The sequence below is a fragment of the Molothrus aeneus genome, chromosome 15, assembly GCF_037042795.1.
Source record: "Molothrus aeneus isolate 106 chromosome 15, BPBGC_Maene_1.0, whole genome shotgun sequence".
Classification (NCBI taxonomy): domain Eukaryota; kingdom Metazoa; phylum Chordata; class Aves; order Passeriformes; family Icteridae; genus Molothrus; species Molothrus aeneus.
Window position 1 is genome coordinate 8,198,018 of NC_089660.1, and position 129,973 is coordinate 8,327,990.

The 129,973-nt window shown below is 43.5% G+C and overlaps 4 protein-coding genes across 7 annotated transcripts; 2 read left to right on the plus strand and 2 right to left on the minus strand.

Moving 5' to 3' along the window:
- The first annotated feature begins 309 nt into the window (after positions 1–309).
- FAM13B (family with sequence similarity 13 member B) lies at positions 310–44,685 on the plus strand. 4 transcript variants are annotated; one of them, XM_066559877.1, is made up of 25 exons: positions 312–523; positions 10,745–10,911; positions 11,864–12,054; positions 12,506–12,718; positions 14,768–14,945; positions 15,573–15,717; positions 17,734–17,891; positions 23,666–23,707; positions 24,671–24,826; positions 26,645–26,780; positions 26,973–26,996; positions 29,249–29,316; positions 29,878–29,932; positions 30,310–30,457; positions 32,907–32,972; positions 34,019–34,229; positions 35,751–35,880; positions 36,325–36,406; positions 36,669–36,898; positions 37,229–37,312; positions 38,112–38,207; positions 40,425–40,508; positions 40,602–40,774; positions 41,194–41,295; positions 42,343–44,685. In XM_066559877.1, the coding sequence occupies exons 3-25, from the start codon at positions 11,898–11,900 to the stop codon at positions 42,464–42,466; spliced, it is 2,862 nt and encodes a 953-aa protein (XP_066415974.1). In that variant the 5' UTR covers positions 312–523; positions 10,745–10,911; positions 11,864–11,897; the 3' UTR covers positions 42,467–44,685. The 4 variants fall into 4 exon arrangements, with proteins under 4 accessions (XP_066415978.1, XP_066415974.1, XP_066415976.1 ...); XM_066559879.1 differs by having other exon boundaries at positions 312–455; XM_066559881.1 differs by lacking the exon at positions 38,112–38,207 and having other exon boundaries at positions 310–523.
- Positions 44,686–54,466: 9,781 nt separating this feature from the next.
- On the minus strand, positions 54,467–74,350 carry MYOT (myotilin). The gene is made up of 14 exons (XM_066560362.1): positions 74,288–74,350; positions 73,602–73,743; positions 72,935–72,958; positions 72,255–72,374; positions 71,078–71,330; positions 64,342–64,947; positions 62,526–62,676; positions 60,549–60,650; positions 58,527–58,576; positions 57,813–57,945; positions 56,511–56,718; positions 55,836–56,001; positions 55,257–55,390; positions 54,467–54,882 (listed from the first exon to the last, which is right to left on the minus strand). Exons 1-14 carry the CDS (start codon positions 74,348–74,350, stop codon positions 54,710–54,712), a joined length of 2,325 nt encoding a protein of 774 aa, XP_066416459.1. The 3' UTR covers positions 54,467–54,709.
- A 27,134-nt stretch (positions 74,351–101,484) lies between these two features.
- LOC136563150 (neuropeptide Y receptor type 6-like) lies at positions 101,485–110,397 on the minus strand. The gene is made up of 3 exons (XM_066560364.1): positions 110,183–110,397; positions 107,524–107,600; positions 101,485–106,491 (listed from the first exon to the last, which is right to left on the minus strand). Exon 3 carries the CDS (start codon positions 106,471–106,473, stop codon positions 105,355–105,357), a length of 1,119 nt encoding a protein of 372 aa, XP_066416461.1. The 5' UTR covers positions 106,474–106,491; positions 107,524–107,600; positions 110,183–110,397; the 3' UTR covers positions 101,485–105,354.
- Positions 110,398–120,644: 10,247 nt separating this feature from the next.
- HNRNPA0 (heterogeneous nuclear ribonucleoprotein A0) lies at positions 120,645–123,531 on the plus strand. Its single transcript, XM_066560092.1, has one exon. The coding sequence runs from the start codon at positions 120,953–120,955 to the stop codon at positions 121,883–121,885; it is 933 nt and encodes a 310-aa protein (XP_066416189.1). The 5' UTR covers positions 120,645–120,952; the 3' UTR covers positions 121,886–123,531.
- The last annotated feature ends 6,442 nt before the right edge of the window (positions 123,532–129,973 follow it).

The following is a 129,973-nucleotide window of genomic DNA, read 5'->3' on the forward strand; positions in this document are numbered from 1 at the left end:
GTCTTCCCCAAGCCGTTTGACTCTGTGACTCGGAGCCCGCACAGGCCGATGCGGGCGGGTGGCTGAGTTACCGTGACAGAACATGATGAAAACGTTAATTTTGGGGCGACCCCCGCTCGCCACCCGGGCCGGGCCGCCCGCGGCCACCGCCGCCTCAGGGCGCGGGTCCCGCCCGCCCTCAGCGCCCGCCCCGCCCCGCGGCACGTGACCCCCGGGGGGAGGCGGGCGGGGGGCGCGCGCTCTGCACCTGTCAGTCAGCGCGTCACTTCCGCCCGTCGCCGCCGCTGCCGTCGGGGACCCCCGCTCGCGGCTCGGAGCTCGGAGCGGCTGTGAGGGCACGGACGGCGTCGGCTCCGGCAGCGCGGCGGCCGCGGCACACGGCGCGGGCAGCGGCCGGCGGAGGAGGGCAGCGAGGAGAGCGGAGCGGCGAGGAGAGGCCCGCGCCGGTCCCCGGGGTAGGAAGAGGCGGAGGAACCTGCCGGTGGTGCTGAGGACGGCGGGGAGGGCGAGTCACCCGGCAACGGTGAGGGGCGCGGGGCGCATGCGCGGGGGTCCCCGCTCGGGCCGCTCGGTGTCACGTCAGGCTTCAGGAACCTTCTGGCACCGGCCCGAGCGGGGCGCGGAACTTCCTCCTGCCCAGCCGCTGCAGCCGCGAGCTGTCAAGGGGCGGGAGCGTCCCCCAGGCTGGTGTCGGTGGGACCGTGCCGGCAGCGCTGACAGCCCGGCTCCTGCAGGAGTTGTGTGCCCAGGCTGCTCCCTCCTGGCACGGAGCGGCCGGGTGCCCCTGGCAGGGCGCGCTGACAGCCCCGGCCTCGCTCCCTGCCAGCCCCGGCCTCGCTCCCTGACAGCCCGGTGGGTCCCCGAAGTTGGCACAAGGGCGGTCACTGAATCGCCTGGGTCACCAAGGCCGCACTGGGTCATGGACTGAACGCGCCAGGCTGTGACCAAACGTATCTTCCGAGGGGTTTGCTGCTGTGAGTTTCCATTGTTCATGGAAGCTCCTTAGGGATTTGAATATTTCAGTGGAAATGTTTCTTGCTGTCAAAAAGTTGCTTTAATATGAGATGGCCCAGTGTTAGGGTGCTTCTTCAAGGTTTGGAAAAAAACAACAAAACCCGACAACAAAAAACCTCCCATCACATACTGCAATGCCAGCTTTTCATGCACAGCTCTCTTATTCTCAAGTTCCTTGGTCTGGCTGCATTTTAAGAAATTTGTACAAAATTTCTTACTGCTGCCAGGCTCAAGATGGGGAAAAGAGGTAACAGATGAAGAAAGTAAATACCACATTATAACTCTTGCCTGTTAAAAAAAAAGAAAGTGAATATATAAAAAACTACACAGTTGTTTATTTTTTTTTGGCATGTGTTCCTGAATGTCCTCAGGGATGGAATTGTTAGTTTGTGAATTTAGAACAAATTGTTGAACTGGATTAGCGTTTAGGTTTGAAGTTTTCCTGTCTTCCATGCAGTTTAATCTGCAGTATAAAAAGAATAGAAAGCTGATTTGTTGGCCTATATTATAAGCAGTTTAGCTATTTTGTTTGTTTTCTTTCTTTTTTTTACTGCTCATAACTAGTAAATTGCTTTATGTGTTCTTTGTTGCATAGACTTGAAGATGTTTGAGATCTCTTTTTAGTCTTCTTTGTCTGTATTTTATACATTGTTTGGCTCCATAGGGATTCTTTCCTTGTCTCGACCATGTAACAATAAGAAATTAAATACCTCAATGTTTTGGAAGCATCAAACTGGAAATTTACAGTATTGTTTTAGAAAAATCAATCAAGTAGAGTGTCCCATGGTTGCATTTAAGGAAGCTGACTCGGAGAGGCTCCTGGTAGCTTTTAATGCTTGCAGATTTTGACATGAACAACATGTCAAAATGTCCGACTTTGGCAAATGATAGTTTTTATCTGCTCTGTGTTAGTTTGGGCACTTCATTTTTGTGTTACTTGGAACACTGGAGGATCTCCTTGCGCTCATTAAAAGACTTAATTTAACATTTGTCATGTGTGGCTCATACCCTGAGAGCCTGTGCAAGCAGTGAAGCATTGCTTTCTAATGGATATCATGGCATGTTTGCAAAAGCAGGTGAGGCTGGAGAAATATTCAGTGCATTTGGAACAGACATCAGAAAGTTTTGAGTCCCTGCTTGCTGTGTGGGAAGGCATTATGGGCTAGGATTTTTTCCTTTTCTAATACTCAGCCTTTTGATTTCTGCTCAAATGCTACAGCTGAGCAGTGATGTCCCTTTTCAGGGGGAAAGTAAGAAAAACCTGCCAAGTCTGAGGTGATTTTTTTTTTCGTTTGGATTTTTTAATATTTTTGTGTGGTGATTCTCTTTTTTCCCCATCCCCCACAAAAGAAGCTGTAGCTACATGGAAGAGGAAGTGATGTTGGTTCAAGTTGTCCTTTAATTCTGTGCATAGCAGCAGGTTAACCTTACTGCCATATTAGCACACAAAAATCTAGTGGCCGTTTAGGGGGGAGTGAATTAACTAATGCAGGGCAATTCATCATTTCCATCTGTGAGGATGAAGGATGGCAAACTTTTTCAACTCTTTTCCTTGCATTGCAGGCCTAGTTGTATATTTTTTGATCATTTCAGGTGTGAGGACTGTTATTTAAGAATGGAAAAATAACATTTTACTCAAAACATATGAGGAGATACAGAAGTGAAGGAATATTAAATCTTCTGTGAAGGGCTACAGAAGAGGGAGATTGTTACTTGTCATGCAGTTTGTAAAGTGATGGCTCTATCAGTTTTTCAGCAGAGGGGCTCTATGTCTCTTGTCAAAATTGGATTCAGGCAGAGAATACAAGAATTTTACATTGCTCCCTGGAAAGTTAGTATAATTGAGCAATTCAGTCTTGATGACTATTATTTTCTGTAAGGTGAGAGGTTTTACCTGCAAAAATTTTGTTTGAGAATGACTAGCTGTCTCAAGGCTTGGTAAATTCAGATTTATCTTCACAGTTTGTACTGGCTTGATAGCCAGCTCTTGAGATTTGTGGAAGTTCTGTTGGTTCAAGTGAATTCTGTGGGTTATTGCACCCTAAAACATAATATATTGGTTACTGCATCTTCTACCAGGCTTTTTTTTCTCTAGAGCTGGTTTGTTTTGAAGTCTTAAAAACATAGTTTAGAAGGTCAAAACCTGTTATGTTTGCAACATATGGGTGGAGTCATTCACTATAAGAAATGGGTAATATTTTGCAGGCCCATATTTTGATTAGGGAAAATAGTTCTATTGTGATATTAACAGTTCTACTCTTGTGGTCTTTCCCCTGTGAATGTGTGAAATCCTGTATGTTTGTCTTAAGAAAAAAAGAAAAATGTGCCATTTGAGCTTAAAATACAGATAGGGCTTTATGTTTGTGTTCAAACAGCTTGCAACAAAGACTCTGGTTGCAGAGGCTTTTTCCTATAGAGAGGTTTAAATGGTTTTTATTTTCTTTGCTTTTTGGACATTTCTAAGGACATTTGGGTGGGGCATCTGCTGGATCTGAGCCCTGGATGTGGTGGGAACCCTGCACTGATTGTCCAGGTTCCAGTGCCGCTGGCAGCTCTCCTCATGTGTCTCTTCTGTTCACTGTTCCCTGCAGTGTGTTAGGATTAAAATTTGTGCTCAGCTGTGTAGGATAATAATACATGGGCAAAACTGAAAAGGTGAGAGCTGGAATCTTATCAATGTGGTTCTTTCTTCCTTTATACCCTTTTTTTAAGTGTGTATGTTTGAAAGGTTTTCTCTCCTTTCTGCTGAACTTTACATTTAATGAAATCTTTTGTTGTCTTGGTACTCTAGAAATATAATCAGGTTAGTTAATTTTAGTCTGCAATGTAACTCTTAACCTTGTGATTTCTTCAAATTTAGTCATAATCAAGTTTTGATGGGAGACCTCAGTACCAGACCCTCTTTTTTTTTTTTTTTTTCCTTCTTTCTTCTTTCCTTCCCCATCTCTTGAAATCCAGAGAATCATTGCTGCAGCATTGAACTCTTCGTTGAAATGTCTTTCTCCCGCACTGGGGGTGCTGAGCCTGTCCTTTATTTTGGTGGCACGTGCTCAAGATTCTGACAGAGGCAGCATTTGGATAGCGAAGGGGCTGTGAACCATTTTGTGATCTGCTGAGTTCCAGTTTGTATTTCTGCTGACCTGTTTGGGAGGGGAGGAACAAACTGATGATAAATGTATGTAATAGGATAACTTATGTATAATGAATTAAGTGCATTATATATTTATAGTTTGCTTTTTTGGTGTCTCTGAGGTAGCTTGGCTTCTGTTCCAAAGTCTTTTTTAACAGCAGTGACAATTGTTAAACTGCTTTGGTTTTATAACGTGAAGCTCGCAAGTTGCATGGTTTTGCTGATAATTTCTTCCTGTCTGTTACTTTACTGTACTTTTATAATGCCATTGCACCGAGGTTCTGCATTATCTGATGCAGGGGCAGTGAGATTTGTGTGGCTGTGGAGTAGAGCTTTGCATTGGGGGGTGGCGAGTAGGATGAATATAATTAGCTGTTACACAAGATACAAAAGCCTTTTTATTTATTAACTACTGTTGTTAAGAGTGTGATGGGATCTGTGTGAGCAGGAAGTTTCTTTAGAATTCTGCACATGTGCATTGGCAGCAGCAGATGAGAGCAAATCTGGCAGTGTGTGGTGGTGGGTGTGAGGCACTGAGCAAACATCTACTTTTTCTGGTATCGCTGATGGTTTTATTTTCTTGCTACAATGTAGTTGGAGGATTTTAAGTTGCTGTAATGCTGTTGAAAAGCCTTTGGATTTTATCTAGTAAGTGAATATAAAACATTATTTTTTGCTTATCAAAACCAGCTAACATTTTGATGACCTCTCAGCTTGTTCTTTAAAAGTGTAGAATATTTTTGGAATGTTGCTTCGATCAGTCACTGTATTTGAGGTTTTTCTAATAGATAGGATCTGTCTCTCGTGAAGGTCCGTGAGCGATGGGCGTTTTCAGAATGTGCTCAGGTTCTGTCAACTGAAATTGTAGACCGAACTCTAATGATTGGAAAATAACTACTAATCAGTATTATAGTTTCTTGGCTTGTAAATAAATAAAAAAACCCCACAAATTCCAAAATTATATTAGTTTTAGTTATATGTCTTCCAGAGGAGTTTTCATGAGGTGTTTTGTTCCTTTCTTGCCTAGAAACGACATAAAGGCTTAATTTAAATTGTTCTAATTTGTAAATTAGAAGGCTTGCTGCCACATTCCCAGGGAACAAAAATTGCATTAGAATTGCATTCCACTAAATCTTCTGTTGTATTTTTTGTGCTTCTACTTGCTGTGTCAGTATAACCAGTATTTTGTCAGTTGAGTGCTTTTGGAGACTATCTCAGAAGTGCTGGTGGCAAACGATGGAGAATTTCTGCTTACCAGCATTGAGGTTTAATGTGTGTGTGAATGCACATGTGAAGGCATCCACAGGCAAACTGCTCATTAATTGAAGAGCTGCTGTTCATGCTTCTGCTGACTCCTTTTTGATTGTGTGCAAAACTGCAGTGGGCTGGTTTCCTTCTGATTGCTCCTTAACCAGAGAGCAAACAGGGCAGTGAAGAGTTGGGAACCATAATGAGAAACAAAGGGAGCAGGAAAGTCACATCTGCTTGAGAAGAGATTCTAACATGGATTCCTTCAAGACTGCAAGTTAAATTTTGTAGTTATACCTAATTTCAAACAGTATGCCTTAATGGGGATGGGGATTGTGTTCTTAAGAGCAGCTTATTAAATTTAAAATAATAACTGAGCCAAATTTGCCAGTCTAGACTTGTGACTAAAATACCTCTTGATAGCTGATTTCGCTGAGCCAGAAAGAGGAAATCTTGCTTTAAGAGTCTATTTTAAGCTAATCTTGCGGGTTTTAAAACTTTTATTTTAAATAATTATTGTTTTGACTTTTCAAATGTATTAATGAGTACTTAAATGGGATTATTCTTTTTACATAGAGGATGTTCTGTGTCTGTTCAAGCACTGGCACATCTCTGCATGCATTTTACTGTTCTCTTGAGACAAATTTGTCCTTTTCTGTGTCTTGGGTTTGTGGTACAGTTAGTGGGATTAATTTCCGTTTGTCTTTTGTATAAATTTACTGCAAGCCATGTCCCCTCCCCAGCCTGGCCATCTTTTTAATTTTGACTGGACTGTTTCAAACAAGCAAAATGCTCTGGTTTTACTTGTTAGCTGAGCAAAAGCTGAAAATCAGACGAGGAAAAAGCTCTTTTGCCCAAAAGCACTTCATCCATTGGGAATGCTCACAGTAATTTGAGTATACAAATGGCATGAAAATCAGTCCGTGCTAATTGTTATAAAATTCAGTTTCCTTTTAACTCAGCAGAACTTCAGAGTGAGATGAAGAGTGCTGCTTGCCGTGTTTGGAGACAGAAGGAAGCGTAGCTCAGCAGTTGCTGAGCGGCTCCATGCGCTCCGCAGCGAGCTGGGACTCGGGAGGTTCCCAGGGAAGGCTTCGTGCTCCTGCCCTCGCCTGGCAGCTGCCTCTGGGTGATGTCATGGGGACACGATTGCATGAGGAGAGCTCCTGGGATTCCAGCTTGGAATCTGGGGCTTCAGTTTTGGCCATCCTTTAGAAATTCTTCTTAGAAAATCTGTTTAGAATTTGATCATTTCCAACTTAGCCAAAAAATCAATTATTTATTTGGATTTAACAGTTATGTTTGCTGTAGGCATCCAGGGGGACATCACAGGTTTTGTCTAGCTGTAAGTCATATAAGTAAACATAATACATTATTTTTCTTCATCAAATATAGAGGAAGAAATCAAATGTTTTTGTGGAATTTTATTTGTAAATAATTGTTGCAGACAAGGAGCATTGATCTCTTTGCACCGGAGGATGTGTGTGTGATCTGTTAGGACCTGGTTTGCAGGCATGTGATGGTTCACAGGATCACAGCTCTGTGGGCTGAAAAAGCCAAAAAACTTGAGGTGTGTTTCCTGAGAAGCTGGGACAGGCCATTTTGTTGCTTTTTTCCCTATCTAAAAATCTTAAAAAATCTTTACTTTTATGTATTAAAAAAAAAATATTCACTGGCGATGTTTGCTAATGCCATGAAATAATATATTAAACCAGAGCAAAACAGCAGTCAGTGTTAGCTTTGGGTTTGTTTCAGAGACAATATGACTTTCCTGCTACGTAAAATGAGCAAATAAAAGAATTGCTTAAATAGTTGAGACTTGTGGCAGACATTGTACACGCAGAATTAATGTTTTCATTCCTATGGCACAGTTTCAGTTTGCAGCCTTTCTTTGTTTATTTTTGCTTGTTGCTTCATTCCTTTGTTTTAAAGAAAGGTGGTGGATCCCTAAGGACTTTAATTTAAAATGATGCCCATATAATATTTGTACTTCAGTCATTAATGTAAAAGCTGAACTCAATGTAAGTCTAAATTTCCGTGTGTATTCCTCAAATATTAACAGTTAGCCATGTATTCTGTGGGGTTTTTAGTGGCATTTCATGTGTGGGTGTAAATTCTTCTCCAGTTGCCAAGATAAGTGAATGCTATTATGATGGCAAAATGAAGCTCATGGTGCTGTTTTCCCAGCAGACTCTATGAAGAACTTGCCTTAATTAAAAAAAGCAACCCAAAATTTTTTCAATAACGCCAGAGCACTGAAATCCACAATACAAAACAAAACTCTGTTTTACCCTCATTTAAGATGCTTGGGCTCAACATGTTGCAAAGGACATAGTAAGTTCTTTTCAGTCTCTTGTAAAATTGTGGTGTAATATGTGGTTATAATAAGATGTATTTTTACTTTCCTGCATTTATGTTTTGTAGAACATGATTGTAGCTTAAGGATGTTTTTAAATGTTTGTAGTAACAAGGAGGGGAAGTAGATTGAAAAAAATGCAAGCAGAATGTTTATAATTAAACTCAAGCTAGGTAATTTTCTTTTGTGTGGTTTTTTTTTTTTTTAGTTGCTGGTTTTTTGTCTTTTTTTTGATAGAACTTGTGAAGCATTTAGGTTCTGGAATTATGAGGGAGAAGCGTGTGCTCAAAAGGATCAGGATAATATGGGCAAAAGAAGAAGGAGTTGACTGAATGGGTTAGCTCCTGTTTCCTCAGTTGTTTGACTGGGGCAAAAAAAAAATTAAACAACTCCACAGCATTGCTTAGAATTTGTAAAAGACTCTGGAAATAATCCTGAAAGTTCCATGTCCTGTCCTAGTTCTCATGTGTGTCTGCAGTGACGTGCTGCACTTCCTGAGTCATGGGAGGGCAAGCAGGAAAGCTTCTGATCCATAGAAAAAGGGGAGATAAAATGCTTAATTATTAACAGTTTTTTACAATGTTGGAAATAGCAGGAAGTAAAACTTGCTGAAATAACTTGAATAACTTTCAGAGTTTCTAGCTCTTTCTAGATTTGGTACATGTCAGATTAATTGTATCACAGCCTGTGGAGATACCAAAGCCTGAACTAAAAGGGGAAAGACTGAAATGCTCTGAAAATAGATTGTTGTGTATAATGATATATTGAAATCTGTGTGTCTGAGAAGGTGAAAATGAGGCTTTCACTAATTTTTCTAGGTGATAATAAACCATATAAAGCTTTCTTCAAAGTATAAACCTGGGTTGTAAATCCGGTTTTGCTCTAACAATGAGACAGCCAGGCTGTTTCAGCTTCATTCTTCCCTTGCCAAGCCAGTTAAAATAGAAGTTTCTATTATTTTTCTTTTTTTTCATGCCTCTTGAATGAAATTAATATTCAGACAGCCTGTTCATCTGCTGCACCTGGCAAAAGTGGCTGAGCTTTCATGTCACTGAACTGAGCACAAAGTTGCCTCTGCTGAGAAGGCTGGGCTGCAAGATTGTTCATTTGGTGCAGAATTATAAAGAAGTGGTTACTTCTGATTTGGTCATTTTATGAGGTGATGTTTGTTTTGAAGGTTTGGTTGTTGGTTGTAGTAAGTCAGCCTGAAGCATTGTGGCAGATCCATCAAAGGTTGTCTCCCAGCTGTCCTTAACCCCACAGCTGCCAGTGTGAGGCTTTCTGTTCATTGTGGACAAGCTGACTTTGGTAGAGCTTGAGAAAATAGACTGTGTGCAACTTCATACTTTAAATTTTGCTTGATATGTTTGGATTGATTGAAATCTACTTACATGCAAAGATTATGTTGACTTTCACTTAAAATACCAGAACAATAAGAAAAATGGCTGTTCAAGTCCTCCATAAATTCGAAGGGGGTCATGAATTGCAGCTGCTTCATTGTTGGAATCTGGTAGGATCTTTTGGTAACCAAGAATTTGCAATAACAGACTTGAATATGATATGATGAAAAAAAAAAAGTATTGACTAGAATATAACCCTTCATTTTCTGTTGTCAGCTCACCTGGAGTCCTGATCTCAGACCAGGATTCACTTGTGTGAGGCTTAAGAGATTTACAGCCTGTGTGTAATACAAGACAATTTAAACACTTCTAAGCCTGAAATATTTTTTCCTCTAGGCCTCAATGCAAGAAAATGCTGAGGAGGTGGAAGCAATCTTATGTAGAGATTATGACCAACTCCCTTAGCACATGGATGCAGTTTGGGGAGGGTTGAGAGCAGCAAAACTGCTCTATTCAGACTACTGAGAGTACTCTGGGCTCCTGTTGTGATAGGTAATGAATGGTCTGGCATTTTGGTACTGAAAGCTGAGGGCTTGGTTGTCAGGAATTTGCAAGTGAAGATAAAGTTTATTTGTCCTGATGTGGAACAGAAGCAGGAGCTGTGGGAGAACAAAGGGAGGGAAGGTACTTGTCTCCAGGCTGTCATCTCAATCTCCAGTTATGAAACAAAAGGTTTCAGTGAATTTTTTTAAGCTGGGGAAAGCCTGTTTGTTATCTAGTTTTGGTGATGAGTGTTGTGGTTATGTGCATGTCACAAGCTTGTTTTGCCCAATCACAGCCACTTGAGTTTATTTACAGCAGGCAGGGGGGAGATCAAGGGGCTGGTTTGAATCTTTGACTGATTCTGGGCATTACATTGCCTGCACTTTGCCATGAAGCTGCAATTTAAATTTTTAATACCACAGAAAATCAGAAAGGCGATTTACTGTGGTTTGTAGGTATTTTGAGAGCTGAGAACATGAAAAATGTCCAGATAATCTGGATTCTAAATAAAAGGTGGCAAAAATGTGGGTGGTTGTATGGAACTGACATGGGGGAAGTTGCTTCCTGTATCCAGACCTGATGATCACTTGGACTTTGAACTGGCAGTTAGGACACGTAGTAACTTCCTAGAAAGGATGGTCAGTACCATCAAAAACTGGTTGACTGTAAAGGTTCCTTAGTTAGGACTTTGGTTTTGCTCTTGCTGTTTAAAGATGTTTTATTAGAACAGTGCCTGAGATCCTTCTAAAAATTACATAGCCAGTAAATATTTTAGCATGGTAGGTACTTTAAAACACTCTGTGTAACCTACTTAACTCTCCTTGATTCTTTGGAAGAGGATTGAATGAGTCTGCAAATTATTTCATAATTGTTAAGACTTAGATGTCCAGTGCTAGGTTTCACTTCAGATTTGGTTAACTCATAAATGAAAAGAGGGATTTGCTGTTTTAGGGGCTCTCTCATAAGCTGTGCTAATGTGGTCTTTATGCTTTCTTGTTCAGAGCAAGAAACTGATGATTTGACAAGAATTCCTCTAACGTGATGTTTGGATTCCTGACTGAGTTTAAAACTGTTGAAAACTTTATGATCTAATAATATTTTCCTTATTTTCAGATTAACTGCTGAAGTACTGATCGAGTTCTGCTATTCTTCAATGAGGAACTACAGGCTGATCTTTTGCCATAATCTTAAACAACCATAAATGACAGAAGAATGCTTGGTCAGTGAGGGCAGCTGGCGCAGAAAGCGTTTTTCAAACTCGGCTGTTTAAGTACTCTGAGGTGGGTTCCTTAACTTATTTTGCTGGGGAAAAAATAAAAGAAAAGCAAGTGTGAATTTCAGAATGTCTAATCTATTAGAATTTACCTCTTGGTAAACAGAGAATTTTAGTTTGGTTGCAGTGCTTTGACTAACAGCATATACTTGTTCTGTGTGCCAGCTTCTGTCAAAGTGACTGCTGGCATTTAAACAAGTATGTTTTCTTTTTAATAGTTATTTTGAAAGGACAGTTTTTTCTTTCCTAGGAGAAATATTTTGGTTTTGACAGGATTACAGCCTGACTGACTTATACTGCCCTTTGTTACTGATCTAGATCCTTTATCAAGCAAAGACTTGCAAGTGAAGCTCGAGCTTTGGCATGATAGAATGGTATCACTGAACATCTAGAAACTAGCTTTAGGTGTTTTCTGTTCAGTAAAAAACATAATTTGATTCAGGTGTTGAAAGCTTTATTATATAGACCAGAAAAGGCCAAGTATATTTTAAAATTATTACAGCTCAGTTGAGTATCACAAAATACTTAATCATTTAATATAATTGAAACTTAGGGTTTTGGTTTGAATCCACTGGTTTCATTTCCTGTTGAGAGGCTTTTGTACTGAGTTCTGAAAGCTTGGCTACTAAATACTGTCAGAAAAAGTACTGAGGAATCTACCAAAATACCTTAGAACTTAATTAGAATGTGGTAACTAGAATTTTCTGCATTTTCCTTCCTGCTATATATGTTCTTCTCAGTCCTCTGTTGAGGGTTGGACAGAACACCTCAGCGGTAGTCATTTATTGAGTTGGCTGTGTTTGGAGTCATTACAGAGCTGTCCATTAAACCAGTGAATGGATGGAGACAGACTAGAGAGTATTTGTATTAGGTAATTAAAACACTTTGTGTTACAGATTAATGCTTTCAAAAACATACATTGAAGTGGGCCTTTTGGTTTTAATTTCTCCTATTGACAGAAAAGACAGCTTTGATTTTTGGCTGCAAAAAGATATGAGGAAGAGCTCCTCCCCTTCCTTGAGTAACTGCAACTCTGTTCTTGCTAACAAAATATTTGGAATTCCACTTGATGAGCTGCAGCAAGAAGGGCAACCAGACAATGAGGTTCCATTCATAGTCCGCCATGTCGTGGACTATATTGAGGAACATGGTATGTATCACCTTGCTGTACTTAAAATAATGTAATGCACTGTGATGCTTACAGAATGGATTGTGTTGGGGGTTTGAAGAGTACTTGTTTCTGAAGTTAATTATTCAGCTGGATGTGATTTTGTTGTTTTGGGTTACTTCCTTTCTTTGCTCCTTCTGTTACGTGTATCAATGTTTTCTAGCCAGCAGTAATGTAGTCAGCTCTGCAGGGCACCTCATAGGAAATGCTGTGGTTTAGGTACTGCTAACATTTCCCATGTTGTTTTATTGTTACTGGGCACATGAATGTATGTGTTGGGAAGAGAACTGCTGGAACTCATGCAAAACTGTTGTCCAGAAAATGTTTCAGTCGGTATGGGAATTGTGCATACTGATTATCAATATTTTTTCTGATATATTTGTCCTTACCTGAGCTAAAAGTTTATTTCTGCAAATATTTTTTTCTGACTCAGGGGGTCTGGAACAAGAAGGACTTTTCCAAGTCAATGGGAATGCTGAGACAGTGGAGTGGCTCCGGCAACGATACGATAACGGAGAAGATGTGGATCTGGTTAAAGAAGCAGATGTACCCTCAGCTATTAGCCTTCTTAGATTTTTTCTTCAAGAACTTCCAGAGCCAGTTATTCCAGGCAGTTTGCACATACATTTGATGCAACTTTCTCAAGGTGATAACTCTTTTTGATTCAGTGTTTTTATTTGATGATTTTAAGAGTAAAACTGAGTTGAGATTTGTAGTGGCACTGAGGTGTCTTTGGTGCTTTGTGTAATAATAATAGTGATTATACTGCTGTGCACTTGGGTTGCAATGTTATCTCTCAGGACTGGAAATGGGACTGAAGTATATTTACTTGGTGTGACAGCAGAATCCCCTTTGATGACTGTAAAATGTAGCGTGAAAGTTGTTTTTTTCCTCTCATCTTTGGATAGGATCACTGTGGATAGGTTTACATTGGATTGTTTCTAGCATGCAAGTCCCCATTTAGTTCCCTTTTGTTAAATATATAAACTTCACTTAAACTTGCAGCTTATTGTCTTTACTGACCTTTTTTAAAGTGTAAAAGTTATTTCAGAAAAATTTAAAGTTATCTGTAACAAGGAAATCAAACCACATAAACCCTGAAACAGTGCTTTCAGATGCTAAAATTAGACTTTTGATTTTCTAACTGGGTTTTGCCTGTCTGATAGACATCTCAATCAGTTTTCAGAATTACATCATCAGCTACATTTGAGGCAGAGGAATTGCTTAAAGACCTGCAGAAGGTGGTAGTAATTGTTGAGCCATGTGTTAGTTCTGCAGTTAGGTCAGGCTAAGTCCTCAGGATGCCTTCATTACACAGCAGGGTGTGGTCTGTGTGCATCGTTAGGAGCTCACTGCAGGCAGGTGGTTCCTCACAGAGGTGATTTGGCTAATTGGGGTGGGAATGTGGCCATCCCAGAGCACGTGGCCCTGTGTCCGTGCTTTAGTGCCACAGGACTGCAGTGAGGGGTAAGAACGTTCTGCCTTTGGGTCTCTGGTTGTTTAGAACTTAGGTTTCAGGAGGGATTGGTTAGACAAAACATGGAGATGTGCAGAGTGGTCTGATTATCGCCTTGCTGTGGTCCCTTTCTTATAAAAGTCTACATTGTTAAAATACTTTTCAAATCCTTTTTTTTTTTCCTGTTCTGTTTCCAAAGTGCAATTTCTAGAGTAAGAACTGTCAATGAAGTGTTCATTTTAATGTGTTATGTGTTTGGACAACCATTTTCTGTGCTTGGTTGCCTGTATTCAGCTGCTCTAGGTGTTGACTGTGTCTGAGCAAATGAAATCCTGCAGATCCTGCTTGGTGCTCCTGTACATGCTCAACAGGGAATTTACACACTCCTTGATTTGATATTAAGAACTAGGATGTCGCTGCCCTGTCATCTAGAGGGGCAGAGATGGTTCATCATCTTCAAACCTGCTTTTCCCTCTCTAACTGATCTTAGAAGAGTTTTCAAGTGTCTGAGAAAGAAAGACAGGCCTCTTTGTATCAATTTTTCTCCCATTTTGCTTTCCTGACGTTTCTTTTCCTATAGATGAAATTTCTCAGTTAGGTACAAACAGCTGTAAATCTTGGAACCTTGCTGCCTGTGAGGCTGATGAGGTAACAAATAAGATTTATGGGGACATATTTTGATGAAGAGTATAGTTAAATGGGGTGAGAATGAGGAGATTTTATGGTGACCCTTTCTCAGATCTGAAATTGAATCAGCAGGCTTCAAGCTAAACACATGTGAAGATGATTACATTGAGATAGCTTGGATTTATCAGTTCAGTATTATAAAAGCAGGTAGAGTGGTGAGAATGGGATGCTTGTAAAGGAAGAGGTGTCAAAGCAGCTTGTTGCCAGAAGAATTTAAGTCGATGGCAGTTAACTCACTGTTGGAGCTGTTGCCGTCTCTAGAGCTCTTCTGTGGAGCAGTTGTTATGTAATAACGGTGAGACAAAAATACACAGAGCTTGCCCTCTGAAATCAGGAATTTGAGTGGGCATTAATTGGGGAAAACGTGCAGAAGAGAATGTGGTGGATAATAATGAACAAATAATACAAGAAAGTTTTCACATTTTAGGTTGTGGTTTGATCAAATCAGTTGTCTTTTCAGAAGTAAGTAATTGTCAGAGGCAAAAAGCTGATCACTATCAAATAGGAAAAGATACCTTCTTTGTGACTAAAATATTTTTATTACTTTTTCAGATTATAATAATGAAGATGAATTTGGAAGAAAGTTGAGGTTCCTCTTGCAGCAGCTTCCACCTGTTAATTACAGTTTGTTAAAGTTTCTGTGTAAATTTTTAGCTAACGTAGCATCACATCATGAAGAAATTTGGTCAGCAAGTTCTTTAGCTGCAGTCTTTGGCCCGGATGTTTTTCAGTAAGTTAATTATAAATGTTAATACACTTTTTCTATGGGAATTTGAGTGTCTCTCTGTAATTCAAAGTCATTCCTGGTCCCTGAGCAACAGTAACAAAGTGCACAATATGTTTCAGGCAGGATCCTTTCCTGTTCCCACCCACTCTCTCACCCCAGTTTGGTTTTACAATTTTTGCTAAGATTTAAACAGCAGCTTGTCTCTGAGCTGTGGCATGAGAAACCACTGTTTTGATGGTTGCATTATTGTATTTATTCTGAGGCTCAAATATTTTAATGATAATATGTAAGGCTACTATTTGTAGCACAAATATACAGTTCTGGGAAAAGGCTGGTAAAGTACCAGCTTATACTGCTGTTTCCTCTCCACAGGAAAATATTTGACTTTTAAATACTCCTCATGAAAATTTAGTTGACTGAAGAGTTGCTAATTCATGATTTTTAAATATAAAATAGTATAAAGCTTTATAAGGCAGTAGTGTGAGGGCATGCCTAAAGTTCTGTGTGTTCACAATGGGTAGGGGGTAATGGTGTGAAGTATAGCACTTAGTCATAGAAGACATTCAGAGGTGTTCTTTGGGGAAATGTTGCATTTAGATTTTTAAACTAAAACAGTGTTGAAATCTTCAGCATTTACACAGATGTGGAGGATCTGAAAGAACAGGAACTAGTTAGCAGAATAATGGCAGGACTTCTGGAGAACTACTATGAGTTTTTTGAAAATGAAGAGGAAGATTTTTCATCTACTAATGATTTAAGCTCAATAACTGAGCAGGTAAGAATATTTTGAATGGCTATATGTTACCACTTAACTGTCTGTTATACACATTTATGTTTATGAAAGATTTATTGAAGTACATTTTCTTTAGTATGACTTAGAAGTTTGTTGCCAACTGACAAAACCTGGCATTTTCTTAGTGCTTATGAAATTCTTGATGTTATAGTAAGTGTAGCTGTACTATATTGAAAAATACATAGGAACTAAACCAACAGTGATATCCTGCCCAACACAGACACTGTTATAAACAGCTTTCTAATTACCAATTTAGGAATAAATAACTGGTTTTTGATCAAATGAAGAACAACTCTGTTGTTGGTCTTGGTCAAGGGTGTTTCTAGGTGTGTCTTACAGGAACATGCAGGGTCTCACACTCCACTTGATGATCTTATCAGTGGGGCTTTCTTGTGCCAAAGTTTTTGAATGGTGTTTCTGATTCTAAGAGTTGAAAATGATGGATTTTCTGTAAAGAGGAAAAGGGGGAAAAATAAGCAGTTGCTGAGGTAGGTAACAAAGAGTACTGAATTTTACAGGCTGTCTCACAAACCCCTCCTCTAGCAAGACAGGTAAGGCAAGTACTGGGGCACTTGGCTGCTTCCTCTCCCCTGCAGTAGGTGCTGATCTGGTGTGCCAGGCTGGGCAGCAGGTTCTGGAGTGAGCAGTGTGTGCTGTGAGAGCTCCTGGAGCAAACACTGCAAAGCTCCCTGCAGGAACCTGGCACTGAGAGCTGCCCAGCCCTGCTGCATGCAGGGAGCTGCTGAGCAAAGCTGGGCTGGGGCTCCTGCAGCTGGAGGAGTCACTGGGCTGGGATCACTGCTCTGTAAACCAGAGGTGCTCTGTGCTTTCATGCTTTGAAATTACTGCCTTGGCTGTGCCTCGTTACATGTTTCAGCAAAAAGCACAAAATCTGTTTGGTGTGTGGTTTTGTTTGTTTTTTCCCTTAGCTGGAGGGCTGGTGGGGTGTCCCTTTAATTTCGTGGTGTCTCCACCAGATGTCAACAGTGCACTTCTGTCAGGCCAGAGCGGTGGGACAGAAGGGCCGCCCGCGGTCCCTGCAGGGCACAGCAGCTGCCCCAGTGTGTGGGTGGCCTTGCCTTTGCTTCACTGGGAAAATCAGGGATAAATGCATTTGTTGCCTGGAATGTGGTGCCATGTAACACGCTACACCCCTTTGAAAAACTAACAAATATCTTCTCTCTGTCTTCTGTGTAATTTTAAACTTCTGAAGTTTCAATTTTTCTTAATTTGGTGTTTTTGTTTTACACTGGTGACAGATACTATAAAACATATTTTCTTGAGGCTGCTGCTTTAATTTTTGAGTTTGCAAGATTGGGAGATCGGTAATCAGTCAGAGAGGCAGCTTGGGAGTCAAACAGAATCACTTTTTTCTCTTTACCTTTTCATGTTTTAGACATAGTTGCTTTTTAAAAAATAAAGTTTGCTGTCCTGAGTTACCACTTGGCTATACTGTTTTGCTTTTTAAATTGGCTATATTTTGCTGCTTTAGTAAAAACATCTGTGTTTGGAAACAAAGAAACAAAAATAGACGAGAGCACAGAAACTTTGTAAGTGTTCATTCAGAGCTTTGAAGTTTGGGTTCATAGACTTCTGTATTGCCTTCCCTAGGAAGGTTTGAAAATGCTCTGATACATGAATAAGGCTACCTGTGGAATAGAGGAGAATTATCAGTTTTAGACATAGGAGAAGAAAGGTTGTGTAGTTCAGTATTTCAGTGTGGTTGGGATTTTATTGTTTCTTCATTCTGCTTGTGTTCATTTTTGGCATCAGAGGTGCTTCGTGCTTTTCAGTTTTTGTCCAGTGTTCAAGAGCAGCATTTTAATGGTGTAGAATTTACAGTTTTACATAAAAGCAAGTCTAGTATGCCTGTTTTTTCCTAAAATTGAAAGTTACTTCCTTCTTCATGTTACTTTCATACCTTTCATGCTCTTTTAGTTCCCTGGACCTCTTGAAAGGAACTTTTCAAGACCTTAACTTTGATTAAATGTTTTTTAGATCAATGATCTCTTGGAAGAAGAGGAAGATGTAAAGCTTGAGCAGTCAGAAGAACTTCCAGAAGACAGCACAGAGAAACCTGTGGAAAGGCCAGCTGTGGTGCATCTAGATATGACAGGGAGTCTCTCAGATTCCAGGAATGTTACAGCATCAACAAGGTAAATTGGTTCTGCCTTGGAGTTTGGATTTAAGGTTTGGATTGTAATTTATTCTGTCAGAGAGAGAAACTGCCAGACTTTTGAGATAAATGTTGGTGTCTGCAAAGTGAAGCTTTAGAAGTAGGTGCAGTTCTTATAATAGTAAAATGTGGGTTAAAATAACTGTTCCCAAATTCAGCAGAGGAATGCCTGTAGGATCAGATGAGATTAAGGATGGGGATTTATGCAGGGAAAGTTAAAAAGAGCATATTTTAGTGAAACTGTAAAGTGGTATTTAAACAGTAAATTCTACAGTAGAAATAAGAAGAATCTGCATACTGGTAGATCCAAACCTGTTCTGTACCATCCTTCCAATGGGAAATCCTGGGACTGTTTCTTGTCAGGTGCTGCTAGAGAACTGTGGGCAGGTTTGGAAGTTGCAAAATGTGATATAGGCAGGAATGTTGGAGGATGACCCAGCTTTAAGAGCAGTTCCCATAAAAGAATGTGTAAACATAAAATCATACTTTCATTTTATAGCTTATTGGTGCTTGCTTAATACACAGATTTATATTTTACTTGTTTGTAGTATGCAAGGTTTTATTGTTAAGTCTGCTTTATTTGTACTTAGAGTTTACATTCTACAGATGGTGAGTTTTACCTCTTCCCCTCTGCAGCATGTGTTTGGTATGGGCATTGCATGTAAGAACTTGTAGGGATGAGTGAGGAGGAATTTATAATAAAAATGGGACTAAAAGCAGAAGAAATGGAGGCAAAATCACTAGTAAGTTGCTGCCTAAGAATGGGTAGTTTCAAGAATGTGGATTTTTGGTTGGAATGTGTTCAGCTGCTGGCTGCATGCTTTATTCTGCTTCATGGCAAGAAGCTGTAAAATACCAAATAATGATGGTATGATTATTCTGTTTTTAATAATTTTATATTTTAATAGTTAATTATCTTTATCAGTAATAAAGCTTCTTGTTTTTAGTTTGAACTAAATTGAAAAAAGTTGCAGTTTAACTATTCGCAGGTATTAGGTTGCTTCTGGAATGTGTAAACACAGCAGTAGTGACAAACTCAACATGTTTGAGAGTTTAAATTGGATAGCCTGGAGAGACAAACATTTTTACTAGATGTTTAAGGTTAATTAAAAATGAATAGGCATTAATTATGGTTGGCATTTTAAATAATTTGTTGGGAAGTAAAAGGAGGAATCCTTTAGAAGAAGGAGAATTTTGACTGTAAAACCAGAACAACTGCAGGAAACAGTTAAAAAGAAATTAAGTGAATGAGAAAGTGCTCTTTATTAGACTTTTAACCACTATAAATACTGTTTAACCACTATAAATATTTTCCCAAACCTGATGGGTTTTATGTACACATTTAGTGGCCTTTTTCTGGTTTCAGTTTCTCAATGTAAAAAAAAAAAAAAAATTAATTAAGAAAGCAGATGTTAATTTGGATTTATTTGGATTATTTATCTTTGTCCAGATGTAGAGCCTGTGGCAGCTTATATAGTAAGCTTAAACATGAGTCTTGTAGTTCTTTAAGCTGGGGTTTTGTTTCCTTTTTGCTGTTGTCAGATTTTGGGAAGCAAATATCTGTGTATTTTGGTGTCTCTATGAAGAGTACTAAAAGAGATTGTTTATCTTGATTTGTACAATGGGGCATCTGACCTTCCTCCTTGTTATTGGGACTATAACTTGCTTCTAATTTTGCTCACTGTCTTTTTTCTCCACTCATTCTGTTTGTTCTTGCTGAAACCTATGACCTTCCTGCACTGCATGGTGTTAATTTGACTTTGAGTTAGAGATCTTGTGAGAATGTGGATAATCATTAATGCACTTGGGTTTAGTGACTGCTTGAAAATGGTATTTCTCATAAACCTGGGGAGTGATCTTTGAGCCCATTACCCAGCAGGGAGCATTTGTTGCTCGCAGGTTGGTGTTGAGCACATAAAGGAAATTGGTTCTCCTTTACCAGAAGCCTTTTCCTCACGGCTCTTTCCCTTCTGCTGTCCTGACTTTTGGAGTAAAGAATTACTGACTCAGCATTGCAGCTGAATTTAAAGACATGCTGTTGAAATAAGTACTTTAGAATCTTTCTCTCTCATTACTCCCAATTTTTCATCCCTGAGCCTTGCCAAGTAATATTTGCTTTAATTGGGCAGTTCATCTCAAATGTTGTCAGTCAGAAGCCTAATATAAAATCTCTTTGGTTTTGGAGTTTTCAAAATTATATGTGTAAAAATATGAGATGTGACAGGCAGTAAGTTACATAAACAGTTTACTTTGTTTCTACTAAATGCAGTGACAAGGGCAACATCCTCACTGCTTCTGGGATATTTTTGTTAACCCTTTTGTTATTTAATTAGCTCTGATCAGAGAGAAGTGATGATATTAACACCTGCCAAAGGAGATAAAATCCATGGTATAGCTGACCGAACAGAAGAGCTGCCTAACCTGCCAGAGAATACATTATTATTTTAATGTAGTCCTGTTTTTAGCATCCAAATACTTTTTCCTCCTTCCATCCTGGAAAATGTGTAAACAACACGTTAGGAGAGCTTTCAAGTGTTGATTGGGCAGCTTATTGTCAGGAGTGACCTCATGTTGCAGTCGATTTCTATTTAGACTGCAGGGTTTAGTGCAGCACTCCAGAGGTGCCGCTCGCAGGCAGCCCCCGGAGCACAGGCAGCAGCATGCACAGCCAGCAGCCCTCAGCACGCTTTGCTGCCTTCCAGATGAAGCATTTTTACCTGAAGTGCTCTTTTGGCATAGCAAGAATAATCAGAATGGCCTGCAAAGTTCTGCTGCACAGGTAAATATATGAAAAGAAAATGTAATTTTGGTTTGATCGTAAGTAAGGCTTTAACTTTTACAATTATGTGAGATTAAATGTGGTTTGGAGATACAAAATGAAATAATACCACAACTGATGATTTTAATGAGAAGTAAGAATCTGTGTTCAGTCAGGAGATTACCAAGGAAAACTCGGACATGTTTTATCTCCAGTTAATGTATTTTTCTGCTCGAGATATGTTTTTACTGGGACCTTTTCTGGTTAGGGAGCTAATGCTGGAGGGATTCTCAGGAGGGAGTTAGCATTATGAAACAAAGATGTTTACCTTTCTGTCTCTTGCTGTGTCATGCTGCGTTAGGGCTCTGTCTGGCATTATAAATTACAGCTTTTGAAAAGTATCCTTGAACTGTGGGAGATGGGCTTAGAAGTTGTAATGGCTTTTCACTTAAGGTTGTCATATTTGTTTCAGAAAGTGCTTAATTGCTAAAGTGATTTGTTGAAGATGTAAGATATTCCTCATGTAGTAAGAGGATTCTTTAGGATTTGTAATACTGCTGATTTATGCACAGCTTTTGCTGAGTACCTCTAATGCTCCCAAAGGTATTGAGTGAAAGCACTGGAGAACCATCCTGTGCTGGGGGCTGAAGGTTACACACTAGGATGGAAAATTTTGTTCTGAACCATGGCTGGAATCATCTGGATTCTTTGGAGATGAGTTTGATTCTCCCTATTCTTGACACATTTCCTCATTGTCTCAAGTGGTAGAAGAAAAGGTTTTCAAGTCATCAGTTTCCTATAAATAGTGTTTGTACTTGTGCCCTTGACTGAGTTTTTCTTGCTCTCTTTTGCAATTAGGGTGTTGCAGTGTTCTGTGCTCTAATTGCCTCATTTTTTTCTACCAATTTGTTCAAGGAGTGACTGTTTTAATAGTAATTCAGTTTCAATCTACACAATTGTGTATTTGTACCTTTAGAATACAGGCATACCTTTCATAATACAACTTTGTAGAACTTACTGAGATGGATACTTAAAACCACATGTGTCATATTTTGAAATATTACTGGGATTTTTTTCCAAGATCATGCTTCTTTTATCTTACTTTGTTCATGAAGCTAAACTGGTAGCTTCATATTTTCATTTTTTATTTCAAGTATTGCTAATACAAAGTATGTTTATCAGGAAATTGACTTTGTACAGGTCATAGGGCTATGCTGAACTTCTGTGCATGGGAATACAAATGACATGTAAATATCCTAAGCTGTAAACTCCCTCCTGCCATTTTTTTGTTGGTAAGAAAAATATAAAATGTCAGTGTGTCCCTCCTCAGTTATTTGATCTGCAGCTTTGAATCAGTGGCTACAAGATCTGACTTCTATGTCAGGTGTTTTAATTTCCTGAAGCTGTGTCTGCTTTGAAATAGAAGTGGAGTGTTGCCTGTTCTGTCAATGCATTTGGAATAGATCAGCTTTGGCTTTTCACCAGGCAAACACACACACAAATCATAAGATGAACTTGATTTGTCAGCCAGTTTCCATTTTTGAAAAAGGGAAGAAAAGAAATTAAAAGCATCTGTGAGCACCTGCTTGTTCACTTTGTGTCATATGGGCTTTAAATGCTATGCACTCTGCTCTTGGCCCAGTACAAGGTGTCTAAGGCAAACGAGTATAGTTATTTTTAAAATAAATACTTTAACCACTTTATCACCTTATGTTTGAAAGCCCTTTATTGCTTGTGTTTCACCTACTTGGAGGAAGGAAAAATAAAGAGTCTGCTTGAGGTGATTTCTCTCTGGTGGTGGAACTACTAATAAACCTTCTAAGTTCCAACCAAGGTATTCTTTGCTGTGTTGAAACTATTCTTGGGTAAATAGAGACTGCATTTTTTAGTGCAAGCAAGGCTCAGAGCAGTCAAAACTGATAGGACACCTCACAGAGGTAATAACTTGCTCAGTTCTCCATGGGAGTGGCAAGCTCCCTTGTATTTCAGGGTTTACCATATGCATTCATGAAAATAATATTTTTAATCAACTTTGGTAGCAGTGTTGTTGCATGGTAAAGAGTAGAATAACATTTTCTTCAGCTTTTTGAGCTTAATTATCTGTAATAGAAAGAAAAAGCCTTTTTTTACCTCCCTCCCTGCCTCCAATTGAAGCTGAAATTAATATTAATTTTTTTCTGAGTGAGATGTGTGTGTTGCAATTCAGGGTTGTTTATAGCAGATTTCTCATCTTTTGTTCTTTGTCACTTTGTCTGAAGTTTTAAGAATTCTGTTTATAATAAGATTTTAATCATATTAATGAAAAATTGTAGAGGGACCACGCATGCATGAGTTAACTGGCTTGTGTTAGTTGTGTTTATTTCCACCCTCCCACCCCTCCTTGAGGAGCTTTCTAGGCTGAAGTGGCTTTGCCTGGAGATTTCCAGATGCTTTATAAAAATCAGGCTCCTGTCCCAAAATCTGCCTTCTACTTGGAATGTTGTGGCTGTGCTCAGAGAGTGTTGTAGATCTGTTGAGCATTGCAGAACAAAATTATGCAACAGTGGGAAGAACCTGTGGAGGAAAGCACAGTAATTTGGAATTTGCTTTAGGCAGCAAGGTTAAAATCTGCATTCTTAAGCAAGGTATCAGGAAATGTTTGACTACAAAATGATTAGTATTTCCCATGGGAAAGACCATACATCTGAGAGCTTGGAGCCTCATAACACAACAAATATTGGCTCTTGAGAGGCAGAAATCTGCATTGCTACTTCTACAACTTTCTGCCTCGTGATGCTGCTCCTTAAGATTTTGTTATTTAAATAATAAAGGACTGCAAATCAGGGTGTTCCTTTCATGTTTATTCTACTTCTGTTAGAAGTAGAATATTGCATCACATGCAATATTTAAGTATATTTTAGTATCTTGAAGTCAACAGTTGCTTTCTGTTGACTTCAAGACTTCTATTTAGTGTGATACGTTTTTGCATTATATTAATTTTTCTTTCTTTATTGCAGTGCTCATATCTCTCCCATAAGTATCTTGCCAGCCTCTGCAGAGTAAGTATAATGAAAATATAAAATGTTTGAATTGCGCTCTTACTAGAACATGCATAGAAGTTATGTATCCTTTCAAATGAATGCAGCAGGTTTGATTACAGTTATGAAGGAACATATTTTAGTGTGGTGGCATTTAACACTAATGCAGGAAATAGCAAATGCCTGTCAGTGTTGTTGACTGCAGGAGCATGAGAGCAGAATGTGCTTGCATCCAGAGTCCAAAACTTTGGTTTTACACTTAGTTACATCTGAAATTTTTTACTTAATTTTATAATAGAATTCATATTGTAATTTTAGCACAAGTGATGCTGAATAAAGTTCAGTGGAATTCTTTGTACATATGTGGAGGAAAAAATAAAAGCACCATTTCAGTTAAAATGGGATTAAATAGCTTAAGATTTTTACAGGCAGATTTTTAGAGCCCTCTTTTGTGTTGGGGATGAGCTGCCTGAGAGGTGCTCAGCAGAGCAGTCTGTTTTTAAAGAATACTGTTCTCTTTTTAATGAAATTTTGGGTGTATCCTGTGTCCTTCATCAGGTACTTGCTGATTGTTGCTGCTGTTTGTTGGCTTTTGCCTTTTAAGGTGACAGCCCTGTTCAGGAGAGGGTGCAGCCACATGTGATGAAGTGGAGCCTGCTCCAGGGTTGATTCTGACCTGTTATACGCACAGTATTTTATTGTCACATTAATATAGGAGGCTATTATAAGTTTTTGTGTATAGTTGTTAAAAAATAGGTTAATTATTTTAGTGTGTTGATTACTCTTAAAATACTGTTGATAAACTTCCTAATACTTCATGTAAATCAGTCATTTCCACTGCTTTCTGGAAATACTAGTCTCTTTTGCCTTGAAGTATTGCCATCAAATATTATTGTCGTGTAAGGTTTATCTCTGCCTTTCTGTCTACATGATCAATGCAAAAGTAGATCTCTTAATAGGACTTTTCCATCTTTTTTTTTTTAGCATTTTAGAAAGAACAATCAGAGCAGCTGTGGAACAGCATCTTTTCGACCTGCAGAGCAGCTTAGACAACGATCTGAAACACATACAGCAACAACGACTGGGCTGTAACAATGAAACAAAAAATCCCAGTGGGGACGAGGAAGGATCTAACAACCAGTAAGATTTTGTTGTGTCTGTAATGAATTCTGTAGGATTGTGTATCTTAAGTCTTCCAAAAAAACCTACCCTAATCCCCCACCTTCACCCAAAAGCTACAACTTTGGCCCTTAACTTCAGTTTTATCTATTTTAAAGCAAATCGACTTCCATCAGGTGCCAGTAATCAGTAGCTCCTGAAGCAAGTATTTTAAATTGATCTTGTAGCTGAAAATGCTGTAAAGTGTAGTATCTGCTTTACTGCTGAATTCTGTGCAAAAACATCTTAAAGCTATTGTAGATTCTGTTTCAGAACCCTGTCTTTCCATGTCAATGTAGCTACTTTATTGCTCTGGCTGCCAGTGGCAATGAAACAGCCAAAAATTGATAGAATGTGGGTCTATTTGCATACAGTTCCAACCTTATTTGATCAGATTTTATTTTTTTTTGTAAATCAGGACAGATTCTGAGTGTAGTGATTGCCATGGCAGCATTTGGAAGTGGGTACATTTTGGTACTTCATTAAAAATAAGTAGTGGTGATTAATACCCAGATTTCAAGAATGTGTTGTTAAGATTTCAGTACCTAAATTTCTTTGTTGCTCAGAGCTGGAATACATGAACAAAACCTGAAATACATGAAGTGTTCAGTGACTCAGATGCTCTTTTCTAAATTGTTCAATCTTTAGTGGTTTTAGAAGACAGGAATAAATTTTGTAGTGGATCATAAAAGTAATAATCATTGCTGGTAATGATCAATTAAATCTGAGTTTTAGTGCTAAAGATTCAATGTCTTTGAAGTAATTTGTAAGTGGGTAATTGCCTCACAGCCCTGGAGCAGCTGAATTCCTTCAGTCCCAGTGTAAGTGCTGTAAAGGTTGGCTGATCTCAGAGGGGGAGGCTCCAAGTGCCATCAGTGCTGGTTTGAAACCAGTATCCTCCTCTGGCACAGGCAGTGCTGCAAATGCTTCTGATCATCATTCCACTGTGGATTAACTGTGAGAGAGGACACATGATATTGTTCTTCAAGGGGGTGTCTGGGTTCTTTAAAGCAGCAGACTGTGCACAAGGCAAATACACAGTTAAATTAAGAACTGAAAAAAGCAGTGATCCAGTGCCAATTTCTTAGTGCTAATTTAATGGCTGGAATTAAGAAAAAGGAGTTAAAATGTTCATTTTCAACCCATCCTGTTTATTTTCTGTATATCTGATAGAGAAGGTAGCTTTCTTGATGTTGTCTGGAATTCTTTTTGAGCGAGAACAAGGAAGGCAAAGAAGTCAAAGGCTTGTGATGAATGACAGAGTCATGTGGTGGCACATAAAGAATTTATGTGAATACAAATATGGTGTCAATTAGTTTTAATCTGGCTGTAATGTTACATGCCTTAAGTTGAAGTCTCAGCAGATTAAATGTTAGAAATAATGGGATTTCTCACTGGAGGGGAACCCAGTGACAGTAGCTATAAAGTAACTGGCTTCAGTACTGAGAGCAGTGTAGCCCCAGCAGTGTCATTGAGTCCCTGTAGTTTCAGGATGTCATTGCTTCAGGCTATTGTGTTTTAATTCCTTAGGTTAGTATAGTAAGTGTGGGGTGTATGCCTGGCTCTTCAGACAAGAAGCAAATAAATACATTTTAATATGTCTATCATGTCTGGATGTATAAAACATCATATTAATAATTAATTTTGCCTACAGGTCAGAATAATTCTGTTCAAAAAGAAACCCAAGCAAAAAACATCCTGATGTTTGATAATGTTTAAGGGAGGGAAAAAGTGTTTATTTTTTTTTTCTTTTAAAGGTGTTACAACAGGTTTCTAAAGTCTTTCTGTTTGTATCTTTAGGAATGATGTTATTGAAGATAATGACACTGGTAGCAGTGAAAACACAGGAGACTGCTCTGAAGTATTGGTTTGCACTGATTTAGACAGTGAAGCTATGAAACATGATACTGTAACTGAGGAAGAAGAAAGCATTCAGGTGAGAGGAAGAATCTCCTGTATATCAAATCACAAGTTGCTGCAACTTTAGTGCTCTAGAGATCCAAGTTTTCCTAAGAGCTCTGATGTAGCATTACAGGGTGCTCTTGCTCTGTGTTGTCTTCCTGTTGTGCCATGTGCACTGAGAAATCTCTGGGTATTTTGACTGATATTTTTCCATTCTTTTTCACAGATACCAGCCCTTCCTTCTGCTGAGGTAAGTTGGTGTATGCAACTGGCACTGGTTGGAACAGCCTCTGTGTTAGTAAAGGCTTCCTGAGGAGCAGAAGCTGTGGAGCTGAGATTGCAGCACAGCCCAGAGTCCCCTTGCATGGATCAGGAAAGGGTAGCAGTTGCTTTGAGACCTTGCAGCCTGTTGGCTGTGCTTGTGCTAGGAAGGTTTGGTTTTGTCATTAGCTAATTACAGCCTTTCCTCTCTATTTCCAGTTGCTTCTGTGGTAGGCAGAGATGTCCTGTTCTTTTCAGCACATCTTTATCTCTTCCCTAGTTGATGCAATCAAGGAATTCTGTGAAATATGTGCTGACAAAAATGAAATCAAGGATAACAGTTAAAGTGCAAGAGAAGAGAGTAGTCTGCCACTCTGCATCAGGCATATGCAGGTGCCAGATAAGACCTTCCAATGGAAAAAACCAAATCTATAGTTCCTTATTTATTTGGTAACACTTTTGTTGTTACAAATCTAAATGATGAATTATGTGGGTGGAGAGGTTTGTCACACATGTGTAGAGGAGTTTCTGCAATGGTTTTCAGCTTCTTGCCTGTGAGTCCATAAATCTTCCTGAGAGTTTCCTGAAAGATAAACAGATAAGCAAACCTATTGTTAGTAGACTTAAATTAACTAGAAGAATTTAATAGATCTTTGAACTTGCAAAGATGGGAATGGATGCCTTAGCACAGTGAAACTGAGCTGTCTGGAATCTGTATTTTTATTAAAACAAAATGTTTCTGTAGTGCTTTTCACTATTGTGATGTGTTCTGCTCTTGGGCTTTTTGTTTGCTTTTGGGGATCCCAATGACTCTCTTGAGTCACCTAGCAAGCCAAATTTTTGAGTTGTTCCCACAAACTAGCATATTGGTTTGGAATCCCATTCTGTAAATTAAATTTCACAGAATGTATTCATTGTCCTTGTTCTTTCCTTTAGTGCCAAAACTTGGTCTAAAAAATAGTTAGATTGTTATCCTATAGCACAAATGCATAAAACATGGTATTGGATATAAAGGGGAATATGATGCTTGTGAGTGCACAATAGAAATATTTTCTTGTCACACCTGGTGGCATTCTTGGCCTTTTTTTGCTTTTTGATAGACTTCTGTCCATTGCTGGCAGTAGTAAGGTGACATTTTGGTGTGGAGTTTTGTTTTTTTCAATGTTAGATTTTCCATCTTTTTAATCCACTGTTTCAAATTGGAGAGTTGTACTATTTGGGGAGAGGTTAAAGAGAAATGTGGTGATTCTCCTGTGTGGAAGGAGTTTGAGAGGAGTGTCTAGGGTTGTAGGAAAAGAAAGCTCTGCATGTGAGTTCTCCTTTGGGCCCAAAATGGAAATAGAAGCAGCTGTTTCCACAACTCGAGTAAGTGTGACTGTGCAAGACTTGTACAGTTCATCTCCAGGGTGGAAATTATCTGCTGGAGTATGACAAATGCACTGTAATTAAAAATTGTTTCCCCAGATTGGAATTTGACTTGAGGACTGAAATAATATCAGCAGAAGAATGGTCTTTTTTCTGACAGGGGTGTCAGTTGCTGTCAGCAGCGTAAAACTGGCAACTGTTGGTGTGTTTGAAGTCTCCTGGTAACTTGATGTTATCTTCAGGCACTGTCAAGATCACTTTGTTAGAATTCCTGAAGTCTAAAACCAAGTGACATATTTTATATTTCAAATTTCTTTTATTCCCCCAAATAAGACACTTTTATGAAGAAATCAAGTACTGGGCTTTGGCATAAATACTTTTAGTGAACAAAGTGGTGACATGGGTTCATCTGAACTTGTTTTGTGAGATGGTGTCATAGAACTGACAGCACTTTTTCATCCCCTTCCAATTCTTTCTGCTTTATTTAGTAACAGGGATTAGTAGCTCCTTTAAAAAGTTTGTCAGACTTGTTTCATTTCAAATATGTTGGATACAACAAAAACTTAAAAGTTTTTGAGACTAGGATGTACAAACTGCCATGATTTTAGTCACCCCAAACTTCATGTCATGAGTGACAATTTTAGGTACAACTTTTATTGAAGAACAAAGTCAGTATCTGAGTTCTGGAGATTAAAACACCTGGTCACTGGCCTTAATTGAGATGTAAAAATGTCACATGGTTAAAAAGTGTGGTTTCCATCCCCACACAGAAAGTTTTAGTTCTTGAGGGTGTTTGGTGGTCAGATGTGATTATAGAAATGTTTTCTGTTGAGAGAGCCATTCCTGAATCTTTCTAAACATACTTTTTCCTAACAGACTGCAGACATATTATTGAAACCATGTGATGAAGATGAAGATGTTGATGAAGAAAATAATAGTGAAAGGTTTGTGCCTTTCTGTACTCATACAAACCTATATGATCAACCTACAGCTTTTTTTTTGTGAACAGCCCTATGTTCTGGGCAAGAGAAGCAGAAGAAGAAAACTTTATTTTCTAAAAAATATTTTGGCCTATTTTATTGCTCTTAATGATTGAAGAATTAATGTTAGCAACAGTGACTACCCAGAAAGCTTTGTTAATTTGCAGCTTTAGTTCAGCACTGATTGAAATTTCAGGTTTTGTTCAGTTGAGTTTTAAAATGTTGACTCTCTATTTGAGAATAAAGGTCTGAGCTGGTTTTATTTTCAGCTTTGGTCAAGTCTAGTTGTTGTTTACATGCCATGACTTGAAATTCAATGTGAAGGTCAGAAAGTGGAAAAAAAGTAATATAACTTTTATCCCTCAGAGCTTTAATTATTGCCTGAAGTAAATGCACTGTCTATCTGCTTAAACTGCATGGGATTTGTAAAAAATAAAAAAATAAGGGGAGTGTATAGTGTTTCCTGTCCATTTAAATGATTAATGTCCATTTAAAATGGTAATGAGGTGTGTGTCTTCTTTTTAGGGAAAATAGTATATTGCTTGATGGCAATGATAGAAAATCTTCAGAGGCATTTCTGGTAAGAAAGATTTTGTTTATATACAGATACACAGCTTCTTATAAGAAATAAAAATGTTAAGTAACACAATCAATTTAGTTTTTAACATCTTGTAGTGGTTGGTGCTGCAGGGCTTGCAGGACCTCTGTTAGAGAGCTCATCATGTCACTTCACAGAAACTTAGGGCAGCACAGCAAGTTCATGCTTATGCATCTCATGTAAGAAATGTTTTGGAATGTGATTAATTGATTGCTGTTCGGGGTGTGTGTCTCTTCTTAACTCCTCAACTTGGGAAAGATTTCTTTTTTCTTTAAAATTTCTAGAAGTGCTGGAACTGATTAAGTACCTGATTTCCAGATGCTAGGTAATAATAAAATTGTTCTGTTTTTTAAATACAGGATTCAAGTAGCAAGACTTGTGATCTGAATGCAAACCCTGATTCAGAGGGGCTGGGGGATGGCAGCGTTCATATTCCTGAGGAAGCTCCAGCTGTCCAAGTACCACATCTGGATCTGAAGAATGTGTCTGATGGTGACAAATGGGAAGGTAATTCTCACTCTTTAGCTCACACTATAGTTAGGGAGAAGTGATGAATAAAACTATTTACAAAGTAAAAGCAGGAGGCAACAACACATTCCTGTATACATGGTAAGATCAACCAAGTCATGACATAGGTCTCATCTTGTTTCAGAACCATCTGCAACTTAATTAAGGACCTTAAAAAATATAAGGAAAACTAAAGAAAGAAAGCAAAGAAGTCCAAGTTTCATTCTAGGTGGCATGTTTTGTTTTGTTTTTGTTTTTTATTGACCCTGAGTCTCTCATCCAAGTCTTTAAAAACACTTTGTCAAATTATATAATTTAGTTAAAATTATCATTGTGTCTTGTTTGTCTTTGTTTTATTAAGTGTAAACTATTGAATTGACTGAATTTGACTTAAAATCACTAACTTGCCAAACACAGCAGTTCATACTTCAGTTTTTCAGAAAAAATCTGTCAGTTGTTTTGGTTTCCATGTCATTGGAGAACTTGAAGCAACTCTGAATTTTCAGATAAAGGCTGAAGTTGCAGATGGATGTTTTTCTGTGCCCCTTCTCCTTCCCTGGTTTGCATTTTAGGAGAAGAAAAATACTTGTAACAGTTTTCTCTCAGACAGGATTCCCTATGTTTGTGACCATATTCTTCACTGCCTTCCAGATTTAGCAATCCCCTGAGCTTGTGACTTGACTGAATTTTATTGCTCAAATGTCTGGTAAAACTGTTTGTTTTACTTAAAACAACCATAAGTCCTTTGTAACCAGAGCAAAACACTCTTGTCAATACCTTCTTTTCAAAATACTTCTCTTTTTATGTCTTCCTTATATCATGTTTCCTCTGCCTGGTGTTGGAGTCATCACACCTTAAAAAATGCAAGTGATCTAAGCTGCTAAACCACAGTGAGCTGTCACTGCCAGTGCAATGGCCACAGGCCACTCAGTTCTGGTTTGGAAAACCTGCAGTACAACTTGATAGATGTATGCAGGTTAACTGTGCAGGGACAGGGTTTTAACTTTCAGCAGGCTCCGCTCTATAACAGGGACAGCTGTTCCTTGAGATGCCTTTAAGTGTCACAGTGAAACCTTAGCAAGGAATCACTGCACTTAACTTGTGGTTGCAGTGTTGGAAGGATTAAAACAAGGGAAGTAAAGCTGGAATGTGTGTTCTGTACCAGTGCAGCTTCGAGCTGTCAGCACATACAGCTTTGTCCTGAAGCTCAAGTGGTGAGAACTGATTGTTGGTTTGTCACTGCTCTTGACTGTCTTGAAAATTAATTGACTTCATCAGCCCACACTTCTCTTTTAACCCTTTTGCAAATAATGAGTTTTGCAACTTGTGATTGGCTTCATTTGTTTTGTACAATATTTGCTGGCTGGTGCTCTTGAGCCCTAGCAAACTGCACATTCAGGGTATGTCATGGCACAGAGAAGTCAAACTGCAGGTGCCCAAAGACACTGAGTCCAGGTTTCCATTCTTGTTGCCCAAGTTAAGAACAAAAGCTAAAACATAAAAATCCTGTTTATGTTTTCAGTGTTTTATTTAGTTTGATTGCTTACTTGCACATTACATTTTGTTGCATCCTCTGTTTGTGTTAAGATGACTTAATATGTATTCTCAGAAGGTTTGTGGCATCCATTTTCATTATTTCCTTAAATCTGCTCATGAAGTTGCTTTTGGTTTTACTTCCCCAAATAGCTTTATGACTCTTGTTTTGAAGATAGAGCAGTGTATCTCTTTATAAATTTATATTATAACTTCTTGGTATTAAATCATGTTCTTTGCAAGAGGTCTTAATCTCACTGTGAAGTGTTTGAACATTGACTGTACTTCAGTCCTGTTTAGGATGGTTATTAGGAACTCAGCCTTCCAAGGCACTGCAAGTCCTTGTGGCATTCCATTGAAGTAGAGTGACTTTGTTAAGAAACCTGTACTAGTCCAAATTCAGTTACAAGGTTTGGGTTATTAAAGCAAATCTAGTAGAAAACTAAAGGCCTGTATGCAACAGAGTTCTTGAAAAGCAACATCAAATGCTTGCTGGCCCAAGGTGAAAATGCAGAATGGTTGATTTATATTTCTGAGTATTTCTTCTGCATTTACTATGCTTTTTGGAAATCACCACCATCTCTATTATTTACAAGCTCTAATCAAAAACATTAGAGCTTGCCTTTGTTCATGTGAGGATGCACGAGTCTCTTATTAAACTGCAATAAGTCTTTACTATTCCTCTACCAGTTCTTTGTAAACCTTTCCAGTAAAAAGTTCAAATTGGCTGAGGACTGAGCATCCTTACCTGCCATGGGAATTGCTTGGAAGCTGAGAGTGCTCAGGGCCTGGTCCAAAAAGATGGGATGTTTTTCCCTGGTACTGTATCTTCCTGCTTTACATGTTATGTATAGTTTGTTCTGACTGTGCTGTGTGTTCACTTTAGTATTTTTGCCATTCTTTTTCATTTTATTAGCGCCATGCCCTATCACTTTCCCCCTCATTGATTTCAAAACAATGCATCTGCAGAGAGAAGGGGAGGGTAAGTATGGTTCGCCATACGTTCAGTTATCTGCCTTTTGATAGTTGATGGTTTGCTTTCTAACTAACCCTTCACCTGCTGTCCCTTATATCTTGGGAATATTCTGATCTGCAGCTTTTTTGTTGATTCAAAAAGGTCCCCTTCTTGTATCTTGTACTGTGCAAACAGGCAAGATCACAGATGAAAAACAACAAAAAATTCCCAATCATACTTAGTAAATGTGCAGTGGAAAGCAGGTACAAGGGTTTTTTTTTTTTGAAGATTACTTTGTGGGTTTTATTGTTGTTCTGCACACTTTGAACCCAGTTTTCAAATTTCTGATTTGAACTAGGAAAAAGAACAGGCAACTCTGAAAGGAAAAGGGGGGTGGGATTTTAAATTGAAGTAATTGAAAGGCTGTGTCAGCTTTTTTTTTTAGACAGCAAGAAAACCATGTCAATTATAAGAAATGTTAGCAAGGAGCTTTTCATAGGGATTTGAAGGAATTGATTGTTTTGGAATCTCCCTCCTAAAAAAATCGCCTTCCACAAATTAAGAAATCTCTTTTTCTTAGTGTTGTAAAGGTAGATTTTATCATAAAACCCAAAAACACTCCTTGAAAATGACTTAGGCAAATGGGCATTGTCCCTAAACCTTCTTCAAAACCAAGAGGACCAACTTTCAAAGTACATGCATACAGTATGAAAATTAATTTCCACAGCAAAATACTGGAATGGACAATAAACATATTCTTCTTATTTAATATTTCTGATACATAAATAAGGCTCTTTTACACTGTTGAACTGCTCAGAAATGCATACTCCCAAGATACACTTTGAAAAAGGGATCCTAGTGTGCATACTTCATTTCAGTACCTTTTTCTTTCAGTTATATGACAGAATTTGTAGCTTTCTGATGCATTTCACTGTTTTTATTTACTTTGTGTATGACACCACATCCTCTAGAGCATACAAGACTAAGCATTGGGTTCACATTTTTGTTTCGACTCTTGTTGATAGTTCTGGTAACAGAAAAGTACCATTTTGTGTCTTTTTTTTATCTTCTAGATCCATTTCCTGCTTTCAAGTCTTGGCAGGAGGACAGTGAATCTGGAGAAGCTCAGCTTTCCCCACAGGCTGGGAGGATGACTAACCATCCATTGGAAGAGGACTGTCATCCAATTTTGTCACATCGGAGTTTGGATTTTGGGCAAAGCCAGCGTTTCTTACATGATCCAGAAACGTTGGACTCTTCATCCAAAGCACTTTCTTTTGTTAGGTGTGTATTTTAATGCAGTCTGGGGGGCAGGATGTGTTAAGCCAGGATGAAAATACATCTGCTTGAGATTGCCACGGGTTTTCATGATCTGAATGAACTGAAGACCAAGGTCAAACATTGTGTGACCATTTGGCTGCTCTGCCTGCCCAGGAGCTGCTGCAGGGAGTTAGAGCAGAGGTTCAGCTGGGGTGGGATCGTGGCTCTCCAAGTGGCCTTTGACAGATGCTGAGGGAAAGAGGATAAAAATAGGACAAGATTGCAGAGCTTTCCCTGGCATTTGGTCACGGCTTCGGACAAATGGCACTTCCTGGGCTGAAAGTAGTATTTATATCCTTTGTTTACCAGGCTTTGCTAGATTCTGGTCTGATTTTCTGTAAGCTCTGGCTTTTTTTCCTTGTATTTTTTTAACCTGGTTTATTAAAGTAGAGTTGTATTTTTTTAACCTAGTTTATTAGAGTTGTCACTAAACAAGCTGCAGGTTATTTCTATTTGTGAACTGGGCAGTGGGACTCTCCAAAACTGTAAATAACTTGTGACTTGTACTGTCTGCTCCTGTTACTGGGAAAGGGAAGTTGAGAAGAATTTGCATGCTTGTTAAGGAATAAATAATCTCATAAAAATGTGAAAGCCTGAGACAGGAGATTGGAAAAAGTTTAGAGTTTCTAGTTGTCTGTCTGGCAGGTTTATTGATGCAAAAAGATCCTTGTGCAAATTTTGTCCAATTAACCACAGAAGATATTTAACAAGTACTGTTAAAAATTATGTAGAAGACTGACCTGCAGAAAAGTGCTGATGATAATAGCTGTTCTCCTCATTCTGAAACTAATAAGGATCTGCTCTAGTAGATTATTAGATTAGTATTGCTAATATCTTGAACTACATAGATTTCACTGGCTGTGTTGAGGGATGTTTCAGGCACTTTGTATAATAAGTGTTCTGGAAAATTCTCATGTCAGTCTTAAAACAAAAAATGCTTGCAAGAGCAGCAAATGTCAAGGAGCTGTGTGAAAGATGATATAAAATCACATACTTTAGGAGTCCGTTAGTAAAATCTAAAGAAATTTATTATAAGCCTAACAAATTATATAGATACTTTTTTGGCTTAATTATCTCTTAACTTGCCTGAGACAGTTGAGTGAAGCTGTTTAATTACCAAGGATTGTTCAGTGGTATTTTCTAGCCTGGGCTTTTATCTGTGCCCAGTCCTTGAAGAACAGCTGAGTATATAGTAATTTAGGTAAAGAGCCCAGGCACCAGAAAGTTGCCAATTAATGGTCCATTACACTTGAATTTCAAATACAGTTTTTCTGTTGTGGATATTACTCATGTTAGGGAGACAAAACTAACATCACATCTTGAAGGCAGCAACTCAAAGCAGTTTGAGTATATAGCTCTGAAAACTTGAAATTAATGGATTAAGAACTGGAGAAAAAATGAAATTATTCATCTCTGACTTCAATATACATCTTGTTTGTGCTCATTTAATTATCTAAATGACATTTTTAAAATGTTTTTGAACAGAACACGAAGAGCATCCTTTAGCTCAAAAGATGACAAAAGGGAAGATAAGACACCTTATCAGCTTGTCAAGAAATTACAGAAAAAAATAAAGCAATTTGAGGAACAGTTTGAAAAAGACAAAAACAGTAAGGTAGGTTAGCACTTCTGTCTTTACCCAGGATAAAGGACTGCACAGGAGGGCTGAGTGACTCTTGTAGTTCATTATTGAATAATTGTGTTCACAAATGAGAATTTTGTTACACACTGCAAAAGGGAGCTGAGCAACAGCAATATTAGAAAATGTGCCAGAACGCCAGAGCCAAAGGAGGAGAGAGTGACAGTTCTGCTGAGAGACTGAGGCCATTTCAGATGTGTGGAAAAGCAGAAGTGTCTTACCACTCTCTGGTTCAGCTGCTGAAGTTGTTTCAGTTTTATTTTCAGAAGTGTTTTCCTTTTGTTGGCACTGAGATCTGAACTGATACTGAGTGGCATTCCTGTAACTGTTCACATTTACCATCACAAATCTTGAAAGAAGTATTTATAAACAAGATTTAGTGTGTTTGTTTTAATATGTAGTTTATTTGTATTTTTTCAGCCTTCCTATAGTGATATTGCAGCCAATCCAAAAGTTTTAAAATGGATGACTGAACTTACCAAATTGAGAAAGCAAATAAAAGGTAAGAGATTGCTACAATTTTTCTTCTCTTGCAACACAAATTATCTTCATGGCTGAAATGGCTAAGTCATTCAGTAAACTTCCACAGCACACAAAAATGTTTCATTTCTACATTCTGCATTATTCAAAAATGAAATTATTCTTATGGCTTTAGTTCTTTAGGAGGGAAACTTTCCATATGCAAATTGCTATGTTCCTGTACTTGCAGTTAAATAAACTGTGTTATTTTAAACCTTTGGACTGAGCAGTTTTTCTCTTTTCAGATGCAAAGCAGAGGAGCTCAGAGGGAGAATTCATACCTCAAACACGTCCACGAAGTAACACTCTTCCAAAAAGCTTTGGTTCCTCTCTTGACCAAGAGGATGAAGAAAATGAAGATGAGATGCGGGTTGTGCAGAAAGAGAAGAAGCCCACTAAGGAGGCTACACTAGAACTCATTTTGAAAAGATTAAAGGAAAAACGAGTTGAGAGATGTTTGCCAGAAGATATAAAGGTAAGCATGAGGTCATGGATAGGCTCTTTCTGAGACAATAAGGGGGAAATAGAGCACTTGAGGTACCACTTTATCAACATCATGATGCCTCTGGCTAGCAGCCCTTTGCCAGGGCCATCATATTTCAGACTCAGTGGGGAAATTATCAACATGAACCACATTCTCCTTGCTCTGTATTAAAATATTTACAAGTTTGTGCTGACAATATGGAACAGCTTTAACTGGAGGAAGGTGGGTTGTACGATGTTAACTAACCTAAGTTTGGCTTAGGCATCTGGATAGCGAATAAAAGTGACTTGTGTTTGATGAAATGCTAATTATTCTTGATAGAAAATGACAAAGGACCATTTGGTGGAAGAGAAAACATCTCTCCAGAAGAGCCTCCTGTATTATGAAAGCCAACATGGACGGCCGGTAATGCTTGGCTTTATTTCAAACTCTGCCATTAATGTGTGCATGGACAGCAGTAACTCTTGAGCAATAGTAAGACCAGAACTTAATGCTGGTGTGGGGGGTTCTTCTTTTTCCTTCTCCAAAACATAAAGGTATCTATTGGCCTCCGTGTTGCCAACTGAGGAACTTGCTGATTGACTTCTAAAAAAAGAAAAAAAGTATGTATTAATAGACCCCCTTTTCAGAAATCAGAAGGTGATTGGAGTGTGCAAAGTGTTGGGTGTCATTTGGCGCCTTATATGTCTGTGAGGCAAAGAGATGTCTGAAAAATAAACAAGATTATTGAATTTCCTCAGAAAAGACCAGAAATGTTATTCTGGATTTCACAGAAACAGAAATGAAAGGACAGTTCCCACCCCCTTCTCTACAGTTTCATCTTCTTCTTTTTTCCCTTTCATTTCTGTAGAACCATCATCATTGCCAGGCACACATCTTTTCCCTCACTTCTTGGTCCCTTTTTTGCCTCTTTTCCATGGATATTTGAATACAGGGTTTGCCTGTGCTGAGGCTCCCCTAATTTTTAGGAACCATTTAAATCTTTTCCCTGAAAAGTACACAATATTAAAGTGAGAGAGAATGAAAAAGCACCCAGTTATTCCCTTTTATCTGCACAAACCCCCTTTCATGCCCTCAGTGTAAGGTAGTTTTATATTCCTAGATGGAATGCTGGTGACCTGGCAGGAGAAGCACACGGCTTTGTGTTTGCTTGTCTGTGATGGAGTGACCGGTATCATTAATTCTCTGGTTTCTCTGCCTCTAGGTTACTAGAGAAGAAAGACATATTGTGAAGCCACTTTATGACAGATACAGACTTGTAAAACAAATGTTAACTAGAGCAAGCATTACTCCTATTCTTGTGAGTAAAACAAATGCTATTTCTGTTTATTTTCCCCACTTTTGAACTGTGAGGCTGCCTTTAGAAGAGCTAGTAACACTGTTCTGTGGAACATCTTTCTTGTGGAAGATACAAGATATTGTTGTCATTGTACTTTTGAGGCATTTGATTGATTTACTGCTGAGAACAGAGCAGTTCCAAGCTGTCTGTGACCTTGATGGCTCTTGGGAATTAAATTATTCTCTCTGGAAGTAAGTGAGCTGTGCTAACTTGCTGTGGCTGAGATGTTCCCAAGTGCCTGTGCTAGGTATGGATCCCAAGGACATACTGTACTTTCAGTCCTCCCCAGAATAGTAACACCAGTTGCAGTGCAGGTTGCTGTCAGCAGAGGCTTGAGTGACAGGATTGCCATCAGAACCATTTCATTCCTTCATGCTTCCCCAGAGAGAGACATGTTACCAGCACCTGCAGCATCTGTACAACATCCCTGCTTTTTCATTGTGTTTTCACTTCATTTCCTTCTGAATTTTCTATCCTCTCTCTGTGGTCTTCTAAGAGATGAGGAAGAAAAGTTTCCATACTGTGCAAGGAAATTGATGTAACCTTGTTTATAGTACCTGTAAAACAGCTGGGGAATGACAGCCAGCTGGTTTTGTTCTGCATCAGCCATAATCCAAGCCTTGCATACTGACCCAGACTTGCAAAATACCTGTTTGGATGTTGGCTGCTGACCCTTTTGGAAGGAAGGGGCTGCATAGCTGACATGAGATAATCTCTTTGCATACAGACAGTTCTTCCCAGACACAGGTAGCTGGGCTTACTCAGCAGGAGCTTAATCTGCTGTTTACATTGTCACTGACAGTTCTGAGCTCTCCCCTCTAAGCTGGAGTACACTGAGATAAAGGGACCAGGTCAAGATTCTGCCTTTCTTGCACGTACACTGTTTTTGGTGGCTCCTTTTAAAGAAAAACATAATTTGGATCCCAGTCAGGTTTAGGGGCTTTTTTATCAGAATCCCTTTCTGAACTCCATAAGCACAGGCTGCTCTTAGGCACCAGTGTGTTTCTCTGTGACTGGTGAGTCACAGCTTTCTGGTAGTGCCCTTGACTGATTGAACTCTATGCCATCTCTCCCCTCAGAAATCTGACAGTTCAGCTGAGATGGGTTTTACATTCTGGGCAGCCTTATGACTGTACCATAGCCATTCTGGTTTCTGGCTGTGAAGTAAAGGGATGGGTGATAGCTCACCAGAAGGATTTTAAATTGAGGAGAGATGTCAGTAACATGATTCCTAACCTGTGCTGTAGGCAGCACCTGTAAAATTTTTTTCACAGGTCTTTGCTTTTGAAGCCTATAAGAAATATGAGGAGCTTTCTCATATTGCCAAGGATTGTTCAGTTGTAACTTCTAAGTAGTCTATATTCAGTGCCAGCTATTTCAAGAACTGATTTTTAGGTTTGTATGACAATTAATTCCATGAGATCTCTTACTGTATCCTGGTACACCAAGGACATGCACTGAAGCCTGTATGGAAATGTCCAGAAAAGCAGGAGACTATTTACCTTTCATGAACTGCAGTTTTGGACAGGTCATTGTCTGTGTGGCTTTTGTGTTTCACATTTTCCTGTCCAGAGACCATCTGTTGGAGCTGCTTCTGCTGTCTGGGGATAAGGGATGAGCAGGACATTATGGCAGGTGTGCAGCAGCCACCTGGACAGGGACACCTGCTTTAGGCTGCTGGAGTTTAAAGGATTTTGACTCTGAGGTGGCAACACATAGCTCTGATTTCACACTTCCACCTGCAGGCCTTCAGAGTGGTCTGGAAAAGGAGCCAGGCAGGATTATTCCCAATGGATGCCTGGCAGGAGATAACCAGCTCTGGCCTCTGTAACTGTGCTTTGGTTTGGGAGGATCAAGAATAAATACAAAATTCAGAGCTATCATTGCACTTTATGAATCTTCTACAAAACATGGAGAGAGCAAATGCTTTTTATCTCAGGTCTGAAAATGACTATTTTAAAATAAATTATAAGCTACAACAATTATTTCTGTGTCAAGGATACCTTGGGTACCTGAGCTTTTTGGGTTGTATGGTTATTTTATTTGTGCTCTGTGAGTATGTTCACTGTCTTTTATTCACCTCAGAGAGGAAATATTGGGTGACTTCAGTGTAATTCTGATTTCAAACAGCACTTGATGTCTTACTGTACATTTTGAAACAAATTTCCATTTTTTCAGGGATCACCATCAACCAAGAGGCGGGGGCAGATGTTACAGCCCATTATTGAAGGTGAAACTGCCCATTTTTTTGAAGAAATTAAGGTAGGTGCAGTGCCTTTAAAAAATACTCCCAGCACTTGTAATAGGGAACTGAAATACATCATAATTATTTTGAATTTCTGTTTTCACTTTCAGGAGGAAGAGGAGGAAAGTGATGGTTTGTCTACAGATCTGAATGAAATCTTAAAAACTGCTGCCCAAACACAGCCTGTTCTAAGCCCAGTTGAAAACTCTGAGTCTGATATTGAAGATGGTCAAGAGAAACTCACCCGGGACCTGAGGCTCTCCAGCACCCGAGCTGCTTCGATGTATGGACAATTAAGTGGATAATTTAATTATAGTAGTTGTAATTATTGTAGTTAGAGTCATGATAACTGAATCTCTGATGTTGGGTGAAAGGGAGTGACATGTTCAGCACTTCTCAGGAAATGTTTGGATTGAATGAGTGTTCTTTGCTCTGACATGTCTGACTAAGATCTTTTTGTACTCAGTGAATTATTTAGTATCTTCTAAACCTTCTTTAGCCTTACTTGAGCTGTGTAGACAGCAGAAAATTTATACCCCTTTATTAACTGCTAGTTTGTTCTCAATATTTCACTTTCAAACTGACAGTATGTTCCTTATGAACCAGACAAATAAATTATTAGTGCAGCTAGCTCAGCTGTTTCTGAGGAATTGAAATTCTATTGTAAGGCCAACATATTTTTCTTTCACTTGAAATTTTTAGGCCTGAATTGTTGGAGCAACTGTGGAAAGCCAGAGCTGAGAAGAAGAAGCTACGTAAGACATTACGAGAGTTTGAAGAGGAATTTTATCAGCAGAATGGAAGGTTTGTTTAGCACAAAACCAGATGCTGGGCTGCAGCCTCATTATGTAGCCAAGTGCATTTTCTAACTTTGAATGTTGTCAGCTGGAATCTGATCTGTTTTGATCTGCTGTGAATAATCTCCTGAGGGAGATAACTTTGTGTATTTTTAACAGTTCCATTTTTAAAAAATAGCATTTAAAAATACCTACTAGAAAGTATGGGTTTTTTTATTTTAAAAGCCCCATATTATCCCTGTTCTTTAGCATAGGGCAGGTAAATTTGCCCATTTGCCCCTTGTTGCAGTAGGTTGGTTCTGGCAGCGGATATTTGCTGTACCAGTAGAGGTTTTTATAATTTTTATTCTCCATATAGTTTAGCTCTTTTAGGTTTCTTATTTGAATTTGTTTGGTCATGAATTAGATTGCATTGCTGCCCATCATATTTTTGAGATGTCTCATGTCATGAACAAAACTAACAACACTCCTAACAAGTCACTTCCTTGACTGGCAAATGTTCTCACTTGACTTTGCCTTCTCCTGTATTTCTCCTGGTCACACAAATTCCAGTAACGTGGCTTCATTGTGCACTTACTGAATTTGGAACAAAACTCCTTTTGACTTCAATGGCAAATAATGAGGTTAATCATATTAATAGATTATTTGTTATAGTCCAGTAAGAATAATGCTCTGCTGCTAATTTGTGGGTCAATCTACTTACAGTAAAAAACGTAGATTGACTTAAATGTGTTTTTTTCTGTAGTGTATACACAGGCTTTGAAATGAAACTCTTCATATCCTGTTAGTAAAATTCCCAGGAGAATTTAGGGCAGTGGTTATTACCCAATGCTGCAGCAGTTGTACAGAATAAATTCTGCTGGGTTTTCAATTCAGTTTTTAGGTGATGGCAGTTTTAACTACAATAAACTAAAATATGCCTGTTATTGGTGAACAAGCTGCCAATAATAATAATTTTCATCTGCCCTAAAATAACTTCTTGTAGCTGCTTCTGTGTTTGGCTTGCTGCAGGATGGATGATTTAGTTGAAATTTTTATGTTTTTCTTTTTACAGGAATGTACAGAAAGAAGATCGGGTCCCAATGCTGGATGAGTACAGGGAGTACAAGAAAATCAAAGCCAAACTGAGGCTGTTAGAAGTCCTTATCAGCAAACAAGATTCTTCAAAATCAATTTAAATTATATTCCTCCAACCTGTTGAGTAACATGCTGTTTCCATATACTACCCCTGTACTTATTGGGTGCTTGTGTTCATGTGTCATGCACTGTTGAAAGAATCCAGTTTGTGCACTTTACTGTGGTGCCACTAGGACATGTTTGAAGGGTAAGTAGGTCTTGTCTAGAGAGCAAATAAGGTTTCTGAGTTTGAGACTGCTCTATCCAACTTTAGCAAACACAGTTTCCATCGAAGTTTTGTATTCCAGATGCATCCATCCTGTTCCAAAACAACCATAGCTTTTTTTTATCTTTAGCATTCAAGAACTTTGAGACTTTTGTTATTACTAACCTTTTGCATTGTTGAAGAAATTATTAATATTGTAATGCTACACCGAACTATTCCTCTTGCCTAAAAAATCAGCAAATTAAGGGTACAGCTCTTAATTCTTGGAACACTTAAACAGACTGTAATTCCTTTCAAAGGACTGCTGTGGAACAACTTTGATTTTTTGGTATTCTAAATTGCATCTGTACACATTAATAATTAACGTCTATGGATTTTGCTCATTAGTGGTCACGTTTCCTCCTTGATAAAGATGACAGTGGACAAACCAGAAAGTGACCTTTTCTTAGTGGCTTTTAAACCTTGGAAAACTGAACAGTTCAATCACATGCTGCCTACAGGACTCATGTCATTGTTGTTCATTTTTGATCCCTTTTTGGGTTGTTGTTTATCAGCCAGTGGTGACGTAGTGTTTGGGCTGAATTGGATACGGCATCTCCGCTTTCAGAAGATTTGAGGAGCACAGTGAACACTGTGGTGGTTGGGAAATCTGGTGGTGCTCAGACTTGTGTGGCTCCACAGAAAGGAGCTGGCTTAGGACAGTTAAAATCCCACTGTACCTGAAAGGAGTATGGTGTCAAGGGCTAAAATCAGTGTAGTTAACATGCACCACAGGGAGAACCGTCGGTTTGGAGTGGAAAGATTACTGCTGTTTATCACGGTTTTGTTTTACAGTTGGAGAATAAAAATACATTATCTAATCCTTACGATGTAAGCAAAACAGTTTATGGGCCTTGCATGATTTAGCTTCAGAGTTGAATCTAAATAATGTTTTGAGTATCACATCTGCTGTGCTGAATGATGATTTAGGGACTAGCTTTGCTCTGCAGCAGCCATCCGCAGCTGTTTCTGATCTGGCAAAATCAAAATGTTAATTTCAGCTGGTGCTTTCTCAGTTGGTTTTTTTTTTTTTTTTCAGTGTATCAGTTTGATTGTGGCCATGTTTTGCATGCACCTACTCTCACTGCATGTTTTTATGACTGGCTAATGTCAACATAGCAATGATTCACTCTGCTTTGTGAAAGACCAAAAATGAACTTTCTCACAATGTAAGAAATGGCTCGCACATAACTCAGAGACTTGCTGTTGTGTCATGAAGCATATGAAATAGGTTGCAAGTAGGATTTTTAGTGCTCAGATTTCATTTGTGTACTGTAGAATACTTCTTGGTTTGTTTTACTCTGCTTGTAGGCATGTATTTTTGGAATTCAGAAAAAAAAAGCACTAAAACTATTGAGCACTGGTGGTATGCCTTTTTTTTCTTTTCTTTTTTTTTTTAACTGCAAAGTGATCTGGGACCTTAGAGAATTATGAGGTTAAAGTAGTCTTTGAGACCATTTACCAATTTTATTCAGTTCCATTGTGCAATGTACACTTCAGTTCCTTTTCTATCAGTCTGCAGACACGGGTGTATCCAAACATTGAAACTAATGTGTACTGTATAGTGTTGTACATGAATGTTTGTGTTTTATATACCACATGCAAAATGTCAATATGCACTATTTAAATGTTTTAAATAATATATTCCTCCTTTATAATGCTTAAATCTATATGATTCCAATATTTTTATAAGTGAGTGAGTGATCAGACTGGTTCCAATTCAGAATTAACAGCTGCTTTGTGTTTGTTATGCAGTGTTTGGCTGTTTATTCAGTATAGTAGATAAGCATGGCAACAGTTATGCTGAGTGTGTTTTGTGCCATCCTTGTTGAGCAATAAATAAACGGTAGAACTAGGCATTTTGTGATATAACAGTTTTACTTTGGTAAAAGCAAAAGCTATATATCTATATGGATATATAGATATGGAATATATATAACTAAACCAGATATAATTGCATTGCTATGTCTGGTGCTCATTGTATAGACTTTTATAATAAAAGTACCTTAACCTTTATTGTCTTGTATTTTTGTTTCTCATCATGCTTTCTCCTCCACTGCCATCCCTTATAAAGGAGTGCTGGATCCTTTGCTGCTCCTCTTTGTAGCTGCAGGGTGTTGTGAGGAGGGTCCGAATTCCACGATGTGCCCTGGTGGTGGCTCGGGTGAAACTGCATCCCCTGGAGCCGCGTCCTGCCCGTGCAGGGGAGGGGCCCCAGCGCTCCCGGGCTGACCCGGATCGTGGTGCCGGCCGGGCTTCAGCTCCTGCTGGGGTGACAGGGAGCACCCCGGGACACGGCTCCTTCCTGCCCCAGCAGCAGCAGCGTGGGTGCAGGAGCCACCACTGGGACGCTTCATTCACTGCCCTCAGCCAAGCACATCGGATGTGTCTCTGTACCATGAGGATCTCTCAGCCTGCAATCAGTACTGCAGCACTTACTGCTGTAACTGTGGCCAGGAAACGCTGCTCTTGTGTGTGGTGTTTGTGAGGGTCCCCAGGATGAGGTGAGAGATGAGAATCTACTCCATGTTCTTAGAAGGCTGATTTATTATATTATGATATTATGTTTTAAAAAATTATATACTAAAATTATACTAGAGAAAGGATACACCAGAAGGCTAGAAAAGAATGAATAATAAAAACCTGTGACTCCTCAGAGAGTCACTCACAGCTGGCTTTGATTGGTCATTAAGTAAAAACAATTCACATGGAACCAATCAAAGATGCACCTGTTGGTAAACAACCTTCAGAGCACATTCCAAAGCAGCAAACACAGGAGAAGAGAATCAGATAATTATTATTTACATTTTTCTCTGAGGCTTCTCAGCTTCCCAGGAGAAGAAATCCTGGCAAAGGGATTTTTCAGAAAATATCATGGTAACGCTTGCACTCTGCTGTGTCTACACACCAGAGGATGCTTTTCCTCTCAACCAAACAGCCTTCCATAGTATGTTGTGAGCTCACAGAAAGTGGTCAAGGTCTTTCAAGCTGACTCTTGTGTTCTGTGAAAATCCACCTCTTTGGCCTAAGGCATGGCAGGGGCTGAAGAACTCCTTAAGGTGGAGACTCTGCACTGCAGGTAAGTGGGAACAAAAAACCAGCAAGTTGAGGGAGCAAGGGAGGGAGAGGAGTTGGAAGGCAGCCTTGAGCACGTTCTTTGGGTTGGGACAGAGTAACCTTCCCTCTGATCACATGGCCTTTCTCTGAAAACAGGGGAAAGAAATTCTTAGGACATTGGCCTGAAGAATGAACAAGGTTCCTACCGATCTGTTCTACAATCCCCATTTTTCCTTAAATCATTTATTCAATGAAGCTTGCTGTGAGCAGGATGCTAATAAGGAAAAAAAATTCCCTCAAAGATGGTTTAGTGGGAACTGCTGCAAATGGATGTGCAATGAGCTAAGATCTTAATGAGGAAAATAACTGTGTTGAACGCTATTAGTTAAAATAGAGGAGAAGCATGTTTCTGAGGGTGCAAAAAGCTCAGTTATATTAGGAAAATCTATTACTGGAGTACCAGTTCTGAGACAATGCAAGTCCAGAGCTTTCTGAGCTTTCCCTCTCCAAACAGATTTGCCTGAGCTGTTGTGTCACTGCAGGGCACGGCTTGCAGGGAAAAGCCAAGCAGGGTGTGGAGAGGGTGTCCTGTGCCCCAGGGGACTGGGGTGAGGTTGAGGAAAGCTTGAAAGCTCTTTTGGGAAGTTCTGGGAGAGGAAATGTGTCCAAAGGTTTTGAGGCTCTGTAGGAGAGGGCTGCCAGGAGGAGGAGAGGTTGGAGATGTCACAGGTGCCACACACTTGCTTTTCTGCTGTCAGGCTATTGAGTAATCTGGGTAAACAAACCACCAGTAACCTCTGTGTTCTGGGACAAGTGTCCTGGGCTGCTGTCTGGCAACGAGATCCCTTTGGAGGGGAAGGGAATAGGGGTTTAGTTTTTAAAACTGCTCCTCTCAGAAGAGAATGGATGGCTTGGCTTGGCTTTTGGCCGGGAGCCCAAAGTACAAAATCAGTGACCCCCGGCAGGGCTGCTGTGTGCCCTGTGTTCCCTGACTGTGCTGTTTGGCTGGAAATCCCCTCCTGGGAGCCTTGGAATGCCTCTGCTCCCTTCTCTGTGACCCTGCTCCTCCACACCGGCATCAGACACAGGGAGAGCAGAGCCCATGGAGCAGCGTTAGCATTAACGAGGTTAATTAGCATTAACCCCGGCAGCTGATGCATGAACGGAGCAGGGGTCGGGGCGGTGCGAGCCAGCGGGTCCGGGATGCTGCCGGGGCTCGGGATCTGCCTCTTGGTCACTCAGCTGAGGGTCAGAGCTGCCCCAAACAAGGCACAGGTACAGCTGCTACCTGAGGAAAAGTGGCTGCATATGGCTGGGGTGCCCAGCCTTTCCTCGTGTCTTTATGGAAGCACCGTGACTCAGTAAATTGGATTTCACACATAGTACAGGTAAGAGCTCACCTGATTATCCAGAAGAGGTTCACATTAGCATTACATCTTGAGAACTACATATACAGGATATCGGCTTTGAAATACAACGACTTGTAGGATTTGTGTAAGATTTGGGGGCTTTGGGGCTGGAACAGAGCTGTGCAGCAGCAGAACTGGGCAGGGCCTGGGGGTGCGGTGGGTGCTGCATGCCCGTGCTGGCCCCGGCTTTTCCCGTGGCGCTGTCCGGATGGAGCCTGGACACGTTTTCCTCCTCCTGCAGCTGAGTCCTGGCGATAAACGGACAGCAGTGACTGCCGGGGGTGCACAGCCCCTGGCCTGCCCGTAACCTGTCCCTAGGGCTGCGGGAATAAAGGGAGTGAGGAATAAAAAGGATGTTCCCGGAATTCCGGCTGGTGCCAGGGTGGAGCGAAGCGCCCTCTGGTGCCTGTGAGCTCCTGAGCCGAGGAGAGAGATTTGGGGATTTCCCTGAAAGTAAATTGATCCTTTTTCTTTGACGGTAACAGATCGCTGGCTAGGAATTGAGAGATTAGCATTAACCTCGGCAGCTGATGCATGGACGGAGCAGGGGTCGGGGCGGTGCGAGCCAGCGGGTCCGGGATGCTCCGGGGCTCGGGATCTGCCCTTGGTCACTCAGCTGAGTGTCAGAGCTGCCAGAGCTCAGGATCTGCCCCTTGGTCCCACAGCTGAGTGTCAGAGCTGCCCCTTGGTCCCACAGCTGAGTGTCAGAGCTGCCCCTTGGTCCCACAGCTGAGTGTCAGAGCTGCCCCTTGGACACTCAGCTGAGTGTCAGAGCTGCCCCTTGGACACTCAGCTGAGTGTCAGAGCTGCCCCTTGGACACTCAGCTGAGTGTCAGAGCTGCCCCTTGGTCACTCAGCTGAGTGTCAGAGCTGCCAGGGCTCGGGATCTGCCCTTGGTCCCACAGCTGAGTGTCAGAGCTGCCCCTTGGTCCCACAGCTGAGTGTCAGAGCTGCCCCTTGGACACTCAGCTGAGTGTCAGAGCTGCCCCTTGGTCCCACAGCTGAGTGTCAGAGCTGCCCCTTGGTCACTCAGCTGAGTGTCAGAGCTGCCCCTTGGACACTCAGCTGAGTGTCAGAGCTGCCCCTTGGTCACTCAGCTGAGTGTCAGAGCTGCCAGGGCTCGGGATCTGCTCCTTGGTCACTCAGCTGAGTGTCAGAGCTGCCCCTTGGTCCCATAGCTGAGTGTCAGAGCTGCCAGGGCTCAGGATCTGCCCGGGCTCAGGATCTGCCCCTTGGTCACTCAGCTGAGTGTCAGAGCTGCCAGGGCTCAGGATCTGCCCCTTGGTCACTCAGCTGAGTGTCAGAGCTGCCCCTTGGTCACTCAGCTGGATCTCAGAGCTGCCCCAAACAAGGCACAGCAGTTGATGTCATTCAGGCATTTGTACCTCCAGCAGGCCTGGGCTGTTCTCAGAACAGCACCTGGAAGGTTCTCAGAACAGCACCTGGAAGGTTCTCAGAACAGCACCTGGAAGGTTCACAGAACAGACCCCGAGGTTGTTTATACATTTATTGACAGTCCTGCTCCTCTTGTCCAGAAATAGGAAAAGAAAGGGGGGTAGTTGGCTTTAATTAAACTGGGTGACCAGTCTGTTACCAGTGAGCTCAGACATTTTGCTGTGCCCTCTTTCCTGAAGCTCTACGAAATCCTCCCCTCCCAGAGGGCAGCTGTTGTCAGCCAGTATAAAAGCACTTAAAGTTTCTTAAAATCACTGACTTTGTGCAGTTCTTCTGCCTCTCAGGCTGTCCCTCAGTGAGGTTTCAGCAAGGGCTGCAGCTGCCTGGGGATGGGAACAGCATCTGCAGCAGCAGCCTGCCCCACCCTGCTGGAATGCTGCCCTGGAGATGTCGCTCTGAGCTGTGGCTGAGTCTCTTCCTTCCATTCCTGGAGCTTTGATAACTCCAAATTCAGCACCAGAGGGATTAAAATAAAGAAGATGTTTCAAACAAAGCCAGTACCACAATCACTCCTGTAGGAAGAGATTCATGGATATTTGTGGGGAAAAATGTCCCACATCTGGCTGAAAGTAGACTTTCCTTCTGGCCCTTCCAAAAAGACAGGATACAGAAATACACTTTTTTTTCAGATTGGAGTGAGATGGCAGGGATTGTTGTGCAGTGATGTTTACAGCCAGCCTGGGGGCTTTTCTCTTTCTTCTTGCAGAAGTGATTTTAAAATAAAAATATGTTGTACAGACACAGACTTACCCCAGTGATGGAACTGGAACAAAGATTGCTGGAAACATTTTAGCAAAGCAAGGGGAAGTTGCAGTAATATTTCTCCTTGCTGTAGATGCAGCCTGTGACCCAATAGATTGCTGTGAATCTTGTTTGTTTTCTGTACATCTGTTTCTGGTTAACATTTGGGGAAACATCCAGCTCACAGCTTTATACAGTCACTAAAACTCACTGATCTTGCCCTGCTGCCAATTCTGCTGTTGCAGTGTGTGACCTGGCCTGAACAAGCTTTCATTTGACTTTATGGGCATAACTGGTGATTTTTCTTTATTTATAGGTTTAGTTCTGCTATTCCTATGATGTTAAAAGTAGTATCCTGTGGAGAAATAGCTTTTGTAAGTCACACTGGGGGCAACTGTGACTCCTTTTGTATTCTTCAATTTCCAAAATGCAACCAGCAGTTTCTAGGATTACAGGAAAGAATAAAGCCTACCTTTTCCTCAGCACTGTCTCCATTGGTTTGGCCCCAGAGCACCTGGTTAGGAACAAAGGTGTTCCTAATTTTGGAGAAGTTTGCACTCTCTATCCAGAGGTCAGCGTGTGCATTTGCAAATAAAAATGCAATTAAATTAGGTGTGAAGGCAGTCCTGAATCAAGGTCAGAACATTTTGCCTCTTTCTGCAGTCAGGAAGTAGCTACTTTTTAAACAGCTTTTGGCTACAAAGGTATGACTGCCTTCTTCTCTTACAGCCAGGCTGTCTGTACAGCTCATACCTGGCTAACATGGGTCTAGGAAAGGCTGAGTTTGGGGAGGCTCTTTGCCTGTGGTGATTTCCCAGCTGCTCCAATGGAGACAGCTGCCCACGTGCAACATTTTTTTTAGATGAGCTTGGAATTTGCATGACCCATGTTCATGAGGGGGAGGTAATCTTAAACCCTTCTGGAATCTTGTAAACAGAATTCTCCCTTTGAGCTGCACCTTTGCAACTCACCCATGGAAAGGTAAAAGTGAGCATTTATGCTGTGCTGAGGAGCACTGTGATTCCTGAGTACAGAGAAAGGAGTCTCAGCCAATATTTTATCCAGGGAAGGAAGATGTTGACAGCATGTTTACAACATGTTGTTGTAAAGAACTTACCAGGATGCAAGGAAACAGAAATCTGGAGAGACATCCAAGCTGGGCATCAGCCAGCAGCTCTTCCTTTAGCAGGGACCCTCCTCCAGGGCAGGAGGTGTTGGAGGCAAGGACAAGGATGGATCCTGAATGAAAGCAGGAGCGGGGAGATCCAGCCCAGCTCCCTGTCCTCCCTTCAGGCTGTCATTCTGCACAGGGAAGACTGGATTGGCTTCAAAAATGGCTAGATTTGAAGAACCTGAGCTTGTTGGGTGTTTTGTCATAAGCTGTATGTATATGAGGCTTTTCTGGCCAAACCTCTTGTGTTTGTGCTGTGTCTCACATCCCAGTTTCACTGTGCCAGCTCTGCTGTGCTCCAGTTCCCCTGCTCTGCCAGGATCCAGGCTAAAACAAACAGGGTGGATAACGAGTGGGGAGGACACAGAGCCACAGCAAGGCCAGAAAGGGGCCCTGGACCCTGGGCTGTGCAGCCTCTCCAGGGTAGGACAGGTTAGACTGAGCCTAACCAGGCTCACACTGGGGCTCTTTAGGCAGGGCTGGCCAAAGCTGGCAAACACAGAGGTGAAATCATGGGGTCACTCACCCCCACAGCAGCAAATGCAGCCAGTTCTAGGCACTTCTGAAGCATTTCTTTCTCAGTTTTACTGTGTTTGTAGCTCCCTAGATGATGGGTGCAATGACAAAGAGGCAACATGAGACTTGTCAAGGCCACAGGATTCAACACCACTCGTGACTGATCTGATGGACTCCACGTGGGAGGGGTGTGGGGAGCTGAGAGCAGCCTCAGTGCCAGGAAAAACTGGGGGCTGGTGATAAATACAATCCCTTTGAATCATCTCAGGCCTTAATTGTCTAATACTGCTAATAACAAGGACTAATAATCCAGACTTTGGCCTTGAAAAAGCTGGGAAATCTTTCCCAACAGCCAACAGCAACCAGTGCATAGACCAGATACCAACTATTGCCAAAAAATGGGAAGGATGGATCTGGGTCTGCTCCCTGATCTAACTGATTTCTGCATTTTTAATGAATTATTGTCTTGCCAGCTGCTACCTGAGGAAAAGTGGCTGCAAATGCCTCAGGTGCCCTTATGGAAGCATCATGCCTCAGTAAATTGGATTTCACACATAGCAAAGGTAGGAGCTCACCTGATTATCCAGAAGAGGTTCACATTAGCATTACATCTTGAGAAATACATACACATTTATGTTTATGAAATACAAACACCAGTATGATTAATGCAGCTCTGGTTCCTCTAGGGAGCTGTTCTGCCTGAGAAACACCAACTTCTCCTCACTCTCCTGCTTTGATTTGGGTGAAGATATGTCCTCCACTGCTGGGCCAGCCCATGGATACCAGTTCCATGGGGATAATGAGGGGGCTGAGGAGTATTTCCATCTCTCTGAAATGGGGAAACAAAGCAGCTCAGCTTATAGAACCTGAACTGATGTAAGCCTGGATTTTTATTTTGTATTCCTTGTTAGTCTTTGTGTTCTTCTGCATGCAAAACTGACCACTGAAGGCAGACCTTGAAATAACACTTTTCTCTACATGAAGTACTCAGGAGAAACACAGCCTTAGCACATTCCCAGTGCCTTCATTTCGTTACTCAGTACCTTCACAAAACAACAATTGCTTATTAATCTGGATTTCACCCAAGATGGGCCAGGCAGTTTATTACTTTAAAACCTTATTTCATTACCTTAAATGAAACAACTCTGGTTTACATAGCTCATTGTTACTCAGGCATGTTCACGTGGTCTCTCTTATGCTAAATCAGTGCTAAATGAAGTGTGTGAAGCAGAGCATTTCCAGAGTATTTTTGCCTGATTCCAATTTATAAATATGTGATTTACATTCAGGCCTCCTTTAATTGATTCCTCCAGAGATGATAGAGGAGATAGGAACACTAACATGTGCTTCTGCTCAGCTGGGCTTGCTCTTTCCAGTTCTTCCTGTCTCTGCTATGGATTTCCCATGCCAAATACCCATCTTTAATGTTGGCACAAAAACAAATCCATGGTTTATCTCAACGTAAACAAGAGAAAAGCTCAGCTAATTGCATTCATGGCTGTTACTGACTGCAGAATTGTGGCACTTTCAAAACATTTCTGTGCTCAGACAGGATTACTTGCTCAGATTGATTCCTTGACTGAAGTCAGACCTGTCTTCAGCTCAGTAATGACATTTGCTGTAAGCATGCTAAAAACGTGTGGAATTACAGGTAAATGGAGCCAGTGTTGTTGCCTCCTTTCAGCTGGTGAACCTGGGCTGCTCCTTGTGCAAATGTGGCTGTTGTTGTTTGGGAGGGTTAATGTTGTGTTGTGGTATCATTTGTCCCAGCAGAGTCCATCCAAGAGGGATCCCTTTGCAAACCATGAAAATATTTTTTGTTGAAGACTTTTTCCTTGTGTTGAGTATATGTTGCAGCAATTAGCTGACCTGTTGTTTTCCTAGGCTGGTTATTCAGAAGTTTCAGCATTGTTTGTACCCAGAATTTCTCCAAATGCATTTGAAGGAGTTGGTTGCCTTTCCTGAGCTGAAAACACAACATTTAGCACAAGGTTTTGGGGAACCACGAGGTGAGGTTGCTCTGAACTAACACTGGGAGTCTCTTCTTGTTTCTTTACATGAAAACATGTTTGCAAGGAAAGCCTTGCCCTCCAGAAATCAGCTCCCAGAGCTGCTCCTGCCATCCTCAGAAGAGGAGGGCTCCAGGCAGAGCTGGGACGTGGCTTTGCTCACATCTGTGCTCAGCACCCTGAACTCACCAGTGAGAAGGGGCAAGGAGGGGATGGATGCTCACAGGCTGAATTTAGAGGGTGACAGCAGCTTCTAACCTTGCTCTGCCATTCTCACTTGTCACTAAGTTGTGCTGCTGGGAACTGAGAGCCATTTCCACTGCAGGGACGTTTTTGGGCGGATGATGTGTGGGGTAAGGAGTGAGTGCTGAATGAGGTACAGCTGACACTGCGATTGCTGGTAAAGACTGTGAGGCACCTCAGGTTTTCCATTTGTGTGTAAAGACGCCTGCCAGAGAAATTATGCAGACTTCCAACCTTCCAGTGGAGCCTGTGGGCAAATTGGGTGCTGGCTTCATGTGATCAGCTCCATCAACAGGGGAGTTATCTCAGTGTATTTCATCACTTGGGCAGCCCAGAGGAGATGTGTGGTCATAGAGCTGCAGGATTTTTGGGGAATTCAATAGTCAGTGTAATGCAGTTCAGATTTGGAGGCTTATTTAGTGGTACAGCAATGCAGGGTGAAACTGAGGCCTCATTTTTTCTGTTCTGGAAGATGCTTGAGAGGTTTGCTGACTCTGCACCTCGATGAGGAGGTCAGGCTAGATCAACCCCCACAAATTTTCTGTAGTCAGTACAGTTGAAAGGTCTCCAGTTTTGGTTTTGTTCCATGGTATTTAATACTGTTTTTGAACAAGGTGTCTGTGAACAGCAGCACACAAACCACTTGGGTGACTCAAATCAACAGCTTGTTGAGAGCCAACAGCAGGATAAGTTGCAACCACTCCTTGATTAAAGGAAGGAAAACATGATAGCCCTAATGACTGATATTATAGAGGGCAACTTTTGGGTCAAGTGTGCAAGGAGAAGAAATATTGATGTTGCCTCACTGGCATGGTGTAGTGTTAATAGGGTGTCAGCATTTAGTTTATGCTAAATATTTGGTATATGCCAGATGACAAATGACAGTGAGAACAGACAGGGGAGGGGACAAGTGGAAAGCTTAGGAGGGTAAGAACCCATCTTTCCCAGGCTGCAGCTGATGTCAGACATTCAAATCTGCTTTTAACAAATCAAGCGAGGAAGAGTCACAGCTGATGTTGGCTATTTAAAATTTTATTTGCCTCTAATTTATTCTCATAAAAACACTCTACTCTATTTGGTTTTAGTATTCAGAGAGTACAGACTCCTGGTATTATCACGAGTGATATTAGAGAAGCAGTACAAATCAAGCTACCTTAGCATGTAACCAAGCACAGGTGGAACTAAGCCCACCCACACTTGTTAAAACTAATTAACCTGCTTTCTTAGGCTTTCTAGTTAAAATGCAATACTCAGTAATGGTTACAGTCACCAAACCATATAAATAAAGTCTAACATGGTAAAACGGGAACAGCTGAATGTGCAAGAGTCAAAGTAAAAATATGTAAGTAGGTATTTTGCTAATTAGAGCAATCACCAGTTAACTGCATCTATGTTGTAACTGTCTCTTATGGGTGTGAGGTTTTCCTCTTCATTTCCAGTTAAAGTTCATCACTTTCATACAGTCCAGACTGCTCAGCCAAACGCTGAAACTCCCCTTCTGGTGAGAAAGCTTGTTTCACATCCAGTCCTCTTCCATTAAGTGCCAAATACTTGCTAAAGGTTGGTCGAACCCGTAACTGCTTTGGGGCTGGAAGTGGCTTATTTGTATGTGCTGGAAGAGAGAGAAAAAGCCTCTTTCAGTGCCTTCCCAGAGTGCACAAAGACCCATGGCAGAGCAACCCCATTGCTTTTGATCTGCAATATAAACCAGCAAGCCCTAGGGAAGAATTTAGCAGACAAACCCATATCTCAGACACCAGAGATTTATATTCACCTTCTTGCTTGGTGTCAGGGAAATTGTAGTCTTTAAAAGTTCAAAAGGACACTCCACAGTGTCCTGTACTAAAGAAAAGAGCTTTTCCCAGGATAGTTATTTTCTGTCTAGGAAATAAATCCTCCCAGCAGTCTGAACTTCATGAGATTAATCTTGGGGGCCAGTTCTGAATATAAGATGCAATTTCTGTGGCACTGGGACCTGGAACTTACTTGCAACCTCTAGCCTGGCGTGGCACGTGGCCACCCCTGCCCCGTTGACAGCAGACACGGTGTACCAGCCAGCATCCTTCTTGGTTGCATTATGGATCAGGAGGCAGATCCTTCCAGTATTGTCATGGAGCAAGCTGAAAAACCAAGGTGTTAATGCCTAAGTGCTTTGAAGGGGAAGGAGAGAAAGCAGAGTCAGTCCACATGCTGAGGAGCTGAGAAAGCCCCAGAACAATCCCTGCACACTGTTGAGACATGAACATTTGTGCCAGAGCCACCAGCGATTCACATCTTGGCACCATGCAGTGGCATCACTGTGCAGCCCCACACTGCACACCCAAGATCTGTGCCTCTCCAGGGGCCCTGTAGTGCTGCAGGCACTCAGAGGAGCCCTGGGCACAGCTCTGTCCCTCTGTGCCCTCAAAGGCTCTCGGCACATGGCCCCTGCCCCCTGTGCCACACCCCGGGGCAGATCCAGCTCTGCAGCCTGCTGCTTACACAGACCAGCCCATTTACACCTGCTTGAGCAAACACTGGTTGCTGTTTTGTAACACACCGATGGCCAGCTGAGCAGTGGGATACCTTATTCGGTCTGTATTATATTGTACCATTTCGTTGTTTCTTTTCCAGTAAATCCGAGGGGTTGGGATGGCAGAGATCTGGCATTCCAGCCTGGCTGTGTCTCCCTCAAAAACCTTTTTGCTTTGTGGCTTGAAAATGAAAGTTGGAGGCATGTGATGCTCTTTAGCTGAATTAAAGAGAAGAGATAAGGAGGGGTTACTGGAAGTGTGGAATGCTCATGTCATGCTTGTTCTTTAAGATTTTGGGTTGCTAAATTCAGGAGGACACATGTTCCTCATCTCCTGCATCTCCTTAGCCTGCACGCAGTTCCCATGAGCTAAAGGCTGTGGTAAACACAGTCCACCTTAGGAGAGCAATTAACATATGTTATCAATCCTGGAAAATTAATAACATCAATTAAATTAAATTCTGGACATCTCACTATATCTAAATATATATTCTGGACATCTCACTATATCTAAATATCCCAATAGAAGTGCCTTGAAGAAATACTACATCCTAAATGTAGTTATTAAAATAGTCTTGGAACAGGTAAGTTGATTTTTATTGTTTGAGGTAGGCAGAGTGCTACCTTTGCTTCTTATTACGTTAATGTCCCAAACACAGGGAGAAAAGCAGTAGATTGCTGAGACTTTCCCAGTGTGTCCAGGGAATTATCAGTGCTCTCAGTCTTACCAATTACTTCCACTTTTACTGTGAAAGATGCTTCTCCTGCACGGTTGACAGCCACACATTCGTATGTCCCTGCATCAGCTGATTTGACTGCTTCAAAAATGAACGAGTGGAACCCCTTTTCTGACACTATCATTTTATGGAACTGATCCTGATGAACCATCCTTCCATTCTGGTACCACATCACATCTGGAGTCGGGAGCCCACTGACCTGTGAGGGAGAGGAGAGCAGGGAAGAGTTAAAGATGATGAAATCCCTCCAGCACTACAGGGAGTTTGATGCTGATAGGTGATCAAACCATGCTCCTACTGCAAAGCTGTAGAGTATTGCCTAGTTCTGAATATTAATGGGATGTTGCACAGAAAGGCTCAGGGAGTGCTGTGGAAAGATGAGCTTCAGCTACAAGACAGTGGATGCTGCTCCTGCACCCCCCCCCCCCCCCCCCGTTGTTCCCTTCTTGTAGTGGCTTTGATCAGGCCCAAGATGCTGATTTTGGGTTCAGCCTTTTGTTCCCAGAGCTGTCACTGCTGCAGTGCTGACACCATAACTGACAATGGCTGTAAATGAGCTGTCCTGCAGGCATGCTCCAGCTTCCCCACAGCATCCAGAAGTTTGGGCAACCTGGAGGAAGATCGCTAAAGGTCATGTGTACGTCTGGCCAGAGTTTACTGAAACAAAGAGGTGGGCACTCATTAGGAAAACCCAAGGCTGTGAGGGAGAGCAGGGTCCTTTCTCACCCCAGGGTTGGTACAGCTGCCATGAATTTTAGGCCATTCTTGAGTTTTGTTTCCATTTAGGGCATTTCCTTGCTTGTCTGCTCCAGCAAGGGTACAGTTAGCTCAGGGCAGACTCACTAAAGGGAGGTGAGTCCTGCACAGACCTCGCTGGACGTATGTCCACTGAAGCAGTGGAGTCCCTGTGCAAAGCACAAGGTTCCCTGCCAAAAAGCCTTTTATTCAGCAGAGCATTAATAGTTATTCTTCCCAAGGAGGTCCAGAGACATTCTGTAGTTGTCTATATTTACCACTAGTCAGTTTTAATCATAATCTTATGCAGCTAATTCCACTTACATTTTCCAAGGGAAAATGCTGACATATTTAGCCATCTCCTGTTTCTTGGTTTCCATAGCCTGGGGAGACCCTGCACCATCTGCCCTTAGTGCTCTGGCTTATTAAAATCAAAGGCAGTGCAGAGACCTGTCTGCATGCCCCACACCCCAAGAGGGAATGGAATGGGAGGGAGAGGTTGGCAGTGGAACTGGGAGAGGTTGGCAGTGGAATTGGGAAGGGAGAGGTTGGCATTACTTTGAAGTCCAGCCTGCAGAACCGCCCCTCCTCAATCACCACATCTTCAGGCACTTGAGTGAAACGTGGCTGAAAAAACTTCTCCTGGATTGAGTCATGTCCACGATCGTCGCCTCTAGAGGATGGTCTGCTCCTGAAAACGGGACAGGCAGAGTTAATTGTGTAAAAGCTACTGTAGCACAAGTGGAATCAAAGCTCTGATTGCAGCTGGAGTCCCTCAATACCTTTAGGAATCTAACAGTTCTGGTTGGTTTTTCAGCTGTAAGTCATAACTTTTGATCAGCCACTTCTCTTGCTCGAATTGTTCAATGCAGCACACAAGAATAACCTTCATTACGGCCTAATATCCAAAAGATTTAACAAGAGAAACTTGGCTGCTTAATTTTAATAATTTATATTCATTTCAATATTTATATTTCTTTGACTAGAAATTAATCTTCTAGAATACAAAGAATATTTTTCCAAGGTGCATGGGAGTTGCATTTCCCTACTCCCTAGGAGTTTTTAAACCTTTAATGCCATGCTTAGAATTCACTGGATTAACATCATAGGCATCATCAGCCATCCACAAATGGTAGCATTTTAGTCAAAAGGCAGTGAATTTAGTAATTACTACTTTAGCAAAAGTGATAAGCAGTGAGATTAAACCAACATTGTCTAGAAATATTTGAAGTAAGATCTTGAAGAATGGCACAGCACAAGTTTTTGCTTTACCTGACATGTGTTGTAGGAACCTGCAGCCTGATGTTTTCTGCATTCTGGTGCTTGGGAAGAGAAAGAGGAGAGGTGAGTTCACTTGGAAAGATTTATCCATAAACTGAATGAGAAGCCATTTTAAGTTCATATCCTGACTGCTGCTTCAAAACAAAATGAATGTAGTTCAGAAGTCCTTGGGACAGGAGGTAGAGGAACTTGCACGAGGACACTCTGCGCTCACCGTGGGCTTTGCCATGGCAGAACTTCTCATTGCTGCCCAGGTGATGGGTGCAGCAGCTTTGTCTGGCACACAAAGTTTTCTGCCAGCCCATAACCTTTGTGAGAGAGGAGCAGCACTCCTGGCAATATCTAAACTGAGAGCTGAGTACAGAGTGTCCTTCCCCACAGCAGGAATAGAAGTGGAATCGCTGGCAGGAGCCTCGTATTGTGCCCACTTAAATATGGCACCAGCAGCCATGGACACATGCTGAGCTGGAAAATACTTTTCTTTCTAGATCACAGCACCAGCTAAGCTCGCTGACAACTCTGAAATCACATGGCTAAATCTGCTAAAGTACCCAGGATTGATTCCTGTTAGGAGCCAGGATGTTTGGAAAACGCGACGGGGTTTGGTGCCAGCGACTCGTTTTAGCAATGGAGTCAGAGAGAGCAAACACTGCATGGAAATTTCTGGAGTGCTTGCCTTGAGCCATCCCAGGGCTTGGTTCTGTGCTCTGCAGCCCAGTCCTGTGGAACATTTAAGTCTGGGTTTAAACTTCAAGCAAGGAAGCAGTTTTAAGTTCAGGGGGAATATGACATGAATGAGGGTTTTGCTGGGCTGAGTTCCATGTGGAGCCCAAAGGCAGTTGCCTGTACCTGCTCATTTACACAAGTTCTGTACAGTTAGTACTTGTCCTATGAAATTATGCTGTGGTGGTGAAGTTGCTGAGGATTCTAATGACCTGTTACATGGACTGAGTTAAGTTCCTGAGGAATCAGGAGGCTGAATGAATCAGTGACTGCAATATTTAAAAATAAGACTGAACAATGGAAGTAAGATGTCCCAAACATAAGCCAATCTCTGCTTCCAATGTTCTTTTTTTAAAGCAGCATTTCACACATGCTGAAAAGTTGTCAGCCATCCTGTTTTGACTAAATATTTCCTTGTTCTCTGCAAAGGATGAGGCTTCCCTTGCTCTCTGCCATTCATGATTTCTCCTTCTTTCCTGATCTTGCCAGGTGATTGCTGGGGAGAGATTGCTCAAACTGTGTATCCCTCCTTTGCTGTGGTCTCAAGTGTCTGTTCCCTGCAGGAGTTTTGCTGAGGGCTCTTTGGTGAGTGTGTGCCTGCTCCTGGCTCTCTGCTGCTGGCAGCAGGAGGGTATTTTCTGTCCTGCACAGGTACTCAGTGCTACACCACAGACATTTCCACTAACTTTGAGCACAGAAGCACCAAAGACAGCTTCTAACTGGCCTGAATAACCAACAAATGATGCAAGTCTCCAACTAAAACACTTTGGAAAAAGCCAGTAGTGATAGATTCTAATCTGTCAGCATGTGGGCTGCTGGAATAACTGCTTTGCATTCTCTTAATGGCTGCAGCCCCCTGCAAGTGCCAAAACCCAACCAATGCCAGCCCAAGGCCGCGACCTCTTGAAGCCAATGTCACTTGTTCCCAGCAGTGGCAGGTGTAAATCTTGTTGTCCTGGCCCAGCCTGCACTCAGGCTGCTGGGAGTGGGTACCTGGCTCCCTCGTGGTGCTGCTCCCTGCCTGTCACAGGCACTGGGTGCTGTGCTGTGCAGCAGCTGTTGGAATTCCTCCCCGGAGAGGTCATTCCTACAGATCAGGCACAGCAAGGGAATGGTGCTTGAATTTTCCCCCTGTGAAAACACCAAACCCCAGCCACGGAGAGCTCTGCCTTTGAGAGCCACCCCTCACCTGCACTGGCACCAATGAACCCCATCACTGCCCTCCCAGGTAACAAGCACAGCACAGCACAACCCCAGGGAGCCCTTGCTGCAGAGGCAGTGCCCAGGTACCTGTGCATTCTGCATGCTGTCCTCAGCCTGTGTGTCCAGCACGGAGGCAGCATTCACTGGTCCGAGCAGCCTGCGAGCCATCCTCTCCTCATAGGTCAGTCTCTGGGGGCAGAGTGCACAGGAATTCCAGTCAGAAGTCCATTCACTATTTCAGAGCAGCTTGTTAAGAGCACATTAATATGCCACAAGTTCAGGATGTTGTCAATGGAAGCAGGAGCTGACCAGAAGCCCCACGTCTGGCCCAGAGGGTTTGCAGTCTGTGATGCCAACTGAAGTCAGCCTCAATATATACAGCACTGAAATGCATAAAAGATTAAACTGCCTGTTCATCAAAGCCTCCCTAATGCCATCTGTGGCCTTCCACTCCTCCTCTTTCTCTGCTGGGATTATTTATGGGTAGCTGATGGCATCATCCACAGAAGCCAGAGTAAGTCCCAGGGTACCGCTCTGTTAGGGCTGGGAAAACTTCCCAAGTCATTCAGCTGTGGAGCTGGAGGATGATGGATGCTCCCAAAAAAGCAAGAGCCACACCAGAGGCAGGCACAGCCAGAGGGGAGCAGCACTGCCCCTGGAAGCACTGGGGAGGTTTCTGCCAGCACATCTGCAGGGTGAAATGCTGGGCAGGAGGCAAGGACAGGTTTCAGGCATGGCACAGTCAGTTCCTGCACTCTGGATGTGGCACACAGGGATAAAAATGAGCAGAGTTAAACTCAAGCTCTGTCAGTTGGGTTACTTTAGAAAAGTATGTTAGCACCAGAGCACCTGACACTTTGCTGCCCACAAAGTTTCGCTCAGGTTTGGATTTTGTGACACAAGGGTGAGCTCTGACTGAATTTCTGCTCTGTACAGATATACATGTGTCTGCTGCTGGCTGGGGAAAGGCTTGGGAGCCTTGTGGGACTTTTCTTTAGAAGAGACCACAAGACCTTCAGCAAAACCTGTGAGAGCTGGATATCCCTGAGGTCCTTACGTGTGTGTCAAGTGTGGCTGAGATTGGCCAGTTGGCTCAGGCTTGTTGGAGGACAAGGGGAGGAGGACACTGTGGTGATTGCATAAGACTTATTTTTAGCCTGGCTTCTTCCTATGGGAAGAAAAGCTGCCTTGCTATGACAAGCTTTCCTACAGCACATAGGACATTCCTGTTTAGGGGCATATTCAGTCAGATTTGACCTATTTGTTTGCCCATTCAATATTTAAAATTACATATATGACACAAACCTGGTCTCACTGATGATCATGAGAATACTCCTTTCTGCCTCAGGGGAAAGAAGATGGAAACTTTAAACACTGGGCTTTTACCAGTCTGCCTGCAGCCAGCAGAAAGGCTCCCACATTAGAAACCTGCCTGCTCTAGCTGCTACTGGTAGCAAATTTCCCCCCAGATTTTGATTTCTTAGTAAGGGGGATTCTCTTGTGACCCTCTGCAGAATAAGTAAATAAGTACTGAGACTAAGAGGCCTTCTTTTAGGAGATATTATTATATGCTTTTTTGATAGCTTTATGCTAAAAGCTCATATAATTTCTTTCATTTATTGTTGTTCATATAAAAGAAAAAAATTATCCCATTTGGTGGTGATCCCTAGAATGAACTTTCAAATATTCCAATTTTTCCTCAGGTTCTAATGGTTTTGAGATGTTTATTAACCCCAGTGTTGAAAACCAGGTTGTAGTCATTGAGGCATTCTCCCTGGATTTTTAATTTTATGTGGATTGATGTGATGTTCAACAGGATCCCCAGAAGAGAGTTCAAATTTGTGCCACAGCTCTAAACATGTTCCTTTTTCTTTCACGTTGAAAGAATATTTCAGTCATGAATGGCTTTTGCTCTCGTGGGATCTGTTGAGGTTCTGAGTAAAGAGCAGTGCTGCTCCTGCATTTCCTTTGGCTTTTAGCTCAGTTTGGAGGCTCCAGCCCCTGGGGCAGCAGCAGCTGCCCCTCTGCAGCCTGCCTGCCCTCCTGGGAGCTCTTGGCCCTTACCTGGTTGCCGTTCTGGAGGAGGCTGTCCTTGCATCTCAGTTTCTTTTCCAAGTCCTGGATGAGGGCCTCCTTTGTTCCTCGAATTTCTTGGTCTGATGTCTTCTGCATAGAGTTGATGCTGGCTTGTTTGTTATACATGGGCTGTGAGTAACTACTCATGCAGGAAGAGAAAACAAAGTTATTCCTGTAGGCCTGATGGATTATTGGCTTCACAGAGTGCACACGAAAATGTGAGCCTGCCTCCTGAGAACTGTGGTTCAGATGAGCCCACAAAGCATCTGGGAGGAGAACAGGCCAAGTTGGGCAATTGAGTATCAAAACCTAAAGGGGAAGAAGCATCATGGTGCAGCCAAATCACTGAGTTTCCTCACTACACAGCATCCCTACATCCTGCAGTGGCCCTCCCAGCCTGACCCTGCCATCCACAGCCACAGGTACAGTCAGCTCCCAGAGCTGGGTACCACATCTGATTCTGAAAGATGACAGGAAAAGAGGAGCAGCCATCAGAATGGGTTGCAAAGGTCTGCTGGAGGTCACAGCACTCTGTGCTGACAGGCTCTAACCTGGTTTGTGACCTGCAGTGAGGCCTCCTGTGCTGCACTTGTGTTCAGAAATTATTTCTATTCCAAGTCCTCTTCCTCCTGTGGCTTCGGAATTTGTTCTGCTGGCTAGACTAGAGGAGAAAGGTTATAATTCCAGAACACTCCCAGCACTGCTTGGACTTACAAACTTAATGTGAATTATAAAACTTGAGTGATTTGCCCCACAGATGAACACAACTCATGTCCCTGTTTGCACATTAGTAGTGTGATTGGGAAATAATTCCTCAACTCATTGCATGTTGTATTTAAGAGCAGCCTATGCAAAAAGCATAGTGAGGCACTTTGCTGGAAACAGACAGCCCCAGACTACAAACACAAACCCCAGCAGTGTCCAAACCCCCCACACTCCTGCAGGACTTCAGGAAACCCTCCCCAGATAACACACCCCATCTTACCTCTCCCCTTCCCTCAGTGCTCTGATTCAGAAAACAGACAGAAATATTCTGATTTCCTGAATGCAAACTGACACTCAAACCTGGGTTTATATCCAAGTCAGCAGGACCCCCTGCCCCTATCAACTTTCCAATATCTCACTTTGTGTGTATTCTACCCTGACTTTCCCCAGGACCTCCAGCTGATATTGGCAGGAAAACAAGTTGGTGAGAAGGCAAGGCCCAGCTCCCTTTGAGAGCTCACTGACCTTGGAAGATATTTGGATTGCAGCCCAAAGGCAAAATGATATAATACATATTTAGGAAAGAATTTATTCTTTGGTCTGAAGGGGTGAAATTTTCAAGGGGCTGCCTTTCTTTTACATGTATGATTAATAAAAGGGGTATTGTAGGTGAGTTTAGGTCCACATCATGATATGGAACCTGAAAATATTGCTGAGACTTACTAGGACTCTCTAAGTTGTGTTGGGAATACTACTGTCTCCCTGTTCATAAGACATGCTTTGGAAAGAAATTAATTTGAGATAGGTGCCTGTCTTCTATTCTAAATAACCTTAAGAAATTTCTGTCAAATCCAACTAGATAATCCAAACCAGCTCCAGCAAACTCAGCCAGCAGCCTGTGGCATGCCCAGAGTGCAGTTTGACTCCACACAAGGGCGAGCACTCAGCCTCCTACCCTGACCTGCGCAGGCTGTGCCCTGCCCAGCACAGACAGCGGGGGCTGAGCAGGGGCCCAGCTCTGCCAGGGCGTTGCTTTGGGGTGGGCAGTGCTGGGACAGGCAGGGGGAAGCAGGGAGGGTTAGAAGCTGTGTGTACTTACTGAGGTTCCACGGGAGAAGGAGCGGGGCTGTTATAGTCGGGCTGCGAGGGGAGCACGGAGCACAGGAAGGCTGCGGGGGATTGGTTAGGCATGGGCAGGAGCCTCTGGCCAGATGATGAGCTAGCAGGAGACTGTGCAGATGCAGGAGTGATGGGATAGGTGGATTCCTTAGGGGCACTACAGGAGGGCGAGGAGAGCGTGATTGAAGAGCTCAGCGATGACGAGGAGGAGAATTTCTGCCCGCTGGGGTTACGAGGCTGGATGAGGATGGAGGACTGTTTGATTTCTCTGCTTGGCTCTGTGGAGGCTGCTGCAGGTCCTGGAGGCTGCTGTTGCCCTTGGCACACGTTCTTAGACTGGATAAAGTGTTTTGGACGCTCGTAGTTAAACATGGTTGGTTGGCACATAGAGGAAACGGATGGGAGATTAGGGACACTCATAGGAGAGGTTTCACGGCTGTCCTGGGTTTTTGTTGGTGATAACTGGCTTTGGATAGGTGGCTGGTAAAAGCTAGGTGACAGGCCACAAAAGTTTTCCTGGCTGGGCTCCTGGATAGAATGGAACCTTTGCCTTGCAGAATAGAGGCTTTCTTGGAGTGGATTTTCCCTTAAGGAAGACAATACAGATAAAATAAATTGTACATCACAAGCTGAATCACCAAAATACTGTGTTCTGAGCAGCCACTAGCAAATCAAACACTATGAAGTTAAAGTTCAACTAAATTAAACCTTGAACTTAAAATAAAGTTATTTAGGATTTGTTAGAACTGTCCCACAACTGTATGAGCATTTTGAGTTACAGTAACAAGCCACACAGTCTGCCTGGCTCAGGTGCAATGATCACCGGGCTTGTCTTATATGCCAGAGCCTAGTAAATGCTAAAGGAAACAGCAATCGGTTAACCACCTGCCTAAATCTATAGATAAACACAGATACTACTGTTAAGCCAGGTAGTTTCCCATGTATCTTCTTAACTACAGATCCCTGGATCCTGCTGTTTTGTGCCCTGTCAAAATGCTAAATGTACTATTTCCCAGAACCTCTCTGTGCCAAGAAATTCCTTGTACCATAGGGAAGCACAAAAGTTTCACTTTCAAGTCTAAAACTAAACTTTTGAAACCAAATCTCCTGATTTCTTCTCTAATGGGTTTTGAATTCAGAGTTTCTAATATCGAGCTGAGATTTGGGATTGGAATGCCAAGGACTGTGTGTCTCTGTTTGAGGTGATTTCCCGATATTTGCTATTAAGGCTGCTAATTGCCAGAAGGACATGAGCTGCAAGATAAGGTAGGGCAAGCTGAGCTGCTCAGAGTCCTGATTTATTTTGCAAGTAGGTGTTTGATATCTAAAAACCCAGGCTTTCCATCAACTCAAAACCTGGGAGAGTTTCATTTAGCAAGCTTTTTAAAATGGACAAATTACTTCAGCTCCAGGATTAAAAAAAAAAATCCTCCAAAATAAGCATAAAGCCGCTAATAAAAAAAAAAAAAAAAAAAAAAAAAAAAAGAAGAAGAAGAAGAAAAGGAATATAAATCCCCACAGTTACATGTGCTGGAAAAAATTGTAATCTTGCCCCACTGAGATCAGCTGTTTCACTGCTATATATACACCCAGTGTATTGTATTCCTCTCGTTGGAGAGCCCAGAGAAGGGCTCCACGAGGTCATAAATTCCCATGGGGGGAGATAAGTGGAGACATTGCTCTGATATTAAGGACTCAAGGCTTTCATTTCCTGCAGGTAATCATCAATATTAGTTGTGAATTAGCTGTAAGTAAACAGAGGCCTTATAGTAAAAATCCCCTAACTTTTCCCTTGTCATACTCTTGGAATTTGAAGCTGGCTCAAACTTCTGGAGCACGTCCACACTATGTCCCCATTCACTAGTGCAGAAAACTCGTTCAGTCTTGTCTTTATCCCGTTTTTATATCACTACCTGTGCACGGATTTGTGCATTCACTGTACCACAGGCTGTGGACAGCAACCAGCGTTTATTCTGTTTTTTAGAACACTGCCCTTAGCCAAGCTCTGGTGCGCAGCGTCACTTCTCACAGGAAGGGGGGATAAGCCATGTTTTCCTCAAATCGTTCCACCTTGATTTGGGAGGGAAAAAAATAAATCCGAAGAGACATTCGACCTTACAAGATGAAAACAGTAAGTAATAGCAGGGGCACTTTTCCTGCTGAAAACCAAGCCCGTGTTTTGGCTCTGCTGCTGCCCACGTTCCCTGCGACACCGCCGCACCCTCCAGGTGCGGTTCCACCTTAGCATTCCCAGCAGTCCCTCTCGCCACCTCCCTGACCAGCCTCCAAGTGGAAAGTGACGTGGAGAGAACCCCAACAAGCACCTTACCTACCTAGGAGCTGTCACCTGGGCCGTGGCCGGTATTTTGGGAAGGACGGTCATTCACTGTCATAGCCGCCCTCTGCGCGGCGGGACGAGCCCGGAGGCTTTAATGTGCTGCCAGCGGTGACACCGCGGGCCCTGCCTGTCCCCGGCCCCCGCCGCTGTCACAATAAGAGTCTCCTTACACAGCCGGACGCTGGGCAAGGGCCGGGGCTGGCACTTGGGCAGGTGCCCGCGGGCAGCGGATCCGCGGCGGCAGCGCTGGGACCGCCCGGCGCTCCGAGCCCCTGCTGCCGCTGCTGCTGCTGCTGCTTCGGACCGGCCGGCACGGCTCTGCCTCTGCTCTGCCTCTGCTCTGCCCCGGCTCTGTCCCTGCTCTGCCCCGGCTCTGCCCCGGCTCTGTCCCTGCTCTGCCCCGGCTCTGTCCCTGCTCTGCCCCGGCCAGCTCGGCTTTGCCCGTCTCTGTCCTGGCTCTGTCCCTGCTGTGTCCCAGCCAACCCGGCTCTGTCCCTGATCTGTCCTGGCTCTGCCCCGTGTCTGTCCTTGCTCTGTCCCGGCTGAGCCCCAGCTCTGTCCCGGCTGAGCCCCAGCTCTGTCCCGGCTCTGTCCCTGCTCTGTCCCGGCTCTGTCCCGGCCCCGAGGGGCAGCGGTCGCGGCTCAGCGCTGCCGGGAGCGTCCCTGGCTCAGCAGAAGGCACAGAACAGCATAAGTGGGCAGCTTTTGAACAGAAAGCAGCTGTTCTGCCCTTAGCACCGCCAGGGAGCAGCAGCAAGGACTGCCACAATATGCTCGAACGTCCCGAAATCCCACTTCGCTATCCCAAGGAAATTCTTGCCCAGAGAAGCTGTGACTGACCCATCCCCGGTGTTCAAGGCCAGGTTGGACGGGGCCCTGAAAAACCTGGTCTAGTGAAATGTGTTCCTGCCTATGGCAGAAAAAAGGTCATCTCTAAGGTCCTTTCCAGCCCAAACCATTCAGTGGCTCTAAATTCCTTGTTTAATTCATTTACTAATTTGTAGCTAGTTGCCTCTGTAGTGATAAAGCCCTGGTACCGATTTTAAGGCTGTGCACTAAACACACACTCTAGAGCCAGGTTTAAACGTGGTTTAACTCTCCCCAGCCCAGACCCGAGCGAGCCCTCCCTCCGTGCCCGGGGTCAGCTCCCCCAGCCCCGGGGCGACCCCAGCCGCGCTCCGGTGCGGGGCTCGGTCAGGAGCAGCGGCGCCGCTCATGGATGCGTCTGAGCAGCCACAAACTGAGTAACAAGCTCAGTTTAACCAGCCTTGAGGAAAGAATATTATAAAAATACAGGATAAAATATATTAATATATTGCAGTTTATGTCATTACAGCTATTTACATGGATGAAAAAATGCAGCTGTGGTGTTTTCACCAGAACAGCAGCAGGTCCCGCTGGCAGGTTGGGTGATTCATATCCCTTTCATCACCAGCTTCAATGCCTAATTACATCTTAAATTAATATTATAGTGTTTTAAATATCTTAATTATATTTCGGCACAAGTATAAGCCAAATATGCTTTTGGCATATAAGTTTATCGCCTACTGTTTAAAACCACCCCAAGCCCGAAAGTTCCGCTGTGTGCGGAACTGCTCCCATCTCCTTCCCTTGCCCGGCAGTCTGTCAGCACGGCGATCTTCACGAAGTTAATCCACCTCTAGTGTTAGTGTTTAAACATCGTTTGTGAACGAAAATTACAGAGCAGGTGTTAATTGAGTGCTAATTTATATAAATTCCTCGCATGAAAGTGATTAAGGGAGGGAATTCGTTCCTACTTGTTTGAGAGGCTGTTTGCTTTTTACGTAAAAAAAAAAAAAAAAAAAAAAGAAAATAAAAAAGAAAAAAAAAGAAACAAAAATAATGAAAATGAGGTGGTTTGCACAGAGAGAGGCGAGTACTTGAAAAAAGGTGCCTGGGTCACGATCACTGCCCTGCAGGGAGCTGTGAGCGCGGTAAAGGGCAGGCTCCGTGCTCGGGCTCCCTGGCTTCCCACCAACCTCAACTCAGCACTAAAGCCGGCTGCGAGGCATCGATTTAAGGAGAGTTTTACACACTTAAAAGAGTGGGCACAACCGGGACAGCTTGTGCGAAAGAGAAGGAACAGGAAACCGTGACGTCCAGAAGGCAGGAAAAAAGGTGAGAGAACTGGAAGCTGAACTGATGAAGGCAGAGGAATAAATCTCATCCCCTGTGCCAAGTAACTCAATAGCACCGTGGCCAGCACTGCGAGGTGTCAGAAATCAGATTTTCTGTCCTGCTTCAGTTTACTCTCTAAGAATGGTGCCCTGCTGCTTCTGATTGGGTTCTTTCTCCTCACTGCTTGAGTCATATAGCAAAAAATGCATAGAAAAAGAGTTAAGGATCTGTTGCTTATTAATTAAGGTACTTAAAAGCTGAATACTAAAATACCTGGCAGTATATTAGTGCCTGAAGCCTCTTCTTTTGCTTGGATTGAGTTTCTTTAATGAAGTTAGTAATCAGCAATGGTTTTATTCTGCTTCAAGGCTGTTGAGGACACTGCAAGCTGCAGGTGTAAAGGGCTCAGAAAGGAGTAGCTGGTAGTGGCAGTCTTGAATTGCATTTTCTGGCTTTTGTGGAGTGCCTGTTGCTAGGCAATAATTGGGAGAATACGGGTACAAGGATTTCATTCATTTTACAGCTATTCCCAATAATGGCTTTGTTCTGTCATCACTGCCTTTGTTGGTAGCTGCCTTTGGTAATACAGTTGCAACCACATTCACTATATGAGGGAATTATATGCTAAATCTGACTAACAAGACAGTTATTTTATAGCCAGCCATTAGCCATGATTGCTGAGTTTGAGGTAGCAGCAACATTTACAATGCTGAGTCACATTCTTAATGATGTTTCAAAGCACCTGGCAGTATGTCTGTGGGATTTAAAGGTATTTAAATTCTCATAGATGGATATATCTAGAAATGTTAATAGTTTCTCTCTGTATTTTGAGATGTGTCCAAAGTCTGGAGTAGTTAATGTTTTTGTTTACATTTATTTTTATGTGTATACTTATACACACACACATATGTAACCTAAATTTTAAAAAGCTATTACATAGCTGATTCTGGTGGCAAAGTAAATCCCTTTATGCATTAGGGTCTGCTTAGGGTCTCAGCTGATTTTCCTGGAGCAAGCCTGGATTTCATAGAAGGGCTTGAAGCCAAACTGAGAACAGAACTTTCTCTTAGTGATCTGCATGCTGGTTATTGAAGCAAAACCATTTTTACTCAGTGATTTAGCAAAAAAGTAACTCTCTTGCATGGAGACATCTGTACTGAATATGATCTCTCCTGTGCTAAAATTTGAAGGAGGCTGTTGAGAATTGTTAAAATATCTGGTTTAGTTAAAATGGCCGAGTACATCCAAAAATAATCTCTCATGCAGGGAATGGTCTCTGTCAGGGACAGCCTTTCCACAGCCTGTAACAGGATCCCTGCAGCTGCAGGCTGGCACTCAGCTGGGAGAGCAGGCACACCTCTGCCCCCACACAGCTCTCCCTGTCCCGACACACTGGGGGAATCCTCTGCTGGCTTGGATGGCTGAACTGTCACCATTCCAGGTCATCATTATGTCTACAAACCCCTGAGAAGCCCTCCAGAAATGGGGATGATGTCACCAATCTATGCTTTCCAACCTGATTTGTTTCTCTGGAGCAATCGAACAGGAGAACTGATAGTGCAGTAAGTGTGCATTGAGAGCTGCATTTGGGATGGAAATTAGATCAAGTCTTGTTATAAAATGGAATACTGAATTACTGGGGGGAGATCTCCATCTCCTGAGTGGGGGGTGTCCCTGCCATGGCGTGGGACAGTTTTCCTTCCATGCAGTGGGGCACTGGTTCAGTGCTTTTCCTCCACAGAGTGTTTTGCAAGTCCTGTCTGCATCATGCATACAGGATCTCAAGTTTTATTGCTGTCTTTCAGAATAGGAAGCAGAAAGATGAGGTGATGCCACTTGACCAAGGCCACCAAGGAAGGTGGTGGCAACAGAATTGTACTTTAAGATTCCCCAGGTACTGTGATCTCTGCCTCATGCCCTGCTGTGGAGCCAAAGGTCTCCTAGAGGACAATTATTTGGAGTGATGGTTTTGGGTTAGACACAGACAGGCACTCCTGCAAACAACTCCAGGCCCTTCCCTGGTGCTTTAGGTGGTCACACCCTTGGTCAAATGGAGCCTGGGCTGTGACGGCCAGGCTGGTGCTGCACATTGTCATTGTCACCAGGCAAACAGCTCAGGCTGTGCCTGGTCCCTGTCAGGCTCAGGGGCACTGCAGTGTGCAGCTGGGATCCCTGGGCAGTTCATGCTCTCAGTGTTGTGCACAGCTGGCCCAGGGCTGTGAATTTCCCTCTGTCTTACCTCAGAGGCGAAGCCCGAGGTGAGTTCTCGTAAGCGCCATGGAACTCCTCAGCTTGGCTCTTGGAGCTCTTCTGGCCTAAGCTGGAGCCTGCAGGGCCCAGCCCGGGGCTCTCTGGGCTGTAGGAGGGCAGAGCAGCTGCCCCACGCTCTTTGGCTCCTGCCTGGCTGCTCCTGGGGAAGCTGGGCCTCTTCATGGTGACCTGCACAGCTGCCCTGGGGGCAGCACCTCCAAAGCTGTCCAGCTCTTTAGCTCCTGGAAGTAGAATTGTCCCCAGGTCAGGCAGGAGCAGTGGTGCTCACCAGTGCAGTAGAATTGTCCCCAGGTCAGGCAGGAGCAGTGGTGCTCACCAGTGCAGGGGAATTGTCCCCAGGTCAGGCAGGAGCAGTGGTGCTCACCAGTGCAGTGGAATTGTCCCCAGGTCAGGCAGGAGCAGTGGTGCTCACCAGTGCAGGGGAATTGTCCCCATGTCAGTAGGAGCAGTGGTGCTCACCAGTGCAGTGGAATTGTCCCCAGGTCAGGCAGGAGCAGTGGTGCTCACCAGTGCAGTAGAATTGTCCCCAGGTCAGGCAGGAGCAGTGGTGCTCACCAGTGCAGCAGAATTGTCCCCATGTCAGGCAGGAGCAGTGGTGCTCACCAGTGCTCACCAGTGCAGCAATGGGATGGGAAGCTGGAATGCCTGAGCAGGAGGATGAGGCTCATTCTGCTCTGCACAGACTGAAACCAGCATGAGCCCAACCTGGCTCTGGCAGGGCTGGGGAGCCCTGGGCACATGCCGGGGCTGTTCTGGTTGCAGATGGCTTCCAGCATGAGCCAAACAGCTCAGGTGGAACCACAAACCAGGTATAGACATGGCCAATGTGTTGGGCCAAGCTGGAATCCCTGGAGGGATGAAGCTCAGGGATGAGACTCCTCTGAGAGAGAGAACAGCAGCTCCACCTTGTCATCCTTGAGCCAGGATGGAGAGGGACCAAAACCCCAAACACAGAACAACCTACATCCAGCTCTGAGAGCTACCCAAGCAGAATGCATTTTTTTGGGGGCATTTATCTTCTCTTGAGCCTACAAAATTGTTTTGGTGTGGCTTCTGCTTGGGAAATATCTGTGATTCTGCCTGATGCTGAGCAGCAGCAAATTCTTTTGTGTTTAGTTGCTCAACACAGAAATCCATGTGCTTACCTGGGGAAACAGAGAGATGTGCACTGGATGCTGCAGACCCAAATTCATTTTCAGCAACACATTTAAATATTCCAGAGTCTTCTGGGAAAGCTTCTGTAATAACCAGGGTGCAGACTTCCTCTGAAATAAGAGATTCAGGCATGATGTTGTAGCACAAGAGGCAGATGCTAACCTGTAGGAGCTGCTCTTTACAGGACTTGTTACTTAGAGGTGGGGATTTGCACTTATAAAGTGCAAAAAAGTGATGTAGAGGGCATGGGAAGTCAAGGGGTTTAGAAGGAGAAAGATTAAAGAAGACTCTTCCTGTGACATTAATGAAACAAAGCACATTTTTTGTGGTGAGTGTTTTGTTTGTTTAGTTGGTTTTTTTTTGGTTGTGTTTTTTCTTTTTTCTAAATTCTGTCATTTCTTGCACAAATTTAAAATATTATAGGTCAGAATGGTAGATATGCTTTCTCTTAGCACAGCGTACTCATAATTGGCTGAATGTAAAAGGATTGATACCTTTTTCCAAGTGTTGTGGAAAAAATCAGGGTGCTTGCAGCAAATTAAGAACTTGAAAGCTCTTGGCCTGACTGACTTTTGTCTTCTGCCTACCTTTGGATATTGTTTTGTTTTGGATGAGGTGGGAAATACTGAGTGTGGTGAGGAGTCTAACCAAAAATGCACAGTGTACTTACCAGGTACTGCTGATGAACAAGCCTCTGCTCAAGATAAGAGAGAAAGAACTTAAATTATTATAATGTCAGAATGGAAAAACCCCAAACCCTTCATCCCTCACTCCCTTCCCCACCTCAGCTGTCACCACGGTCACAAAGGAACCCTCTCCTTTCTGTGCATCACAAGGAATGGCATGTGGATAGGGAAAGCTCAGGTGTGGCTGGGGGACCTGGTGGTACAAACACCTCCCCACTGAGGTGGTGCACAAGAGCTCCACTGAGATGATAACACAAAAAGCTCTACTGACTTTGGAGCTGGTTGCTGTGAGTTTGGCCCTCTGGAGCTCTGACCTCACGCCTGGGAGTATAAGAAAGGGTTTGAAATGAGATTATGCCTTTTTCCCCTGAGTTCATCAGCAGTTCTAGCACATGGCAGCAGTGCCTCCATGGCTCATCAGGGCTGTCATTAATCACAGCCTGGAATCTGCCCCTGCTGTGCCTGACCCACTCAGGCAGTGCCAGGGGAAGAGCAAACTGTGCAGCAGCAGCAGCAGCCTGCGACTTGGGATCACCTGATCCTGTAAACTCTGCTCCTATGAACATCTCCTGTTCTTATAGCAGTTCTCATTCCTGTCCTGCCCCTGTCCCAGTGCAACATCTGTGCACCAAGAGCTGCAGCAGCACCTACTTTTCCTCAGGGTTCGGAAATCAGCAGAATCCAGGATCTGGTCGTACTCCCTGTACCAGTGAACCTGCAGGGGGGGAGTGGAGTGAACACGGCACTCAAACACCACCAACTGCCCCTTGGTGGCTCTTATGTTTTGTAGACCCTGGAGGAGAAAAGATTTGTGTTAAATGCCTGATATAAGTACTTCCCCATATAAGTATTTCCCCACTGAGGCATTTATATGATACACCCTTCAGGGAGGAAGATGCTCTCGTCTGTATTTTCATTTTGCTTGCAATAGTTGTCTGAATTCTAAATGCATTTGCAGTGTGTTGTGAGTTGAATTTTTTTTCACCAGAAGACCAACACTCATTAAAGCCTTGCTTCTGCATTTAAATAAAGATACAAATGCAGGAAAAGCTTCTATTCCTCTGGATGCAACATTATAAGGGTGGTTACAATGTGAGGTTCCCACTTCAGCCTCCTTTGCAGGAAGTAAATGAGATTAATTCCTGTAAGTGGCTCTGTCTGGATCGTTTACCAATTAAGATGTTACTTTGATAACATCACTAAAAAAGTATGCTAGCTTTTTTGAATTGTAAATGAACCAATATTCCAGCCTAGAAATGCCTTCTGATGGAACAAGAAAATGCAAAATCTAATGCTGGGAGTTGCAGGATGGGCTGTGTTGTTCTTGTGCTCTTTACCTTTGTAAACACAGGTGTGGTTCCATAGGCAGACCCAGACAGGCTCAGTGAGGGACTCTGCATCTAGAAGGCAAAGAAAAGAGATTTTTATAGATTGAATTTTTCACACGCAGAGACCTGGCTGCGTTGCTGGCACTTTCCTTTGAAGGACAAGAAGATTCAGGGTGTTTTATCTGTTGTTCATGTTCTGGGCTGGGAAATATCCCATGGAGAGTCTCCTCCACTCAGGTGCTTTAAGAGGAAACAACTCCCTGGCCTGCAGACATCAAGTGAGTGGGAAGAGGAGCTGATAACCAGTAAATGCTGCTCAGAGCTTTAAGCCAATTAATTGCCCACATCTTGCAGCCTCTGTGCAAAGATCAGTGCTGCTGCCAGAGCTGTCCCCTTCTGCAGAGATCCTGACCAGGTTTAGCTGGTCCCAGGTCTGGCACTCCCTGGCTTGGGTCGTGTCTGTGATTGCTACAGTGAGGCTGAACATAGAGAAATGAGCAGGATTTTTCTACTGTCCTGACATCATCTGTTAAAGCTCAGCTGTCACAGAAGTTCCAGTAAGGCCTCTGATTAGCAAGAAAGGCAGTTTTGAGATGATCAAATATTTGCAGTGCAAGATATGTCCTTGTTCCATGGTGGAGTGTTGATGTGCACTCATCTCTGTTTCATTTAGCTTTGGAACCATGTGTCTTGCATATAAATGTGCAACTGAAGAGCTTGGGCTTGTTTTGCTGTGACACTGGCCTTTTTTTACAACCTGATCTTTGAAATAACCCATGTTTTCATCTCTTTCCCTCCCAGCCTGGTTTAAGGTGTGAATCTGTCTCTAGGTGCTCTGACTTCCCCAGCTCTTGGCCACATATGTGCTCTAAGCCAGCTCTCTGTTCTGAAGTGAATCTTTGAAGTGTAACTGTGGCAGCCCCTTGGGCATTTCCAGCCCTGTCACTGGCTCCACCAGTTCCTGGCAATTCTGACCAGGAAATGTTCCAGGCCAGAGAGCCCTTTTCAGGGCTTAGGGTCCAGACCTTGGAATTAATGCTGACCTTTGCCTCTTAGCCTCTTGCTGAAGATGAGCCTGAGGTGATCCTTGCAAAATATTTCTAGGATGCTGTAAATAATAATTTAAAACGTGTGTAACTGCTCTTTGAGTGTCAGCAGATAAGGCTGAGTTAAAGTGGTGCAACTCTGGTGAGCTGAATGGTTGTGGGAGACTGCACTGGCTGAGGAACCAATGGACAGAAAAACACTGGTGGCTCTCTGCTTTTACCTAGTGTGTGGGGAAAAAAACCAGGGCAGGATGGAGACAGAGGCTTTAGGAGGCTGAGAATACTTGATCCAATAATATTTGGATCACTTACTGTGACATTCCTCTGGCCCTGACAGGATGCTGAGACTTGCAAGGAGGCTTAGCCTTCGGATTTACCCTGAGAACCTGCAGAGACAAACATAAAGCAGTGTGTGTTTAGAGCTACCCCCTTTTCCTTACAGCACAGCAATGACTGTTTTGTGAACTGGACATAGGCTGGTTGGGGTCACACAGAGGAAATAGAAGCATCCTGAGTATTTGAGAGTAGGCTCAGGTCACCTCCAGAGCATGGAGACACTTTAACAAGATTATTGATACAGACCTCTATAAAAGACCCAAGTTACATGGATGGCTCCTGTCCAAGATGATAGCATGAGGCCATCAACAGTGCTGAGCTGTGATGCAAGGGCTGCTGGACAATCCCAAACCCTTGGATGTGGGAGCAGGGCCTGGGAATGTTTTTGAGTTGCCCTGGGTTCCCACTGCAAACCAGTGCTGGCTGGACTCCACCGCAGATTCCCGTGGTGCTGCCTTCCAGTCTATCAGGTAACAGTTGGTATAGTTAGTTTTCAGGACCTGGAATATTGCATGATTTGGGTTTTTTTCTACTTTGCCTCCAAAGGAAAAGGGTGATGAAAAATCAGGCATGTTCAGATTGTGAAATGAGTTCCTGGACTGACATATCTGCTTTAAAAAGTGTCCCATGCACCTGAGACACCATTAACAAAACTGCTTTGGAGGATCATTGCCCCTTTTTTTTTCTGCACAACAAAAGACTTCATCATCCTCAGAACTGCCACCACTCCTCATGTTCCACTCTGTTTCCAAGTCCATGATCAGTCTGGCCTCACACAAAACACGCACAGAAGCAGAGGGCACAGAGGTTCTCCTGTCAGAGGGGACTGTGGCCATCTGTGGTGTGGGACCAGAGCACAGGGAGGTGCTGCAGGAGGCATTGCACAGACTGTGTCTGGGGCGAGGAGCAAGGAGAGAGGCTGCTCTACTGAACTGGATGAGAGCAGCTCCTGACAAGTTTCCAGTATGATGAAAGAGGCACTGAACTTTAGCACTAAGCAGGAATAGCAGCAGCTCATGAGTTTGTGCTCAAGACAGTTCCTGGGTTGCGTGGCATCAGTTCCTCGATGTGATCCCTGCTGCTAAGACCTCCTGACGTGGCAGAGACCATGGCCAAGGGATGGTGGCTGTCAGGGCTGCAAGTGTGCCTGGCCTGATGCCCTGTGACACACCAGGCAGCCAGTGTTCCCACAGTAAATGCAGGCAGCTCTACATGGGCTGCTGCAGCTGCCAGAGCTTGAGAAAGGCTGGGTTAACCTCTCATCAGGGCAGATCCTGTCAGTTCAGCTGAGTGAAAACCCCATCACTGGGAATTCTGCTTGTTCTTGGCTGCTGCAGGTGTGTACTAAAAAGCAGAAGCCACCCTTGAAATCCACGTTGCTGGCAGCACCTCTGTTTGTAGACAAACCCATCCTTCACACACATCGCTCACGTTGGATGCTCTGTTCTCACCTCCTCTTGTGTGGTCCCTCTGTTTCACAGTTTGCTTCCCATGAGTGTCTTGGATGCTCTCACTGTTAATATTAGATTTAGGTAAAGGAGAGTTCATGGGAACAAATAAAAGGCTTATGAGCTTCAGTGCTGGGACAGTCACTGCTTTATTCTGAACTCCCTGGTTTTGACTGAGACCTAATGACCTGAGGGCTGAAGATTCTTAGTAAACCAGGAGACTTTCAAGCCTGCAGAACATGATGGCTGGTGCTGCTTTAAAGGGCAGAGTGTATTTGGGAGAGTAAATGTCCTGAGAGCATTTGGGCACTGGCTGCAATGCTGACAAGCTCTGCCGCTACTAATTGGTTCCACGTGGTTGAAATAGTGGGCTTCGGTAGGAGGCCAAAGCTGTCCTCTGCGTGTGGCTCTCCAACTCAGCAGTACAAATGAGAGGAGGTCATTCAGCTTCCAAGAAAACACTGGAAGGTCACTCTGAGGTATCTGTTTTCTCTCTGGCACATCTCCTTTTCCTTATGAGTGATGCTCCAGGCTTCTGTAGCTGTCAGTTCTCAGACTTCTGAGACCCTGATCCCACATCCTGTGTGTGATCTGCCCCTCTGCCTGTGTCTGCCTTGCTAAGCAGAGAGGTTTTCTACAGCAGGTTAGCAGACCTTGCTCCCTGTGAGGGTGGTGAGGCCCTGGCTCAGGGTGCCCAGAGAAGCTGTGGTTGCTCCATCCCTGGAAGTGTCCAAGGCCAGGCTGGATGGGGCTTGGAGCAGCCTGGGAGAGCGGAAGGTGTCCCTGCCCATGGCAAGGGAGTTGAGATGGTCTTTAAAACCCTTTCCAACCCAAACCATTCTGTGATGTTACGAGTCTGTGAAGAGTCATCACCCTACAATTTACGCCCTTGAAAGAATATCTAGCCAAGGTTTTACCTTGGTGAGTCATTCTAGCAGTCCTGGTGTCTCATGTAAATGTCAACCTTTACTTAGTGTAACTCTAGATCTTTGTGAAGTGGACAGAATTAGACTCAGCCAAATGAAGAGTCCAAGGACCTTTGCAACCCAACACCAGGATGATTACAAGGTACATCCAGATCATGCTGTTGACACAAACGGTGACGATGACACTCTGGCATTACCTGAATAGCTGACATGGCTGCAGAATTATGCTATAGGCAACACTGGGACAAATTTAACATGGGGCTAGGAAAGTATTAGATCTGCACAGAGCCCCTCTTTGCCAGGTGTTTAGATCATGGAAAACACATTAAGTCTGTTTTAGGAACAAGACAAGCATCTGCTGGATCTGAAATACACTGCATTGCAAAGAGTGTGTGGAGAGGGGAGGAGTACATTTAAAATTTACACTTAGGAGTGGGGCAGAGCTAGACTGCAACATCACACTGATGGACCAGCTTGTCTTCTATTTAAAAAGCAGCCTTGAATAGATACACAGGATAACAACTTCCAATCACTTTGGAAATGCTGCATTTTGCAAACCATCTGCACGTACCTGATGGTGCTACTCATTTTCACAGAGGTGTTCAAGCTTTGGGAGGGTGTGCCAGACACTTGGGTATCTTGTGGCACTACTCTAGGGCTTAACAGAGATATGAATAGGTCTGCAAAGAATGAGGCTGTCCCAGTGGCAGTGGGCTGCAGAAAGCTCTGTCTGGAGCTGTATTTCTTCTGTGCCATATGGGAAACAGGGAAATTGTCACCACTTAGTAGTGAGCTCTCTAGTTGTGAGTTCCTCAGTGGTGTGAATGTGTGATTATAAAGTGGCTTCTCTGTTGCTCCTGGGGTGTGAATAGTGAGACTTCAGTAGGAAGTGAGAAAAGAGTGATTTTATTTGCTTCTCTTTCTACGCTCCAAGAATCCTGAGAAGATCAGTTGGACTGCAGAGACTTGTGATTTGTGGAACAATTTCATAAAATCGCTGCCCTTCAGGTGGGGAGTGGGCAGGTTTGTGTCAGCTGGGATATTCTGAATATAATCAAATAGCTGAAAGAGGTTATTGTAGCCATTGATAAGGTCTCCACAGAAACTGCAGAATCCTGGTTGGATGTGAAGCCTGCTGAGAGTCTTTCTAAATTGTAGAAATGCAGCTGAGTATGTCTCAAAGACCTCTTTTATTTTTGGCATATTTTCAGAACCGCTAGCACTGAAGAGCACAATTTCAGAGGCTCATTTTCTGTGAATTCAGCTTTTAATGCCTCCCATGAAGCAGGCTGGAGATTTGCATCTCAAAAATTGTGTCTGGCACTCCTGTGGACATTTCCATACATGTTTGGGAAGGGCAGAAATGTGGGCTGGCTTTCAAAGACTGGCTCCCTCTGGAATTAGCAAGGACTGTCAAGCACAGAGACCAGCATGGCAGCAGGAATGAGTGTCCTGTGCTTCATGCTTCAAAGCCACTGCTAAGTTTAAGTTGGGTTTGTCCATTTTACAGAGCAAGTGATGCAAAGCACTCAGTGAGCATCAGCTCTCACAATGTAATGGCATTTGAACAATAACTTCAATATAGGAAAGAGTACAGTGGAAAGCTTAATTTTGGAGCTAGTTAAGGCACATCCCTGCTGAGATGGTGAACAAACACAGCCAGTGTGTGGCTCACGTGGTGCTGTACTGCATGTGAGTGCAGGTGTGCACATACTCAGGGTGCTTGTGCTCACAGGCACATGTCCCACTCCAAGAGCAGTGTGAAGAGATGGAATCTCAATATCTGTCCATTCAAATCTCCTTTTGGTTGCCTGGAGGTCCCTGGGCCAGAGCAGGGTCCCTGGCAGGGCTCGGGGGCCGCCTAGCGAGAGGGACAGGCTGGGAGGGCTCACACACCAGGGCCTCGTCCAGAGGCTGGGACAGGCTCACACACCAGGGCTGAGGGGGAATTAATTTTATCCCTCGTGCTGCATGCCTCTTCTGAGCACAGCTGTTTCTCAGGGCTGGAAAATCCTGGCTTTCCCTCCCCTTATTTGGATAACAGCTGAACTGCCGACAGATATTGGACACTTGAGGCAAACTGGAGTTCCTAGAACCAAGTGACTAAATCCCCTTTTAAGCATCGACATTAAAAGGCTCCTCAAGCTTATTTTAAGAGATGCTAAGCTTCCACTTGAAGTCATGAGGCTCCATACTTGTTAAAGTATATTCGTGTCAAACAGAAATCCTGCTAATTTCCTCCCTTTCTTCCCTGTAAAAAAACCCAGCCCTGCCCCACTTCATTGCATGCCAGAGCATTACAGAGCTGTAGGAGGATTTTGAGCCCAGACTGCCTGATGTGTGAAGCCTACAAGCCCTGGGATGAAGGCTCTGTGCCCATGGCTGTGACCTGCAGAGGATGTGTGGGTGTGAATGCAGGAAACAGCATTTGGGCAGTCTCTGGGCATCTGTACCTGTGCTGTGTCTTTGGCACTCCGATGGCACATCCCAGAGGCTGTGCTGGTGGAAGCTGAGGGTTCCTTATGTGAATCCTATGGACCATTCAGTGTCATGGAAAGAATGTTGTTTCAAGAACCTGTGAATGCTGTCTCTGCAGTTAGGATGCTGTAACAAAGCTAGACGGAATTCTCTCCTGATAGCTGTGAGGGAACACCCAAAGTCTCCAGGATTCCTGCTCCCTAAGAACTCAGAGTTAGCGCTGAGCCGGTGCCCTGGGGCAGGGCTGGGCTGGGCACAGCTCTGAGCCATCCAGCCCCAGTCCCTCCCCTCGGTGCTGGGAGCATCCATCGGCTCCTGCTGCTGCACAGCCTGCCTGTGCTGGGGAGGGCATCGCTCCCATCCCAGCTCTGCCTCGCCCTGCTCACTGCTGCAGGGGTCATTCCCATCCCACAGGATGCCTGATGAAACAGCCTTGTGGCCACATTTCCCTTCACAGAGAAAAGCAAGGCACAACTTCCCAAGGATATTTTCTGGGAATCTCAGCGAGGAACCTCAGAGAAAAAAACCCCAATTCTTATCTCATGTGCTGTGCCTGTGTTTGTGCACAAATGGAATGCATTGTGGAAGATTCTTTATCTGAAGGGAATTGGTAATTGGATTCTGTGTGAGAGTTTTGATCCATTGATCAATTGAATCCAGGTGTGTGTGTTGGGACTGACAGTCACAAGGTTCTGGGCAGTTGAGTGGAGTTGAGTGCTTGTGCAGATTCGTTTTAGATGTAGTGTAATATAGTATAGAATAATATAGTATAATGAAGTAATTAATTAGCTTTCTGATGTCAATGGAGTCCACCTTGTCTTTCTCCCCTTTGTCGGGGTTGCCTTGCATTTACTACAGAGCCTCAGCCATAATACAAAACCTCACAGTGGTGTTTTGTTAGGGTAGAAATTGTGCCATGCTCTGTTCAAGCAGGGAGCGGGTGACCTCCCCAGCAGGGCCCAGTGACAGCTCTGCTGCACGTCAGAGGGAGGATCAGGTTAACAGGGCAGAGAGGAGGGCAAGGAGCCTGTCCTGCCCCGTGCTCCGTGCGGGGCACACCTTCCAAGGAGGTGTCTCTCATTCCAGCAGCCTTAGGAGATGGGAACTGTGTGACCAGTGCAGTAAATGTGACTCATGGCTTTGCTATCCAGAGCCCCAGGGATGACTCTGCTGCCCTGGCTGTACCCTTACGTTTGCATTTTCTGCAGCGAGTTCTGATCTCCACTGGCCCCTGACCACACCTGTTACATGTGTCCCTCCTTCAGGAAGAAGGAATTTTTTGTGAACAGCACTGCAGGAATTGCAACTGCTACAACATCCTGTAGCACAGGATGTCTTTGCTATAGTAGTAATTACCAAAATGGAGAAAAAGCCTTTTCTGTCCCCAAACATCATGATTTTACTTAGCTGATTTCATTTGCATGGGAATAAAAGGAAAGTGTGTCCTCAGATGGGAACACATTCAAATGGGATGTCTCCAGAGTGACAGCAGCAGCTCTGTTGCACTCAGATGCAAATAGGAATGTGGGGTAGCTTTTGCAGAGCCTGCATAACATTTTTCTCCCAAGTGCTATGCAAAGCAGCACGTGCCTGCTGTGGCTTCTGTCATCTCCTGTCACACAGGTGTCCCTCAAGTGCTTACTGACTGGTGCTGCTGCCTGTAAACCTGAAATCATCAAAGCTGGCAGACCCAGAGATGAAGCAAAGCTCCTGAGCCTGCTGAAATGTCAGCTCTGCTGCCCCAGGGCACGCCAGGCTCCTGAGCTGCTGCAGCGAGGGCAGGGAGTGACAGTGCTGCTCCATGGGAGCTGCTCCCGGACAGTGCCCCAGGCAGGGGAGCTGTGCACAGAGTCCTTCATCGCCTCTCTGGAGGGGACACAGTTTGGGCAAATGAAGGTGCTATAGAATGTAATGTTATCCCCTAAAGAGCTGCAGCTCAACTAATTACTAAAAAATTAGGAGCAGGCCTGTTGTCAACAGGCCACACCTGTAGCAAATAAGAAGAGTGTTATAAAAGGGTGGATTGGTGGGAGCTGCACTTGTTGGTTGTGCTCTGAGGAAGGAGGAGTCAGTGCTTAGAGCAGCAGCCCATGGGAACCATCAAGGAGGTATGAAACTCTGGAGCTATGGAACCTCTGCATAGAACTCTTGATATATAAGACAACACCTCTCAGCTGTGCCCTCAGTGAATTCTGGCCCAGAGATCCTGTCCCAGCTCAGCTCCATCAGCCCTGCTCACCCTGGGATAGGCAGTGCCAGCCCTTCCAGAGCAGAGCAGAGTCAGGGGTGAGGTCTGGACCAGCACAGTTAACCAGGAGCCCAGAACCCCCTGGAGCCTGGCTGCTGTGAGGGTGCTCTTTAAAGCTCTCTGGTTTTCCTGACACTCCAGGAGGTGTTTTTAGCCCACTGGTCAGAGGATTGTCTGTCTGGGCTGCTGAGAGGTGGTGCCATGTCCCCATGGTGGTGGTGCAAGGTTCTGGCCAGAGGGGCCTTTCCAGAGGCACAGGCCAGTGCTGGGGCTCCCCCAGGAGCTGGGGGGTTTGTGCTGAGCCTGTGAACCACAGGAGCAGCTGCTGGGCACCAGGGATGTGTAACCTGGCTCCCTGCATGCCACGTGTGCAGTGCTGTGGGCTGGGCAGTGGGAGGAGAGCACAGGGATGGGGTCTCTGGCCAGCTCCTGCCCAAGCTGGGGCACAGCTCTTCACTCTGCTGCCACCTGAGCAGCAGAGTAACCTCAAGCACCTCTCAAATGGTGCTGGAGCAGGCTGTGAGTGCTGTGGAGTGAGGGGGAGCAGGGGGTGCAGTGATGCCAACACAAGGAGGGCATTTTCCATAATTTTTTCCTTTGCATGGGCCCTGCAGAGGCTGGAGGGCTGCCGTGCAGTGGGGCAGAGCTGGGGTCTCTTAAATGCTTGTTCTCAGGTCCTACCCCTGATTTCTTCACCAGAGGAGCTGGGGCAGCTTCAGCATCTAAAAGAGAATTTGAGTCCACACCAAGAGCTCTGATTCAGTAGCAGAGTTTGTGGTAATTATGCAAAGCTGCTGGGAGCCAGAATGCACCACATAACCAAGTCAGAAAGAGCAGCCTGCTGCATGTGCTGCAGCGTCAGCACAAAACTCAGAGCAGGGTCCTACCTCTTGCACTGTAAAATGTGGTAAAGAAAACTATTCCTGTCTGGAAGCTCTTGCACAGAGCATAAATTGTGCATTTAAAAAGTGTAAATAACCAGGATATTGCAAGCACTGTAGTTTGGAAGCCTGTGTGTAGAGCTAAGGTGCAGACTATGAAGCAGTTAAAGGTGCCAATTCCCCAAACCATCATTGTTCAAATTGCTTAAATTAACCTGTCACTGTACAGTCAAAGGCAGCTTTTTATAGGGAAATAACTTTACAAACCCCAAGCCATTTCACAGAAAATTGAGCTGGCAGAAATGATTGCATAAAATTAAATAACTTGCACAGATGTTTCTTGAATGAAAAATGAGTTCTAATGGTTATTATCTGTGCCCAGCAGGCATCAAGACTGTGCCATCCAAGCTCTCCCAAACACCTCCTGTGACAATGCCACGTGCCCAAGGAGGAGGAAAGGTTGGTTTCAATGAATTCTGTGGGATTTGGGCTCCCACAGACCCCGTGTGCCCAGCTGGTGCCAGGCAGTGACTGCTCACAGCCAGCAGCCCATGGGCAGTGTCTGCACAGCCAAACCCCCCCAGAAATAGCATCAGGCTAATTTTAACTCCAGGGACAGCATTTGATATGGAAGCAGCTGCTGTCATACAAAACTCTGGGGCTGTGAGCAACCCGAGTGCTTTGCTACAGCAAATCTGTTCATTTCCACCCAAAGGCCACCAGCAGCCAGGCCTGATTTTAGCCTGCACTTGACTCATTATAAATCAGAGCTGTACATTTGTAACCATAGGCATTCTGTGCCTAAACTCTCAGATTTTAATGCTATTTCTTTGCCTGTTTCTCTCACCCTGTAATTATTGCATTGCTAGTATGCTTCACCTGTTTGTGTTTGCAACTGGTGAAAACATTTCCTGGTCATACTCCCTGTGTTCCCCTCTTGTGAAAAGGTGTTCTACAGTGAAAAGTTGATTTGCTAGACACCATGCTAATTGCCAAGAGCACACACATCTAGGCAGTGATCTCAGTGTGTGCTTGGATTGCCTTCTTTTTTGGCAGCTAACACAAACTTTCTGGGTAGAAAACTTCTAAAAATACAGAAGGGCTTTAATTTCCTGTCTTCTGGAGAGTGGCAGAGGTAGCATATGTGCCAACATTCAGCTCAAGTGTCCCACAAGCAATTTATATTGCTTAATTACTGGAAAGTCTCTCAAAACTAAAAAATGCCTGATTTAATGTGTACCCAGCTGCACTGGGAAGTTGTCACATGTGCAGCCATGTCAGGGTGGCTTTGGACTCCAGCTTGTGCTGCAGGCCTGGCACCCAGCAAGGGGCTGTGCCCTGCCCTGTGTCACCTTTGGGAATTAGGAAATGCCAATAAAAATCATGTGAGGAACAGGAGATCTTTGTGTCTGCCTGCCCTCCCTGATAAAAATGAGAAGTTTGCTTCTGCTTAGAGAGCTGTTCAGTGAATGAGTTTAAAATGTTAATTTAGGTTTGAAATGTTAAAAGGTTAAATTAGCAGCAGAGGTAGAGGTGATTTACAGTTCTTGTTAATTGTGTTTGTGGGAAGTGGACAAAGCTCCTCTCTCAGGCAATGAGGACACACCACTCAGTTTTCTTGGTGCCTTTTGCAACAACAGTGAGGAATTTCTCTAGGAGATAACAGTGCCAGGGACAAAGTTCTTGGATACCCCAAACCTACTAATTAATGCAACCAAAAAGAAAAACATGAAAAGGAAGATACTTAGAAAACAAAGGGAATTAAGTTCATTTCAAGGGGCAAAGTTTGCCTCACACCCTGACCCAGCAGCTCCTTTGGAGCTGGGAGGCTCTGCACTCCCATCCACACTTGGCCATTGTCACAACCCTCTGGATTAAGCCTACAGATATAGGGGGATAGAATATAAGAAAATAAAGATAGTGTAGAAAGCAATCTCACCCCTAAGGAGCTGCAGCTGGGCCAATTATCAGAGATTAGGAACAGGCCTGGCTTTAACAGGCCACAGCTGTAACCCATGAGAAGAAGATGCTATAAAAGAGTGGGGTGGGTGGGTGAGAAGGGAACTGGAGCCAGCTTCCCTGCTTTGTGAAGAAGAAAGAGTCAGTGCTCTGAGGAGCTGCCCACCAAGAGAAACACCAAGAAGGTTTGGAACCTTTGTGATAGTTGACAGCAGCATGGAACCCCTGCAATGAGATAAGAACATACAGACCTGGGCCAGGTGTTTATTGTGCCCTGGGGGCTGGCCTGGGCTCCTGCCCTGCCCATGGCCTGAGGTCACCCTGTGCTGCTGCCCTGCTGCAGAGGCACAGACAGGCTGTCCCTCCTCCTTGGCTGTGGCACAGGAGCAGCCAGTGATGAGTTCTGGTGGCACAGGGCTGGACAGTGAACTCCTGAACTCCTGTGGCTGTAAATGATGCACTGGCAGAGAATCAGAGCAGCCTGAGCTGCTGCAGGGTGGAGCACAGGGTGAAAGGCTAAATCCAAACCCCACTGCTGTGGTTCTGGTTGCCTGCATTACCTGCAGCTCTCAGTGCTCTGAAAGGACACCACTGAGAAGCTGTTTTATAATTTCTGACCACTTTCTTCCCTGTAGAACCTCTACCTCTTTTCCCCTGCCCCACGTTTAGTAGCAGGGTTTGGAGCCCTGTGGGTGCTCTGCTGCCCAGCCCACATCACAGCTGAAGGTCTGGGGACCATTTTACCTGCTGTCAGGACACTCAGTGGAGCACTGGTGGATGGCTGCTTGCAGAGTACCCCAAGAAGGAAGAGAGACATTCAGGGGGGCAGAGCTCATTGTGGCTTCACCCCTTGTGCCCCTGCTGAGGTGCTCTGGTGGGCAGTGGAGTCCTGTCCTGCTCTGAAAGCAAAATCTTCCTGGGTGCCAGGCTGAGAGGGGCTGATGCAGGCAGCAGGACTGAGCCAAGGATGATGTGGGTTTGGAGCTCCTGGGCTGCCAGGATGCTCAAATGACCACCCTTGATGAGCCTAAAGGTAAGAGCAGAGCTTGGTGTGCCAGCAAGGGGAGTGCTGCTTTCTGAAAAGGAAAATCATATCCCTGCCTCTGTTCCCCACCTCTGAAAAGCATCAAACATCCTGAGAACATGGTTAATATGCTAGAAATTAAAGTGTTACTCACCTCTGTAAGCCATCAGTTTGGGTTTGGGGCTCTGGCTGCCAGCAGTTTGTGTCAGTGCTGAGTCTTGAAGTGGAAAGTCTCCTCTCCAGCAGCTCCCTCTGAGGTCTGGAGGCTGTCTGGGGTGGTGGGTTACATTTCTAATGTTCACATCCCTGCTTGTGAGTGATGGCATGGCGGGAATGTCAGCTGTATGGGAATAAACTGCAGCAATTTATTCCCTCCAGCCTGCTTGGAAGTCAACAGGGTGGCACCATTAACTGGAACAAAACAGGTCCAGTGTTGTGAGATACAAAGGTGGCCAGATCCATAATTGCTTATAATTTGAAATGCTAATAGCCCTGAGTGCTGGAAAGATGCCAGCTCAGGTCGATTGTGGCTCTCCACATTGAAAGAGAAGTGTAGAAAAACTTCATTAGGAGCAGGACTCTCTTATACAGACCTGGAATGTCAAGAATTTCCTATTCACTTGGGATATAAAGAAAACCTGAGCTTCTTCCCAGATGCTGAGGAATGCAGGGAGGTGTCTTGGTGGAGCCAGCAGGTGTCTGGTTGGCTTGGGCAGCCTGGTGTGGCAGCCTGCAGAGCTGTGGGTGAGGTTTGTAGGGGATGTGGTGATGGTGGCAGGGCTGCTGTACACCTGCATTTCACACCAGGTGCACTGAGGAGCCCTGGGGAGGGAGGGCAGCTCTGGAGTGGAGGGCTGTGTCCCTCAGTGTCACTGCAGCAGCTGTAGGGGGTTCCTGAGCCCCCAAACCCTTGGAGGAATTGTTTTGTGTGATGCACAGAGGGCAGGATCCCCAAACACAGCTGCCATTGATCTGTGAGTGTCCATAAACAAATTGGTTCTTGTCTGCTCCCTCAGCAGTGCCCTTCCATGGCTGGGCTGGGGTTATCCTTGGCCAGCCTTCAGCAGCTTTGTGGCCATGGAAATAACCCAGCTGCTTTGCAGAACCCTGCCCAGCAGGTGAGGTACTGAATAATTATTTACCTTTTGTGGGATTCCCCACATTCCCAGTTTGAAAACATGACTTGTAGTTTGCTTTCCTGCAAGCACAAACCCCCAAATTTTTCCTGTTGCCCTCCTGCTTTATTCACACTGAGTCCCAGAAGCTGTGTGAAAAGGTGTAAATTGTTTTTGGCTAAAGCATCACTCCTGGCACTGTTGTTAATGGTGGTTTCTACATTTTTTGTGTCACTGCAAATCATATCAAGACCATTTGGGCTCAAGGATGGGATGGGTCCTGCCCATAGCACGGGCCATGGTGTAGGGGTGCTCTCCCCTTCTTCTGGAAATTCTGCCCCAAGTCAATGGGATTTTACTTGGATCCCCTCACCAGACAATCCAGCTTGAGGAATTTAAACTATTATTCACCTCCTGGGGGAGTGATTCCCAGATGAACTTTTGGAGCTTTTCGAGTGCAGGGGTGGTGGGAAGAGACTGGCTATTCCAGCCATCTTAAACCCTTCCCAAAATGGAAAAGCAGCAGGTGCAAAGGCCACAAATGCTGGGGCCCTCCTTCCTGAATTGCTTTGTCAAGGGCCTCTGAAGTGACAATTTATACATATAAATATATACATTTATGATTTATATATTTATTCATCATATATACAATATATACAATTTCAATTTATACATCAAATTCTGAGGCAGATGAATAGGGACTTCTTTTTAATTTTAATTTTCTTTTTTTTCAGAGAGATTTCTGAATGAGGAGTGCAGGTAACAAAAATCTTCTTGTGGAGATGAAGGGATGTGCCCTTTGGAGAGACTGGGTATCTTCAGTGGCAAGTTGGTGTCTGGGGTAGTTTTGACAGTAAAAATTGAATTAATTCTGACTGTTGTATTCAGAGTTCAGGCAGGAACTCCTCACTTCCTGAGGGAATTCAGCTCAACTTTCCACCCCAGTGTGAAGGAGCTGCGCACAAGCTGGTGTTTGTGCCACAAGGGAGCTGGGGATAGGGAGGGAGCTTGGCAGTGCTGGGAATTCTGGGAGAGAGGAGCTCCAGGTAGGCTGGCAGGCCCCAGCAGGTGTTTCCCAAAGAGTTCCAGGTCACCTGTGGCAGTGCCAGGGAGGCTGTGCCAGGGAGGCTGTGCCAGGACAGCTTCTGCACCCACTGCAGGGCTGGGGAGGGTGGGGACACTGCTGGGGACAGCCTGGGCCCTTCCTCCAGGACAGGGCAGAGAACGTGGTTGCAAGCTGGACATCACCATTTGAGAGAGAGGAGAGCCTCTGGGAGGTTTCAGTGCGTGGAGGTGTCATTGTCACAGCCTGGCTGATGTCCCAAGGCAGCAGAGGGGCTGTGAGGGGGTCCTGGCAGTCTCCCCAGGCCTCCCCTCCTGCCCTCCCACACTGGGGACTCCACGAGGGTGGCAAACTCGGGCAGACTCTGCCAGGTTTGGCTGGGTGCACTTCATCAAACCTGTCTGAAACTGGACTCACCAGTAGACTCAGCCAAGTATGCTTAAACTGAACCAAGCCTGAGACCAGCACAGGCTGGGCTGCCCACACCTCTGCCAGCACACTGCTCCAACCCCAAATTTGGGCTAGTCTGGTTCCTCTGGCTTCAGAGGAGCAGTGCAGGTTCCTGTGAGGGCTCTCTTTGGACAACAGGGATGGATTTGACCTTTCTCCTGACATTGTTGTTCCATTTAAGGGCTGATGTTCTCAGTGAGCCAAACAGATCTGTAGTTTTAGCCTAGGTGCTTATCATGGGCATCTTGTAAATTCAGATTATCTCTGACCACATTAGTCAAATACTCTTGTAAATGATGCTGGTGCATATTGAGCAAGTGTGGTGGAAAAGGAGTGCAGATGGGCATGAGCAATTTGGAACTTCACTGCTACATAACAGAGGTGGCATTGCTGGCAGATATCCTCAGTCATCTGTCAGTATTAACTTCTGAAAGCAGCTTAGCAGAGGTGCCTGCTTGCTCTCCACATGCTGAATCCCAGGAACAATATTTTAGTGGGGAGACTGGCTAGGCTCAGATTAAAGTTCTCCCAGAGTGTTGCAATAAAGACATTACTGGATGCTGCCTCGGGGCACTGCTTTATTGGGTGCCCTTACAGCTCTCTTAGTGCTGCTTTCTGGCAGTATTCCCTGGGGTTTCATTTCAGGTATTTTGATGTATCTAATGTATTTTCCACTGTAATTTAAGCCTGTGCCAGTCTGGGCTCTACAGATTTGTCTATAGGCAGTTTGAGGAGGGGTGAACATTGTTGGGTGCTTGCCAGCCCTGGGTGGGACACTTGCCCTGATATCTATAGTCTGGGTCCTCTGCAGGCTGCATCAAGACACAGCTCTGCAAAACATGTCAGAGGTTTTGTGAGTTTCCTCTGTGGATGTGGGTCTAGGCTTTGCAGTTGAGGTATTTCCAGAGAGGAATCTTTTATCCTGGCCTTTCCCCCAGCAACGCACTCGCTAAAGCAGGCAGGGCTGCACTCACCACCACCTCCAATTCCATTTCCCGTCATCACAGTGCTTCCTACAGCTGGGTTTTCCCCTCGGTGCTTAGGAGATGGAGTTAAATTATTGGGGCAGAGAAGGCAGAGCCCTTTCCCTGGGCTGCCTGAGCAGGGATGGTCAGGAGCGTGCAGAGCGGGGACCGCGGCGCCGCCCGCGCTTGCTGCTTTTAGCTCTGGCAGGAGCTCCCAGCGTGCCCAGGATGCCAAACCAACAGCTGCAGCTCTCTTGATGGACACACGAGCACCTCTGGCCCCCCAGTTTGCAGGTTTTCATGGCCATAAACAAGGACATTTGAAAGTTACATTGCCTGTGCTCTGGCAGAAATATTCCTCCTGACTCCTGTGTGGCACAGCACCTTTTATCAGCATGTGGGGACCAGCAGGTGCAGGAAGAGGCATGGAGGGTGGTGGGAAGCCTCTTTTCTGGCTAGACAGCAGGCTTAAGTGCTTAAGGCAGAGCCCAATGGTCAGTATAAATAGCTTCCTGTAAGAACAGTGAAAATGATTCTCATACAAAGCAGCAAAATAATATCCCTGGTGAAACTCACACTGATGTCTGAGACCTGCTGTCTGTGACAGGCTGGGTGCAAACTGGGTATCTTGGAAAGGCATTTTCCAGGAGGGTATTGTGAGCCTCTGCAAGTGCCTTCAGTGGAGGAGCTGGATCAGGGGCTGGGATTCTCTCTGGTTTTATATATGGAGATGGTTCTGTTTGTCCTAAACAGGACATAATTTTTAGGAAGTCTAAAGCTTGGTGCCCTTCTCCTTGGGGCTGCAGGGGTTAAACTCCTGGCTGAGGAGCTAAAAGTAACAAACTGAGCTAGAGCTAAAAGTAATTTCACCCTAAAAGTAAGTGTCTATCTCTGTTTCTATCCCATTCTTTGCTTCTAGAAGGGCATTGGGTCTAATTTCATGCAGCATCAAGGATTGTGCCAGCAAGGATTTGCTTGTGATATTTCCCATGTAAGTAAATTTTGCCTAAGACTTCATTTATCCCTAAATTGCCACATGAGACCCTCAGGCACCTGGAGGATTTTCATTTATGCCAGGCATGAATTGGTCAAGTCTTAATCTTCTGTGCTGCTGTTCCTGATGTGCTGTGGCTCCAGAACGGCAGATGGCACCAGCAGCCTGTGCTGCTCACAAAGCTCAGCTTCCTCAGCACAGCCTCGGCTGTCACCAAGCTGCTGAAATGGGACAGGAATTTTACCTCTAAAATCCAGCTCATAGCAGAGGTGGCCTTTTTTGCTTGCTTGTTTGTTTTTATTTTTCTTGTTGTTTTGTTTTTGGGTTTTTTGTTTGGCTGATTGGTTTTTTTTTTAATTTTTTTTTTTTTTTTTTTTTTTTTTTTTTTTTTTTTAATCTAAGCATCTTCCTGGACAGCTGGAGACTGTAGTTTTACCTGTAATTCCCCTTCCCCTCGTGGGTGCCTCGCTGTGGTCTGGGTGGTTTGCAGCAGAGCACAGAAACACAAGGTTTGATTTCTGCTGGGTGGGCCAGAGCTCCTTGCTGCCCAGGTGGGCACAGAGCAGGCACCCTCAGGGCTGGGGCAGAAGGCAGCCAGGTGGAATTGCAGGCTGGGATGAGCTGCTGTGCCAGGGCCATGTCTGGGTGTCCAATGTCCCTGCCCAGGAGCTGCAGCCCCTGTTTGCAGCTGCCCCTGCAGGCTGACAACTCCTCAGTTCTGTGCCTAAGAAGTTTCAGCACTGGCAGCTCTCCACAGCAGAACCTGGGCATGAAATTCAGCATTCAGCAGGTGCAGCAAGGGAAAGGAGAGCAAAACAAAGCCAGGAGGAAAGAACAGAAGGGATTGCATTCATTAATTGTGGTGATGTTGAATCACTCTTCCCCACTGCCACAGGGGAGTGGCAAAGCCCTGAGCACAGCTCTGGTTTGTTGTCTAACAAACATTTCTGTACATGTGCTTTACCTGGGGCAAGCTTGTGGCACTATCAGTGAAAGCTTTTAAGTTGTCAGGTCAAATCTGCCCAAGCAGAGTTGTTGGGGCCATGTGGCCCGGTTTTGCAGCTGGTCCTTGCCTCTCCCTGAGTGTTTTTCCAAAGCCATGGACACTGTCTGGAGCTTCTCCTTGGTGTCTTTCTGTCCATCTCTCATTGTGGCCTCACCTGGGACCTTCCCCATGGCCTTGCTCCTGAGCTGGGTAAATACCTGAGATGCAGATGCTGTGGTGAGGATGCAGATGATGGTGAGGATGAGATGCTGTGCCTGGTGAGGATGCAGGGCTTGGTCCCCCATGGGCTGTGGGCACCATCCTGGGTCCAAGAGGAGCAGCTCTGCCCTGAGCACATGGGGGAAGGAGAGTGTTTGCAGCAGCACATGGGAGAGAAGATTGATCTTCTGAGGGATTTGAATACCCAAGTCCATTAGAGTTCCCTGGGAAATAACTCAGATTCATGCTGGCATACCTTGGAAATAATTTTAAATTAAGTACCAAAACCCAATGCACTGCAAGACTCCCAGCATGTAATTCTGAACCCATTAGGAGATTTGTGCTAATTTTGAAAATAATTTTCCTATTTTAAATATTGCTTTGAATGTATTTTGAACTTGACTATTTGGCAGAAGGGGAGCAATTAAATCAAAGGAAAGATTATATTGTGTTACTTTAATTGTGATGGATTGAGTCATTTGCTGAAGGAAAATATCTACAAAGCATGTCTAAGTGAAGAAGCAAAACTGAAAACTGGTCTTGGCTGTTCTCTTCCCTGTGATGAATATATATTTATGTAATGCATTCCTTCTCATACCTTGATAACCCCAGGGGCCCACAGTGCGTGAATGAACTCCACTGAGAACTGCAGGGAGATTGTCTCTGAGCCTGTGAGAGCACGAGGCACCAACCTCCAGGTCCTGTATGTATTCATTTGTGATTTATGGCTTTAAAACCACATTAGGGGGAGGAGGAACGTGCCTGACTATGCATTGCACTGTTGTCTGTGCCATTTGGGGTGCAGAGGACTGTCCCATGGCTGCTGCCAGTGCATGCTTCTGCTGCCAAAGGCTGGGAAGGGAAGGTTGGGGCTTGTGGGATTTTGTGAGAGCCCTACATCAGACAATGGGTTCCTCTTCAAGAGCAACTGGTGAACCCTTCCTGATTTCCACCTTCAGAAAATTAGGCAACAAGTGGTAGACAAGTGATGATTTTATTAAAACTCTCCTTTTCGGAGGTTTAAATTTAGTCTGGTTATTAATCCATACAGCAGACTGTAGTTTTGGTGGCTTGTATTTGGTGAGTGCTGGGCACTCAGTGCTCCCAGTCCCAGCAAGGGTCAGCTGTGAGTGCTGGACACCTGGGGGACCAGCCCAGATGGGAAGGAGCAGAGGAGGAGCAGGGCCAGCTCAGAGGCTGTGTGACCTGTCTGATGCCACCATGCTCACTGTGAGCTCCCCTCGGGGTGTATCATCTGTCTGAGCCTTTCCCATTCCTGTTTCAGCCCACAGGCTGCTGGCAGCTGCTGTCATTAGAGCTTCTAACTCTGAGCAGGAATGGTGCTAAATGCTGCTGGGGGCAGGGAATGGCTTGGGCCAAGCTGGGAGGAGTTTTGTCCAGCAAGGGATGTCTTGTCATGAAAGGATTCTATGTGCAAAGGTACAGGAATTGCTTTTGCTTCTAATTAAGCTGCACCTGGAGCTCCTGGGGTTATGGGAACAGAGCTGCACTACAGGTTTTTAAATCTGTGTGCTGTGGTAATAAAGCCATCAGTATTTGAGGATGGTGTTGGCTGTTAACTGTCCCTCTCTGACCCTTCCTTGGTTAATGAAAATAGCAGTTGGATAAAAAATGCAAAGATTTTGAGTTGTGAAAAATGTGTGTTTGCACCACTAATCACTTGAAAAATCAATCTCCAGACCTTCATTTGTTAAGAGCAGCTGATTAGCTGCTCTCTATGCTTTTTCCCTTTTAATAAAACCCCCGAGTGGAACAACAGAAGGACTATAATTAAGGAGCAGTCTTCCCTTTCTGTGTGACATTCTGTCAAATGTTAGCCAGTGGGTAGCTGGCACACACAGGACAGAAATGCCTTTGCCCTGCTGGGGCAAGGCCAGGCTTCACCTGAGACAGGGAGATGGGGCTTTGCTCCTCTCTGCACAGGCACTGACAAACTTGGGGCTGGATTGTGGCTGTGCTGGATTTGGCAGCACTGTCTGTCCCTTGCTCAGCTGCCCTGGTGGGGAGGCTCTTCCTCTGCCACCAAACTGTGCCTTGGAGGTGACAAAAGGAGCCACAGCACACCCAGGCTCTTGGTTTCCATGTGCTTCTGTCTCAAGGGCCCAGTTTAGATGATGATGGTGGCACAAAGATCTTTTGACATAGTAAAAGATAACTCTAAGGTTAATACTCTGTCTCCCCTGTATTTTACCTTGGAGAGTAATGGCTTTGAATGAGAAAGAATAATTCTGAATTGTAAAGATTTGTGTGTCTCTTAAATGACTTCCCTGTTCAAAGGTACACAGTACAATTTTTCTATCCAGGCTGCAGGTTAAAAGGAGCTCAGTGAACAAAGCTGAGGGCTTTGTCTGTTTTCTGACTGGTACCTTCTGGTTTCTAAATGGCCACATATTAGCCATCTGGCAACAAGAAGGGTTTATTATGAAAAATTAATTAGATACAATCTAAGTATAATTCTGCCTTGGTTTTCTGCAACACAATAATAGTTTGTACCCATAAAAGGCTAGCAGGAAACATGGTAATAAAATAACCATACCTCTTAAATTTTTTGTTGATTTGCTTCTTTTTCAAAAAAAAAAGTGAAGAACTGTCCCAGCTGAAGATATGCCCTGTGCAGGTTCTTGCTGTGCTGCCCAACCCAGCTGTACTGCAGGAGTGCCCACCCAGCTGCTGCCTTGGCCAAACAAGGATGGCAGATAATGACAATAGTGACAATATATGGCAATAATGACAGATTGTGCCATAATGGGTTTATGATGTGGATGAGTAATTATTATGGACTGAAGCAATTCCACAAGCCTTGTGACTGAGGCTCCAGAGATAACAAGACAAAATGTCAATACAATAAAAGAGTGAGATGGGGAGAGACTTTTGGTTATTTTTCTTCCTTCTTTTCAAGACTGAGTCAAGAAAAAATCTGATTGTTTCATAAATTCAGGCTCTTCATATTTACATTGGGGCCACTAGGAGAAAAATACAATTTCAGCTTTACTCACAGAATAGTGAGCATGATGTGGAACTCGGAGCTCATGCACAAAGCTGGTCTGGATTCTCTCAGGGTTCTGTCTAAATGCAGCTGTATCAACGAACTGATGATGCAGTGTCTGCACACTGTGGCAGGGTTGGTGTAAGGTGTGGCACAAACAGAGCTCTGGGTTTCTTGGCAAGCAGAGCTGATACGGGGCTGGTGCAGGAAGGGCTGCAGCTACTCCAGGGACATGCAGAAAGGGACTGCTGGGAGTCAAAGCAGAATGAGTAAACCTGGACAAGGATCTAGAGCTGAGTTTGTCCTGACCTTTGGTTACACTTAAAAGGAGGGAGCTGGTCTGCAAATGTGTGTTCTTAGTGATGTCCAACACCTTCACATTTTGGGAGTATTTAAAGAGCAAAATTTGGGCATGGGAAGAGTTGTCTGACAGGACACCGGTTTCCCTTGGAAGGTTCAAGCTGATGTTGAGCTGGAGATCACGAGGATGCTGATGCAAACTTCCAGCTGATGCAGCTGTGCTGCCCCAGTGCCAGGGGTACAGCCAGGCTGGGAACGTGGGTGTGGAGTGTGCTGAACCTGTTGGTGATGGTGGGAGGGGAGATTCCTTGGCTGATGTGTGCCTCACCTCTGCAGAGGTGAAAAAGGGGGAAAATGTCTTTTGAGGAATTCCTGTGCTGTACTGCAGGCTCAGTGTTTCTGGAGTGTTTCAGGTGTGCTGTGGGAAGCACAGTGCTGCCAAAATCTCTGGGAAGGAAAAGGATGAGTCTGATATTTGATAGTTTAGTGTGCAGGAATTCTGCTGCCAAGAATCCCATTACTTGCTTAATACTGCCAAAAATTGATCTTTGATTCCTGATGCTTTGTAGTAGTTATTTTTTAATTTTAAAATTACCTAAGTGAATGGAGACAACTTTTTCATGTATACATGATGGCTGGTAAAAGTTCCAGAATGTGTTGGTGCTCTGCTGTTGGTTTTTGTCTCTGGGATTTATTATTGTTTTGTGGTTTTTTTGGTTTTTGTTGTGGTGGTGTTTGTTTTGGTTTTTTTGGTGGGTTTGGTTGGATTTTTTGTTGTTTGGGTTTTTTTGTTTGTTTGTTTGTTTTCTTGCTTTGGTTTAGTTGCTCTTTTTGTTTGTTTGTTTTTGTTTGGTTTGGGATTTTTTGATTTTTGGAGTTTTTGAGGAGTTTTTGGTTGCTTTTTCCCCCCCTGTAAATCAAACTGCTTCGATTTTCACTGTCCTGATTGGTAAACCTGAATTACAGGTTGTAAAATCCTGGTGCTGGCTCCTTGCATCATGTAGATGTTCTTGCTAAATCCTGTGAGAATAATTATCTCTATTATTTCCCAATAAGCAAGGGAGTGGTAGAGAGAAGGAGGGAAAGGGAAACTGAAAATCCAGGTAGAGCAAACTGAGCACTGGAGGATTCTAGAAATGTGATGAGCTTTGAGAAGGAGTAATCCATTTCCCATATGTATTTTGGAATATATATGTATGAATACATGTATATATATATATATATGAATACATGTATATATAAATACACATGTATATGTATTTAGGGAACTCAGCCTGGGAGAAACCTTCCTCTCTGTGTAACCATCTCAGATAATAACACATTTCCTAGCTCTGGCACCAAAGTGGCTCATTTTTGATGTACTCAGTGCTGTGTGAGCCAGATTTCTGTCTTGGCTGCAGCTGGGGACATTTAAGAGGGTTCCTTGATGTGTGAAGGAGAAATCCATTGTACCTCTGTTACCCCCTGGGAATTCTGGAGCCTTTCAAGGCTTTTTGATTAGGACTGCCAAGTGTTCATTTTTGCAGGAGGATGACTGCTGAGATGTTAAAACTAGATGGGAGATTAACCTAAATGCTGAACAATAGGGTAAAAAGAATGGGTTTTATACAGAATCATTTGATTTGAGAGCAATGTTTGGTCTACCTAAAACTCTTTAGAACAATTTATCTAGAAATGAATGCTCATAGGGGAACTGTTATTTTATACTTAGGGCTGCCTAAAGCTGACACTGGGATGTGGGATACTTTTGATAAGGAGGAGTTGTCAGCACCTGGTTTTCCACCTGACTTTATGTGCCCACAGGGCTGGGCATGGGGTGGGGGGCACAGGGCTGGCCAGGTCTGCCTGTGCCAGCAGAATGAAGTGTTCAAGCAGTGAAGGACTCATTTCATTGCCTAGAGGGTAAGTTTGCTTTCTTTCCATCTGGTTAAATAATGTCAGAGCCAAAGCAAATTTAAATTTAGACACACAGGTTTGCCAGAAGAGCAGGAGAGTAAGCAAAGTGGGTAAAAGTAGGTCTGAGGATTTGGGTAAAGGAAGAGCAGGGAGTGTGACCCTGTGCTACGATGGCTGCATAGCACAATGCTGATTCAACTACCTGCAAGGAAGGTTTATGGTGTGCTGAGCAGACATCTTGGCACCAAAACCTTATTTATAAATCTCTCCATCACAATTCCAATAGAGTTGGAAGCTAGGAATAGCAGGGGTGTAGCAGGAGCACCATATGGTGAGCATGGCCCCCTCCAAGACAGGGCAGGAGCTGGGGCCAGGCTGTGAGCTGTGTTCACATCTCATTTCAGTGCTGAGCTCCAGGCTTCAGCTTTTAGAGCAAGCAGGTGCTGATCTGATTGTTAAAGGTGGCATGTGAGTAATGCCTGCCTCGGGGACCAGCTGATTGCTCTCAAGGTAAAGCAAATGAAGTCAGTATAAAAGGTTGACAGATATTCATGGAGATCAAATTTGACAAGCATCCTCTGGATATATGTAATATAAAATGCAGATGGCAGTAATTTGCAGGATCTCTGGATTCTGGTTGTCTAAGGTGGTTCTGCTGGTGTGTTTCTCTATCTGTACCATGTACTGAAATATCAACTTCCAAACCCATCAGGATCCCACAGATTAAGTGGGCAGGAAATGAATTTCTATTGATTTCAGCCCTGCTTTGGTCTGTTGCATGAAAAGAAAGGGAAAACAAAATTATTGTTTTGCTTGCACGTCTGCCCAGACACACCAGGCTCATTCCTCCTCCACCAGCAGCTCTGCTTCATGAATATCTCAGCCTTTTACACCGATGTCTGCTCACCTCTGCCTTTGTGCTGAAGGGGTTTCCACTGAGAGATTTTGGTTTTTCTGAGAGACTTCAGCTCCCAGTTTGTCAGCAACATGAACTGGGACAGAGAAAAAAAACAATCCTTCAGAGTGGGGAGATCCTGAACCAGAGTAGCACCAAACATCTGGTGGGGTCAGTGGTGGTTCAGTAACACCCACCCAGGAGCAGCTTTCTGGTGAAGTTTTAATTATGTGAATTCATGATTATACTTCAGAAAAAGCATTTTATCTAACTGAGCATGGGGGTTAGATTACATGATATCAAGAGGCCCCTTCACATCCTCAACAATTCAGTCATTCTGCATATTTTAAAATTCTACTTAATTGTTAAACTAGCAGCTGACTTTTTTTTAGCTTTTCCAAGAAAACAAGAAGCAGCTATTATTTCTTAGCAGCAGATGTACAGTAACCCTTGATTAAATTAATTTGACTGTTCATAGTTTTTCTTTGTTCATAATTTGTTTTTGCACATAACTTGCTGCTGCTATTCTCAGATGCTTTTTGTACAGCTGCTGCACATCCCCTCCATGCAGAAACACACTGAAAATATTTTAACACTCACCTCAGCCTTTTAACATGGCTTGACTAGTCCTAAAATCTTAATACACTGTATTTGTCTTTAGAAAGAAGCAAGAGCTCAAAGCAAAAGCTAATCAACTCTGTAAATTGATAACTCACCAAAGTAAACTAGGCTAACAAAAAAACCCCCAAAAAACAACTTTTCCCTTGAAATAGTTGATTTTTGTGTATCTCAATGAATAAAGATGTGAGGTTTAACAGGATACTTGGACTTCCATGATTGTTGGGTTTTTCTTGCATAATGCCCTCAGTATGTGACTGGTCTGTTTGCATGATGGGGATGGGAAGAAAGAAAGCTTTTGTTATCATTCATCAAAGGCTTTCTTTTTAAATTTAGTGTCAGAGCTTGGGTTTCCTGGAACATCAAGCAGTAATTATCCCCCTGTGTTTGTTGAACTTCCAGTCAACTCAGATTTTGCTTTCATATTCAATACTAATTCTGGGGCAAATTTTTAAAGGAGTCTCAAGTTCATCTTTAATGGGTAGCCAGGAATCTTGTTCCCAGTCAGTCCCAGGACTTCCCTTCCTTCAGCTGATGACTCAGTGCAGTATGCCAATGATTTTCTTTGAATACCTAAATGCAAGTGAAGTTTTAGCAGGTTTTAGTTAATAAAGAGCATTTCAAAAAGATGGTTATGCCCTCTATATGGGTCAGGTTTTGGGGGTTCTGTCTGCCAAGCACTGGGGGTCTGGAGAAAATGTTCTGGGATCTCCTTTCTTTTTTCTATTCACACAAAGATTCTTGACTTTTACTCTTGCCTAGGTTTACTCCTCACGTGTAAGGATTGATGCAACATGTGGTTGTGTTTATTTGAAAAGCAAAAAAACCCCCAATACCTCTCCCACCCCCAAACCCAATAATCTGCTGGGGACTGAACAGCTTCCACTCGCCAAATTTGGGAATTTGATCAGACTACGGTCATGAGCTGGCTTTTAGTAGTTTTAATTTTGGCAATTCCTGAGATGGCTTCAAGGTAGAGTCATCTGACACAACTCTACCACCCAAATAAGTGCACTTCCAAAATAAATAATTTTGTAACTTGTTATAGACAAGTCTGTTGGCCCTTCCTGAGGACAGGAGAGATTTGGGTGTGCTGGGCAGTGCCAGGTGCCCTGGGAGGCAGTGCAGTTCTCACTCCAGCTGTGCCTGGGACATCTGTGCCTCTGTACTGCAGGTCTGAGTCCATGCAATTAAACACTGCAGGAGTCTCCAACCAAAAATGGAGCTGCCAAGGGAAGGGGGGTGAGAGATTCTCTTTAGAAGGAACCCAAACTTTCAGAGCTTCTTGTGACTCTAGTAGCCATTCCTGGCTGGAAAAGATAATTCATGGAGTGTTACAACCCTGACACCTACATGAATTAACAGGTTTTCCTCACCAGGTGTGAGAGTGAAGCGAATTCTGCAGAGAACAGCTCCACATGTGCCAATTCCATCACATTATGTAAATAGCCTGTGACTAATGGAGAAATCTATGAAATGAAATGAAAGAAATGAAATGAAATGGAAATTAAATAAAAGGCATCAGTCAGTGCATTTGCATGGAAACCAAAGGAATCTTGTTTAAAAATGAGTGATAGCAGACAAGATAATTCTACAGTTGCCATCGTAGAATATTTCTAAGTGTCTTATTAGCATAGAATTGAAGGGACAATGTTGTTTATGGAGTCTGTGAGGTTCCACTCAATTCTGCAGCCTGTCTGACCCTTCCTTCATTGTGAGGTTTCTCAAAGCTTTGCTATGGATTCACTCTCCTCTCATTTTTTAAATTGCTTTTCTGTGTGTACTTTTATCTAGTTTTCTGTCTCTGTTCTCATTTTTTTCTTCCTCTGCCTTGTACCCCATAGCTTTTAAAAGTTTTCTTTCTGTCTCCTGTAATTGAGCTGGCTATTCCTATTTTTTAGGTTTTTTTCTCATTTGTCACATACCCTGTTGCTTTTTATCCCCCTCTTTATGTGTCTTTTTATCCCCCTCTTCTCTCATCCTGATGATTTAAAGGGTCACCGTAGCACACTGCTATCTCTGGAGTGTGCTTTGTACCCCTCTGGGTTTGTCAGGACATCTCTGGAGGTCACAGCTTCTCCTCAGAGCAGTTTTTGTGTCCTCTCCTCCTCCTCCTTTGTCTCCTCTGGGTCAGCAGCTCCATCACACATCTGAAGTTTGCTCTGGTCCCTTCCTGAGTACCTTTGTGCCCTCCATGGCCATCCCTTCAACCTGCAGCAGGCTCTGCATCTCTCTTGGAACTCTGGATCTTTCTTTGGACCTTTTGGTGCTTCTTGGTGCTCTGGTGCCCTGCTTGAATGAGAAATGTCCTATTCCAGTTACAGACAGTACAATTCACAGCTGGCCAGGGGGATGGTTTTACACAGGGCAATATTTATTTGTCAGTCAATGGGAGAAATCAAAGTCTTTAAATCACACACAGCACTGGCACTGCCTTTGTCCACAGACAGGATTACAGTCAATAATTAATTGAACTCTTTGCTCAATGGAATCATCCACAGTGAATGGCAGTTCCCAAATATCTTACCCTAGTTATAAGGTTATAGGTGCTTAAAGTGAAAGCAATCAACCATAAAATACACAGACATATAAGGACACAGTTCATTTACAAGGATGTTTATAGATATATTGGTCTGATCTGCATGACCAAACCACTCAAACAAAGCTCTGACACAGCTTTTATTTTTTAAAAACTAAGACTTTCAATGCTGGAATAGCACTGGGAGTTCAGGCTCCCCCTCTAGCTTTCTGTAGTTAGTTCCATGGTGCTGCTTCCCCAAGGAAGCTCACAGTTCTCCAGCTGGTTGCATCAGGTGACAACTTTCTGCTGAGAAATGCTGTTAGTATTTTTTTCTACTTGGCTATACCAATAAAACAAGAGAAAATAAAGTCATCAGCATCACTCAAGCCAGGGCAACATTTGCCAGTTTAACTTGAGCAATCCTTAAGTACCAGGTATTGCAGTTACATTTACTGCTGTCACACACCATATTGGAGTCCGTAATACTTATGCTTTAAAAACAAGTGATTCCTCTTTGTTCCTATTCCTGTCACAGTCAATTGGCTCCTCCTGACTTGCTTGGAAGTTCAGGACCAGGATACACAGGAAGGCAGTGGATGCAGGGAGAGAATGTGCAGCACTGAGCGACGTCTCGGACAGCGAGGATCCTCTGCTCTGTTAACAATGATTGCTGCAAGTGCAGCTCTAAGGAGAGATGCTTGATGACTGAATGCTCAGGACAGAAATGGAGCATCCATCAACACTTGAGTCAAGTGAAGTTGTGAGAAAGAAATGAGAAGGAGAAATCAAGGCACAAGTATTACTGTTCACTTTTGATTCTGAAGCAGTGTCATTGCTCAGAGAGCTCCCACCTGCTAATGAAGAACCCTCTTATGCCAAGCATTTCAGACTGGAAGGAAAAATTGAGTGCTTAACTCTGATCAGGATGTCAGGAGTAGACAATTGCTATTACAAAAAGTGATGGCAATCTTCTTTTTTTTGCCTGTCTAATACATACTGCCCAAGCACTTCCATGGAGAGACAGCAGAGAGACCATCCATCAGCATCACATTATCTGAACCAGAATTCATTTCATGGCTGCTTGAAAACCACTTCGAACATGATACTGAAACCACCTCTGCTGCAAAAGTAAGCACACCTGGGCTTAGGATGGGATGGGAGCCACTCAGGCCAAGCTCACACATGGGAATCTCAGCTGGGCCTGATTCAAACTTTAAATACTGAGACATTTGCCAATGAGAGTAATCTGAACTGCTGTGCTAGTATTAATAAATTAAATTGTGTCATGTGCTTCTAAAATGCTTTAAACATGGGCCCTGAAGCTGTAAACAGTGTATTTAAATTTGAGGAAGATGGTGAGAGAGATATGTGTTCCAAAGCCAGGGAAATATAGTTGATACAGTTGTGACACCAGCATTTGTTAAAACATTGCTAGGAAATGACCTTCTGAGAGGAGCAGATGGTTTTCAGTGCAGGTACTGGGATCCCCAGGAAAAGTGAAGATCCTGGATCAGATTTGCTCTCAGTGCCGCCAGGTGCAATGAAGACAGTGCATCCCTTTGTTACCCAGGGGTCCCAGGGGTGAGAGCAGCAGCTCCATCCCCTCCCCCTGACCAAAGCCCAGCCCCTCTGACCCTGAACAGCCTCAGTGTCACTGACTGCAAGTTACTGCTCTAAACTCGATGAAATGCCTGTTGTGGTGAACACATCAGCAATAAAGGCAGCCCAGTGACCTGGGTGGAAGTTCACAGAAATAGTCAATGCTGAGAAACTCTCAGCAGTCTGATCATTGGCCTTTTTTAGGTATTTTGCTGTCTCCTGGTTTCTTTTGTATGATGTACAAGGCAGGTGTTAAGGTTTGTGTAATCAATTCCAAATGCACGATATTTGATTTAATTAGAAAAAAACCCCTAAATTATGCCAAAGCTAATCCATACCTATCACTCAGATACCTGATTACCATGTCACTAATTCTGCCATCCTTGCTCTTGTGATGGGCCTGCCCTGATGACTTCTAAGGGCTCAGACACAGAGATTTCACTGAGGTCTTTTATCTCTGTGTGGATCAGGGGACATTTAACAAATCTGAGCATCTGCAGGAGCTGCTGAGGCTCTTGTGGCAGAGCTCCTCTGATGAGCAGGGTGTGCAGGGACTCTGAACTAATGCTGGAACAAGAGAGCTGTGCCCAAAGCCTTTAGGAACGTGATGCCTGTGGAAAGCAGTGTTCCCTCTGCAAGAGAACTTCACAGCCTTAAGGTGAGTTCCATCACAGCTGAGTCATCAAGGAGCTCACTGAAATTTGAATGTGAATGCTTTTTGCTTAAGTGGGGCATTAATAAATTGCTAAAGTTAGATAATACTTTACAAGGGACCTTATGTACAAGTGTTAGAACAAGGGGTTTTGAAACTCACTAGAAAAAATAGAAGGGGCTTTGGCAGTACAAGTAATTAATTATATTGAATTTGAACAAGAGGAAGCCTGGTGAGTTTTTGGACTAAAGTGCTCTAAGTACTGTGTTTAAACAGCTCAATATTAACTGATTATTTATGTTGCCACTATATCATGGGTAAAGAAGAAGTTTGGCTACTTTTTTATGGCCACACTGGAAAGTGGTTTTTAAAATGTTTCAGTTGAAGAAAAATTGTGCTCAGTATTCTCCCTCTAGGCTTCTTTGCACTGTGTTACAAAAGAAACTGCTTTCAAACACAGAAATTGTGTTTCTGTGAACAGAAATGACCAAATCTACTCAAGTGTGCCCTCTTGCTAGTGCAGAAATGTGGGGGAAAATATTGCTGAAACTAAAATGCAAACTTAATTTTCTACTGGAAGAGAAATCTGAGTAAGTGGCTAGAACAAAATTGATCCTGAATTCATAGTGAGTTGTTTTGGTAATGGACATTCTAAAAGGTCTGTTGTAAGGAGCAGTGAGGATGATAAGAGAGAAAACAATGGTCTGTACTGGTGCTTTGGAGAATGCAATGCTTTTAGGAGAGATGCTAAATATATATTTCATCTTGAACAACATCATTCTGAGTGAAACTTGCAGTACATCAAATGGGTCCTGTTTTAGTGTTCATAAAAAAGAAAAAGTCCAGCCCCAGCCTTTTCTCTTGTTAAAATTTCTGGGCTGAACTGGTACTAAGCCAAAGCAAACTGCATGAGGGGGCTGAAAGGAAGGTGATGGAGTCTTAGAATAACTTCCAGGGCCTTCCTTACAGTGTGAACTGCCTCTAAACTGCAGATTCATCAGGAATGGCATTGGAGTAGGGCTGGAAAATAAAAATGCCAGAAAACAGTGTGTGAAAGGCTGCTGAAGTTGGGAATAGCAGAGTGCTCAGGGTTTACCTGGGGGAAGCCAGGTGTTTGGAAGGACAACCTCAGTGGCTGAAATGGAAACATTTTTATTGGAGTTAAGGTAGCATGCCAGTGACTGGGAAACTGTGGATTAAAAAAAGTAAGGTGTTAATACTGTTTATAATTTATTATGATTGATCTTTAGGGCTGTTGGAAGTGGTTTTACCAGCATTAATACTATCATAAAGTACCTGCTAATACTATGCCTATGTGGGAGCATAATCCTGGTTTTGCTGAACTAAATGGCAAAGACTTCCTCTAAACCTGGTGGTAACATGACCAAGACCTGCAGAAAGAGGCCATCTGCAGCAAAATACAGAATTTTGGAAACTGCAATTAGATTTTTTTATATATCCACATGGGGATTATTTAACTTCAGAGACCCCTTAGATGCATCTGTTTGCAGGTTTGAAAGGGCAATATTTTCATATTCCTCTTGTGATGCTGAGCACCTGCAGTGGTGAGCTAACACTACCAAATCCTTCTGAAAATTCCTGTTCAGAAATCCATAAAAGATGGGATTGATACATGTCGAGATCATGGCCACAAGGTGGCAGATTGTAAATGCCAGGTTGTGATTACAGCTCATTAGTGCCTCGTAGTTCCAGTCAAAAACCACATTGAATATATTGAGAGGCAGCCAGCAAGCTGCAAAGGTCACCACTATTGACACCAGCATCATATTGATCCTTTTGTTTTCACTCAGCCTGTTCTCATTCTCTCTCATCCTGTCTATTTTACCCCTTCTCCTTCGAAGACACACAAATATCCTGAGATAGCAGATAAAAATAAAGCCCAGTGGGAAGCAGTACTGGAAAACCAGCAGGCTAGTGGTGAAAATCAGCCTCTCTGTAAGAGATGGCCATGCCTCGATGCAAGCCACCTTGTTCTTGTAGAAATCACTGTGGAAGGACAAATGTTTGAAGGGTTCATCTGTTATTTGGTGGAATACTAAAAAAGGAGTGGATATGATGAGGGAAAGCCCCCAGATGAAAAGAATTCCCCAATAAGCATGTGAAATATTGGGCTTCCAGCCACGTGGGTTCACAATTAACTGATATCTCTCAACAGCAATGAGTACAAGTGAGAAAATGGAGACTGAGACTGACAGGCTTTGTATGAAAGAGCCTATTTTACACATTGCCTCCCCAAATATCCAGTGGTCCATTAAGGTGTATGCCACTGTGACAGGAATGCACATGATACAGATCAAGACATCTGATAAAGAGAGGTTGGCAATCAAAATGTTGGTGACATTTTGAGCTTCTTTCCGTCTCTTTATTATAATAATTAGGCAAAGATTTCCAACGAGCCCCACCAGGGTAACCAATGTGTAAGCTGTAATTAGCAAGAATTCTGCAAGGGAGGAAAGGTGGCATGTATCAAAGTTCAAGAACTGGGAAAGGCTAATGTTAGAGATAGTTTGATTCAGGGTCTCGCTGGGGTGCTGAACAGCTTTATCCATCCTGAAGCATCTTCCAACCTATGGACAAAACCTTGCATTATTTAAAATGTAATGTATTTAAATTTTAAATGTATTTAAAGTCACCTTTGCATGGAGATTTTCAAAGCAGTGAGTACTGTGGGTCTATCGTTGCAGTCAGTGTCCTTAAAGTTTTGAGCAAATCTAACATGATTAATTAGAGAACTGGAAAAGCAGATGGTTATCAGTGGGTTTATGCATCCCTGTGGAAGGAGGTTGATGAACCTCTCTGAGGTCCTGCACTGACTGTGCTACAGATCTATAACTGATGTACAAGAAACAGCTGTGATAGCAGCTCTGACTGAACTTGTACAGACACTCTCCCACAAATCCTCTTTTACCAGTTGTGGATGAAGTTTGCTTCTCAGAATAAAGTATTCTAAGATCTGTCCCTGCTGAAGATTTAAGAAGGTTTAATGGATTCCAATGAGGATAATCTGTTGCTTTTGTATTACCAGAAAAGAAGAATTGGGTCCTGCCATCGCCCTGCTGGCTTAGACATCACACTTAGATTTTCTTTAGAACTACAAAGCAATGTGAGTTAATACACTCAATCCTCCTGAATTATTTAAGGTTATGTGTGCTTGAGATCATGACATTCAAAACCTCTATGAATATATCTAAAAGGGAGTTTCCTGTTCTACTGATGCATTGAAGATAGTATGTCCTTTTTTCTAGATCTGACCTGAGAAAAATGTAAACAAAATAAAGTTCACATTGTATTTATACAGAAAATAACTCCTCTTTCAGCTCAAACAGGAGTCAAGCAAAAAAATCTGGGATTAGAACAGTTCTGTGGTTTTAAAACTTATATTAATGGGAAGAGTTGGGTTCAACAGAATATCTTGATGGGTTTGAATATATCAAAAGTGCAAAACTTAATCTTAATTTAAAAGCTCTCTGGCTGGAAAGAGGTTGTTTCCAACCTGGGAAAGGAAAAACTAAGTATGAAAAGAGCTATTTTAAAATTTAAAAATGGGTAATGGATATATGTTCTACACATATATCTTTCAAAACTCAAGTTTAACTCACCTTAATTCCCCTGTCAAATTACTGGAAAACTAGCTGGAAGGAGATCATTCTTCACCCCTAGGAATGGTGTTGAGAGCCTGTGGAGAAAGGAGAATGAAGAATCAGTGGGATGTAAGAGGATACACAAAAAGAAGAAGGGGATAGGTGGATGTTTTGTTATTCCTAGAAAAAATCTGCTTATGTGTAGAAGATTTGTCAGCCTTTTCACAGAAATGGTTGCCATTATTTAATCACTAAGGATTTTTAAAAGTTTGGTTGCCTGTGCAAAATTAAACACTAAATCCAGGGTTAAACTGGAATTATGATTCTGTAGTTGTTTTCCCACAGACACTCAAAGAATATTCCAGCCAGAGTTATATCCTGGACTGCTTTATCCTGATACTTCTGTTGAAGTTTGGGTGCTTCAAATTAGGATCCTAAAAAAATCTCCAAAAAGCACCATGCTCGCCTTTGGAGCATCTATTACCAATTTCATTCTGATTAAAATACCCTTTTCAATCAGCTTACTCATGTTGGAGTGGGAAATGGCTGTAGATATATGTGACTCTGTGTGGCCCTGATGTCCCAAAAATGACTTAAATTGTGGTCAGGGCTGGCATTAAGCCCTGTAATCTTCCTACAGAATGTACCTGGCTTGGTTAAAGCTATATTGGGGTATAGGAATGTACTCTCTGTTGAGAGAGTGACAAAAATATCTTTTGTCTCCTTAAAAAGGAAAAAAGCTCAGAAGTTTCTCTCCTCTATTCGGTAAAAAAACCCACATAGGACTTTGGGGACTTCACTTTAAACTTAGGGATAACCAATTGGACAGGAGACAAAAAGTCTCACCTAAGCAATTTACTAGAAAAAGAAAGAGAAGAGAACAAAGAAACTAATCACTTTTGTGAGATATTTTACCAGGAGCAAGAACCTCTTGCACCTGGCTCGGGGTTTTTCTGTAAAGAGTTTTGTTATTTTGCCTTTTATTAAAACTTTTCTGTTTCCAACACTACCACAGAAGCCATCCTGCTGATTTTATGCCTTCTAAGGTAGCTGAGCTATATCTCAGGTGTGGTATAAATCTCCAAGAGCTTATAAGACTTGGCTTGAGGAGACTTTATATCATTGGGGAATGACATGGAAAACTCTACAATCCTTCTGCAAAAACTCTGGAAGTCTGGAGGCTCTAATGGATTTTGCAGTCCCTTGCAGGTGTCCCTAGTTCAGCAGGGCAAGAACCAGAGCTGGGTACTCCACTGTGTGCCCACCAGGCTTCACAAACTCTTCTGCTCCTGAGGCCAGGGACTGTGACTGACTGGCACATCCTGCAGAACCTGATGGTGTGGCTGGGTAAATATATAGATATATATATATACATATCACAAAGAGACTAAAATACATGACAAGCAGCCCCTTCAGGAGGGCACTGTCACCCACCTTTCCCTGGAGCAGCACTGGCTGCCTGGCTGGGGTTCTCACACCCAAGGGTGTTTGTGCTGGAAGGACAGAGGCACGGAATGGCAGCTTGGCAGCTGTTGCCCCAATGAGATTTGCTGCCACTTCAGAAGTGTGAGGATCTAAAGCCTGGATTTACCCCAGGGGTGATGTTTCTCTGCAGTCCTGTGGAGTCCACCTGGCTGGCACAGACCTGATCCTTCAAAGACAAACTCTGCTCTTCCCTGCTTTTTATGTGAGGAGGAGAAGCTGTGGGTGACTCAAAAGGCCATGAGGTTGAGCCAAGTTTGTAATATTTTATGCACTATTTGCAAAGCTTGTTTATCTCTCCATGGATGCACAACACAATTTGATAGCAAATTCTGAATGTCCTCTCCCAAGGATTCAGGGTGTTGGGGCTTCTCTGGCATTTTCTGTTTGGGAAAAGTCCCTGGACTGACCTAACCAGTTCACTTGCTACATCAGTTTTAGGCACACTCTCCATTTCACTGTCCTTTTCTCAGGAAAATGTGCAATTTCTTTTCACTCTTTGGTTTGTGCTGGGAGTTAAAGAGTGCAGTCTTTAGTACTTACACTATTCTGCAAGGCAATTTAAACATTTCCTTAGCAATAAAACAAATTCACCTGTCTTGGTAAACATCTGGAGCATTCATAGCATTAAAAAGTAAGTTACTCTAGTATTCACTACAGCATGTTGAACTATATTGTAATACATACTGGCATTTTTTAATCTAATAAATGAATGTTATTGGAATCAGCATCCTTGGATCACAGCTACAGCTGATACCAGAATTGAAGTGTTTAACAAAAAGAACTAATTACTTCAAGCCCTAATCCATGCATTTTGGAAAAGATTCTCTACCATAGTAAGAATTTAACACTGTAAGATATTATAAACCCCCAGTCTTGTTTCATTCCTCTGTCTGCAGAAACATTATTGAAATGTTCATAAGCAAAAGAAAGGTTTAAAATAAAATGAGTTTTAGAAAGGCTTTCTTTCCTAAGTATTTTCTTACCTATGCTAAAGATGAACAGTCCCATCCTTTCAAGCTGACCAACAAATGTTTCAATTACAAACCTTATTAAGTTCCTAAGTATTGCACAGATAAAATGTGGAGGAAAATTTACATTCAATTTTAAATATAGGTTACAGAGAATAAAATAATGCTTTAAAAGATATTTCAGTAACTTTTGTCATAGTTCTATTGATTTTCTGACTTCTTACCTGATTAAAAATTCAAGTCATATCCACACTGCTTTAACAATTTTTCTTTTCCCTCAGAGCCAGCAAACACATCTTCTTTCTGTACAAAAGAGTCCAGAGCAAAGCCATGTCTCCTAAAGCCACGCTTAAACTCTCCTTTCTTCTGTGTGAAGCAAAGCACAGATCCCCACTTTGCAGCAGTGCTGAGGCTGCCAGGCTGTGGGAAGGCAGCTGAGGATTCAAACAAGCTCTGGAATCCAAGAGGAGACGAACAGCAGTGAGCAGCAAGGAGGAAGGACCAGTAGTCATGGGGATGGATTTTCCTCCACTGTGCTGCTTCCCTCCACCCTGTCAAACACCTTATCATGCAATTTCATTTTCAATTATTTAATCTGTTCTGTAGTTCAAATGTTTTCCCTCAGCAGGATTTCATACATAAACATTTGCAGATGGCATATTGCTTTCTTAACTGATACAGCAATACAATAAGCTGCTTGGAAGGAGCATGCACATCCTATTAAGTGTATCATTTGCTTTATTGCAATTAAGATAATCAAATTTTCATTATAAGTCGATATTTTAGCTTATACTCTTCAGATAAAACCAGTATTCCTGAAAAGCAAGGCATGGCACACTGCACTAGCACATAGTGAAAAGGGGCTTTATTTTTCCTAGTGTTTTTTCAGTAAGAATCCATATGTTTTGTAGACACATGTTTATAAAAATAACCATTCAGCTTACTCACTAAATATTTAGAATGAATATTTATGGAGTGGGAAAGGAACTGCTTTTCTTAGGACCTGCAATCTGGTAAATTGCTCTATAAACTCTTGTATTTTTAGCCAGGTCCACTTAACTTCCAGTATCTCAGTCTGTTTTTTTAAGAGAATGGTTTTTCAAAAAGCAGTAGGATTTTTGGGATTAGCAATACTGATGCTGTACTGAAGTGCAATTTCAAAACTAATTACCTAAAAATATAGTTGGTTGTCATTCTATAGTATTTGAATAAAATTGGTGCAGGGTGGAAAGAGCCTTTGTGACCTTGTGACCAGATGAACATCCTGCTTTTCATGTATTTGAGTCTATTTGTGATATCTTTGTCCAGATTGTTTTTTAACCATCTGTGGAGATCTTGGATTCAAGTGCCTAATTGACTGCTAGGAAGACTGCCTGAACACCTCCCCATAAACTTCCTTCTCTTTAGTTTAACCCAGTCCTTTTTATTCTAGGCGTGTTTAGGAATTCTGATATTTTAACCAAAAATGCTGCAATCAAGCAATGGGAATATATTTTTCTAAAGCATTTCTAGAGCTTGCTGGGTTTGATTATGTCAGAATTACTATAAAAACAAAGCTTTGCCAAAGTGCTTTAGAAATTCTGCTTCTGGTTTTAGTGTAACCCCAGGAAGTTAATCAGGACCTGAACATGCAATGTGATAGACAAGCATCAGAACAGGCCATAAAAATGCATATCTACTTATGAAGCAAGTAGGTCAATAAAATAGGTCAATAAAATTAAAAGATGTTCTGATTCTATTTCTAAATTTCAAAGGTCATTTTGCTTATTTACACATGCCTCTGTTTCTAATATAATTCTGCATGCAGTCCTTCATTTGTGGAAAAAGTGGGGTCTTTAACATATGATCCATTGGTTTTTACAGTTGTATCAGCCTTCTGCCTCGTGTGGATTTTATTGTGCTGTAACCTGTTGTGAATTAGATCACATCCAGCATCAGAGGCTTGTGGGTGTAGCTGCTGGTGTGTTTAATCCTGATGTCAAAGGTATGTATGCTGAGTGGGACCCATAGCTCTGGAGGAGGGATCACAATGTGTTCTTTCAGCCAAATGCTGGAGTGTCTGTTTGCAAAAAAGGTTAATGGATAGCAGAATTGTATTTACTTTTTATCAATGGTCTTGTCATTTTTAAATTACTCAGTATTAAGTGATAGGTGAAGTGCCATAATAGGTTTCTAAACTTAAAGTTTGTAATAACTTGTGTAGCATTGGCAACAACCTGCTGGTGGAAAATAACACTTAACTCCTCTAAGTTAAATGTTATTTTCTTTTGCTCTGGCATTTACATGATTCCTTGGCCAGCAGGAATCTTTGCTGATGGTTGATCACTCTAAATTTTTGCTTTTGCTTAGTTGTTTCTCCTATGTACCTGTGCAGCAGTCCTTGTTTCTGCCTGTTGCAGCTTCCTCCTTCAGAAAGCAAGATTTAGTAGAGATGAACATGTACAATTTCTCAGCTTCCCACATGAAGGAATTCTTTAACAGCAGATTGGCCAAGAGCTGCTTCACAGACCTGTAACATCTCTGAAGGGTCATGGAATCACAGACTGGTTTGGGTTGGAAGGGACCTTAAAAATCACCAATTTCCAATGGGCAGGGACACCTCCCACTAGATAAGGCTGTTCCAACATCCACCCGACCTGGCCTTGGACACTTCCAGGGATGGAAGTAATTTCCAGGACACTTCCAGGGATGGGGCAGCCACCTCTTCTCTGGGTGATTTCTTCCATTGACTCACCACCCCCACAGTCAAGAATTTCTCCCCAAATCCCAGCTGACTCTGCCCTCTGTCACTACAAAGCCACTCCCTCTTGTCCTGTCATTCCAGGCCCTTGTCCAAGCTCCCAGCTCTCTTAGAGCCCCTTTAGGCACTGGAAGGACTCTGTGAGGTCTCCCTGGAGCCTTCCCTTGTCAGGCTGAGCACTCCCAACTCCCCCAGCGCTTGTACCACGCTGATGGCTCTGGACTTGCTCCAGCAGATCCACATCCTTCTCACAAGGGAGCCCAGAGCTGGATTCAGCACTGCAGGTGGGGTCTCACAAGAGTGCAGCAGGGAGGGAGAACCCCCTCCATCATCCTGCTGGTCACACTGCTCCTGATGCAGCCCAGGACAAGGTCAGATTTTTCAAATGCACTTTGCTGGCTCGTGTTGAACTTCTTATCAATCAACACCTGCACATCTCTCTCCTGGATCATTGCTTCCTAATAAATACTGTTCTTCATAGCACTTCAAAGAGGTATAGAAAAGTAAATAAGAATAATTGGAAATCTCATATGTTAGTGTTGGATGTTCTGGTTAATGCCATAAAAGTAAGATAATAAGCTGTGATGGAGGAAAAACACACTCCCCTCACATTTTCCTGTTCTGTGGAGAGATCAACACCCCAGGAAGGGATTCTCAGTAAATAGCTCATAATGTGACCAAACTAGCAACAGCTAAGTATGCACTGGGACTTTTTCTCCATGGATGTACACATGTAAGTTGAAGCCCTGCTCCATGACTCAGAGGTTTTTAACTAATTGGAAATATTTGTCAAAAAATAATTAATGTTCACTACCTGGAGTTTAGGTTTCACTCTATTATACTGCATAGCTCTAAGGGACACCTTTGCAATATCCTTGATGCCTGGTCTCAATTTTGATTCTCAATTAGCTCATGACTAGAATGAAAAGTCAACTGTTTAAAAATCTGATATAACTATAAATGAGTTACTTATAATAACATATTAATTTTTAAAATTGTGTCATGCCTTGAACTGTTGGCTAATTTCTGGACCTTATTCAGTTGGCATAGAGCTGAGATGGAGATGAATAAACTCCCTGGCTGGAAGGTTAGCATCTTAATTTTTTGGGTCAGACAAGTTACTTTTCTCACTGAAAAAGAGATAAGATATATGAGTAATTGTAATAGGAGTGTGAGTGCAAAAATTCATATTTTATAATAGGTTCCACTTTCCAAACCCTGATTCAATTCTTTGTAGTTTTCTAGAACTTCTCCAAGTCACTTTTACCAAAAGTCATCTCTGCCAAAAAATTAATTATTTCAATAGCTCACAGATTTGGGGGAATATGACAATTTGTATTTCTGGTTTGTTCTTTCCCATTCTAGAGTCTTTTCTTAACAACACTGTGAGCACCAAACCCTGCTGTTCTCATGGCATGACATCTGTCAGGGTCTTAATTGTTAATTAAGAAATACTTAAATAATCAAAAGGTTTTTCCCATTAATCTCAGTCTGTTTCAGTTTTCCAGCATGTTTCAAATGTAACAAGTGTTTTGATTTTCTGGATTAAAATCAGGAATTCTAAATTGCTATTTCTTGTCTTGAAAGTCTTTACACCACCTCATTTAAGATTTCTTGAATAGCATGGATGTCTTTCAGCTAATTTCAGACAGGTACTTACTGAGCTTCAGAGCTCAGCTCTTCCTGCTGTGTTCAAACAAAGTTTAACATCAGTCTTGCAAAAGCACCACAAACCCACCCCACAGAGGTTCTGTGGAATGAATTGGAGTCTAGGAATAGCTAAGGGGAAAAAGATAAAAGCAAGTAGATTTTAATTTAATTGGAAAATACATTATGAAAAATTTGCAGGTGAAAAAGATCAGAGTGTGGCTGAGATTGATGCTGGCTCCAGGTCTTCCTTTGGCAAAACTTAGGATCCTGGTCTGTCTCAGACTAAGATACAGTGAAAATTCTCCCCTCTCACATCTGTGACAGCATCACTACATTCTTTGATCCTTCACAAGAATCTTGACTTTTGAGACCGTATTTTGCTGCCTTACTTTCATCCCATCACTTCAAATTATGGCCAGCTTTTATATACAATTTAAGGAAAGAGAAGAAAGGAAATAATGAATTATTAAAGAAGAGTGAAAAGATGAAAGAGGAAAAGAGAAATTGAACTTCAGAGGGAAGAGGAGGGAGGGCAGGGTTTAAGGAAGAATGGTAACTTAAATCCAAAGAAAAGGATGCAAATTCAATTCTCTGATGACTTTCCAGTTCACCCTTCACAAAGGTGTGTTTCTTTCTTCAGCAAACTCCCCTTAAAAGGGCTCCAGGAAGATTTTGTTTAACAGATAAACTTTGATACTACTTACTGAAGAAATAGTAGCTGTGGGTTATTCTGTTACCTTTTTATCTGTAGGTTATCTTCTTTTGCATTAGGCAAATACAAGAGAGGGGTAGAGTTTTATTCCCCATCTGAATTTACACAAGGCAGATATTTTTATCCTGAGGAGTGTCATGTTCAGACTTTAGGGGCATAGAAGTCTATCTAGTTGCCTCTCAGTATTTTTAAAATTTTTCAACAAAAACCCCTCTCCTGATCACTACTAATTCATGAAAGTCTCCAAAGTAAGATCATAGGTTTGATGTTTCTGCAGATGAAAGTGCAAACAGCAAAAGAGAGTGAAAGAGAAACTTTTGCCAAAAAGGCAAGTGCTCTCTCAAGGACAGCTGTACATCTTTCAGAAGTTTTTGTACCTGTAACTAAAGCAAAATGCCAGGCTGGCAGTGCTCATGGTGCTGCTGTATTTTTGCAATGCTTCCTGTGAACCACACAATTACACTGCCTGAGGTGTTGGTTTGGGTAGGAGTGAGCCTTCCAAAAGTCTAATAATATCTCATTGAAATGATGAAAATAAAAATCTTTGCTTCTGTATGTATCTCAGAGTGATGTGGAAAGTTATGGTTGAATCCCTTGTATTCCCAACTGTTTCCACAGTTAAAAAAATCTGGGTGAAATTTGTGTGTAGCTAAGGTGATAGTGTTACAGTCTTCAATGTGAATGCAGAACTCATTCAGCAAACAGTCTGCATGAAACTTCAAAATGCTTTCTGTCTGCTGAAAGGTCAAACTAGACCTAAGTCTAGAGCATTGTACTATACTAAAAAAATTCTTAAACTCATTAAAAATTCAAGTGATATACGTAAATTGCTTAAAAAAATAACCAATGCCTGCCAAGAGTGGAAGCCACAGATGTAACTAAAGAGGTTGAAACTAGTTAAAAAGATATGACTTTGTGTTTATATGAGGGTTTAGGTAAAATATTTATAACTTACAAACTACTTCTCACTTCATGATGTTTTTCTATTGCCCTTCATGCTCTTTTCCAGAACTTAATTATTCCTTTTCCATCCTGGCAGTTTGGACCCATTAAGTAGCATGAAAAAGTTATGTTTCTTGAATGACAAAAATTGATACAAAGAATTCCTTAATAGTTTATTTTGCATCAGCTTTTACTAAGAATATTTGGTAACACAGGAAATTGCTTTGGAAAGGGACTGCTCAGAGCTCTCTGGTTTTCAATCTCTTAAGCAGCAATGCCCTCCTGTGGACTCTGGGTACAATGATTTCTTCTGAATAACTAGAAAGGTGTATCCATGAACATGATTTGGTTTTCCTTCTTCCTAACACATTAATTAAAATGTCCCATTAAGACATTTGATTAAATTGGCATTATTTGGCCAATGCTTCTGGTTTGAGAAACACATTTCCCCTAGGTAATGATACAGGTGGGGCTTTTATCTGAAAAAGCACCTAGCTTTAGAAACTTCAGCTGCTGATTTTTTTTATTCTATAGGTTGCTATCAGAATTGAAAAAATATCATGCTGCAACTGCCTTGTCAGAAAGTGAAAAGCATGTATTTCTTTGGCATGACACTTTCCTAAGAATTTTTATATCCATAGGCTGATATTATGCATTTACTAGTTTACAGCAAAAAGCAGTTTAAAAATTCTGTGGTGAAGTTGCTGTGGCTGCTGCAGTGTTTCTGGTTTACATCTCACACACAGTCAGGCTCATCTTTGGTACTGCACTCACTCTGGCAGCACTGTATCTCCTTGGCTCACATAGCTTGAAGGATGTCTTGGTTTGGAAAGCCAGGTGTCTGTTAAGGAAGGCAGGAGCCTCCCCTGAAATGGAAAATGTAAACTCTCCCCACCCCTCTGAATTGCTATAAATTTTAAATTAAGGGGCTCTCCGGCAAAAATATGGGAGCAGAAAATAACAGTTCTTTAATAGGGAAGAAAAGAAAAAGATAAAATAAACAATGCAGTAAATCAGAACAACACTGACTGAGTCAGAACACGACCTCACACCCTGTGGGTCAGGGTGTTGGCAGCAGTCCCATTGGAATTGTGGCTCAGCCCTCCTGCAGTGTCAGGGGTGATTCTGCTGCAGCAGGGATCCTGGAGAAAGGTGCAGTCTCTTCCTCTGAAGATCCAGGGCAAGAGGCAGCTGCTGTTCCTCTGGGAAATCCAGTGGAGAAGCTGTGCTGGTGTTCCAGAATCTCCAGATTATATCCAGGTAGGAATGCTTGGCTCCTCCCTCTGGGCAGAGCATCTCCCAGTGGGATGCTGCAGTTCTTATCAGTCATGCAGTGACATTCAATAGCTGTTATCAGCAGATGTTGTGGAAGAGATAAGAAAAACTGCCCACTTAACAGAAGACAGCTGCCATCCAGATGGCAAATAGAATACAATTAGCTTGGCAGTCCAGGACAAAGGAAAAGTGCATTTCAGGAGCACAGAAAGGCACCTAGTTCCTGGGAATGTGTGCACCAAGTGATGAGTCGGTGCCTCAGCAGACGTGAGTCCAGCAGCAGTTGGAGAGGGCTGGTTGGAGCCTCCAGGCAGCTGGGATGACCTGGAGGAGTGCAGCTCTGTGGGGTGGGCAGGAGAAGCTGGTGCTCAGCTGGCTGTTCAGCTGCACCCCAGAGCCTGGGAGGTGTGTCAGGGCACAGGGATGTGAGCAGGCTCTCAGCCCTGCCAGGAGGGAATGAGCAGAGCAGGATTGGAGTGAAGGTGTGAATGAACAGCATGAGCTCACTCTGGCAGCTGGGAAAGGCAGGGGCACGGCAGGACAGAAGGACACCAGGCCAAGTGCACTCTGGCCTTTGTGCATTTCCAGAGGAGACGTTTCCACCTGCAGGACAAGGATATGTGTGTCTTAAAGGTGTTTTCCTTTCATTAACCAACCAGTTAAAAGTGTAAATGAAGAGGAAGAATTTGGGCTACACCTGAATTGAGTCAGCAGCTGATTTTTCCTACTGATTTATTCACATCTTAAAGAGACTCATCTCCTCCTGTGCAAGCTGTGACTTTTTTCTTTGATCTGTTCTTGGCCTACTTGTCTGTCTTGCTTTCAGGCAGAGAAAGTGTCTGAAAACAAGCTTTGTTTTCTTTGTTATCTCTTGAGGCCATAATTAGCTCCTCTTAATTTTTCATTCATTTTGCTCTAAATTACTATAGGTCTATAAAACTCTCATGGATTATTTTCCAGGTGACACATACTAATTTGTCTTGTGAAGGGCCATACAGCTCTCACCATAACTAGTACACTAAATAGTTTTGTATTTCCTGTAATTTATGTGCAGCTTGCAGACAACCTCTGGGAAGATTTTTATTTAGTACAGTAGGATATGTTTGTTTATTTAAAACCTGCAAATATTTCAGTGGCATTATGGGATATTCTCTTTTCTTAAACTAGATAAAATCATGGTGTCAGTTCATGCATTAAGATAAATGGATTTAAACAACTTTCCTTGTGGCTGTCAAACACAGTCATTTAATAGGTTACTCTTACTATAGACTTGGCTATAACATAAAAAAAAATCCAGTCTGAGTCAGATTAGATTACTGTATTGCAAGTACCAATGCTACAGGTAGTGATAATCATAGCCTGTGAGACAAAAGCCTGTTCAGCTTCTCTGGATTTCCTCTGGGGCTGTGGTTAACCAACCTTCCAGCACAGCCAATGTTCCTCTTGTGTGTGTGTCTCCAAGGGAGCATTTCCAATTGATCCCCATCAGGGGGATGCTGCAGTTCTGCTTCCTCCCTCCTGCCAGCACCAGCAGGTCACACAAAAAAATGTTTCAAAAAGCCGAGGCAGCTGAAAACCAAGTCCTTTGTCATGATAAAACCATTTATGGCTGTCTCAGTTCTCTTATGTGGATCGCTGTGTGTTTGCAGAAGCATCAAGGCTGGCACATGGGAAAAGGCAGGATCAGTTCAGGAAACTTGGAACTACATCCTGACAGTGCCTAATGCAAAACAGCAGCCATTCTTAACTCCTGCTTAATTTTTAACATAAACCCTAGTGGCTGCAAGACCAAAAAAAAAAATCTTTCTAATGAAAAATTCACTTAAGTTGAAAGTAATGCTGCAGTCTTCATGACAGTGATGTTTAATGTACTATAAAAGTAAGAGGAAAAAAAGGAAAATTATCTCACTATTCATCATTCCACAGGGCTTGCACGCTCTTGAATAGCTCTAATTGTTTTTCTGAGAAAATGCCTCCTTTTCAGAGCTAAGGAGAGATTTAAGGATGAGTAGGCTGTGATAGGGTTGGAAAGAGAAAGGGAAAGCAGGGGAGGAATCGGTAGCAGGAATAGTGAGTGAGAAGGAATCACAGAAAGGTTTAGGTTGGAAAAGCCCTTCAAGACGATCGAATCGAACCCTTCCTTCAGCACTGCCAAAGCCACCCCTGCACCGTGACCCAAGCGCTACATCCGCACTGCCTTTTAAATCCCTCCAGAGATGCGAGCCCATCACTGCCCTGAGCAGCTGTGCCAAGGCTGGACCGCGTTTTCTGTGGAGAATTCTTCCCTGATACCCGACCTAAACCTACTCTGGCACACCCTGACGCTGTCCCTGCCACCCTGTCCCCGTTGGGAGCGGGCTGCCAAGGGGAAGGGGGACACAGACGAGGGAAGAGCCGTGGCTGACAGGGAGCAGACAGCAGCAGGGCGGAGCGCAGGGTTAAACCCCGGGGAGGGCAAGGTGAGGTGCGGGCACGGGGGCGGCCCAGAGGGTTAAACCCCGGGGAGGGCGGTGCGGAGCGCTGGGGAAGGCGAGGGCGCGCTGAGGTGTGGGCACCGGGGCGGAGCCCGGCCGGGGCCGTGCCCAGCGGGTACCGGCAGTGTCTGTGTCCACAGGGGCGGTGCCCAGAGGCGCTGGCCGGGCTCCGCCTCACCGTGCCAGCCACGGGAACGCGAGGCAGCGGCAGAAAGGGATGCACAGAGAGTTTCAATGAACGTGAGGAAGAACTTCTTTACAGTGTAGTGACGAGTGCTGGGACAGACGGGATGTGGAGCGTGCCTCTCTGGGGATACCCCAGAACCGTCTGGACGGGACCCTGTCCATGTGCTGTGGGCTGGAGCGGGGAGCTCGGGCCAGAAGCGCCCCGGGGCTCCCGCCGCGCTCTGAGGGGAGGCCCCGAGCCCCTGGCGGGCTCCGCCATTGGGGGCGCGCGCGAGGGGCGCCCAACGGTCCCCGCCGTTCAAACGCTCCCGCGCGCCCCGCCCCCCGCGCGCTGCCCCGCCCCCCGCGGGGCGGGCCCAACGGGGAGGGAGCGCGCGCCGGGCCGGAGGCGGCGTTCCATTGGCTGTCGGCCGCGGGCCCGGCGCATTGACGCAGCATGCCCCGCCCCTCCTCCCGGCGCGCGCGGAACGCGTCCCGCGTTCCTATTGGCTGTCCGCCGCGTCCGTCGTCGGCGAACCCCGGGACTTTTGCGGAGGTCGCGCTCTTTCATTGCTTGTAGCACACGTCCATAGCGGCTTAAGCCACGCCCCTTAAAGGTGAATGGCGGGCGGCGCCGGCGCATCGCTCTCGTTGGCTGCAACGGCGGAGGAGGAAGGCGCGGGGGGCGGGGCTCCCGGCGGCCCCTTTGTGTGGGCACCAGTCGCCGGCCGCGCTCCCGAGAAGCTGCTGCCGCCATTTTGTGCGCGCCTGTGTTCGCGCCCACCCCCGCCCGCCTTTCCGGGGGAGCGGCGGCACCGGGGACGCCCCGACTGTGCTGCCGGTCAGGTGAGGCGGAGCGGAGGCGCCGGGCCGCGCCGAGGCAGCTACCGCCGGCGGCCGCCGCAGCCGTGAGGTCGCGTTGCTCGCAGGGGGAAGAAGCGGCAAGACGGAGCAGGAGGGGAAAAAACCTCCGGAGCTGCCCCCGAACAGGAGGAGGAGTCTCGGCGCCAGGCCCAGGCGCGGCCCCGGAGGCAGCATGGAGAACTCGCAGCTGTGCAAGCTGTTCATCGGCGGGCTGAACGTGCAGACCACGGAGGCCGGGCTGCGGGAGCACTTCGCGGCCTACGGCACCCTCACCGACTGCGTGGTCGTGCTCAACCCGCAGACCAAGCGCTCCCGGTGCTTCGGCTTCGTCACCTACTCGGCGGTGGAGGAGGCGGACGCCGCCATGGCCGCGTCCCCCCACGCGGTGGACGGGAACGCGGTGGAGCTGAAGCGGGCCGTGTCCCGGGAGGACTCGGCCAAGCCCGGCGCTCACGCCAAGGTGAAGAAGCTCTTCGTGGGCGGCCTCAAAGGGGACGTGGGCGAAGGGGACCTGGTGCAGCACTTCAGCCAGTTCGGCCCCGTGGAGAAGGCCGAGATCATCGCCGACAAACAGAGCGGGAAAAAGCGCGGCTTCGGTTTCGTCTACTTCCAGAACCACGACGCCGCCGATAAGGCGGCCGTGGTTAAGTTCCACCCGATCCAGGGCCACCGAGTGGAGGTCAAGAAGGCCGTGCCCAAGGAGGACATCCAGGCGGGCGGGGGAGGCGGCGGCTCGTCCAGGCCCTCCCGGGGAGGCAGAGGAGGAAGGGGTCGGGGCGGCGGCGGCTCCGGTAACCGGGATCACAACGGGCTTTCCAAAGGAGGTGGCGGCTACAACAGCTACGGCAGCTACGGCGGGGGAGGAGGCGGCGGGTACGGCTCCTATGGCAGCGGTTCCTACGGAGGCGGCGGCGGAGGGGGAGGCGGAGACTACGGCAACGGGTACGGCGGGTTCGGCAGCTACAGCCAGCACCAGTCCTCCTACGGCCCCATGAAGAGCGGCGGAGGAGGTGGAGGAGGGGGCGGCAACTGGGGGGGCCGCAGTAACAGTGGACCGTACAGAGGAGGCTATGGTGGGGGAGGCTACGGGGGCGGCTCTTTCTGAGCTAGAACGCCCATACCCATTGAGGGGGGGGGCGCGCAGAGCCCTCCCTTCGATACGGGGCAGCTTCCAAATGGTTTCTCCCCTCATTCGCCGAAGGGCAGCTCCTTTTAAATGCCTCCCTGCTGTGGGAGCGGCTCCTAAATGCCCCCTGAGGGTCGCCTCTGCTGCCTGTGCCACTTCTTTCTCTCTGAAGATGGACTGGGCCCCACATACACATATTTTGTGTTACAGTCATTGATGGACTCTATTTTTTTATTATTACTTGGACCTTGGTCGTTTTTATACTAGCAACGAAAAATGTCTTGTTTTAATTTGTTTTTTGGGGGGTGCGGGGTGGGAAGTGTCTTGCTGATCTGGAGTAAATACTGGGGAGGGTTGGGGGGAAGTTCCTTTGTTGTAAGGACTCGATGCCTGGATACTACGTTTTTTTCTACAAAAGCTACTCGGATCCCATGACTGACTTTTAACATTTCTGTAAAGGAAGAAAAAATGGTTTTTACGTTTTTTATTTTTTAAATAAATCATTGTGTTCATTGACCTTTACATGTCTAATTTTTTTTCCTAGGATCAATTCCGTACGGTTTTAAGGCTTTTCTAGGTTTGAAGCAAGTGTTCCTCTGCTTTTAAATCTCTGTGTACTTAGAGTAGTAAATATTTTGTTGCCAGTAAAGGTCCTAACTGACTTTTTTTGCTAGTGGCTTTCAAACACTCAACAGAGAAATTTTTGAAGTACTAATCCGTGGATGTGGTCTGTTTTTTAACTACTCGTTCTCACTTTGGCAGTTTGTGTGCATCCACCATCTTGTACTAGGCAGTTTGACGTGCTGACATGGTTGGTTGGTCAATTTTTTCTATAGGACTTTTCCATCAACGTATGTACTGTGTAGTTTTGAAGAAATAGTTTGTGTTAAGCATGTGTTTCATTCATATAAAATGTTCAGAATTTCTTATTGCTTAGTTTTCAAGTCCTTGGTTTGTCTGTGTGTGATTCCTTCCAGGAAAGGGTCGACATTTATCCCTTCTATTAAAGGCATCCTTGTTTTCCTAGCCCCGGGTTAACAGATTTCACTGGGAACTATTGTCCTTCCTGCAAGTTCCTGAGAACCCTCGCAGCTCCATCTGCTGTCAGCGTGGCAGCCCCGTGCTTTAAGGGCTTCCTTAAAGCAGGAGTAAAACTGGCTTGCTGATGATTGTACCAGACTTTGGAAAGTTATTTTATGCCACTGGATGACTGGTGTAGAGTGCAGTGACATCTGCATGTCAATAAAGATGGGGTCCCTGAGTGCTGGTTGGCTGGGAGGGGGAAAGGAATGGATTTGCAATACCTGCCTGAGCACGTAATTGAACAAATAATAATTGCAGTTGCCCATATTTCAGAAAGTGGTGATCTAAACTGGGCAAAGAGCTCTGAGAAGTGAGCCAGCAAGTGTACCAGTAACATAGGTGCCAGTTGTAAAGCAAAGATATCTGTGTAGTCTGCTTGATTAAAAAAATGTACATTTGTAGCCCTTTCACGCAATAGAATTAAAGTTTGTTGTTTATTAAAAAGCATAATGTTTTAGGGGAAAACTGCCTTCCTGCATAGAAATATAGAATAGCAACGTTTATGGGTTTATGGATATCAAATAAAAGATTTGAATTCCTTATATGCTTGAGTGAGAGTATATATGATGTGGGGCATGCATTTAAAAAGTACAAAGTTATTTTCACTTCAGGTTTCTAAGCTCTTAGAATGCTGATGTTTCATGGGACTGCATCATAAAAGCTGCTTTTTGCTTTCCTCCAGATATGCAAGATACTAGGCAAATAATTCCCACTGATTCCAGTGCAAAGTTAAATGTGTAGGGCTTGGTGCTTCTGGGCTGAAGAATTTCGAATGAAATTTCAAGGTATTGTTACTATTTGTTGTCAATATAACTTGATGATGATTTAAATTGAAATGAGCTTTGTTGTTATTAGAAGTGAAACTGCATCACCTTAATTGCCTTTGTGAGCTTAAACAGGACAACCTCTTGGTATCATCAGGATTTAAACTGAGAGCTGAGTTTCTTCCTGATTGTGGTTGTTTATGGCTCTTATGGAGACTGGCTCTCTTTGGCTTAGCTGAGCTTTTATGAATAGGTTCCTAATAACTTGCTGTTTGCAATTATACTGTAATTTTTCTATCTCAGAAGCCTGTTAGTCACAGTTGTGCACCAGCATCTCTTATGCATTGTTGTAAGTCAAGTTTCAGAGTCTGAGTTTGTAAAACACTGCAAGTGCCAGCTCTTGCCCATGCACAGCTTCAGGTGGTTTTATCATTGAAGGCTTTTTCTGTACCTTTGCACTTTACAACCATGTTGGACAGTCATCCTTGAACTTCATCTGAAGCACAGTTTTCTTGTTTTTAGCTGAAATGAGCAGCAGAGTTCTAGGTTGTGTGTTAGTTTGGGGGTATGATTTAGTCTTTGCAGTGTTGTTGCCTTAACCTTATGAAGGAACAACCTGGCTTGCAGGAAATGGTTAAATTCACTTTTGTGATGTGTCTTGTCATTTGATTTAGGAAGCTAAAGGTTTATGCACCAGCTGTAGCTTTATGGTATTTTCATGTTATGTGCTGTAACAGAATATGTTGATACTAGAAACAAGTAGGTTTTAAAAAAGTGACTTTGTGAAATCTGACAATTTGGGAAGTGCTGTACTGAAATGTGCTTTTACCTGTGTGCAATAGTCCTTGTAGGACTACAGTCTGCTAGGACAAAGAGCTGATCCCCAAAATCACACGTGGATTAGGGGGTGGGCTGCCTAGTGTCACCCTCAGGAGATTGTCACCTGTTTAACCGTGTGGTTTGAGTAGGTGGCACCTGCTCTGTGACCCCTGGTGTCTTGGGAGTGAGAACTTGTGACCCTGCAGGTGCCATTGGAGAGGATCCTGTGAAGGATCAGGGAAGGGGCCCAGGGTGTACCATGGAATACAGAATAGTGCAGATCTGTATTGGGTGGCGTTGAAGACACTGTGACTTCAAAACTCTTGGAATATAAAGCTGTTTCTAGTACAGTTCCTAGTTATAAGAGATTTGTTGATAAAGCTTTGCTCATGTGTTTAAAGGTATTTAATGACTTTCTGAGCCCTGGGTGGATTTGTCTGCATAGAGGTGCATAGGAAGAGCTGAGCTGAAATAAGGTGTGTGGCTGGCATGTAAATAAGTTTGTGACTTCACAGTTGCTTCAGGAAGGTCACAAAGATAGAAATAAAGTAACTTTACTGTCCCTTAGTTTGTAGTTGAGTTATGAAGTTCCTATGTCTGAAATTATCTCGATAAGTTAATGGCCTTCTGTTCAGGACCAAATGCTTGATTGTGTTGGTGTCACCTGTGAGAAATAGAAAATAAGAGCAATTAGTTTGCTTTCAGCATTTAATAAAGTAAAAATGTGGTAGTTTTCTTAAAACACAGATGTTCTTTTATTTTTGTAATCTGCATGACCAAAATGGAATTCCCAAAACCAAACTTTTCAGGCTACAGTGTCACTGAACTCAGTGTGTTGTGATGTACATACAGTTTTTTAATAGTAATGGGTGTTCATGTCTGCTCTAAAATATAATTTGTTCTTGACTTGTAAATTTTATTTGGCTAATAAAACTAGCCTAACTTAAACTTTCATAATACTGACTACTACTGCATTAAAAAGAAACACGCTAAACACTTGTACGTGGAGTGCAGTGATACTTGCACAAGTCTGTGGAAGTACCTCCCACGTGTTTGTTGTAGTATCAGGTGCTGGAAAGGTGGTTTAGAGCAGTGCTAACAGCCCAGACAGCTGCCATGGCAGTAAATCTCTGTGGGTCACTGATGGGGTGACACACTTGCAAAATAAAAGCTGTATCTTGCAGGCTTCTGGAGTGTAACAATCCTTACCCTCCAGAACTGGGCAAGGCTTTGTGTTGAATGCTGCAATAGCTGCAGTCCAGGCTCCAGTGCTGGCTCTGGCAGTCCCGTGCTGCTCCCAGGAGCTCAGCCCCACGGGGAGGTGGGCACTGACAGGAGGTGTGCCTGAACTCTACCAGATATTTGCACATATGGACTTAATGACCTGTGAAGCAGGAATACTTAAAATCGCTAAAAATGTAAAGTTCTCAAATGCTTTATGGTGTCCTCCTCCCCCCCCCCCAGCCTCAGCTGAGATCCCTGTAAGACAAATTCTGCTTTCATTTGGCATTGGAAGGTCTAATTGGATGGTGTAGGTCAGAAAAGTGGTTTATTACCCTGCTCTGCCACCTGATGCTGCCATCCCAACATGGCATTGCCACTGCTGCCAGAAAGGGTCTGAGTGCTGCTGAGGACCTCAGCCTCCCATCTGAGTGTGAAAAGAGAGCAGCTTCCTTTCTCTACATACCTCAGAATGTATATCCTGAAGTGAAAAAGTTTGGCTTAAATCATCATATTGTTAATTAATCCCTAAAAAATGGCCTGAAGGATACCCCTCTGATGTGCACACAGTGAACAAAACACGGTGTGTTTTGTGAGAATGGGGTTTTGCTCCTACAGTCTGTCACAGGGTTGGGCTTCTGATAGAAGGCAGCTTATCCAAACCTTTAGATTAGGATTGTTTGACCTGTTGTAGCTACTAAGAATTAGTGTTTATCATGTTATCAACAGTTTATACCACATTTATGTGGTTTACCTTGTTAGACACCTTTGCTTTCTGAGCTATTTGGAAAAAGGCATTTTCAGTGGTTTTTCAAACTTTATGTGGGTAATACCTTGGTTTAATATTAGGTGATTAAAAGTGTAACACCCAATTTTCAGTCTTTCACACTAGCCTGAGGCATACTTTACAAAACAATGGGTTATTTAACATGTTTTGCATAGCTGATTCTGTGATCTGGTGTATGTGTCCCTTAAAGATGAGTTTTCTGGTTGTTATTTTTGTATTTCTTAATGAATAAAACAGTTGTATCCCTGCTTCACTTGAAAATGTATTTCACAATGCAAGCACACCACAAGGAGTTCTGAGCTAGCCTGAACAAGCACTATTTGCTTTTGTTGATGGGCATTTTTTTGGTCTCCTGTTGAAGCATTACTGCTCTGTTATTTCTGGAATGTTCATTTATACACACACAGATGTTACCTCTCCTTCCACTTACCTTTAATGAGTATTTATTTGTGCTGTAATGTAAGCAGTACTATCGATGAGTGTCAGATGTGTATTTCTCATTACAAGATGAAAGTCTTCCTGCTATGTATGTTTTCCTGGGAATTTTGTATATTTACCTGTATATGAGGACTTTTAAGGGGCTGATGGGGTTGGATGCTTTTCTTGTTGCTGTTCACTTTGACAAATCTTAGTCTTTTTATCTTCTCTGCTCCCAGAACTCTCACCAATTTCTATTATATATAAATGGGTGGAAATAGTCACTTTTGAATTGATACCTCTTGTTCATATGGCTCTCAGAGTGTTTTAATCCTATAAAATCTATATTCCCCTTAAAAACATCTCTCTGGGAAAATGGGTAGTGGGAACCCTGAAAGAACAACAGCTGTAAAGCTGTAGTTCTCTGCAGAAAAGAGACATTCTTTAGATTTTTCTATTTCTTGTATTACCTGCTGAGTAGACTGAACAGTTAAAAAGATGGTACAGTTCAGGTCTAGGCTGTAGCAAAAGAAAAAAAAAGCCAGCTTAAAAACCAAAATTCAAGTACTCTTCTCTGTGGTTCAGCCTTTGCCAGTAGGAGTCCTAACCTAAAGCTGCAACAGCATTTTTTAAAGTACATTCTGAGTGTGGTTAATCTTGGTATAACTTCTTTTTGCTAAAAGTCTTTGAGGCAAAGCTGCAATGTTTCCTGTTGTCGTTACAGCAGTAACAGCAGTGCTATTCTCAGATTGTCAGCCATCCAAAGAACCAAAGCTCCTTAACTTGGAAAACTAGATGTCAAGCCCAGGCAGACTAATAATGCCATCTGTCTGAGGTATCTGGATATTAACCCTCTTAGCATGATGCTTAGGGTTTCATTCCCATATGCTTCCGCAGATGGAAAGTACACAGATTTGAAAGAATAGCTTTTCTTTTTTTAAAAAAATTAAATTGGGCTATGTTGAGCTGTGTACAATTTTGGTGCATATTATATTCATCAAACTACTATAAATACCTTTCATGAGTAATGCAGTGAGGAATCTATGCCAATTTAGAAGGGAATTACATTTCTGGCTGGAAATATGTCAAGATGCACATTTGCTCACCACCATCAAAGTACCAATCACTGATTAACATTGCAGAAAAATTCCTTAGAAGCAAAATGAGCTGACGAATATGAAAGTACATAATTTGTTCAAATGCTACTTTGTACCATGGAATTGCCAACTGGTTTGTCTCAGAGAAGCTCTGTTCTCCTGGGAATGCTCTTTGAATTTAAAGACATGCAAAACCACACATCTGAAAACACACTGTCTGTAATCTAGTTAATATAAAAGATGAGTACCATGTCAGTCTCTTCTGTCATTTCTGTAATTTTTGTTGCTTTCTGTAGCTTTACAATGGACTTTCCCTCTTTTGTAAGAAAATTTGCTTTCCACAGAACCCCTGGGGGGGAGGGAATCGTGAGTGTAGTCACTGCAGGCACTGCCTGAGGAGGAGAAAGTTCAGGAATGCTGAACCTGTTTGCAGCACAGGTGTGGATGAAAGCAATGCTAGGTAAAATGCACAAGTACTTTGGGTCTGGAAGTTCATGTGCTTTTTACTTTTTCTCTGTGGATCAGTAATCTTGTTTTCTGTACTGCACACTAGCCCAGCTGCAGTGGGAAGCCTCCCTCTCCCAACCTCACACCCTGATGAACAAATTGCAGCGTGGGCAGGGCATGGCCCTGGGGGAGGCTGTGCTTACCTTGTTATTGTATACAAGCACAGCACTATCAGCTGTGTTTTGAAATCCTTTACTCCAATTTCATCCTCCAGATCCCCTCCCTCCTCAGAAGGGGTGTCCTCTGGTTTCAGGTTCACTGGCTCTCCCTGGGCTGGGTCAGAGCATTGTGAAATATTCCTGATGCTAAATCCCCAGTTCTCTCCTTGTGCTTATTTAGTACCTCTTCAGGTTTTAGTACTCTTTTAAGTTTACTGGGTAACACATTTGGCCAAAGTCCTTCACTGTGAGATTTCATTTGGAGTTGTTTGTTTTCTTTCCACCACTGTAATAATGATGCTCTGTTTATTGGAAGGGGCTCCTTTGAGTCCTGATTGCAAGGTCAGAACTTCTCCCCCAGGATCACTGCTGGATGTTTGGAGTTGTCATTGCTCATGCCTCTTGCACAGGGTGGTTAGCAGCTGCATTCTGCAAGGGTAGTGCCAGCTTTCTACTGTTGCTTTCATGGAGGTGTGTCCTCCTGAAAAAGAGAAATCCCCAGCAGCACGAGGAGCTGCAGCCCTTGCAGTCAGTGTGCCTTTTCCCTCAGGCCCATCCCTCCATTCCTTTCAGCAGTCATAAATGCAGGCAAATTATTTTTTCTCAAATGACATCATTTAGATGTTATGGGAATTTTTTTTACTCACCCAGCACCAGTTAAAACCTCAACTTCCTCTGTGTGGTATCAATTTTACTTTTAAATCTTCGAAGCATGAGCTTGGCGGTGAATCAGCCCCAGTGTGTTTTGGAAATGTTACAGTGGCTTTGGGTGTAGGTGGTGGCAATGGGGAGCTCTTGTTTTGGATATACTGGGGAGTCAGATGGGAGGGAGTTGGGAAACATCACCTTCAGAAGGAAGAGCTGAGCTTGTTTTATTGCTGGAGCTGCTCTGTGCCAAAAGTGTTGCAACGAGCTGATGCCACACACTCTCTAATGCCTTTCTAAAGTGTGGTTTTCTTCTTTCACAGGGTGCACTTCTGTGTGAATGAGAGGATGGGAAAGCTGAGCCCTGAAAAGCACACCACAAAAGTCGAGTAAGTGAACAGAAACCTGAGCTGAGCCCCTGACATACAGTTCCCACTCTGAGTAAACTATGGAATATTGAACAGAAAAAGAGGTTTGTCCAGAAAATACCAGGCAAGATAATGAAGGTCAGTTACCTGTGAGGAAGATATGCTGCCTGAGACAGGGTTTTCTGTTCTGGTAAAATAATG

Coding starts and splice junctions, on each gene's coding strand:
- FAM13B (XM_066559877.1), top strand. CDS start 11,898: ATGAGGAAGAGCTCCTCCCCTTCCTTGAGTAACTGCAACTCTGTTCTT. Junction 15,718..17,733: donor TAAGCTCAATAACTGAGCAG/GTAAGAATATTT, acceptor AATGTTTTTTAG/ATCAATGATCTCTTGGAAGA. Junction 24,827..26,644: donor GAGGAAGGATCTAACAACCA/GTAAGATTTTGT, acceptor TTGTATCTTTAG/GAATGATGTTATTGAAGATA.
- MYOT (XM_066560362.1), bottom strand. CDS start 74,350: ATGCAGAGTCCCTCACTGAGCCTGTCTGGGTCTGCCTATGGAACCACA. Junction 71,331..72,254: donor ACATCTCTCTGTTTCCCCAG/GTAAGCACATGG, acceptor TTCTACTTCCAG/GAGCTAAAGAGCTGGACAGC. Junction 57,946..58,526: donor GTTCCTACAACACATGTCAG/GTAAAGCAAAAA, acceptor TCCCGTTTTCAG/GAGCAGACCATCCTCTAGAG.
- LOC136563150 (XM_066560364.1), bottom strand. CDS start 106,473: ATGGATAAAGCTGTTCAGCACCCCAGCGAGACCCTGAATCAAACTATC.
- HNRNPA0 (XM_066560092.1), top strand. CDS start 120,953: ATGGAGAACTCGCAGCTGTGCAAGCTGTTCATCGGCGGGCTGAACGTG.